The 141,269-nt window shown below is 37.0% G+C and overlaps 14 protein-coding genes across 20 annotated transcripts; 5 read left to right on the forward strand and 9 right to left on the reverse strand.

The window, feature by feature from the left end:
- The first annotated feature begins 728 nt into the window (after positions 1-728).
- Positions 729-5,801, forward strand: LOC122308260 (protease Do-like 9). 2 transcript variants are annotated; one of them, XM_043121490.1, is made up of 10 exons: positions 729-1,496; positions 2,037-2,236; positions 2,340-2,520; positions 2,743-2,934; positions 3,717-3,949; positions 4,643-4,744; positions 4,849-4,899; positions 5,000-5,104; positions 5,197-5,337; positions 5,641-5,801. In XM_043121490.1, the coding sequence occupies exons 1-9, from the start codon at positions 896-898 to the stop codon at positions 5,293-5,295; spliced, it is 1,764 nt and encodes a 587-aa protein (XP_042977424.1). In that variant the 5' UTR covers positions 729-895; the 3' UTR covers positions 5,296-5,337; positions 5,641-5,801. The 2 variants fall into 2 exon arrangements, with proteins under 2 accessions (XP_042977424.1, XP_042977423.1); XM_043121489.1 differs by lacking the exon at positions 5,641-5,801 and having other exon boundaries at positions 5,197-5,621.
- Positions 5,802-6,045: 244 nt separating this feature from the next.
- On the reverse strand, positions 6,046-9,959 carry LOC122308261 (WAT1-related protein At3g28050-like). Its single transcript, XM_043121491.1, has 7 exons — positions 9,525-9,959; positions 9,336-9,401; positions 9,049-9,162; positions 7,477-7,711; positions 7,206-7,364; positions 6,949-7,100; positions 6,046-6,299 (listed from the first exon to the last, which is right to left on the reverse strand). Exons 1-7 carry the CDS (start codon positions 9,713-9,715, stop codon positions 6,116-6,118), a joined length of 1,101 nt encoding a protein of 366 aa, XP_042977425.1. The 5' UTR covers positions 9,716-9,959; the 3' UTR covers positions 6,046-6,115.
- A 393-nt stretch (positions 9,960-10,352) lies between these two features.
- On the reverse strand, positions 10,353-22,247 carry LOC122308259 (DNA repair protein UVH3). 4 transcript variants are annotated; one of them, XM_043121487.1, is made up of 19 exons: positions 22,030-22,246; positions 21,689-21,939; positions 21,011-21,195; positions 20,797-20,920; positions 20,431-20,508; positions 20,065-20,180; positions 19,826-19,970; positions 18,950-19,027; positions 18,795-18,848; positions 17,043-17,227; positions 15,351-16,761; positions 15,034-15,264; positions 14,379-14,573; positions 13,764-13,849; positions 13,186-13,483; positions 12,967-13,103; positions 12,218-12,302; positions 11,454-11,981; positions 10,353-11,247 (listed from the first exon to the last, which is right to left on the reverse strand). In XM_043121487.1, exons 1-19 carry the CDS (start codon positions 22,115-22,117, stop codon positions 10,522-10,524), a joined length of 5,001 nt encoding a protein of 1,666 aa, XP_042977421.1. In that variant the 5' UTR covers positions 22,118-22,246; the 3' UTR covers positions 10,353-10,521. The 4 variants fall into 4 exon arrangements, with proteins under 4 accessions (XP_042977421.1, XP_042977420.1, XP_042977419.1 ...); XM_043121486.1 differs by having other exon boundaries at positions 15,034-15,261; positions 21,689-22,247; XM_043121485.1 differs by having other exon boundaries at positions 21,689-22,247.
- A 4,841-nt stretch (positions 22,248-27,088) lies between these two features.
- Positions 27,089-30,427, forward strand: LOC122307669 (RING-H2 finger protein ATL46-like). Of its 2 annotated transcripts, none has more exons than XM_043120700.1 (2): positions 27,089-28,818; positions 30,069-30,427. In XM_043120700.1, exon 1 carries the CDS (start codon positions 27,667-27,669, stop codon positions 28,813-28,815), a length of 1,149 nt encoding a protein of 382 aa, XP_042976634.1. In that variant the 5' UTR covers positions 27,089-27,666; the 3' UTR covers positions 28,816-28,818; positions 30,069-30,427. The 2 variants fall into 2 exon arrangements, with proteins under 2 accessions (XP_042976634.1, XP_042976633.1); XM_043120699.1 differs by lacking the exon at positions 30,069-30,427 and adding an exon at positions 29,026-29,748.
- Positions 30,428-32,199: 1,772 nt separating this feature from the next.
- LOC122307670 lies at positions 32,200-33,299 on the reverse strand. The gene has a single exon (XM_043120701.1). It carries the CDS (start codon positions 33,098-33,100, stop codon positions 32,645-32,647), a length of 456 nt encoding a protein of 151 aa, XP_042976635.1. The 5' UTR covers positions 33,101-33,299; the 3' UTR covers positions 32,200-32,644.
- Positions 33,300-36,977: 3,678 nt separating this feature from the next.
- Positions 36,978-41,843, reverse strand: LOC122307668. Its single transcript, XM_043120698.1, has 7 exons — positions 40,705-41,843; positions 40,532-40,618; positions 40,199-40,375; positions 39,159-39,329; positions 38,745-38,957; positions 38,577-38,665; positions 36,978-37,969 (listed from the first exon to the last, which is right to left on the reverse strand). The coding sequence occupies exons 1-7, from the start codon at positions 40,784-40,786 to the stop codon at positions 37,262-37,264; spliced, it is 1,527 nt and encodes a 508-aa protein (XP_042976632.1). The 5' UTR covers positions 40,787-41,843; the 3' UTR covers positions 36,978-37,261.
- Positions 41,844-41,993: 150 nt separating this feature from the next.
- On the reverse strand, positions 41,994-48,581 carry LOC122307667 (potassium transporter 8-like). Its single transcript, XM_043120697.1, has 8 exons — positions 47,910-48,581; positions 47,330-47,816; positions 47,183-47,236; positions 44,703-44,963; positions 44,560-44,612; positions 44,005-44,128; positions 43,655-43,909; positions 41,994-43,212 (listed from the first exon to the last, which is right to left on the reverse strand). Exons 1-8 carry the CDS (start codon positions 47,946-47,948, stop codon positions 42,161-42,163), a joined length of 2,325 nt encoding a protein of 774 aa, XP_042976631.1. The 5' UTR covers positions 47,949-48,581; the 3' UTR covers positions 41,994-42,160.
- Positions 48,582-59,230: 10,649 nt separating this feature from the next.
- Positions 59,231-63,845, reverse strand: LOC122308275. Of its 2 annotated transcripts, XM_043121513.1 has the most exons (7): positions 63,658-63,845; positions 62,270-62,559; positions 61,983-62,089; positions 61,728-61,860; positions 61,406-61,600; positions 59,787-60,083; positions 59,231-59,443 (listed from the first exon to the last, which is right to left on the reverse strand). In XM_043121513.1, the coding sequence occupies exons 2-6, from the start codon at positions 62,540-62,542 to the stop codon at positions 59,817-59,819; spliced, it is 975 nt and encodes a 324-aa protein (XP_042977447.1). In that variant the 5' UTR covers positions 62,543-62,559; positions 63,658-63,845; the 3' UTR covers positions 59,231-59,443; positions 59,787-59,816. The 2 variants fall into 2 exon arrangements, with proteins under 2 accessions (XP_042977447.1, XP_042977446.1); XM_043121512.1 differs by lacking the exon at positions 59,231-59,443 and having other exon boundaries at positions 59,591-60,083; positions 63,658-63,844.
- A 5,272-nt stretch (positions 63,846-69,117) lies between these two features.
- LOC122307676 (methyl-CpG-binding domain-containing protein 9-like) lies at positions 69,118-92,618 on the forward strand. Its single transcript, XM_043120709.1, has 10 exons — positions 69,118-69,867; positions 79,929-80,649; positions 80,833-81,954; positions 82,071-82,763; positions 83,853-84,164; positions 85,974-86,309; positions 86,689-86,787; positions 87,072-87,500; positions 89,359-91,557; positions 91,828-92,618. The coding sequence occupies exons 1-10, from the start codon at positions 69,362-69,364 to the stop codon at positions 92,128-92,130; spliced, it is 6,720 nt and encodes a 2,239-aa protein (XP_042976643.1). The 5' UTR covers positions 69,118-69,361; the 3' UTR covers positions 92,131-92,618.
- Positions 92,619-94,592: 1,974 nt separating this feature from the next.
- On the reverse strand, positions 94,593-97,926 carry LOC122307677 (homeobox-leucine zipper protein HAT5-like). The gene is made up of 4 exons (XM_043120710.1): positions 97,312-97,926; positions 96,758-96,891; positions 95,836-96,075; positions 94,593-95,204 (listed from the first exon to the last, which is right to left on the reverse strand). Exons 1-4 carry the CDS (start codon positions 97,397-97,399, stop codon positions 94,842-94,844), a joined length of 825 nt encoding a protein of 274 aa, XP_042976644.1. The 5' UTR covers positions 97,400-97,926; the 3' UTR covers positions 94,593-94,841.
- Positions 97,927-103,656: 5,730 nt separating this feature from the next.
- On the forward strand, positions 103,657-106,261 carry LOC122308134 (bidirectional sugar transporter SWEET4). The gene is made up of 6 exons (XM_043121317.1): positions 103,657-103,751; positions 104,230-104,266; positions 104,474-104,696; positions 105,080-105,241; positions 105,377-105,496; positions 105,799-106,261. Exons 1-6 carry the CDS (start codon positions 103,709-103,711, stop codon positions 105,946-105,948), a joined length of 735 nt encoding a protein of 244 aa, XP_042977251.1. The 5' UTR covers positions 103,657-103,708; the 3' UTR covers positions 105,949-106,261.
- A 1,638-nt stretch (positions 106,262-107,899) lies between these two features.
- Positions 107,900-112,429, reverse strand: LOC122308415 (serine/threonine-protein kinase STY13-like). The gene is made up of 6 exons (XM_043121730.1): positions 111,903-112,429; positions 110,335-110,456; positions 109,560-109,756; positions 109,238-109,412; positions 108,506-108,640; positions 107,900-108,332 (listed from the first exon to the last, which is right to left on the reverse strand). Exons 1-6 carry the CDS (start codon positions 112,162-112,164, stop codon positions 108,126-108,128), a joined length of 1,098 nt encoding a protein of 365 aa, XP_042977664.1. The 5' UTR covers positions 112,165-112,429; the 3' UTR covers positions 107,900-108,125.
- A 14,428-nt stretch (positions 112,430-126,857) lies between these two features.
- On the reverse strand, positions 126,858-129,568 carry LOC122306842 (formate dehydrogenase, mitochondrial-like). Its single transcript, XM_043119362.1, has 6 exons — positions 129,410-129,568; positions 128,599-128,770; positions 127,886-128,426; positions 127,599-127,723; positions 127,286-127,398; positions 126,858-127,180 (listed from the first exon to the last, which is right to left on the reverse strand). The coding sequence occupies exons 1-6, from the start codon at positions 129,500-129,502 to the stop codon at positions 127,067-127,069; spliced, it is 1,158 nt and encodes a 385-aa protein (XP_042975296.1). The 5' UTR covers positions 129,503-129,568; the 3' UTR covers positions 126,858-127,066.
- A 6,741-nt stretch (positions 129,569-136,309) lies between these two features.
- Positions 136,310-139,191, forward strand: LOC122308055 (CASP-like protein 4A3). Its single transcript, XM_043121214.1, has 3 exons — positions 136,310-137,294; positions 137,379-137,514; positions 138,764-139,191. The coding sequence occupies exons 1-3, from the start codon at positions 136,600-136,602 to the stop codon at positions 138,950-138,952; spliced, it is 1,020 nt and encodes a 339-aa protein (XP_042977148.1). The 5' UTR covers positions 136,310-136,599; the 3' UTR covers positions 138,953-139,191.
- Positions 139,192-141,269: the final 2,078 nt, after the last annotated feature.

Below are 141,269 nucleotides of genomic sequence, written 5' to 3' on the forward strand. Positions count from 1 at the left end.
AACCATTGATCTCTCCCTCCATATTAAAAAGAATTGCCGTAATAACCATGATCTATAGTAGGCTTATTTCTTACCTGCCCGCCTGGGTACGTTTGGTTGGTAAAAAATATTGAGAAGAATTATGAATAGTATTGAAAAAGTAATAATAAAATATTAAATTATAGTGAAAAGTAATAAATAATATTAAAAAGTAAGTAAAAAATAATAATAAAGCAATAAAAGTTTTGCTACGTACAAATAAAATCGCGTACTAATTTGCGTACCCATATTAATTTCTTTATATTTAAATTTTCAATAAAATTTATTTTTTGACTAATCATATTAGATTGGTGTATATATTAGTACGTAATTATACTTACAATTAGATTTTTTAAATAATAAATAGTAGTAGAGTATTATGAGAATGAAAAATTTAATTGCAAGCATATTTGTGCACTAATATGTGCATAAATGTAATGTGATTGGTCAAAAAATAGATTTTATCAAAAATAATACTAATTTAAATTTTAAATATGAAGGAATTAATATTAATATGTAGATTAATGTATAAATTTACTGATACGTAACAAAACTCTTACGAGAATATTGAAGTATTCTTGATACTCCAAAATTTTAGACGAGTAGATTGACATTGGAATGGGCAGGCCCAAATGGGCTTTTCTCCCTGCCCCCGGATAATTTGGAACCAGTAGGGCTATTTCTCACTTGCCCGCCCAGTTACTTTTAGGCCCCATCCTCGCTCTCTCGCCCTCATACTGGCTGCTGTCCTGCTCCTTACTCGGACAGGATGCAGCGAATCTCCCAGTGTCCCCGCCCACCCTCTTTCACCTAGAAGAAACAGCGGCAGCTATACTCTCCAAAACACATTTCGGTACTCTCTCCCCCAAAAATACAAATGGGCGAAAATAAACGGAAACGCGGTCGTAAACCCAAAACCCCGGCCGAAGAAACCAAGGACTTCCAATACACCACCACTGCAACAGCCAACGACGTCGTTTCTGCCTCCGTCTCCGTCCCTATCCCTGCCACCGAACCCACTACGGACACAAACAACCCACCGCCTTCTCTGCGCCGTCGTGGCCGTCCCCCTAAGGTCAAGAAGAACGACCCCCGGGCCAACATAGCGGCTTCACCCGAACGCCGGGGCTCCAGACACGCCGACCAAAACGGAGACTTCGCCCTCGCAACGACATCGACGACCACCACCACTGCGGTTATCTCTGAGACAGTAAGGTGGGAGACCGTGGTTAAGGTGGTGCCCTCCATGGACGCGGTGGTGAAGGTGTTTTGTGTGCACACGGAGCCCAATTTCTCGCTGATGTGGCAGAGGAAGAGGCAATACAGCTCGAGCAGTAGTGGGTTTATCATTGGGGGGAGAAGGGTCTTGACCAATGCGCATTCGGTGGAGCACCATACACAGGTGAAGTTGAAGAAGCGGGGTTCAGATACCAAGTACTTGGCTACGGTGTTGGCAATTGGGACCGAGTGTGATATTGGTAATGAGAAATTTGGGCTTTTCACTTGATTTTAAACTAATTTCGTACCTGAGTTTGGTTTGTTTAGGGATCGAGTTGCATTTTTAACAAACATAAATAATGGGATCTTGTACCATTAAGGAAAGAGAGAGAGAAAAAAAAAAGTGATGATTATGATGACAGGACTATGGTTCTATCAAATTAGTGTTGCTTTGCTAACCAGGTAGGTTATAGTTATAGGTGTTCGATGAAGTTTTCTTTTTTCCATCTTCGGTTTTTAGTCAATAAGATACTGCAGAAGTCCTAATTTTCATATTGTTCGAATGTGTATATTAAAGACGCCGGTGTAATATAGAATATAAAGAAAATGTCCATGTTTGGTGACTAAAACTGTTAAGGGTTCATGCATTTATGCTACTGCAATGCTTATGCGATCTTAGAGTCTGGTTTAATTGAATGAATGTTTGAAGAGTGTCGGTGACTCATACAAAGATTTGGTTTGAATTCGTGCGCTATTTAATTGAAAGGGAAATTTTCCTTTCCTTTTCCGCAATTCTTCAGCAATGCTGACGGTGAGTGACGATGAGTTCTGGGAGGGAGTTTCACCCGTGGAGTTTGGAGATTTGCCTGCACTCCAAGATGCCGTAACTGTTGTCGGCTATCCAATTGGGGGTGACACGATCTCTGTGACAAGTGGTGTTGTGTCTCGCATAGAGATACTTTCTTATGTTCACGGGTCAACAGAACTTCTCGGATTACAGGTTACAGAAGCTCCCTTCCTTTAGACTTACTTTGAGTTCAGATATGACGTTTTATTGACATATTCCTTTGCCGTCCCTTTTCTCTGACTTACTTTTTTCCCAGATAGATGCTGCAATAAACTCTGGAAATTCTGGTGGGCCTGCGTTTAACGATAGGGGGAAGTGCGTGGGTATTGCTTTTCAGTCTCTTAAACATGAAGATGCGGAGAACATTGGTTACGTCATACCAACACCAGTTATTATGCACTTCATTAAAGATTATGAAAAGAATGGGGCATATACAGGTATCTCTTGGTGGTGTTATACTTCGATTAAATCTCCTTTTACCTGAAAATAACCTCAAAAATTATATACCTATGTATGAAGTTGTTGCAGAAATTCTGTTTATTGTCGTCCTCTTCCTGCACATTGTTCAGCAACTGTGGAATGGGGAAAATGCTGAACTTTGTGGTTGTTGTCTGTTCATTGGAATGATCGAATTAATTTTCATTCCCTCAAATTGGTAGGGTTCCCAATTGTTGGAGTTGAGTGGCAGAAGATGGAAAACCCTGATCTATGCATGGCAATGGGAATGGCACCAAATCAGAAGGGTGTACGAATCAGAAGAATCGAACCCACAGCTCCTGAATCTCAGGTTCTGAAGCCTTCTGATGTTATCTTGAGTTTCGATGGGGTTAATATTGCTAATGATGGAACAGGTACACCCCCACCCCTTTCTTCCATAAAGAAATGATAATTTAAGATCAGAATTTGTTGTAGTAATGTATTCTGTATGTTTTTCATGTGCACTGGATTCTACCTTTATGTCTGTTCTGGTCTCAAGAGCAGGACTTGAAAAATGTTTACTACGACGATCAATAAAATTACAAATGATAATCTTCTATAGAAACCCCTTAGAACTTAATTAACTGGAATTTTTTTCTAAGTTTTCTTGTGCATTTAAGGTTTATTTTACGCTCTTTTGGAAAACACCATCACGTGACTGTCAAAAGTGTGATGCCTACAAACTTTCTGGATGCTTGCATGGCTTAATATCCGTTCATAAGGGTTCTGGGTGCATACAAGAGTGAGAGAGGAGGTGCTAGAAATTGAACATATGTAGAAATTTAGCTTTAGTTAGCGGCTAAACTAAATCAGCTTGCTGAGATGTTGGTCATGTGATTACAGCATTTGACCCATCTACTGCCATATCTGATCATTAAATTAAGTAATCCACAGAGGATCAGAAAATGGCTCAGAAAACAGATTCATTAAGTCGGTATTCAGAGGGATTAACAGTTGCTATTCTCTGGTTGAGGCCTGAATATTCGTGTTAAAGTGTGTAGATGATAATAACATTTGAAGCTTGTCCGGATTAGTTAGGCTCTGCAGCTCACACTCTCTTGTATAAGATGTCATCTGAAGATGATGTTGCCGTCTTATGCAGATGTTCTCCATCCTATAATGCCTATTAAGGTTTGCTTTTGTTATTCTTTTTTAGTTCCATTCAGGCATGGAGAGCGCATTGGTTTCAGTTATCTTGTGTCTCAAAAATACACTGGGGATTATGCTTTAGTAAAGGTTCTTCGTGATTCGGAGGTCCTTGAATTCAACATTAGACTTGCTACTCACAAGCGGCTCATCCCAGCACACATCAAGGGCAGACCTCCTTCTTATTTCATAATTGGTGGATTTGTTTTTACCGCAATATCTGTTCCCTATCTCCGTTCTGAGGTGTGTGTGTGTGTGTGTCTCTCTCTCTCTCTGTTTTTTTCTTTATTGATTCTGTGCTGCATTATTAGAGAACTGGAGTCTGGATGTAAGCATTTATTGGGTTTTTATGCACATCGGTGTGCGCTTGGGCAACCTTTTTCTTTTGTTTGTTCTAATACTTTCAGCTCTATAGGACTCTAGAACTTACATTGATAGAGTAATTTTAATGAGAAGTATGAACTGCTAGGTTTTAGAATGCGATTTGGGGGATGTTTAGTTGTGTAACCTCTAGGTTTTATTGTATGCTCAATCATATCAGGTACAACATTTAGCTGGTGGCCAAATACTCAAGGGGCCCTTCGTTGATTATGTGTTTCAATTACCTGCGTGCCCCATGAAATTGACAAGTGCAAGTAGAAGCTCTGTGTCGCTTTTCAAATTAATATAATGAATGTGGTTGGGATGCATCTGAGATCCTACACAAGTTGAGGCTTATTCTCTTTATAAATTTCTGCACGTTGTGTCAATCACAAATGCTCTGATTGTTGAATCATTTGTATACATAGAATATTAGTATATAATATTAAGGGCGTGGAACTTGTTCTGATTTTCAATTGAAATGTGATATCCTAATTCAAATGAGCTTTATGCTTGGGTCAATAGGAGAGATTTCTCTGTTACTTCTTAACTGCTTGGTTTTTTCACCATGTCCAGTACGGAAAGGATTATGATTTTGATGCTCCAGTAAAGCTTTTAGAAAAGCATCTACATGCAATGGCAGAATCAGTAGGCGAACAGCTTGTTGTAGTTTCTCAGGTTTCTCTCGTAGTCTCTCTCTCTCATCATTTTCCCCATTTTATGTCAGTTCACCTCAGGTAATGCAGAAAACTCATTGCTTCTTTCCTCAAAATTTGTCCTAGGTTCTTGTGGCTGACATCAATATTGGGTATGAGGATATCGTCAATACTCAGGTCGGGGAAATATGTGTACAAGACACTGTAATGGAACATTGTGGAAGTAACTTTTATATGCACTTGTTAATATCTTTCTTTTCATCTTTTGTATTTCTAGGTTCTTGCTTTCAATGGTAAACCTGTGAAAAATCTTAAGAGCTTGGCCAGCATGGTAGAGAGTTGTGATGATGAATATCTAAAGTTTGATCTAGAGTACCAACAGGTTCTCTCTCTCTCCCCCCTCCCCCAAACACCACACACACATGTACCCATGTGCATTCTCTCAACTTACACAAGTACTAAAACTTTGTGCAGATAGTGGTCCTACGTACAAAGAATGCCAAAGCAGCAACTTTAGATATTCTGACAACGCATTGCATACCTTCTGCAATGTCTGATGACCTCAAAACTTGAATGAAGATTGTGGGGAAGGTGGAGAGTTCCGTTGGGGGAAAGGTAAAGAAGATCCTGTTCAAGTAGCTGCACTCGTAGTTCATTTGTTCATCTTTTCTTGGACCCACAGAAATGCAACGTGAGGCTGGGGTTTGCATTATTCAATTAAAGTTTGGATTTAAGTTCATGGGCATTCTGAACTTTGTTTTAACGAGTGGAAAATAGTACGGAGATGAAGCTGGGTTTTACTAGATCCAGAAACACCATGTGATTTTCGATTTTTCATCTTTTGTTTGTTTTATATCCCAACAAATCATAGTAGAATGAGATATATGTTTGATCAACAATTACAATGTCTTTATGCAGACAGTTCATGACAAGCGAATGTCATAAATCTGAGTTTGCATGTCCACCTCGTCTTGGTAAATGAAATCTTGGTGTTTGACTTAAATTATTGTATCATGGCACCAGATACGAATGTGCTTCTTTCCCTGCTAGGATGCTAATAATATAGAAAGGTTGGACTCCGTTTATTCCAATTGAATTTATCGACGTGTTAATATGTTATAAACACCGCTGATGCCTCACACGAGCAGGATGTTTCATCACGAACTTTGCTGATGGGTGAAAGGACAGGAGTATGTGCTTGATGGAGAGAAATTTGGATGAGCCTGGAAATTTGGACGACAGAAAGTGATCTCTCCACTGTGTGTGGGTTTGGACTAGAGATGGAGAGGTTGGGGTGTAACGTAATATTTGATGTGCTCTGACTAGTGGCCACTGGCAAGTCCATATGATTTTGTATAATGCAACTAGGTGCTGCACACTTAGAGCATGTTTTTTACACAATCGCTTGCGTTTTCTCTCTACCACTTACAGTTTTATAGCTCTGCAATAGAGGGACCCTTTGGGGGCTAGATGGTGATTCCAGGCTACGGACTCCTGAGTCTTCACCCATATCTTCTTTTGCTTTTCCCCATATTACAGTATAGAAGCCGATTGATATTGTTGTTGCTCCAACAAGACTGTAAAAAGTAGAAAAGTGGTAATTGAATCGATAAAAACAAACTGTGAGCCAACAAGAGCATTTGTTTAGTTCTTTATGTATTGGACTTATATTTAATTTCGTTACACAGTTCAAATGAGATGAGATGTCTTGTTAAAAGTTGAATATAATTTTTTAAAATTAATTTTGTTTTGAGATTTGAAAAAGTTAAATTATTTATTATATTTTATGTAAAAATTTGTGAAAATTGTAATGATTATATGAGATGAATTTATCAAAAAAAAAAAAAAGATGACATGAGATTAAATAGTTTGAGTTTGGGTATCCAAACTAGTTTTCTAAAGGAAGACAAGTTGAAAAACCATGCAATGACGTTAAGAAAATCAACAATAGTTGACTTATTTTTGGATTTTTGGGGTGTTGAGGGTTAACTGGAATGAATAATTCTACGTATAATTGTGAAGTACATAAACGCAATGTAATCTTTTTGAAAAAGAGTAGAGTCTATTATTAAAAAATTAATTTTTTTTATGTGAATTTCATTTTTTATTCATTTTTTTTAAAGAATTATGCGGCGGTTGCATAATTTACGGTTGCATAATTTATAGTTGTAAATATCTTTTCTCTAATTAGAACTGAAAAGGAAAGGGCTTTATTTGTCTTTGTACCTGCCAAGATGGAGAGTATCACCAAGGAACATAACGCCCATGGCAACAGCAATGGCAATGGACAAGGGCTTGAACATTGCGACATAGTGAGGCCCCTTCACGCGTAATGCCCATGCATGAACTGCATTGTTCAAAAATGACCCAAAGAGTCCCTAGACTAGGAAAAAGCAGGATGAAGACATTAAAAGATTTAAGAAAGGTCATAGGCTACCTTGTTCTTTAAATTTCACAGTACGAATGGAGCGTGAGCTTCTTACCGAGCATACCACGGAGGCCAATGCTATATTTGGCTCCAATCTCCAAGCATTTGGATCTTCTTCTGTAATCAAACCTACAACTACAGCTATGATGGTCACGCATAAATTGTGAAAGAATATCACGGTTAGTTCATTTGGGTACTCCATCAGAATTTGTGCCTGTAAATAAAAAAGCATAGCTTTCAGACTAGTTTCGTATCTACAGTATTTGCACATCTCATGCAATGTAGATATTGAAAATGGGTTCCTGTGTAATGAGAAAGAAACCCACCTGAACAATGTACCATAGTGGAAGCAAAATATGGTCAGCTGTAAGTAGAAGGCCACCAATTACCCAATTTGATTTTAGTGAGCTTATAGGTGGATGAAGTGAAAGGGATGACGACCGAGTAATGATGATCGGCGGGCCTTTGCAGAGAGTCACTACAAATGCACCGGATATTGATACCATGGTGCCCAAAACTTTAGCTAAGCCGCTCGAGCTTCTCAAATCCATCTTTTCCATTCTTTTAAAGCCAACAACAGGGAAAAGAAATGGTAAAAACGAGATGAGCGAATGATAAAAGTAAATACACATATCTACCAGTGTGAGTTCACAAGCATATAGATATGTAAAAGATGTGGGGCCCCAACCTAACAATCACTTCAGAACAGTCAAAATAGTGCATGACAATCAAAAGAAATGGGAAAAATAAGTTCTGTGGAAATGGGACCACAGGAGTGATTTTGGTTTTTTTAAAAAATGAGTGATTTTGGTTTCATGGTTTCTTGACTTTGAGAGCGTCTCAAGAAAATGCACCCTTTTAAAGAGAATGTTATCGGAGGGTTTTGGGGTGCGTTGGTGTTTGCTAAATTGGAGCAAACGAAAAGGTGATTTCCACCCCATCTTTGTAGACCAAAGTAGATTCAATATCTCATTAATTTATAGGTGGTCAGTGGAAAAGAAAGTGTCCTAGATTTTACAAGATATAGATTTGAAATGATTGGATTTTGGATATGCACATTACTCTAGAAATCTGCTAAAAAGTTAAGGAAGTAACTAATTTGGAGGTAAATGGTGGTAATAATAGTGTTGAAAGTAGAAGTAATAAAGGGTATGCGAGAGAGGTGGTGGAGGTAGTAGGAAGAAAAAAAAAACGAGAAGGGTATTGTTGGTGGGGGAAGATGAAAAGAAAATGAAAGAAAATAATCTCTTCAACTATCCTATGGAGAGGTGTGGGAGGAAGTAGAAAATAAGAAAAGGGAAAAGGGGAGGTCTTTTCCTGAGGAAGCTCTGCAACGAAGTTTCTGATGGTTTCTTCAGGGACTGGAAGAGGTAGGTGAAGGCGTGGTAAAGACCTTTACGAATATGAAAGTAAGTTAGTGTTTCACGATGCTTAAAAGATTTTGACTCCATCTTAACTGGTAAGACTAGACATTAAATGACATCAATAGTATAATTTTTTCATCCAAACTTGTTAAGTGATCATTATCAAACAATGTCAATTATTGGGAAAGGACTATCGAATGCAGTAGTGACTACTGCAAGTTGGGTCTGACCAAGCTTGGCTGGTTACTGACTTTGGCCCAAGCACTTGCTCATAGAATTAAGGTCATTCCCGATTCTAGTTTGGCATTTCCATTAATTGCACCAATTGCAGGTTTTTCTCCAGGCAACCAAAGGAGGCAACGAGACAGAACAGAGTTACAGCAACCCTTGCTGTCATGATTAAAAAAGAAACCCTCTTCAACCTTTTTTTAAAGTCGTTTTTTTTGTTTTGTTTTATTTGTATATAGAGGCCACATGATCTTTTAAGCACGTGAGGATATTTTTGGTAACTATATTGAAGGAGTGGAGAAGAACCTGAAAATTATGGCAAGTATGAAGGTGAAAGCTGGCACCAGGCTGCTGAGGGCTGAAGCAAGTGTTGGAGAGCTGAAATTGATGCCTGCATACCCCATGATCTGAGATGAACTCCTACTCCCAACCCAACAACGATTCAAATTGAAAAATAGAGTCAGAAAAGAAATAAGAACGAGAAAATGTTGAGTTTTTACTCTCCCGTAAATAAAAATAAGCTTTACTGATCCAACAAAAATAATGGGTTGGCTTTGTAGATCATCATGGCTGCATGTGTGAAATAACTGTACCCTATGAGCCCGAGAAGACCAATTTTCGACAGTACGGAAAAATTAAGTGGAGGAAGCTCTTTTGATCTGCAAATCATATGAACAGGAACATAGAAACTGTTAGCTCGTGTCAAATTTACCTGTTTAGTTGGAGTTTGTAAAACCAATGGTAGGGGAGAGAGAGAGAGAGAGAGAGAGAGAGAGAGAGACCTTTGGGAGATAAAAGGTGCAGGGAAGAGCACAATAGCAGCAACAGCATAAGAATAAACAACAAAGACATGGTAGCTCATCCCAGTCAACGTTGCTGCCTTGAAGAGTGTGGTTAAGCCCACGCTGGTGCACTCCATGGTCACCATGGCCGTGAATGGCAGCACATCCCTGTAACTGTACCCCCCATTCATCTTTTTCTGGCTCAAACCCAAAGAAACAGAGACACCTTGATAATGCAAGGGCAGAACCGAGCTGTTACTGGATGCTGTTGACTTGACAATGAAGGGGAAGTATGTAAAACGTGTCGGATTTGCTTGTTTAGTCCTTAAAAGAAGATTTTACACACACACACACACACACAGAGGAATAATGCGATATTTATTTTTCTTCTTCTCTGATCGGATTTGCAGGTCTTAATGATGTTGGACACGGATAATGCCAAACAAATTGCTGCTCTCTCTTTTTCTCGTCTTTTAGCCTTTAGGGTAAATCACGTGTGAATAGCATCTCTGGTATAATATATTAATTATATATAAATTAACGTGTTAAGATCCTTTCGTATCGTGTGTCATTATCAAACTAATTAATTAGTCAAGAGTAGTTAGGTTAAGTAGGGTATCACCATTCACCGAACATCAGTTTTGATTGCTTTCAGGTGAAATCAAGGCATGTCAAGTCATGCACCATCGATGATGGTTGTTGCTCTTCTTAAGGTTTTGTGACTAGAAAACATTTGATCAAATTTTGATTATTTGCTCCTCAACGGCTACACTTCTTAATACAGTTGTAAGTTCATTGATTTGTTTCCTATTTAACTGGATTAGAGGATTAAGCTCAATTCTTCCCTCCCTTGAAGCTTTAAAAAAAAGGGCAATCTTGGCCCTCACCATTAACTAGATTTTCTGACAAGTTCCGGGGAAAGTAGAGGGGGAAATCAGATATAAACAAAATACGGGAAAAGAAAAAATTATTTGAAAACCAGAATGTCAGGGGGGTTTTAGCTCTTTCTTCGCTTTCTTTTCAGAAAAGGCATAGCACTTAGACCTCCAACAGTGTTGGAGGTCTTTCCAGTGGTATTCCGCGGCGAAGACACATCCCCCTTCGAATTACCCTCATTACTTGACGCATTTTGAAGGTCCAGATTCGATTCGGTATCATATACATTTGTCTTCCCTGTGGCATGAAGTCCATCTAAGGCAGCTTTGGGGCCCAAGTTAGATTGAACTGGACCAAAATCAAGATCAGCTTCATTTGTGAAATCAATGCGATGGGATGGGTCTGGGTCAGCACTTCCCGAGCCAGTAGCTGTAGCTGGGCAATGAGTTCCATCTTGGTCATTCTCTGTCTCACCTTCATCCAAGCAAAACCCACCTCCCGTATCGAGGTAGTCTTTACAAAACTCGGCCTCAAAAGAAGGCTCGCCACATTGGTTCACACCTGGCTGATCAATTTCACATTCGTCAGTGCAAAACCCACCACCCATTTCATGATAGTCTATATGCAAGTGCTCCTCATGAGCAGAATCTCCTGCATTATTATTATGCTGTTTGCTTTCGTTATGACCAGCAGCAGCATCTTCACATACACCCTGGGCTGAAGATAAATCTCGTCCTACTGCCTCGCCAGCAGAGCATTTTTTATCACTCTGGTCTGATGACTTCTCCCCATCATCCATCATAAAGTCATTCACAGTGTAATTCACAGGCTTCCGAATTCTCATCGACTGAAAGATATAAGCAGGAAAATGAGTGCAAAGATGAATTGTTTAAAGTTGGGTAAGGCAAGAATGAAAAGACTACAAGAATTTATTCTCTCTGACAACATCCATATCACAGGTATCAATCTGAACTGAATGGTAAATCACATAATTCCATGATGGTGATACTTCTGCAAATTATTGTTAGAGCACAGAAAAAGACTGTAGCTTACCCTTCGCACTTTATCTGGCACTTCTAAATTCTCCACAAGAACTTCTTGCTCATCATCGTCTGTGTCACTACCACTGCTTTCACGTGGTTCAAAACCAGAACTTCTTTTTCCCCTTCCTCTTCCTACTCCATAACCTCTCCATCTCCCTCCACCTCTTCCATTCCCATGTGATCCTCTGTTGCGACTTCGTCTGCCTTCTGTCTCCACAGGTGGTATGGATGGAATAGGCTCTCCAGAATTCCTCCTTTTCCTTGAATGCTTGGGTAATGATTTGTCCATATAGTAATTCTGGTTCCCAACATCACTCCCCTCTATTTCATTTGAAGGTTTTTCAGACTTATTATCCCCAGGTTCAACAGGGTTTGCCCTTCTTTTCTTTCTACTCCTAGAAACCTCTTGCAAGGGGTTATCCATCAACTCCAAGGTCTGGTTCCCAGTGATTCCTTTAACAGCTTTCTTAATTCTCTTGCTACGAATTTTTGCAAATCGTTCATTGAAAGTGTAAAATGCTTCCAAACGCAATTGAGTCTTCATCAAACAAGTAACATATATTTGTGAGCACCAACTTCAGAGATAAGGGGTAAATGAATGACATCATAAATGACCGGGATGTGTGATAGCCAACTAAATATCGCTCAGATTATGTGCACCAACTGATTTTAATTTAGTAGCAGGTGATGATAGAGATGAGAGCCAATTTGTCTTGGATTATTATTATTTTTTTGTTTGTTGGGGGTGGGGGGGAGAAGGTGAATGTCCCTAACCTCGTGTTTGTCGTACTCCTTCAGAACAGGTACTAGCAACTCATCTGCCTTCTGGTTACCCCACCCGAACTTTTCCCAACACAATCTGTGAAATAAAAAGAAGCTCGTCAGAAAACTATGAAAGATTTCAATTTTATTTGTCAAAAAGTGTAAGGATTGTGAATACTGTCAGAAATGTGGGTGCATTGTTGGCTGTGGAGGCATGTATTCTGTCCTTGGATTGGATTAATCATTTGTAGTTTACCACATGAGTTAGCCATGATATGGCGTGCATCTAGAAACCATAAATAGGAAGAAGTGGGCATGGGCTTTCACAAAGTTATTTGAAAAGAAATCACGCCCGAACGTAGAATGTGCAAACTGAATATACCAACAAGAAGCCCTGTCCAACACCAGAAAAATAAATCCAGGTTGCACAAGGAATATGTAAAAGCCTGCCCAAGTATTGACACTAATAGCATGACTATACATAATAAAACTACCACCCCTTCAAGCTAATATACTATAAGAAAACTTTAACAGGACAGAATCTTTTTTTATAAGAGGGGCCACAATCTTCAAGTAATGAGAACTGATAGATTTACATAGTGACCCAAGCTGGAAACCCAAAAAATCTCTTCCTTTTTCTTTTCTTTTTCTTTTTTCATTTTTTATTTTTTTAATGTATCAAAAGATGAAAATGATCATCAATCATCTCAAAAGATACAACTCATTATGACCCTGAAGCTAAATTTCAAGGAATAACTCACTTGCGAAGAACAAAATGATCTGGCTTTCCCCATATGAAAGGCTCAGTTGAATTGTCCACTTGTGGAGAAAAGTAAGCAGAGACAACTGCTTCACTAGGGAAAACAGGAGGAATATGCCAGTTCTTGCTCACATTTCTCTATTAAAAGGAGAAGAGAGAATAAGAATGAAACAAAAGAGCAATGACAAGTAAATAACAAGGCGGACAACATGATCAATACATGCTTATCCATAAAAATCTGCTTTATGTCGTCCATGGAAGTTACAGACTGCTGCTGCTCTTGACCTTCTACAATGTTTAGGTCAGATCCAGAGACTTCTTCTAAATTGCTTTTTGAGCATTTCAAACCATTGTCAATAATTTTTGGCCCTCTTTTTTTCACAGTTGATCCTGTTTCTGCATCAAACTTTTTAAGGATGGTGGGATCTGGTGACTCAATCCACTCCCGAAATTTATGGAGGCCATCTTTCTCAGGAAATGCATTTACAACCTCAATGGCATTGACAATGCCAATCCCACTACACAAAAATATAATCAATGCATTAAGTTAGCAACCAAATTCAGCACCCTCACTATAAAATTCAGTTGTTAATTTCTGTTTTATATATATATACATATACATATATATATATATATATATAACTAGCAATAGCATGAGACTCCCATAGTAAGTAAATGAAAAATGAAATTTGTACGAAGCACGATAAAATTAGAAATATATGTGACAATACTTCCAAGGTCAAAGCACTAGCAAAAGTACAAACAGCAAAGGAAGTCAGATCTGCAGCTGTTAATTACCTGACACCTTCAGTATAATCACTTCCAAGAAGCAATGCCATCCTAATTAATTTTTCTCTAGTCAGGCCAAGCTCCTTCTCCATGTCCTGAAAATAAAACATGTGAGCAAATCATATCAGCATAATTTAATTATTTTCCAAAAAGATAAAAGAAGAAAAGAACACTAAGGGGGAAATAAAAAATACAAGGAAGGAGCCTGAGTAACAACATGCACCATAGGGTGAAAAGGTGGAACAAGAATCAAAGAGCCCCAAGCTAAAACTGAAGGCTTTGTTCACTCCAGTTGAAAAAAAGATATTCAACGGACACTCTTAATATATGCTTATCACAAAGCCAAAAGCCAAAACAGTTTTTTTTAAAAATCAAACAATTCAATAATATTGGGATACCACAAAAGCAGACATGTATTTTCTTTTTCAACCAAGACAAAAATCCATATCAAGAAATGGTAAATGGTTTTTATGAAAAAAAAAGGACCAGAATTAAGATAAATATTCTCATCTAACAAAGCCTCACAGTGATAGACATTATAAGAAACTTTCAAACAAATAAGTATAGTTGGTACAAAATATATAGAACAAGAAGAATAGTAATGCAGCTCCACAAAATCCGGACCTTCATGAGGTATGTCTCAACATACTTTCGATCATCAAATATATTCTTGTATACACTTCTTGCCCCAAACAAAAACACATCAGAGTCATCAGTCACGACACCATCAACAAGGTTTGCAAGTTCCATATAAGCACATTGAGCTTCTGCTTCCATCGGTGCTATTATATATGGCAATCCAAACATTTGCAATAGTTCCTGCAAACTCATCAAAATTATAACAGATTTATCTTTTCCCAACAAAGACTATAACTTACTGAAGCAAAGTCATACTGACTGAGAAAAAGCCGTAACTTATCACTTTCTCATTTGTTTCAGTAAGACAAAAATATTTTTCTTTTTTGTAAGTTTAGTAATGGAGTAAAAAATCTAAAAGGTGCATCAAGTGACAATCTCCAAAGCCTGTCTACTGGATTGAAGGGCTGTTTCCCAAATGAGTGAGTTCCCTTGAATAATGTCATTCTCAAAGTATGGCACAACCTGGCGTCTAAAACAAAGGGCAAGAGTGCAATGAAGCATAAATTCAAGCCAGTCATACCAAGGAATCGATCTTGACCATTGTTCATACCAATCAATTGATCTTGGCCATTGCTTAGAAAAGAAAATAAATAATATTAAACATATATATTATTCGAACATTGCAAAATTTAAGCCACACCTGGCATTCTGAAAACATCTCGCTGCTGACAGATTCTGCATTACGTTCAAGCTTTCTCTGCTCATCTCCTAGACTTAAATATTCTTGACCCAGAATTTGGATTTCCTCTGCCAAATTACCTTCTATAACTTCGGCGTGCAAATTTTCATTCCCCTCAAAGGGAGAACCATACTTGTTGTGCCCCCCTTCCCCAACATGATTGCCATTTTTTTCTTCTGCAGCCAATTTCTGCTGAAAATCAATGTCATTTCCAAGTCATTTGTGGATAACTTAATTAGAGGAAAATCACGGTTAACCATATCAATAAAATAACATACAGTTTCAGTTTTAGGATCATTTAACTCATCGCCAATCTGAATGCCACTGGTATTCACACCAGATGTATGAGAATTATGCTCTGAACCCCTGCTAGGAAAATTGGGCGATCCAGCACCAACACTAAGGGTACCCGGAGGTTGTTCTGCGACCACATGGACCTCTTTTTGCAATGGAGCAACAGATTCTGAACCTGGAATTTCTCTGTACAAACTGTCCCTTTCACTGGCATCTTGCATTGCCTGTTCAGAATGGGAACCTGGTTGTCTTTCACATGGCTTATTGACCTGCATCCCAGCATTATCAGAGCTACATGCCACAGATGACTTCAACTGTCTCCCAGAACAATCAATGATTTGTGAGACAGTTATTCCAGCCACACCATTTGGCTTTACATCTCCATATACTATTTCACAAAATGATTCACTTCCTTGAGAACCATGCTCCCCTACCAGAAGTTCCCCACCAATATTATTTTTTTGACCAAAGATTGCAATATCTTTACAAACTTCTTCAAGATTTTTCTCAACTTGTGGTAATTCAAGACTAGATTCCTTATCCCCTACATACTCAAGACTTCTCCTTATTGCCTCCTGCAAATCAGCCTCTTCTTCCAAATAACCTTTAGAAACTGTTCTTCCTGCTTCTGCTTGTTCTGGGGAGGTGCTTTTATGAAAGTTGCAAAGTCCTTCCTCCCATTCCACGTCACTCTCATCACTAATTTTGTCTTTCTCAAGTGAAGGCTTAATTTCCACTCCATTGTTACTAGAGAAACTACCAACTTTATCTTTAATGATTCCTTCCTCCCAATCACAATTTGAATAAAGGTTCGAAGACTGCTTCCTTGATGGGGTATTGTCAACAGAAAAGCTTTTTACTGGATTTCCTGCTACTAAACGAGCAAATAGATCATCATCACCATTCTCCCCGCCATCCATCAAGGATATCTCTATGGAAGTGTCACTTTTTACATTGGATTCCTCATTTCTTCCATTCAAATTAACAGATTCACTATTACCATAATGTGAAGTTTCTACAGACTGCTTGGTACCAGGAAAGTTTCTTGGGGCACTAACTGCGTCTCCATCAACCATAGTTTGAGCATTTGCGATCTTTCTTGCATTTGTGCTCTCCTGCTCAACCTCTTTCATCAAATCCAGATTTCTTTGTAAATCACGAGTCATACGGATCCCCATAGCTCTCACTCTACTAACTCGGACATGCCCCCTTTCATCCGTATACGTTTCAATATTGTCATCAAAAACCCTCCTAGATTCATCCAAGCCTGAACCACTCATGGCATTGGACTTACTGGCAGATGCAACACTATTGATGAAATTTTGAGAAGGATGCTCTCTTGGTGTCTCTAGTTGCTTATCTCCATTTGTCTCTCCTCTGGCAGATGTAAACGCCCTGACATATTTAAGAATGTTGAAAACAAATGAAAACCATGATATCTTTTTTATGTAAATTTTTTTTATTAATACTAATAGAAAAATATAAATAGCCCAAGTACACGGGATGTATACAAGAAGAAACACTTAGTTAGGAAGAACAAACATCATTATATCTATCAAAGATTTAATGTTTCTCACCCCCCCCCCCCCCCCCCCCCCCCCAAAAAAAAAAAAAAACAGAAAACATGGACTAGTTTTTATGCATAATTAACATACAAAATATGGACATTGACTCACTGTTTATCACCAGTAAATGATGATGAGAAAATAAATTCTCTGTTGGCTTCAGAGGCTATCCGAGAAGTCTGTACGCCTCCTACCCCACTCCCAGCAGCAGATTTCTGTACTTCATCTATCTCCCGACGGAAAGCAACAGTTTTTAGGTAAGCTTGAATTTGCAGCTCTGAGAACTTTGTGGGATCCTAAAAGAGCATGAAAAGAATCAATAATAAGATGCATCCATACTATCAAACAAGACATAATTGGAAGGAATCATATCATCGCTATGATGTATAGATCAATCTTATGATTATAGAGGGAGACTCCTAAATAATTTATCCTCACCTTGGTAAACAGTATATATAGAATCCTTACAGCATATAGTTGCATGTGATATCAATCTTTGCTCAGAAACTTTAGAACCTTACACGTAAACTGGCAACCCACTTGCTTTGATTCTAGACTCTTGAAAAGGCTGATTATATCACCATAGTCTCTCTAATCTAACTAAAGAATTATGACATTTGGAAGATGATTCCTTTGTGCATTATGTGGAGCATTTGGTTGGAAAGGAATGAGAGGTTTTTTAATAATAGGGTATGCAATGTATAAGAACTCTGGAAAATTTTTATGTGTTCTTTGTTTAGATGGTTTTCAGCTATTGTACTTAATGGAGGGGCTGTCCATGAGTTTTTGTCCTCGTTTTCCTAGAATTAGAATGTATTTAGGTGTTTCTTTTATATACATCCTGTATACATGTGTTTCGCCTATTGCATTTGATAAATAAAATTTTTACTTATATAAAAAAAAAAAAGAATTATGACAATGGCAAAACCAATAATTATATGGATAACTAGATACAAGTATTCATGAGATATTCGCTGAACTATCCATTTTCCTCTCAAAGTAGCTTTCTTCGGGTGGGTGGCCTCTCATGGTAAAATCTTAACAATCGACAAGCTAAGGAAGCGCGGACTCTACATAACGGATTGGTGCTACATGTGCAAATGTAACGGTGAATCAATGGATCACCTTCTTCTTCACTGCAAAGTAGTTAAGGTAGTGTGGGATGCAATCTTTTCAAGACTTGGTATTGCTTGGGTCATGCCTAAGAGGGTGATAGATCTATTGTCTTGTTGGCGAGGGATTAGGGGGAATCGCCAGATCGCTGCAGTATGGAAGATAGTACCTCTATGCTTAATGTGGTGCACATGCAACGAAAGAAATGGCCGCTGCTTCGAGAATAAGGAACACTCCCTGGACAGTTTTAGGGACTTTTTCTTTCATACTTTGTTGTTGTGGGCCTCTTCTATTGTATGGAATGGAATGAGTCTAAACGATGTGTATGCGACTATCAGTAGAATGTAGTTTAGTAATTAGGCTCTTTCTCGTATATTTCTTGTGTACTCAGGCTTTGCCTATTTATGTGGATCAATAAACTTCTTTTACCTATAAAAAAAAAAATGTTATTTTTCAATCCTAAAAGTATAATGCCCAGCACTATCAACAACTTTCACCACAAGAATGAGCATATCTCGTTGAATAATGTTTTTACTGTTTTTAACAGCAGAGAACATCTATTAGACTATTAGTTAGTATATGTATGTCATGTTTGCAAACTGACATTATTGCATATTAATTTTTTTTAAGGTAATCAAGAAGTTTTATTGATAAGAAAAAAAAGAAAAAAGAAAGACATAGCCCAGGTACACAGGATTATTGCATATTAAAATGAATCAGAAACGCACATGAATGCATCCCATTACCAACCTTCTTGACTTTCTGATATTTCTGTCTGTTTTCCGCCATCAATCTTTCTCTCATCTACAGAGAAAATCCATAATAAACATCATAATAAAAGGAATGTCGAAGAGGGAAAGCCAAAATGCTGAAGCTGAGAAAAATCCATAAATAGGGGCACTTACTTGAACAAGAAGATCAAGTTGCATTGATGGAGGCAAAGCGGCCAATACAGTAGGATCAAATTCCCCATTCATTGCAGGCTGCAAATTTAATTAAATGAAATAAAAAAACATATTTTTAATGGAGGTCAATAAGTCTCACAAGACAGCATGATACCATGGTCTAAACCACACAAACCCAAAGTGTGTCTTTGTTTCCCAAATAAGAGTGTTGATAAAACTACCAGCATAATCCAAACTAACCACATTCACACTTGGGCCATGTTTGTGTAATAGATATTGAAATAGCGTGATGAGTCCTTATTCCTATAGGTTGGGTTTATATATACAAATTTGAATTTGGATTTGGATTTTAAGTCGAGATTTAAAATGTCTCGACTCCAAATCTAATGATTTTCAAATTTTTTGTTTGGATGAATTTTAGACATGAAGGGATTTGAATTCATTGTAACCTATTTGTTAGAATGATTTGGAATTCCTTTTCAATAAATGGATTTTGAAATCCAAGATTTTGAGTGATAAAAATCCTGCTGGGATTTGATTCATGAGGTAATTTTTTTACCATAACACCGTTTTCAAACTCCCCAGCTTTTATATTTCAAGGGAATAGGGAATCTACTGAACTGATTATACCAGTTTGACCTAGCAACCCCATCAGCATCATTTTTTTGTTAGTGAGAATTTTATTTTATAAGTACACAAGTTGTATACAAGAGAAACACCTAGCTAGAATTATAAGCTGATAAAACACAATAGTATGTCATCAACTGTAATAATAAAAGGTAATAACTCCAAGCAAATACTAAATGGTGGGGAGACTGCCCACCAATCTGTACGTTTCTCTGCATACTACCATTTCACTTTTCTACAAAAACTTACCAACATAATCTCCTCATCTTCATCTTCGTCATTGTCTTCATCTTCATATCCTTCACCATTCTCCCCAAAATGAAAAGGATCAGCTGATTTTGATGCACAGTTAGATGACCTCCCAATTTCCTCTGCCAAAATAGACGCTGCCAACCTAAACTTACTCATCAGAATCAAAAATAGAACTTTTTTCTTAAAACCATATGGTATATAAACCCTTGTAATCTACAACTGTGTACCCAGCTTACATTTCATCTAGCTTTTCCTGATTGCCACTCGGCCCACTCCTCAATATCACATCCCCACCATTTGAACTGCAACCAAACATATCCATTTCACCTGGCATAACCTTCTTTCCCTTGAGCTGTTACATCAAACCGAACAGAATTGAGTCAAACAACTATGTTTTTTCCCCTTGATAAGTAAAACAAAAAGGTTATCATTAAAACATTGACACTGCATGGGTTAATGCAAAAAAAATATTTCCTATTCTGTATAATAATAAAATATGTTCAATATATGGTAAAATGCTTGGAAAACAAAACCAAAATGAAGGAAAGGTAAAATATTTGACTTGACAAGAAACCCTTATCTATTTATATTAGGACACTAACCTGAACGAGAAGATCATGTTGCATAGACTGAGGCAAAGCAGCTAATACAGCTGGATCAATTTCACCATTCTCTGCAGGCTGTGAAACAAATATCATGCAATAACCCAAAAATGTTTAGCAAACAGATCACGAAGTGAACATGAGCATTAATTAAGTATGAGACTTAACACCTCCCAAGCCAAAGAAAGAAAGTATTTTCTAAATGCGGGTGTTCAGTAAGCCAGCTTGAAATAGTATAAACCAACTATTACTAATTAATTCCCAATGCAGAACTGACATAGTAAACTGGTTCAGCATGAGAGGCAATGTCTATGATTTTGTAAAAACAAAAGGTAATAATCCATAGACTACATAGAATAAACTTACTAGTATCATCTCTTCCTCTTCACTACCATCCTCCTCAGCAGGAATAATAGCAGCAGCAGCAGCAGATGTTGATGCATTGTTAGGAAACCTCCCATTATCCTCTGCTGCAATAGATGCTGCCAACCTAAAAACCAAATCATTCAACAGTCAATGAAACCTATAAACCACATAGTCAGAAGACAGCCTGAAAACTACAAATGGGCATGCAGATTACATCTCATCTAGCTTCTCCTGACTGAAACTTTTGGAGACCATATCATCCCTTTCTAACTGATTACCGACCATGCTGGTTTCTTCTGAAAAAATCTTCTCACCCTTAGCGTCATTCTTCTGCTTCTTCTGCCTTTTCTTCTGGTTCTCAATTTCCTTTGCCAGTTCTTTCAGTTTCATTGCCTTAAGCTGTTAGCAAGAAGCAGATAGCCAACATATCATATCAAACACACCAGTAAATTGTACCTCACTATAAAACTAACTAAAGTTATCCTCCATTTCACCAACTCGGCTTCTAGAAAAGAAATTCAGACTCATTCGAGATCTCTTCACTTCCAAAAAACCAGACCAAGATCAAAATTAGAATCTATATTAAGTCCAAAGGTGTTTCCCCAGTTCGCTCACCAAACTGACAAGAGTACATTCTTCAGGTGTTTCAAATGGTATAAAATAATAGAGTTGCAGCGAAACACAGCCACATAATGTCCAACGCGAAATGCAAAGTCACCTTCTACATCCAAAATCTAACATGATGGATTATTATTAATACTCAAACGCGGCAGGAAATCCAATCACAAATACAGAGCTACATACAACAATTTACTACACATTTATTTCATTTCATTATTACCATAAGCAAATAGACGAAATTCAAAATTAAAATAATGAAAAACAAGCGAACCTGATTGAGAAGCAACTTCTCGGCGGTCTTTCGGACCTTGGCCTGCGCGTTGTCGCGCTGTCTGCGGCGCGCGATCACGGTACGGCGCTTGAGAGCTGGGGTCGCCCCGTCGAAGACGAAGACAGGCTTGGTCCTCAAGAACAAGAGCTTGCAAATTCGTCGAAAGAATCCCAGCAAATGAGCGTTCCGTATCATCTCGCCCTTCTCGTCCCGCATCGCCTTCATGAACTGCACCATCCATATGCTCGCATCTGGAATACAATTCATAATTATACTAATGAAAATCGAAGGGTCGTGAGATTTGAGAGCTAGGAATAGGGTTAGGGCTAGAGTGGTAGTACCGATGGCAAGCTTTTTGCCGGCGAGGGTTTCGACGGACACGCGGCGGCCGACGGGGGCCAGTAGTTCCCAAAGACCGTGCACTCCCATTGGTAAGTTGAATTGCCGACGACGACGCTTTCTTTTCTGATTTTTCAGTTAGTCCATTGCCGCCAAGACATAAAAAGACGATTTCTTAGGAAGCAGACAGAGCACATATTGTGGTCAAAACGATGTCGGGGGAAGCCATGCAAGGATAATATTAATTTAATATAGTTTGGGTTAGTTTCGTGGAACGGAAGGAATCACGACGACGTCGTAGAATATATGAGGACGACTTTGTGGAACAGTCGAAATCGGTATTTAAACCTGCAGATTTTTTCAAACCAAATAATAAACATATTGCTACAAGTAGGAATACACTGTACATCATCAACGTTGCAAAAGACTCTTGGGCTTCTCTAAATTGAAATTCTTAGTTTTACGTTAAAAAAAATTAATAATACATTAATATTTGTTGGTATGAAACCCAAGATATATCAAAGGCTAATTAATAGCTCAGCCCATGTTGAATTAGAAGCCCAATAGTATAAAAAATGCCTATTTACATTTGAAAAATATTTTATCTAATCTTATCTTATTATTATAATTTTTTAAATTTTTACATAAAATATAATAAATAATTTAATTTTTTTAAATCTCAAAATAATAATAATATTAAAAACTAATATTTTAATCATATTTTATTAAATTTATATATTTAATCTAAAATTATGTCATTTCATCTCGTATAATCTAGATCACCACGAAAATATGAGAGGTAAAAATCAATGACTATAGAGATGCATTGGAGTGATTTCACTCTCCACCAACCAGACCATCTTCTTTTTTCCCTCCTTAGCATTTGAGAGCAAATAGGGGATGAGAAATTGCATTAAACATGTATACATAGTGATATCACCTCTTCAAGTGAAGATGCAGGCCTTAATACCGAATTGCGTAAATCATTATATATATATATATTTATATATATTCCTGCATTTATTTTACTGTTTGTATCTTGAACGAGCGCTCCAGACATCGCCATTATCGTCAAAGAACTTTTGGCATTAAGAAAAATGCATCAAACACATTCTACTTAACTAGTTGATATAAGAAGTTACTAAAAAAAGTGTCATATTACAAACTGCAAAATATCACTAAAGATTAAAAAGAAATCAAAATGAATAGTAATACTACTTTAAATATCACTAGAGATATTTTTTTTATTCAAAGTTCTATGAGTAAATGCATGGATTACTTTATTTGTTTGAGACAATCAGGATTAAAAGCATGTAAGGAGGATGATGGTTTCACTTTGAGCTCGTCTTTGTCAGATGCTGGTTTCAAACTTCATTCTAAATTGAAAGCCATAGATTATACTTGATTAGTTTCCTAAGCGAATATTCTCTGGTGCATCAACTGTAATTTGGAGAATTTTTTACATCGCTAACGTTTGTGTTATACATTCCAAATGGGCGGCAAGCAGACTTGGTGGTTGCAACTGCGGCATTGGCCTCCATGCATCAGGAAATAAAGTGGTAGATTGGATTTCTCACGGTAGCTTGAAATCCATCCTCCAACATCTTGCTGAATAAGAACATGGAGGGAGCCTTGCATAAATCAGTATTGGTCTTATGGCCATGGTTAGCCAATAAGGCTCGTCTCTTGTCGATGTTACTGCGACCAATGCATCCAGAGTCACTCCAGACCCTTCAAAGGAGACATTTACGGACTTGGTGTCATTCTCGATCTCGAGCTACTTACTGGATTAATGCTGCTGCAACAATGGAGTAGACTTGGCTGATTGGTTGAGTGGAGTGACATAATACCCCGCAATCCGCATTAAATATAGGAAGGTGGTGAATGAAATCTCACTTTAGACGGAGAATTTGGTCCCGTTAAAAAAAATGTTGTCTTGTTCTCTTTAAAAAAATTGGGGGAAAAAAGGGAAAAGTTTTATGGACTTGACAAGAAAATCATGCCAACCTGACCTCTACAATCACATCAGAGAAGGCATTGCATTCAAGACTCTCCTTAGAGAAATGATATGTACAGTCGGCAAATGCAGTCGACGTGCAGTCGCTTTGAAAAAAATAAATTAATATGGAATCTATATGAAAAAAAAAATTATTTTTATAACTTTTTTTTATTTATTCTGTACAACCATTATATTTTTTTTTTTTTTATTTCGTACAACCGACTGCGTCTAGCAAAGCCCCTCTCCTTATACCGTTCATACTACAACTAGGATGCTGATGATGATGATGATTCTTCATGCCTAAAACTCCAGGGGACCATGAAGGGTGCTGATGTATAATGAATACAATTAACTGTGCTTATTACTCACAATAGGTCATTATGTCTTGTAATGATGAAAACTAGAGATCAAACTTGTAATAAAATCACCATTCGATTCACCAGCCAACCTACCATGATAACGACCCCAGAGATGCAGATATTACTTGGTGAAGTAGATAGACCAAGAGAAGAAAAGGTAGATACTACTAGGTGAAGCTAATGCAGATAATGACCCACATGGCAGCTATGTTCAACCACAACAATGATATCGATCACGATAGATAATACCATAAGACTTCTTTTTTTCTTTTTTCTTTATTCTTTTTCTGGATTGTAAGGTAATTGTGGAAACTCATGGGAAATGCACGGAAAACCGTCCACCTTCGGATAGCCAGGATGTCTGCAGAGTGCAGAGTAGTTTGGTTTTTCACACCGAGCCAGTGCTGAATCCGGTGAGGCTGAAGTTTGCTCTACATCCACCTCCAATCAGGGGCTGAACTTTGGCTTCCACTTATTGATCTTTCCACCCACAAAACAACTTCAAGTTCCTCGGATACATTACAATACTGATTCAGCTTCCAAAATAGTCAAAATTATCACAGGAAATCTAACTTATTTTAAAAACAACGCGTATTTGATCGGATCATGTTTCTAAGCAACTCTTTGCAAAACTATCATAATGATCAGTTTCAAACTGCAAGATATTGGTTATTAGCAAAACATTGATCTTCACATTAACCCTCATGACATTGGCTCTTATCATCAATACGTACATGATCAGTGAGGATTGGAGATTGGGTTGATTGGATTTTTTTGTAGGGGGCCATCATTAATAATATGCTGGGAAAAAATTACATAACTTCCCCACCCCCCCCCCCCCCCCCCCCCCCCCCCCGGGCCCCAAAAGCCTAAGCGGACCAGGGCTGAGCTAGACAGAAGGGTAAATGGTACCCGTGGCAAACCATAATCAATTGGGAATTATGTTGACAAAGTGGAATGATTAAGATGAGACACACCTGCGTTTGTGGAGAGTGAACTGTGGAACCAGTTTTCATATACCTAACAAAGGGCCCTGCCTTTTCCTTGTTAATCATCTTCCTTTAACATCCATCTAATATGTAATTGTCATCCAAACACCTCCGCCTGAAGTGCCCTTAGATTCAACTCAAAGAATCATCCACATTTTCATTGTTTAACGGCACGGCCAAATGACTCACAAACACAAGTAATTGCTTAAACTAAGGGACTCAAGAATATGACCAAAGGATAGTGATCCTATGCAATCCAACAATGAGCAAAGAGATGAGTTTGGGTCCACATTGAGTTTGACTCTATTCAAAAAGGATAATTGAAGAGGATTTTTTTTTTTTTTTTAAATTTATTTGGAGGTGCGAATTTTTTTTTTCCAAGTTCAGTAATTCAAGCTAAAGTTTCTTATAAATTGTTTACACTTAAGAGGACTCGATCCTTAAACCTAAAGGAAACATAGTATGTTTAACATACAATCAACACTAAGATGTTTACCACTTGAAAGGAAAAAAAAAATTATATGACACAAAACAAGCCAATGATGAAGAAAGTTTTCATTTTTTTATTTTTTTCCTATATTTTAACAAAAGAAGATTCCCAGAATGCAAAGTGGAGCTCACAAAGTATATCCGACTTAAAATAGAAAACTCTCTAGTCTCTACAATTAACGTTTTGTTACTAAAAGCTTCTCGTAGTAACGTGAGGTTTGTGTTTTTGATTTTCAATGGTTTCTATCATAGTTTCTTGGAGCTCAGCCATCGACTCTACACCAAATCCACCGGACAACTGTTGTGAAAAACAATAACAATAAAGCAAAAATAAAAAACAAACAAGCAATCAATCACACGACATAAATTTACATAATTTGACACTGTGTCTCTATCTACAAAATTATAGAAGATTTTTTCATGCTAAAAAATAACAAAATATACTTTGGGACGAAATATTACCATTTAGAACGATCATACTATTTATAATAAGCATATTTATAAGATTACGTGGAGAAAGCTCTAATTTTTATGTTTTTACGATATTCATTTGAGCAGAATGCTGAGTGCAAACCGAGCGAACTCTTTGTGTGCCGTGTGATGTTCGCTTTACCATTGAGTCAAGTAAATTCTTTGTCTAACGCTTCCCGAGCCAAAAATAGTGTCAAATAATAAGCATGTACTCCATGACACAAGCATCATTAAAAATTCACTCAAAAAATCATAATAAATTTTGAGTCTTGTTAATTTCAAACAATTTAGCGCACCAAATTACGTAACGCTAATTTTTTTTATTGAAAGAAAATTTTTAAAAAAAAAATGAGAAAAGAATTAGTCATCTATCTCGTAAAAATCATTTTTATCTTCAATTTATACATTTTCATTAAATAGATGCATTACATATTAGTATTAGTACATAATTTGTTAGGTAAACTCGCTTGTAAAAAGAATTTTTCATAAATTTTTATCCGCTCAAATCATCAAATCAGACTGCCACTACTATGAACTAAACTGCACAGACCCAACAACAACTTCTCTTAGCACAGCCCACAGTAGTTTCGAACTTCGCTTCAAAAAAAAGACGCCCAGGCCCCCGCCCACCTTGAACCCCTAACTCGAGAGTGGAGCTTTGTAGCTTATTGACCACAGAACTCTCACGCGCTCTTCATGGCACGTGGAGCAGCTGAGTTTAGTGTCTCTTTTTGTCCTTCTTTGAAACTCACATCGGAAACTACTATTGCTACCCCCATTGTAGACGTCTTTGGTTCTATTGTACCAGAACCTTAGAGAGTTCCTTTTTTTTTTCTCTATTTTGGGGGGAGGGGAGCTGTCCCTCTCACCCACTTCACTTTCCTTTTCGTGCTCTATTTAACTGGTCATAAAGCCCATTTTTTAGGGTTTTCTGCTAGAAGAACATCATATTTCTTGAGAGCTTTTGAAAATACATAAATGGTGGACTTCCCAGAATCCAGTTAGGTAAGCTCTAGTTTTTATCATATATTCTATGCCAGCTTCCATCTTATTATTGATCCATCAGTGACTTCCCTTTCATTTGAAATCGTGGATGCAATAAACAAATGCTTCGGAAAGTACCTTACAAGTTACAACCAATGGTTACCAACTTCTACTATTCTCGAACCTGAGTTCAAAAGCCGTAATTTTTTTAGGGGGTTTTGAATCAACCAAAAGCAAGCCACGTTTGCTTTTAGCTTTGGTAGTATCGAAATGACTTTGGTGTGTTTGAATACAAAGAATTAGGTGTTGCTACTACATGTTTATGAGTGCGCCCATACGATCTGTGAGATGCCAGGATACAAAGAGCACAGGTGGTTTTTGGAGCCTGCCCATTTGAAGATGTCTTGGATTCAGCATCAAATCCAGCAAAAAGATGGTTATTTGAGCTATCCCCCTCCTCTTTCTCCTTCATCCACATCTCCGTATGCTAGTACATTTCATAAAGAATCAACTCCATCCTCTGGTACTAGAATAAGTCCGGCTGTTCTTTTCATTATAGTGGTTCTGGCCGTGCTATTTTTCATCTCTGGTCTACTCCACCTGCTTGTAAGATTTCTTGTAAAGCACCCATCTTCCTCGGCATCTACTCAATCTAATAGATACCCAGAAATCTCAAGCTCTGATGCTCTTCAGAGACAGCTACAACAACTCTTCCATCTCCATGACTCTGGTTTGGATCAAGCTTTTATAGACGCTCTTCCTGTTTTCCACTATAAAGAGATTGTGGGTCTGAAAGAGCAATTTGATTGTGCTGTTTGTCTCTGTGAATTTTCTGAAAAGGACAAGCTCAGATTGCTTCCTATGTGTAGTCATGCTTTCCATATCAATTGTATAGACACTTGGCTCCTGTCAAATTCAACATGTCCTCTTTGTAGAGGGACCCTCTTCACCCCCGGGTTTTCTATTGAAAACCCTATTTTCGATTTTGATGATTTGATAGAAGAAGATGGTTGTGCCGGTAATGGTGAAAATCGGGTCACTTCTAGTCAAAAGACAGCGGAAATGGACGAAATTGTTGTTGAAAAGGGGGTTTTCCCTGTGAGACTTGGTAAATTCAGGCAGCTAAATGTTGGGGCAGAGGAGACTGGAGGGGGAGAGACAAGTAGCAGTAACTTAGATGCAAGAAGATGTTTTTCAATGGGGTCATATCAGTATGTTCTGGGCAATTCAGATCTCCAGGTTGCCTTGTGCCATGATCGAGAACACCATGATAACAAACTCTCACGGGGGATGGAACATAATGGGAATTCCTCAGTTAATGGCGATATGGAAGGGAAGAAGATTGGTACTGTGACTAAAGGTGAGAGCTTTTCCGTTTCCAAGATCTGGCAGTGGCCAAAGAGAGGCAAATTTTCAAGTTCCTCAGATGCACAGATGGGCATGCCACCTTCTCTTAGTACGGAATTTCCATGGATGAATAAAAAACAAGGGACATGAAAGGTATTTGCGCAGTTGTTTACTTTACCTATATATCTTCTACTGATTGAAGTTTATTATGCTTAAGCTATTCTTACCCAAAAAAATTTTAGATGCTAATTCATCGATTATGATTAATGGCTGTGGCATATTCTGATTGTACGGCTTGTACGGCATCTCTTGTTTTGGAACCTGAAATTTTCCTCTCTTGTTCGAGGGATTTTTCTTTAGGGAAATGACAATATAGGATCTGCTCTGATGACCCATAGTTGGGTTGAGGTCCTGATCTCATTGTAGGGATGAACAGATGATGTCTCGTGTCCTTTAACAGAGAATCATCGATGTATGTGCATTGGCGACTTTGCAAATTTTAATGATCTCAAGGCCAAACTCATGGAAACATCTTGATGGGAGAAAACTGACACATTTGCTAGTTCAGGGATTGTATCATCCGAGGAGCATGCGTATAGAGATTTAAGCATATAATCGTGGATTGGAATGGCTTACAAAAGCACTTCATCTGTGCCTGTTTCTTTCAAAACTTCTTATAATTTATCCCGTAAATAGTTTGTTTTTCCTCTCAACCTTGCTGTAGAAAAGATCACAAAACGTGTTGCAACACTAACTGAAAGCCAAAATAGTTTTAGAGGACTTTTACATTGTTTGGACCCAACAAATATATTTAAAGTTCTTTCAAACTCAAGACCTCTGCTCTCATATTATCTTAAACCATTAGGGTCTGTTTGGGAATACAGCTGTTCTCAGATACTTTCAGATTACTTCACTACTATTCACAAACTATTTACTACTGTTATGAAATACTCTTAGTATCTAAATGAGCCCGTCCCAAAAGTTGAAGCTGATAGGAAAATGTATAATTAATTATTTACATTGTATTCTTAAAACTGTAAACGCTTAATATAGCTCTCATTCTCTTGCTTAGTACCAGCATTATGATTTGTGTCGAGGGAACAAGTGCTCTTGCTTTATTGCCTTTTAAGGCCTTGGTTTCTTTTAATCTCCTTATTATTTGCAATTACTCTTTTAGAAGAATGTGAACTTAATCTTTTTCGATGGTTGATCTTTTGGGTTGGTCAGTGGTGGTGGGATCCATAAAGCTTTGTGAGAGAATCTTTCATTCCTGTGATATGAGACCTTTGTTTTAAAAATTGGCTGTACTGGCAATGCAGTGGGGTCATACTTTGCTCTTCCCATGTGGCCTTGTTGAGATTAACCTTTCTAATTATGCCTGATTTAATTTCAAATGTGGTTAGATCTCAAGTTCAGCAATTTGTGAATGTATCTCTACACTGGATCAATATCAGAAACAGTCAAATGAGATTGCAAAAGGGGGAAAAGGAAAAGACGGAAAAAGAGAAAGCTGTGCCAAAATTAAAAACAAAAGATAAGATAAGAAAGAAGTGGGGATTTTGATGGTTCTTTTGCTAATGATAATGGCTACAATAATTTTCATTCTTGTTCACTTTTATGGCTGTTTTTTTTTCCTTGTAATTTTGGAGTGTGGATGTCGTCGGTGGAATACGTAGATATCATGTTACCAACTCCACCAATTTATTGACAAAACTCAGGCTTATGGGAAATGATAGTGTCTTCCTCAATCTCCATAGAAAAATGCAGCAGACGCTCTACCAACCAATTATTATTAGTTAAACTTCTTTAAAAGGGGCTCCACATTCGTACTGTTTAAGTACTTTGAAATGAATTAGAATTACCGCCCTGTATTTTTCTGTCCCTTTTTCGTCGGCTGGAAGTAGACTAACCACCTCGGATGACAAAATGGGGATACTTGCCTCCAATTTATGGCTCACAGCCTCACACAATGGACGCTTATGAATCTGCATATAATACTCGGCTCAAATGCCAAACCCTGAAACAGAGGCATCCAATTAAGTTGATCCATCCACTCGCAAGGAATCGGACTTGGGCAGATTGAGTCAAATTAAAGGCCAGCCAAGCCCATCTGGCCGCATCAAATTGGTTATTCTCCCACTACTTTTTAAGTCTTTCTAGGTATGAAAAATACTATTCATTATTCTTTCATTAACGCATAACAAATAATGGATAGATCGATGATTAAAACGATGATAAATAGCGTATTTTGCTACCTTTATGTTTGTGAACTTTTGAGAAGATGATCTAGCTACTGTAATGCATCAAAGGCGATTCCCAATCCATTGAACGAGTAAAGTCTGTGAAGGGTTTGTGGGACCAATCGGTTGGCGTGCTTATATCGAACAATTATCCAAACAGACAAGTTAAGGTCTGTTGGGTTGGGGGGACCTATTCGTTGGATTGGGAACGTATTTGATATTGAAATTCTGCATCAAGAAGAACAAGCCAAAAATCTGTTGTAGGACTAAAATAGCTAGGACAACAAAGCAAGATTCTATTTAAGATAGGTACACAAATCCTTCACAATTATGGTCCAATGGTACCATGCTTCCAGAAGGAAACAAGAAAGTGATGGAAATGGAAGTGTTGATGGGATTGCCAGCCAAATAGTGCAAGTTAGAGGAGAAAAATGATGAGTAGGGAGAAAGACAGATACAGAAACCCCCATCAAGCTGTTGTCTACTCGAGATGGGGCTTTTCATGATAAAAGTGGCGATTGAAATTCGGATGATACAAGGAGCATGCAGCCACCTGCCAGTGCTTGGTAGCGCCCTTGTCTTGTCAAGACCACTCAAAAGTTGGAGAAGGAAGGCAAAAGGGAATTGGTATATCCATCTGCTGTGGGGAAAATAAACACTATTCATTCAAATAGGATACACAAGGACAGGGACTTGCCATTCGTTGGTAATCAGGGGAATCACACAACATACAAGTTTGGGATATCAAAAGACTAGACTTTGGTGATGGGATGGGAGAGTATGCAAGGGATTACATCCTCCAGAATTTTTGGATCCAAATAATTTTTTTTTTTTTTTAATTTAGAAAAAGATATCAAAAGACAATGTTGTTCTGTAAACAACGTGACTTCAATATTATCACGTGAAGTTTGTCAATATCTTTCTTAATTATAGAAAGTGCTTTTAAGTCAAATTTATAAGATATCTTAAAGACTATTCAAGTTGCAATAAACATTCCCTTTCTACCCTATGAAATGAATCCATAAAATATGGAAAGAAAATGCATTAGAAAATGCCTCTTCCACTTCTGCTGCCAATTAATTTGATTTTTGCTTGTCTAAAATGTCATCAGTGCCTATAATCATCTCTTTATGACATCTCATCTACCACAATTAGTGGCTGGATATCACCTCCTGTAGTGAAAGTGAAGCCCCTATTCCAGCATGACATGGCACCATCAGTACGTCCTTGAAAAAACATGAAATTTTCATACCAATGAGTGCTGACATGACAGCATGAGTTGACGCCAGGAAAATGTAAAACAGTTCAAGAATCCAGCATGAAGCTTTTTAAGGATTAACTTGTCTGGTAATTTTCTTTCACGTAAAAAAGCAAATACATAACATTCGAAATAAAAAATATCTAAGAATAGTTCATTGTTCACAATCCAATAACGTTAAATTCCTTTTTGCACCCCCACGTTAACAATCCTCCACATCACCGTATACAATCACAAACCCCTTTTGTTTTTCCGTTTCTTACGAAAGGGACGAACATGTTATCGAATCTGCCATTAATAAAAAAATGTCACCGACCACCTGCTTCCCATGTCGAGAAAGACAAAGTCAACCCAACCATCGCGATTTTCTCGTCCTCTCTCCACATTGCATTTTACCCCCTAAATCGGCGCTGCAGTCTGCCACTAGCGCACGTCAACAGAAAAAAAGATACGAAAAACTTGCCTGTCATCTCCATGCGCCTCACGTGAACAACGGCGCGTCTTTCCCCAAATCCATGGACGACTTCGCCGAAGCCGGAATCGAAGCGTACCGGCAGGAAAAATCACGGCCCAAATAATCCTCATCCAGGTGACCATTATGCCCCGGCCCCTCGTCGAAATTCAGCGCGTAACTCATAGAGTCATAGTTGAATTTCCCCTGTCCGGTCCGGTTCTTGTTGATGCGACGGATAAAGGTCTTCCATTTGGGACCGGCCACGAGCTCTGAGCACTCTCGGAACTTCTTCCACCCTCGGGTCCACCACCTGTCCTCGTTCTCCGCCGTTCTCATCCGCTCCCACCAGACTGATCCGACAGTGGAGGCTCTCCCGGAACCCATACACGGCATCCATGAGCAGCAACCTCTGTCGGCGAAGAAGAGCCCATTAATGTCTTCGTTTTCCCGTGGGGAGATATCAGGGGTTTGCCCTGACGACATTTCCAGATCGCCTTTTGGTCGAGAGGTTTTCAGAAAGGAGAGAAATTGATAGAGTTTCTTGCAGACTCTAACTCAATTTCTCTCTCTTTCTCTTTCTCTCCCCGGCTCTTCCTCTCGCCGTGGCAGTGAATGCGTGGGTTTGGTGGGAGAAATAAGGAGACGTAACGGAAGCTTCGTTGGCTTTGTACATGCCTACCGCATTGAAAGGACGACATTTATAGAAGCCACTATTTCTTGTAAATTAAAATTAAAAGACAGGGTTTTATTATTATTGAGCTGAATGTAATTTCGACCGACGACAGCTCATTTTAGGTTGTTTTTAAAAGCCACATATAAGTTCTAACGGTCGAAATCCAGCCCGATTCATTAAAGAGACAACACACCAATTTCCTTACCCAAAAACAACTTAAAAAGAAGGATCCAAAGGACCAAAACTCACTCCCATCCCATTGACTTGTAGTTTGCATGTTGACTTGGATGGTATAACATTTCATAGAAATAACTGTAACCGTTAGATGTTGCCATCTGTCGTACTGCTATTCGCTAACACGTTTCTCTTTTCTTTTTTTTATGGCCATTACAATTGTTTAACGGTCACAATTCCAACTGTAATAGACGGCAGGAGCAATGATCAGATTTGGTCACACTTTTGTGAATCTTATTTTTATTTCGCTTTTGTCATGAGTCGGTGTTTTAAGGGGTTGGTTGGTCCTTAATATCTTAATCATCACCTACACAAAGCCCAACAACAGTACAAATGTTTGATATAGAGGCCTATGGTCTAGCCCAATGGGCTGCACCGAAAAAGAAAACTGATGTATTACCTTTGTCTTCTTTCCTATCCTCCGCAGTCTTTCTTTCTTTTTAATATGATTTCTGCCTTCTCATCTCCTACAAAGGAGGCATCGAGCGTTTTGGTTGACAAAACATCAAAAGTGGACCCGACAATATCTCTTTGATCACTGAGAGTATCGGTTGGCTGGTCTGACCGTAATTGGTCAAAATTCCCTAATTTTTAATTTTCACATTCAAAAGTCCACACCGTCTATAGACATTTTACCAGAGGTTGGTGATAGCGAGCCGCCCGGCTTTTACTGCTAGGCGTACTGCTGATATAAATTTGTAATTTTTTATTATTATTATTATTTTAAATTATTTTTTAACATCTTTAACTATTAAGAAAAAATTAAAAAAAAATATACAATTTGATTAATAGTTACTTCCTTAATTACTAAATAAAAAATATATAATTAAACTACTTGAAAGATAATTTTGAACAGTAAAATTGAGGGGACTAGGTAACATTCTCGTTTACCAACATAGAACTTTATGCTACATAGTTTCTGCTCAACTCCCTTTTCCAATGCATTCTTGTGTCATGGGGAGGGCAGATTAATGCCTTTGGGGTTTCTCAAAATTTTATGAAAATTGTTTTTCTTTACTATTCTTTTTCCAGTGTCTACGATCTAATGCAGTAGGGAAGCACTTGGAAGAATTCCAGCACTGGAAAATAAAAATTGTTGATAGCATATGTACTTGGTCAAGAAGCATATGTTGGACTGGAATCTTTTCCAAGTTCAAATTTGCTGATCTTGGTTTTTCTCATTAAAGTACTCAAAAATGGCCTCAAGTTTCCACCTCCATTAGTGTTCAATCTTCAAAGTTGCCTCTCGGGTTTAATTCCGCCTCCCAAATGGTTCTATTTCCAGCTGAGTTTCCTTGCATGCTTCGTAACATACAGATTTCCCATGCGTGTTTGAACCGGAGCAATTTTTCCCCCGTTTCTACAGGCCCTGTTCGATATTCTTTCTTATATTTTGGATTTTGGAACGACCTCTTGCCATCCTTGATTACTATAAATACCAAAACTTTACTACCCAGTTTCACATCCCAACTTCTTCCTTCTCTACAAACAGAAGAGAAATCTTCTTGATCAGGCTGCATTTGCGCGTCCTGCATTAATCCATGGCCAGACAAGCACTTCACGCACGTCAGTTCCTCATCTTTGTCATTTGCAGCTTATCCTTCGTTTTACTACTTTCTACCACAGAAGCCCGCACTCTGCCAGTTCAAAATTTTCACCACCATGGCATAGTGAAGCCCAGTACAAGCCAAGGAGGGACGGGTAATCATATTGCTGGAGTTCTCAGCCTTCGGGGTATAGGGATTAAATCAGGTCCAAGCCCCGATGGCGGGGGCCATCGTTAGTTCATCAATGGTGTCCACGCGGCTGGCTGGTTGGGGAAACGATATCTTCAAATTCTTATCTAAACTTGAGACTCTTTGAGTTTAGATAAAAATTGGAGAGAATCTTGATCCAGCTAACTATCAAAAAAACAACATAAAATGTGTCATGAGACACATAGTCAGAATAATTAACTACTAGATTATGCTTTCATTTAAGGGAATTTGAATTACTTGTATGCTATGAGCGATATGTGAAGAGCTTACAGCATCATGTTCTTGATCGCTGCACCCCATAATAATAAAGCTCTTGAATAAAGAATTTTTATTGCTTTCGCACCAATAACATTTCATCTGTGCGCACGCTATTTTACGCATACGAGCCAGCATAAACAAACTTAGCTCTAGTTTTACCTTCTGTTTTATCGAGAAAACTTTTATTTTTGGGAAATATTTAGAGACAAAAGTAAATCTACAAATTAATGTAGCTTGATATAGTATTAAGAGTGTAACCGTTCCGGTTGGGTCTTAAATTTTTTTTAACAAAATTTAGGACCGAACCAATATACACCGGTTTTGCATTTTTCAAAACTGGCTTTATCCGTTTCTGATCCGGTTTTTATGTTTTAATGTACTATATTATATATAGTATATAATACTATAAGGATAATATATTGTAGTATATTATAATATATATTATAATTGTATAGACTATAATGATATAATATAATATATTATAGTATATTATAATATATAATGATATAGTATTAGTGTAACTATTAATATGCACTATATAATATTAGTATAACTATTAATACAATAAATAAAATGATATAAGATTTTAAAATTTAATATTATATTAATAATAATTTATCATATAATATAAAAATATTTTATATATAGTTATATATTATATATAAATATTATATACAATAGAAAAATTAAAATATATATATAAAAACCGGTCTGGTCCGGTCCGGTCAGGTTTTAGAAAAAAAAATAGAAATCAGATCGATTTTGACTTGTTTTAAGAAAAATTGATGCCGAATCCATTCCACCGATTTGGTCCGATCCAGTTTACCCCTTTTTTTTTTACACTCCTATATGGTACTTTATATTAAAAAGTTATTTTTATTATAAAATAAATCTAACAAATTTATAAAATTATATCAGTTTGCGAGTTCACTTTGTATAATCTATATATATATGTGTGTGTATATGTAACAGTGCTATTTATTTTTTCTGGTATAATTACTTGAGATCTGGAAAAATGACCCAAGACCTACCTAACTAGGCGATATTGTCGCTTTTTCCTTGGCTGGTTGCATTAAAAAGTCCAATGCCAGGCAAGTCAGCCAGCAAAATTACCTACTTCGAAGTTAATTGCTCAGAGCCGTTTAAAGAAGGAAAATATCTTACAATTTTCAATTAGACACGACATCACAATATGATGATCACTGTCTTGGTCATTAGTTATGCATAATTTGAAAACATAATTTAAGAGAACGTCCGCGCCATCTAATTTGGAAAGATCTCAAATTCAGTAGAAAGTATACGTAAGCTTAGCATGCTGTCCTTAAGGAAATACCTTCTTTATGACTCTTCAAGTTGATTTCTGACTTGGCAACAAGACGACTACACAGCTTCTCCATGAAACTATCGCCATCTTTTCTTTTCCTTTCGGCGAGTACACTTGCATTAATATGATTCTCTAGGTTTCCAGTAATAAGAAAGTACAATGCAGTTTAGTCGTATACTACATCCTTATACTTCCTTTTACCAATTAAGATGGTACTTTGGAAACCCAACATTAGTACATTACGCCTGAGTAAATGAAAATAAAAAACAACCAGCAGCCAGCAGGAATACCTCTTACATCAGATATATATATATATATATATATGAATATATGTATATATTATCATTGTAAAGTTTACAATGATCCCTTTTGCTAACGTGTAGCAGTGATGATGGATATCAATGAGGGTAACTTGTATAATTGAGTCGGGGTCGAATATTACGGTGATTATAGATGGGATCTCCATAGTCAACAGCCTTTATAACTACCGCCCCTCGCTGTCCAGCCTGTTGAACTGCCCCAAAGACAATATCATTCGTTTTGCATCTCTTTTCAGGGTAAGTTTGTGGGCTTGTTGAGAAATGCCTGTGATGTTGCTGATGCAGCCCATGCTGCTGTTGTTGCTGATGCTGCATGTGATGCTGTTGTTGCTGATCCTGCCTGTAAAGCTGTTGTTGGCGGTAATCACCATCCCATCCATTATGGTAAGCTTGACTTTGCTTGGTATGGTGGCTCGTCTCCAGGTCCTTGTTTATAAAAGGGTAGGCCTTTTTCGGCGTAGGTGGTCTAGTTTCTATTGATGGTGGTTCATCCTCATCTGGTATCACAAAGCTCTCTTGCATGGGCCATGCCCTTGAATGTTCATTCAGTTGTTGGTAGTGTTGATGATAGAGGAGGGGCTTTCTTCTTGAGCCTGAAAATAATCCCCCAAATATCTCAGCTAAGGATGAGCCAGTGTTGAGGACAAGCTTCCCCATTGAAACAAAGAATCCCTCTTCTGGTCTCTCAGGTTCATCCTCAGGTGGGATCAAGGGGGGCCTGACTGATTCAGGAGGCCTCTGATACGATGCCACTCGTGAAACTTTCTTTATGGGAGATCTTGACTCCTGCAATATAAAAATGAAACTTGTTCTGGTCATAACATGAAGACATGAAAATAATCAGTCCAGGAATACTCCAGCTTGTTTCCATCGTAGTGAATAATTTCAATTTTAGTTCTCTGCCACCAGAATATTTGGTTTTTAAGGGTTTGGACAATTATAGGAAGCATATTAAATTTGGGGAAGCTTCAAAATATTTTTCTTCTTCAGCAGCTGGAGTAACACAATTCAAAGCAAATGCACGTGTTGGCATCTAAAATGTTCACAGAAAACACTTCAGAATATGACCCAAAGGAAAATAAAACTATTCGTAGCATTCAAGATGCATGTTCTTATAAAAAGAGATGCATGAATAAATGATGGAAGAGTTTACTTGCGACAAGAATATATATCAGATACATGCTCCATTCAAAACGAGTGTAGAAGTGAAATTTTTTCAATCTTAGCACAACCATTCTAAGCCAGTTAATATTAAAAATATAAATTTGAGGTCTATTCTTCATTCTTTGGGCAAACATGATTGAAAAGTCATAATTTGATATCCAGATTTGTGACAAAGATGCCTATGGAGACACCTCTCCGGTCACCAACCCAATTTAATAACTTAACTTACATCTTTGGAAGAAAACATTGCTCGCAACCTTCGCAGCATCAATGCCAACATGTAACCCAAAAGTCCTGCAGCAACAAGCACGGCTATCCCTGCAATGTTAAAACACATTTTATGCGCCTCCTCTTGAAAGAAAATGATAGATGAAAGTTTCCACTGTTTCCTTGATACCTAAATGGAAACTGTTATCATACTGGGAAGAACAATCTTCATCATTTAGTTGAATCTCTCGAATTGCCTGGTTTCCTCTGTCTATAACCAAAAGTGAGCAGCTTGCTCTAATATAAACAAGATCAAAATCGTTTGAAAACTTCGCATCTTCACTTGGACCATCAACGTGACCAGCTCCTCGGCCCCATGCTCCACCAGCAATGGTTGTAACCCCTGCAAAAAGAAAATATTAAATTGTACAAATTTAGGTCCTATCCTAAAGTAGCAAGTGACTTGAATGCCAGAATTTCATGCACTTGGGGGGATGGGACATTTTGAAGAAAGTTTTGTTCCCATGGTTTGAAAGCTTTTTAACACATTCATTACAAAAGAAGTTTCTTTCTTTAACCACAAGAAACTTCGATAAATTTTTACCTGAATCAGTGATCTTCCTAATTGCCATATTCTTTGTATCAGCAATGTAAATGTTTCCTCTGTCATCCACAGTAAGCCCTTTCGGGTGGTTCATTCTTGCCTCTCTTGGCTTCCCATCTATGTGCCCAGAATAACCTTCAGAAGATCCAGCAACCAGCTTGGGCCTGCCATCTGTGGTTTATACACACATCTTGAGCATGCTAAAAAGTATAACAATGGGTTTTGATGAAAAGAGTAAATTCCCAGAAAGAGAAGTAACTTAATCAGATTACAAAACTGATATGTGTCTTGAGATCTGTCTAAGTGGAAAGGGAAATGGATAAATCTTAGTGTAGCCTGTATGCATATCCAACTGAAAAAATCAAGGACAACTTAAACACCATTTGGCCTGCATCTGATTGATTTTCTCGACACCATATAATCAAACAACTTGAAAAGAAAAATGTGATTGGGTATCCATTAACCATATAAACATTTGAGTGGATCATCTTCTTCAAGGAACAAGGTATCTCATCAATATAAATGTACTGGCTTTTTTTAATGCAAAACACAAAAGCGTTAAATCTTAGTTAAAAAAAGAAAGGCAAGTAGATGAGTGAACAAGAAGTGTGGGTGCACGTTAAAGAATATTGGTCTCAAAACAAAAGATATCTCCAAAACGATGGACTCGGGTTTGGACAAAACCTAAACTAAAAGGCCTATTGTACTTTTGAAAGTGGAGGCTTCAACTAAACAAAACATACATTTATAATACTTACCCGATAGTGAATCTGCATTCTGCCAAGATTTAGCAAGGAAAGGTAACAAAAATAAACAAACAAAATGTCTCGAGTGTGAATCTAATTTGGATTACCTGACAGGTAACTTATTTACTAGAGACTCGAAATGGGGTGTTCAGTCTTCAGTAGTGCTTTATGGGAAGAAAAAGAAAAACCGCAAATATTAAAGACTAATGGAAATTGGAGTGAACTAAAAGCACAAAATCACAAACAACATGATCGTGCACAATTCCAAAACTGTACGAGCAGAAAAAATCTTACAACGAGACAGTGGGGTTGAAATCTTGTAGATATTACTGTTTTCAGAATCCAAAAGCAGAAGCTCCCCACTTGGAGACGTCTCAACTGAGTATGGTTCAATTCCAAGTTTACTTCCATCGAATACCGTCTCCACCGTATATCCACCCTCAAATTTCATCATGGGACGATTAGAAACCGCTGGGACAAAAAAAATCTCACAAACTCATCGACCTGAAAAGTCCTTATTTTTGTTATATTAACACTAACCTTAACATTACAAAGGACAGTCTCCACCCCCTAGTAAGCAAAACCCAAGACAGGGAAAAACACAAACTTGCGTGCTCGTTAATATACCTGCATCTGTCTTCTTCATGAACTTCTGTGACCATAGCCACTTAACGAGTGCAGAGATCACATTGGAGACAACACCACTTACAATTTCTGTAGATGTTTCAGAATGTTAAGAAAATTTAAAAACTTAGAAAGAATTTGAAGCAGAGAATCTGACAGCAAAAATCTATACTCACTCGCTGGATGTGTGGCTGAGGCGGAAGAAAATCCACCGAAAAGAACCGCGAAAACGAGAGCCACAAGAACCCAATTTCTCATCGTTGCTGGCGTCTAGAGTAGAAATGAAAGAAGGGACAAAATGCTCAAATGCGAAGGAGTAACCTTTGCTTTGAAGAACCCGCTTGTGTATGAGGCCCACAGACTGTGTTTCCGGACTCTTTTTTACATGTTAATTAGTGAAAGTCTTTGTAAGAGAGAAAGAGTGAGAGACAAGAAGAGAATAATGACCATTGGAAGGCATTACAGTAAACAGAAGGGAGCTGAGTTCAAAGGGAAGGAAGTATGGGCAAACGAGAGTGATAAGGCGGAATCATGGGTGGCAGCATTTCCATTTGGCAATAAGATTTTGAAGTTCTTAACAGGTGCAGCTAGGTGTTACGTAGTTTTGGACCTGTTCAGGAAGGCAGTCAGAGATGTATGGTTTGGACTGTGGCCTATAAAGAAAGCAAAGTTTTAGCAGAGTGGTTTACAAGCATCATGAACGGTGGCCGCCTCAGCTTCTTTTCAGTTCCTCCCAAATCTTTAACGGTCCAAAGAAACAAAATCCTTCTTTTCTTTTCTTTTCTTTTGTGTCGACGGAAGATTTGGCTTGTCTCAAGAGTAGCATAGCAGCGTCTTGTTGAAGATTAGTAATCCCTTTCATCCTCTCATCAATCTTCAGTAATCATGACCTTATCTAATGACATTATGAGAAGATATAAAAAGTAAGATACTATCAATTTCAGCAACTACAATCTAGTGACCTCCTCATGTAAAGGACAGGAGCATTGAGGTTTGTCCCAACCTCGACACGTTTCAAATGGGAAGAGATAAAACTTGAGTAGCCACGTTTTTGCCGTTTCAGCAATGCCCAAATTCTGCATTGTCATGAACTCGCAGCTAGAAGTGATATGACAGTGCCCCGCTTCGTAGACTTTGGCACTTTGCTTCTAATTTCTAAATATTTTATTTTGTAAATTATTTTGTAAGATGTTAAGAGTATGGTTCCAATTGGCTCAACCGTTGACTGATAAAATCTTTCGAAAACTGCTAAACAAAGACTGTCGTTTAAGACGGAAATTAATACCGTTTCCGGCTGGTGACGTAAATGTTACCGTACTTAATTCATGTCAAAGTTTTCCATGGGTATATGTGTATATGATGCCGTGTTTAGAATCGATGTTCGACTGAACGGCAGAAAAAACTCTCGTTTATTTTAAGGCGATGGGGAAGAGACAAAACATCCAGACATGTTTGAGTATCACCATTTGCAGCAGATCAAACCTCAGCTCCATAAGCAGTTTGTGCCAGTTTGCTATGTAAATTCATCTTGAATAAGCATTCAAAAAGAGAAGAAAAACAAAAAGAAACTTCGACACGCCATTTACAATGACACAGATGCTTAAAACGCAAAATACAAAGCTATACTCGTGGTTAAACATGGTACACCATGCCGACCTCTAGAGTGGATGCATAAGGAATGTTCAAAGCAAAAGTTGGTTCTCTGAAGTTTCTCCTCAAGAAATCATAACCAAGATTAATCACGACTTTCTTCGTCAAACTGGACCCTTTCTTTGCTCTCATATATGAATGCCCCATAATAAATGCCATTCCTGCCTCCCTAGCGTCCATCAGTTCCCGCAACTCCTCACGTGCATCTACATCAATTTGTGGACTCTTTGGCACAACAAATCTCACTCTCTTCCTAACCCTTTTTGGGGAGTTAATTTCCCTCAACTCTGAAGTACCTGCCATTTCTCCAACGTTTCCATCATCTTCACACACTCTTATACCTTCAACATTCGATGATGAAGTCCCCACAACTGTCATCTTTTCATCATTCACCACATCTTCTGTTCCCACATCGTATGCCGGTCCCTCTGACCGGATAAATTCTGCAATACTACATACAAGATCTGTTTCGAGCTCATTTTCATCCTTTTGAACATCACGATAGCCATACCGTGCTATGCATCTATAGAGCCGGTACTCTCTTGGGCCAACTCTTCCGACCAAGAACCTTTCACCAGGCCTGACATGTGGCACTGGGACAGATTTGATGCAGAGGAATACTACAACCTGGTGGAAAGCTGGGAGATTGGTGACAAAGTGAGAGAAAATAGCTGGGATCCCAGAAACTAGCTCGGTATGTATAAGTCCAATCCCCTTGACCCGAACAATTCCAAGGCTGGGACCAAGACTGAGGAGCCAGTTGATGGATACCTTATTTTGAACATCAAACTCATATTTCTTGAGTGTGCCATAATGCCAAACATACATGACAATTAAGAAGATAAATGAGAGGGCAATGGGAACCCAAGCTCCTTCACGGAACTTGATGAGGGATGCTGAAAAGTAGAGTGCTTCAATGGAGCCAAAGAAGAATATAAAGCAAATGGCTAGGAAGATGCTTCTGTGCCAGCAAAGGACTATGACTAGAGACATCAGGCAGGTAGTTACCAGCATAACGGTTATAACTGCCAAACCTGTTCAAAAGAAGAAGATGCTGTAAAAGCGATGATGATTAGAGCCCATGAAACATTATGTTCATGATTACAACTCATGACGTATAAACTAAACCTATTAGCTGCTCTTTCTCTTTTTGGTGGGTTTAGTACTTGAAAGTCTCCATCCCTTTAATAAAATAATTAGTATGTTTCCTGGCTAATCCCATTCCCACACATCGAGGCAGTTTTTGACATTGAAAGATGAAGACGACTTTAATCAATTGTCGTCCCGGTACAGAGGTAAGAATTTCAAAAGCAACACAAGGCCAAAATCAGAGGGCTACCAAAGAATCGTGTGATAAAAATGCCACCTGATACTAAAAAAGGAAGAGAAATAGGGAGATACAGAATAACACAAAGAACAACTTGATATAAACGTTTTGTGTGAACACAAAACAAATTTTGATGTGGACTGTAGTACCTGCTGCATTACCCATGCGTTTTGTGTCCCTAAAGCCAATGGTAACAGCCAGGCATAACAGCATTAAGGTCCAATTGATCTCCGGAATATAAATTTGTCCATGTATTTTAGATGATGTGTGGACAATTTTGACCCTTGGAAAGCAACCCAAAGCAGAGCATTGCTTGATAATAGAGAAAGTCCCAGTAATGATGGCTTGGCTTCCCACCACAGCCGCAAGTATGGCTATTCCCAGAACAGGCCATCTTATTTTCTCTGAAAGAATAAGGTCAGTACTTCAAACTAGTCAATTCCCAAGCCAAGAGTAAAACTGGATTCTTATCCTCTAGGTAACAATAGTATGCACCTACCAGGTACTGAGACATAGAATCCAATCCGATAGTGACTTTCAATAGCATGATGCTTAGAAAGATAAGCAGCTTGTCCCATATATGCTAGGATTAAGGATGGGTACACCATACAAGTGAAAGCAATCTGCAAAGGAGCTTTCTGTTAAACAAGTAGCTTGCATGTACTGGTTGTATAATAGTTTACCATGAGTTTGTATATGAATATAAATGAGTGAAGCCGTTATAAAGCATGACCATGCAAGTCTTTTACTTAACATAGGAACATCTAGCAGAGGAGAAGCCGGTCTGATTAATGCACTTTTATTTGAACTGGGGCAATAAAACTTTTAGCTGCTGAACTGACTACCAGAACCTTCATCTATTTATTTTATGCTTCAATTTCCTCATTAATATTTCAAGCAAATTATGGTAGATTATATATCCCATGGTATATCATCAGTGATGAACCTAGAGTGTCTCTTTAATTTCTATTTGAATCCACTAAGCACAGTCAGAAAACTTCTTTTGCAGATTTTAGTCATATACCCACCAACAAACAGAATCAGGTAAGTCTACCTTAATAGACAACTGTGAAAAATGTCCAAGATCAGCAAACATAGCTTCCGAGCCTGAAATGTTGAAAAATTATTATTAGAGGGAAAAACAATTATATTGGGTAAAGTGATAGAGCACACAGTACACTCTGCATATTCTTGTACCTGTTATACATAAAAGAATCCCACCCAAGGACATCCACCCTCCCCTTTGTGTCTTCTTCAAAAATTTGTACATGTAGTATGGAGAGAGTGCTTGATAAACATGGGGATTCCAGTGGAAGATATTATACACACCAATAGCACTCATGCATAAAAGCCACGTAATCACCACAGGTGCAAAGAGGAACCCTACCCGATGGGTCCCGTAATGTTGGAGAGCAAACAAGAATACCAGTATGATACAAGCAACTGGGACTTCAACATCTGCAGAATCAATGAACTTTGAGGGAACAGAATACTGTGCTCGAGTATATGAGAAATCATAATATGTTAGCATTGCCAATATCCCTAATCAACCTTCAGAACTATAGAAGACTTCATCTCGAGGTATGCAGTTGATAGACATCTCATCTACTTATATCAAGATCATCAAGCTAGCATAAAAGCAATGCCACAAATTTCAAATGAAGCATACTCATGGACCATAAAGGCACAAGTGAAGTTTCATGTCCTCATAACTGAACTCAATGGAGACGTGAAGGGTAATAATTAAATTAAAAGTGACAGTTATATTAACTGTCAGTCTTGAACTCTCCTTGAAAGAATTCCCTGGTCCAGTAAAGAAAATTTCAAGCAAGCAACATTTAGTGAATGAAAACGGGGTTTCCCTACAGTACATATATGATAAATATCACTAGAAAGAATTTTGCTGTTTTCATGTATAGTTATGGAAGCACTTCCGCATTAATAGATATAACCCATATGGGTAAGATACACCTAAATGATCAGATCGTAGTATTGTTTCATCAGCTATCTGGCAATTCAAAAACACTTGGGATTGACTGTGAATTTAACACCAACATGACATATGTACATGAGTGCTCAGTGCTCAGTGCTAGGAATGGTGAGTATATAAATAATTTCATACAATTGTGCCATTTTCAACTAAACTATCACTAAATCAGTTTTACATTTTGTTACTAAATTTAAATTATTAAGAAGAAAAAATTGAGACTAAGAATGAAGCATCTTGAAGCTTAAAAACTTCCATTTAATTTGTGATTGGCCGCAGTAAGATTTTAGTTGCTTAGTACTTTTTTAAATGTGAATAAAGAGTACTACCATCTATAAAGGGAAAGGGGAAAATCTCAATCCCACTCATTCTAGATTATGTTGGCAAGCCTCCCCCTATAATTGTTATACTAGATTCCTCCAAGCAAAGGTTGTATGATCTCATCAAATGGCCTATCGAAGTCCAATGAATTAGGCAACTTTGTTGAACCTTGATGGATGGTGGGGAACACAATGCTCACAGATTGTAAAGGCCAGCAAGTAGAGACAGCAGGACCAGCCAAAAAAGGGCAGTGGACAGTAGACCACTAGTAGGAGGACATATACGCTGATTACACCTATGATGGGAATAAGAGGGACGGTTGAAGAATGGATGGAGATTTAGAAAGTGGAAATGCTATACATATCTTAAGTTATACTCCATAGGGACTCGAGGAGATGATCCGACCACAATGGTCGAAGTTTATAAAAGAATGATGATGATGATGACGACTTCATTCTGGTATGTGCACTGCAACGCTTGGGACAGGGACAAGTGGATCCAGGCTTGGTTAATTACATGGTCACAATTATGTATACGGTATACCTCATGGGGGCCTTTAGTGATAGTTCTAACTTTATTTGACCAGTCTAATAATGATCATAATTCCAATTACACAATCTAACAGAGATGCTGAATGCCCGCCAACGTTATATATATATCTTCATCCTGGTTGGAGTCTTATCCAAACTGAGCTACTTTTTCTTTGCCTCATTAGATAGTTCAACTTTATAAAAGGTAAATCTTATAGCTTTATCTTTTCATAAATAAGTTAAGCCTCTCTTTTTAGCCACGAATTCCATCTTTATTAATAGACTGGGCGTCATCAACTTTACCTTCTACATTATTAATGTAAATATTTTTTTATTACTTTCGTCGTGATATGCTTTGATTAAAGCAGGTGGTTTGTCTTGCTTATCTACGTAGGGAACCACAAGGTCCACAACACCCATAACTAGTCCACCAACTTCACATCTGTACATTGGAAAAGGGAGAAGAAAAGGTTTTGAATTTTCAAATATTATTTAAACAACGGTATGTAATAGAATCAAGACATATCCATAACTATGATACGCTTCTTTAATCCTCATAAACATATGAAATAGACGACATTAAAATTCTCAGAAAAGTGCACCAATGAGAACTCGGTATCACTCGGTGCTCACCAGGAACTAGAATACGAAGATATCAGGGGATATTTTATTTGCAAATCAACATGTGATTAGGACACATGTTTTATTTGCAGATCAACTGAAAGATTTACTGGATAGCGGCAAACCTCTGATGTATGTTATCTTTCTCAAACTACAAAACTGAATCTTGAATAGTAATGAATTTTGACATATCTCGGCCAAATAGACAAGGAACTTACATCGGTGGTGCTCTTTTGACATGGAAAGCTCCAGCCCGGACACAGCCGAAAACACTATACAGTGATCAAAATCAGAAAGGATTCTCAATTAGTGACATCCCAAGCTAAGAACTTGAAATAAAATCGAAATATCATAACCTCTAATACCAGAAATTGCTGGTGTAAGGACCCCATCCCCAATAACCATACAAGTCCCAATCAAAGCCAGAACAAGCAGTAACCTTTGCAACACTTTATGCTTCTCCAATGTCGATTTTAGTCTCCACACAATATTTCCATCGTGGGATTCAGCTCCGTCTTTTGTGTACTCCGATAGCTCCTCGTCAGCAAGCTGGCAATTGGGCAATGCGCTGACTCGGGCGTGCCGGCATAGCAATGAATACAGAGCAAAAGTCCCACCTTCACCATTATCATCAGCTCTAAGCACGATAAACACGTACTTAAGCAGCGGCACCAGCGTAAGTGTCCAGAACACAAAAGACAAAACCCCATATATTTCCTCATTCGTATCTGAATGCGTAATATCCTCAGCAAAAGTGCTCTTGTATACATATAATGGAGAAGTACTTAAATCTCCATAGACAACACCCAAGCTCTGATAAGCCAATGTTAAAAGAGTCTTCCACGAGTCCTTCTGAAACAAAAAACAATAAGATGATCAGAAAATCCAGGATTTCAGGGAGGGTCTTTCACGAAACAACTCACGGTACTTTGCCGCATGTCTTACCTTGATTGGCTGGCTACGGATTTCACCCTCCAAATCCATGCTGGGCTGCCTTAGAATCAGAGAAAGTACATTCTTCGAACAAGTCGAAGGAAAGTGAAGACGAAGCCAAATAGGTTTATAACCCTCCCCAGTTTAAAGAAGCCGAAGAAACACAAAAAAACGTTTAGATAATGTCGATTTGTTTCACTTGAGAGTGCAGAAAGTAGTTAAAGACCAACCAAATTTTTGCCCCAATAAATAAAATTAAAAATAATAATAAAAGAAATAAGAGAAAAACGGACCAACCAACGTAGACAACAAATCAAGAATGAGCACGGAACACCAAGAACGTCTAGAGAGAATGGTATCGCAACAAGTAGGTGGGTGGAATTGGAGCTCCTAATACGAGGGGGGGTTGTTTTTTTCTGAACACAGGTGGCTTCCGGGTCGTCTGCTTGCTTTGTTTTGGTTCATATTCTAGATGTGGAATCTTCTGGAGAGGTTGTCATTTTCTTCCACTTGGCATTCACTGAAGCATATAACACGCTTTTTGGAAAGGTGGGTTTTGTGCTCTGTAAACGACGCAGGCACGCACTTAAAAAAGAGTGCGTCTATATATGGCCAGTAACTCATACCAAACTCAACTTTATACTCAATTCATACGTCAACTTTGTCTTTTCTTTTCAATTTTTTGTTATGAAATCATGCACGTCCAAATCATTTGAGAAACATTTAAAAAAAAAAAAAAAAAAATGGAGGACGACCCATGATCTTAAGCCGACCTGAAAAGTTATAACTTAACATTTGATTAATATCACTCGCTTTATTAATTTGTTTTTTTATTTTTTCGATTTAAAATCTGTAAATTATTAGTGATCACTCCTTTATAGTACCTATATAATATCTCTTTTGCTGGTAACTGATGACTGAAAGCAACTTTTCCTTTGAGGTGGCAATCTTGACGCGGATATTATGGCAGAAGTGGACCACCGTTGAATCGAATGGTCCATTTAAATTACTCCATTTAAATTAATAGGCCGCCTACCGGCGAAGTTCTTTGGCAAAAACAAAATGAACGGTTGCCAAACAAATCTGTGCATTTAAGGTTCAAACAACTGGAAAATCAACTTGTCATAAAAATTAAACAGGATATATATATATGATAAATATTTTAGCCAGATTACATCAAAAATTAAATTAATAAATTGACATAATTTGATATGATTTTTTATATTATAAAATTATTTTTATTATAAAATAAATTTAATAAATCACATAAAATAATGTTAATTTATATAATTTATTTATATATGTAGCACTTCTCTATTTCTCTACCTATATATATCTATATCTATATTGATAACTAATGCATTTAAATACACACATTTTCACCTATCTACCTACTGATATTTTACCTACCTACTGATATTTTACGTAAATTTTATATTTATTTTATCTATTTAAGAAGTGAAAGCTAGAAGAAATAGGATTGCAATACCCTATATAGCATGGTAGTGCAATACAGCTAACTCATTCATGAAAGAAAAAGAAAAAGTCAGCAACGGTACCATTGAAAACAGAAATGCTAGGACAACCGGCCTGCATCCTTGCCGCGGCCTTATGTGGCACACATTTTAGATTATATCGTTTAATTTGAACAACAAAATGAATCGAGCCACCCACTTCATCTTCTCCCCTTCTTCGTTTGTTCACCCAACTTCAAAACCCACTATCTTTATTGTTTTCTTCACCTACTATCAACTCCTCCACACCAAATCACCTATATTTTGGTTTCTAAAATTTATTGTGAAATAAACGAAGAGTCTTCTATGCCCTAATGCATTTTTTTTCCTGGGTCTCATTTTTTTTCTTTCTGTTTGTCATCAAATCCAAGCATGATTTTTTTCTATTTTCTTAGCAACCAAACAGACTATCATGGACTATTGCAGACTATTGCATGATTTTCTTCTATTTTCTCGGCAACTAAACAGGCTGTCACGAACTATTTTGGATTTTCCTCTGTCTTCTTAACAACCAAACAAATTTTCCTCTACTTCCTTTATTTTCCTCAAGGTTCTTCTACCAAGCTTCAAGCTTGTCTTTGTTTTTTGTGGATAACTGCAGGTTGTGTGGGTTGGTGTGGGTTTGTAGGCTCTAGTACGAGGGTGAAGAAAACCGAAATGGAGGTTTGGGGGAGAGGGAGGACGATGGGGATGGAGCTTTGTAAAGAAGAGAGAACACAGAGTGGCTTCGTAGATTTCATGGAAAAGAGAGAACACAAAGGGACACCAAAATAAAAGGAAAATTGTTTCTGCTCGAGGTCTTGATAGTTGATGGGATGAGAATGCAGAGGGAAATCGAAGAAAAGAAGAAGTAAAGAAGGAGATCAAAAGAAATGACAAGAAAAGAAAAGGCAAAGGAATCTTATCTCAAAATAAAACGACGTCGTTGTGTTTTTTATGCCATGTAGGACAAAAGGCCGCGGCGGGAGCATCTCACGGTTGTACATAACATTTTGTCCATTGAAAAAGAGTTGGTGACGTAAACTACCTATACTTATCGGCGTCGAGATTAATAAATTATTTTCAAGTTTCACCCAACCCGACGTGGTCCGAAAAAGCAAGTTCCAACCCGATATGATTCATACATTTTCGTTCGCCTGATTACTCGAATAACCGATTACCTAAACCGACATGTTTTGGAAACATCAATTTTCCGACCTCATTTTTTTCCCCTAATTTTTAAGATCGATATACTAGAAAATTTTGATTACCATCTTTACAACAAATAAAAATCATTTAAAAAAATTTTCGATAACTTATTAATGGCACAAAGTTAACACGAAGTATACTTGTGACTAATTAAAAATTTGAAAATGCATGGTACTTTTAATTCTTTGACTTTTTTAATCTTGAGCATGATGTCATGAAACGACTTCTTTTACTTTTGGCCACATTAATTTTGTGTGGTTATAAAATATAAATGTGAGTTAGATGTGAATGAGGAAATAATTGTACTGCCATATTTTGATGAAAAAGTTTAGTCTAACTTAGATACAATTAATTTAGTGAAAGTTTGGTTTGAGATAAAATAATAAAACGTGCAATGGCCATATTGAAGGTTGGCTTGACACACGCCAAATTGTTTATCACTAAAGGAAGTATTATAGTCACAAAAAGATTATATAAAAATAATTTCACAAACTGATATAATTTGATATAGTTCGTCAAATTATAAAGTTATTTTTATTATAAAATAGATATAACGGATTAGATGAAGCCACGTCAATTTATAAGATTACTTTTATGTAATTTCTTTATATAATATTGACATGTTGCCAGAAAAGAAGCAATACCAAATTCAATGTGTTTGAAGCTTCCTTACCTGATAGGAGTTTGGCATTGTCCCTTGCTGGTGAAACAAACAGACGCTTGAATCTATAATTGGTCTTTAACAACAACAAACAGAATATTCTGCGAGCGAGCCATGAATTGCGAACCTGATGGCACCCGTGATGATGAGCTACGTTGTTGGCCTTTGGCCCACTTCCCAGCCAGCAGCTTGATATAAACTTGTGGATAAAGCATGCTATTCAAGGAATGAAACAACACAGATTGCTGCCATGAATAACCCAATTAGCGAAAACTAATTTTCAAGATATAGAACTAATAGAGATTGATTAATAGTAGGTAACGTCGCTTTATGGTCAGTAGAACCTACCTTTCAAGGCTGGAGCAATCTAAATGATCATCATAACCCTTTGTCACAACAAGGCCAGTTCATACCAGACACATTCACCTCTTTTTCTGTTGGATGTTTCTCATAAATGCCATTCATATTTAAACAGAAACTGGCTGATATTCTTTTCCTGACAATATTTTTGCCATTTGCTGTTAGGAATTTGGACCTTCCAAATTCACCCCCCTAGGATTTATCCTTTGCAGGCATAACAAGAAAATTAGAAAAATAATAACAATACAAGATTTTACGTAGAAACTCCTAAATAGGAGAAAAACCACCAGACCCAGAAAAGAAAATACATTATGTGAAAATTATTACAATCACATAATTTATCTCCTCACCCCAAACACACCCACAAAGCTTTCCCCACTAGAAAAACTTTAACTCACACATTTTTCCATTTTACAAAAATGGACAACAGAGGAATTTAACTAGAGTCAAAAGTTACTAACTAAGCATTTGACTGGTGCACTTAAACTAAGAGGCTAAGCCTCTTATTTATAACTCATGAGCCTTGCCTCTTCCTCACTCACTACCAATGTGGGACTCAAAGAGCAATACTCAACAATCTCCACCTTGCGACTTTGACTGGTCCCATAGCCAAACTTCACCTCAATGAAGATCTTCATAACTTCTGCTATCATGCTTCACCATAAAAATATATCCATTCAGAATAAAACCAATTCTAAGCATTTCACTTAGGCCCATGTCGAAAACAATCTTGCTGAAAATTATGGTGTAACTTCCAAGTTTGGCTTTCCTGGAAGTTCATCAGCCATCGACATGAATTTCCACCACACACCCTGCATCAATGCCAAACCAATGCATGTGTGCAAACTTGTGGACTTGCTAACATTAACACATCCTCTATCATGGCAATTTTGGGAATTAGCGACATGCCATAAGGATATACACGTCTCTTTTTTCATGGAGAGAGACACAACATTAGCATCAATACCAGTATCTTTATTTACTGACTTGAAGCCACTTGCCGAATCCGCTCCTTATACTAGCCATTTCACCAGTCGCTAGTATCACTGTCGACTTCAGGGGTTGATCTGCCCTTCAACGCCTTGTGTAAACTAATTTCTCCACCTCAAATCTAATAGGATTTGAAACCATACTTTCTAACATTGGTTTGATGAAATAGAAACCATACTTTCTATTTCTCTACCTATATATATCTATATCTATATTGATAACTAATGCATTTAAATACACACATTTTCGCCTATCTACCTACTGATATTTTACATAAATTTTATATTTATTTTATCTATTTAAGAAGTGAAAGCTAGAAGAAATAGGATTGCAATACCCCATATAGCATGGTAGGGCAATACAGCTAACTCATTCATGGAAAGAAGAAGAAAAAGTTAGCAACGGTACCTTTAAAAATAGAAATGCTAGGGACAACCGGCCTACGTCCCTGCCACGGCCTATGTGGCATACATTTTAGATGATATCGTTTAATTTAAACAACAAAATGAACCAAGCCACCCACTTCATCTTCTCCCCTTCTTCGTTTGTTCACCCAACTTCAAAACCCACTATCTTTATTGTTTTCTTCACCTACGATCAACTCCTATACACCAAATCACCTATCCTTTGGTTTCTAAAATTTGTTGTGAAATAAACGGAGAGTCTTCTATGCCCTAATGCATTTTTTTTCCTGAGTCTCATTTTTTTTCTTTCTGTTTGTCATCAAACCCAAGCATGATTTTTCTCTATTTTCTCAGCAACCAAACAAACTGTCACAGACTATTGCAGACTATTGCATGATTTTTTTCTATTTTCTCGACAACTAAACTGGTTGTCACGGACTATTTTTGGATTTTACTCTGTCTTCTCGACAACCAAATAAATTTTCCTCTACTTCCTCTATTTTCCTCAAGGTTCTTCTAACAAGCTTCAAGCTTGTCTTTGTTTTTTGTGGATAACTGCAAGTTGTGTGGGTTGGTGTGGGTTTGTAGGCTTTGGTATTGGGGGTGAAGAAAACGGAGATGGAGGTTTGGGGGAACGGGAGGACGATGTGGATGGAGCTTTGTGGAGAAGAGAGAATAGAAAGTGGTTTTGCAGATTTTATGGAAAAGAGAGAACACAAAGGGACACCAAAATCAAAGGGAAATTGTTTCTGCTCGAGATCTTGATGGGATGAGAATACAGAGAGAAATCAAAAGAAAGAATAAGTAAAGAAAGAGATCGAAAGAAATGACAAGAAAAAAAAAGGCAAATGGATCTTATCTCAAAATAAACGACGCCGTTATGTTTTTATGCCATGTAGGACAAAAGGCCGCGATGGGGGCAAATCGCAATTGTACATAGCGTTTTTCCATTGAAAGAGAGTTGGTGACATAAACTACCTATATTTATCGGCGTTGAGATTAATAAATTATTTTCAAGTTTCACCGAATCGGACGTGGTCTGAAAAAGCAAGTTCCAACCTGATATAATTCATACATTTCCATTTGCCTGATTACTCGAATAATCGATTACCTAAACCGACATATTTTGAAAACATCAAATTTCTGACCTCCTTTTTTTTTCCCCTAATTTTTAAGATCCTTATACTAGAAAATTTTGATTACCACCGGTACAACAAATAAAAATCATTTAAACAAATTTTCGATAACTTATTAATGACACAAAGTTAACTCGAAGTATACCCGTGACTAATTAAAAATTTGAAAATGCATGGTACTTTTAATGCCTTGGCCCACGTCTCAGCCAGCAGCTTGATATAAATTACGTACCATTGAAAAATAGATGGTGACGTAAATTACGTACCTTATATATTTATTAGCGCAGAGATTAATAAATTATTTCCAAACACGGGATGTTGATCAATGGCAATGAATTTTTGGACAGAGTTTCGCACTCATCAGCTGTTTGATTTTGATAAAAAAAGCTCCAAGTCAAAGAGAGCAGGTTTTCGAAGCTTAATTTGGCCGTTTGTTCTCTAATTATTTGTGCTAGCTGAGGCGGCATCTGGGACAGATCAAAGAGCAGAGAATCCAAGCAAGCATGCAATTAGAAGGGTGTGGAATTCCTTGCGTATAGACTAGTACTGAGTGAACAACAAACAGAAAGCATGGATGGATCTATACTATTCTACAGAGGTGGCCAGAGCTAGCAGCTAGCATTCATGACCTTTCAAAGGCGAATGGTCAAAGTTGTGTCGTGTTTCAACCTTTTGGTTAAATGTACAAGAGTAAATCAATCACATCACGTCAGGTTTTGCTACGAATCTAATATTTCTGTGCCACTTTTTCTATTTATTTGATTATATATATTTATATAAATACACTTAAAAATATAGCTAAAAAGGATATAAATATTGTATAATTATTTTTAAAAAAATAATTTTTTTATATAAATTTTATATTTTTTTATTTTTTTAAATAACTGTACGATATGTGGACAACTCTCACTATCATTTATTATATTTGATCATCATCAAAACCCATCTGGCATCTACATTTTTCCTGCATGCCTGCTCCTCTTTTCGCTAGCTTCTCTCATTTTTCTTGCCTAGTTACCAAACGCAAATGGGGAACTTGCTCTAAGATCATCAATCAACAAATTATGAAAGTGAGACTACCAGAGGAGTAAGGGGCCCATGGAATCATTTTCATGAGTTTCTTTTGTCAAAAATAGAAACCTACTTATTTCAAAACACGTACGTCATGATTTATCTATCCAGTATATCCGGCCAAAGCAACCCCCAAGAAGTCAGTATATATATATAATTATATGGGGATTGGAAAGATTTTATTTTATTTTTTAAAAGTCTGATAATGACATGATTAATTTAATAAATAAATAAAAAGTAGTAAAGGCAAGATAGGGTAAAAGTCATGAAGATAAGATTGAAACAAGTGGCGCGCGGCTAGGCTGGATAAAGATGCCAATGCATTATATGCAAATAACGTCAATCGGCCTTCGTTTTCGCGAGAGGAGTGACCACATCGATCATGGCTGGCCAGCCAGCACTATGACTGGCTTTTAATTTTTGGAATCTAACTGCTAGTATATGCATGGTATATCCAATATTAATTAATTAGATAATTTCAGATCCTAAATTAACGTTACGTGCTGCTTTATGATCCATATTTTCATGGGCTAGCTAGCACCTTTTAATTGGTCTTAATTAATTTCGAAGTTAAAATAGCATTTCATCATATATTTTCACTTCTTTATTTTTTTAAAAAGAGAATGGAATCTCAATTTTATTAATTCCATCCACTTGTGACGAAAAAAAAAAAATCATGATTATAACCCGACACTTGGAGAATACAGGATGATGTATCCCCACTTGCACCCTCAAAATAGAGTGAAATCACATGATCTAATTCAATATTAATCAAGATGATCATACCATTAATCAAGCTTCCGCAGGCATGCATGCCTACGTATGCAAATAGTACCCTACCCAGAAGATGACCATCGATCGTCAAAGCCACTCCATACAATCCGGGTTTTATTATTATTAATAATGTTCCTGCATGCATGCGTAGGCAATTATATGAATGAGTACTCGATCACTTAATTGTATATTTCTGTACAATAATATTATTGTTAATTACTTTGATGATCTGAACCTTTCCTGCATGCATGCATGCATCCGATATCCACATCACTTGGACGTTGCCCCGTCAAACTGATACCATATATAAATTCATTAATTAGGATCTAATTGTTTTGTTTAATTAATTAGGATAGAGAGATCTCTAATGCGCTAGTGACCCTGCATCCAGCTTCATTATTTTAATTATTTTTCTGACATCAAAGATTGAGATTTCTCAACTTCCATTCATTTTTTTTATCATTTCAAAGTTTTTTTTTTTATTTTTTTTTATTGGAAGTATGAACCATGAACCATCTTTATATATATTTTAATTAGATTCTTATTGATATGTTTGTGATGAATGAAAGTCGAGTTAATAATTAGCATGGTCGATCATTATCCTTCACCAATACCGATTATCAGACTTATCCAAGGATAGACTCGATAGAGTATTAATTTCTAACCATGATCGACCGAGCTAAATCATTCGTGCATGTGTTAACAAACAGTATTCCCTTGTTGACAATGTGTTTTACTTGTGAGAATGAGAAGGTAAATAAAGGCCAGTTTTGGGTAGGGCTGGGCAAAAGTTTTGTACATTCGACTCCGTCCGACACCCACACTAGTACCAATTCCGACTCTGATAGTTATATTAAATATATTTTATATTATAACATAAGTGATTTTTGGCCGAGTAGCCTAATGGACGTTGTGGCAGATTTTGTTAACTCCATGAATGGAGTTCAAGCCACCACAAGAACAATTTTGTTTAGGTTGACTTTTACCTAAAACGGCACCATAAGGCCACATAACGAGTTTTAACTTTCTCCCACTTTTTGATTTCCGAATCTTGTTTTCGTTAGTCGAGAAAAGCAAATTAAAGAGAGAGTGCGTGTGCTGTCAAGACTTGAGAGAGAGAAGAACAGGGTGTTGTCAACCGAGAGAAGAACTGGGTGAGACAGAGATGATGGTTGAGCCAAGATTGATAGCGGCGCTGTTGGAAAACACAGCGGAAAAGTACCTCAAACTTAGCTTAAAGAAATGCTTCACAAGTTTTTTCAGCGTGACAAAAAATCAAGCATTTTCTCTTAGTGGTAAAGTGTACTACGTAGTTATAAAACTAGAATAACACTTAATAAATCCACAGCCTATAAAACTATTTCAAGAGAGAACAAATGAGAGAAAGATTTTTGCTATTATATTTGATGCACCAGAATCAAAAGAATGGGGCTATATATAGCCCCCCTACACGGCTGGCCTTAAAGGCCAGCCTTCAATACGCTGGAAACGCATGATTTCCCGACTGTGTAACGCATGGCTAAAGCCATGCGTTATAACACATGCAATAAAAGGGGGGGTCTGCCCGTGTGGGCAGCCCCTCCATTTAACAGGCGCCATACATGAGGCTTTGTGCATGGTGACTGAGTTCAAGAGAGAGGTGAAATGGGTTTTGTTAGGTTGAGAAAACAGAAGAGATAAATCGAACATGTGGGCTGAGCTACACATACTCTATGTGTGATGATGGAGCTCGAGATAGAGGAAAACATGACGTATCTGGGTGTCCTTCCTCACAGTGGCACTCAATTGGGTTGTGGTTCATGGTTGATGTTCAATAGTAGGGAGTGCACAATTGGCATTGTCTATGCGTGAAGGTGGTTAGATCGAGGCTAGTCAACACTTTTCAAAACTTCTCATCCAAATCTGATTGGCGGTGCAAGCTTGAGAGAAATTTTTTAATATTTATTTGGATGTTGTTTGGATGTTGGGAAAGTGCAAGTGTGTGTGTGTGTGAGAGAGAGAGAGAGAGAGAGAGAGAGAGAGAGAGAGAGAGAGAGAGTAAAAAAAACAAAAAAACTTCGAATGGGAACTTTGACCCCGCTCCGATACTAATGAAGCATAGCAAAGCTGTAATTATTCCCCCTCTTAAAGTTGAAATCGGAGTCAAAGTTGTTTTCGAACTCCAACTCTTATTGGAGATCGGAGTTGAGGAATCCGATTCTATCGGAATTGGATCTCACCCCTAGTTTTGGGACAGAAAAACAAAATGGAAAAATAAGATGTCAATAACTCATTATAGCCATTTGCCAATGCCCAATTAGGTCCAATACGTAAAACCTAACTTTCAATTCTTAAAAGAGAAAGCCCGCATATATTGAGTGTGGCTTTTGAAACCATGCCCCAAAGCCTAACCCCATTATTACCATATTCCTAGCAACCAAATAGAACCAAATTACCCATTCTTCTTCCCGCGCTCCTGTCCTTAACGGCTCCATAACCACCCCTTTTTTATTCTTTCTTCTTCTTCTTTACTTCTTTGTCTTTCGTTGCGGCACGGAGTCCTAAAAATACTTTGGACTCAGCCATGGAGGTGGAATTGAATAATCTCCAGGAGGTCGGCCTCGAGGTTCCGCCACTTCCAGCGTATTGAGGAGTCTTCCCTTTTCTCCATATCAGAAATTACACAACAAATGGCGTCCACCTCAACAGCTAATCATCCAGAAGAATCGGGTGTTACATAGACTAGGTTGTGTGCTGCTTTTTCGTGTAAATGTACTGCCTCTGTAAAATGTAGTGCTCTGGCAAGATTCTCTTTCTAACAGCCTCTGCCAAATCCTCCTGTACAGCAGCATATATCAGCTGCTCGACATATTGTCCATACGACTCTATTGAGTCCAAAAGTGTATATATATCAGCTTGTATTGCTCTGCCATAATCAATGAGAATGAGAAATATTTTCTTCTGAAAACTCTATCAAGACACCCCAACCAGACCGATGACCAGGGTCCAGGCTCACCACATTCTATGGTGATAGTTGTGGAGCATTCAGAGTTAGTTACCTGTACACTGGTGCATAGTATTATATTATTTTACAGGCCACATAAGTTTCCGGAGCTATGCCATGCATTCAATATGCAGCTCAACGCTCCCTCTCATGAATTTTTTTTTTTTTTAATGATTTAATTAGAATTGCTTCAATAATCAAAATTTTCTTTTAGACCACGAGGCCCATCCTTCTGTCATAGATAAAATGTTGTAGCCGTGATGGTTGGAGCATTCTGTCATTAGTTGTGATGTCATTATGGTTGAAGAGCCACATAAAGCAACGAAGTTCTCTCGGAATAATCTGCTTTCTCTGGTCAAACTTTACTTTCATTAAAGGAAAAGATGTACACCTTAATTAAGTACACAGCAAGCCTGTGAAAGGAACCCTAATTAAAGGATCTGAAGTTCAAAAGATCCACCAAATCTGGTCAAAGAAATAAAAAAAAGTAATCTCAGAAATCTGTTCAAACTTCAAAAAATAAACATGGAAGCTTTTACAATAGGCTCACAGAAATGAATAATAATTAGAACGATCCTTTTTGAAAATGTAAAATTTCCAATGTGACCTCGATGACAGTAAAGAATTAATCAATTATCATAAAGAATTCCTGCTCAACTACAAGCTTCAACCACAATTCCAAACATTTCAATGTTTCGCATCATTTACAGAAGAGGACAGTAAAGCAAATCAAAGCAACAAAAAATGGAATTGTAGACTAGGCTTGCTAAAGCCCATATGTGTGTAAGTAAATGAGGACAGTACTCACTAAAGTTCATGTGTTCTATATAAACTCGCGTCAGGAACCCAAAACAGGACCCTCCCGACCAATATTGGTTACACGAAGGACAGCTTGTGCACTTAAAGGAGAGAGTTTTGACTGACAAAAGTTCTCCCAAGAGCCCATATCTGGATCCTCTGGGTCGTGAAATTTCTCATAGACAGTTTGCAGCTCCAGAAGAAGGGTTCGAGCAGCCTCCCTTGACTCTGGAAGTTGGTCGCTGAGCTGGGATGCAGCGGTTTGGATCAATTTGTCAATACCATATGCTTTTATGCCTTCAACACCCTGTTAACATAAACAAGACAAACAAATCAGGGGAGTATAAAGACAGACAAACTTAACATCCTGTGACAATAAGATAAACAATTTCAACTAATGGTTATAATGCACTCTAATCATCTGGAAGTTCAGAAGACATTCATAATTAGAAATAATAACAAACCACAAACTCAATGTAAGAAACCTTTCCCGTCCAAGCATACCAAGGCCAGATGCACCAGGTAGTCGAAGTACTAATAACTAGTGCTAGATATATTGTAGCAAATAGTATTTTCCACTATTTTGGTCCCTTCTTTTTATGAGTTGTTTCATGTTAGGCCCCGCATACATTTACAAAATAAATAAAATAGTCATTCAACCGTTAGAGGTGATTGCAGCAAACAGGTAGAGAGAGAGAGAGAGAGAGAGAGAGAGAGCATCAAACTTCAGGCATGTTAGGCAGAGGCACAAACATTTATACATGTTCATGGATACCCACAGGAGAAGAAGTCCCAAGGATCTAATTACAATGGGCATACACAATTAACATTCCAAAGGAACCCTGAGACCTGTTTTTCATAGGCCTGTGAAAAGTTTACAGGGTAAACATAGCAAAAAGGTGCGGAACAAGAAGTATACCCAACACAAACTAGCATATACAGTAAGTAATACATATGAAAAAGTGGTGCTTAGTGACACCCGCCATACTGGGTATACACAATAAGGTTATAACATCAAAAACATAGCAGGAAACAAGCAGTAGCCAGTACAAACTAAATAGAGAATCTATATATCAACATGGACCTTAAGGCTTAAACTAAGGGAAAGCAATCAAGAGAAGGACATTATTTTCCCTGTGGTTTAGTGCAATACCACATTCTACCACCGTTGGGACGCATGTGGATGCACAATCTAGAGGATCTTCATAGGATATACACAATAATTTGTCATTGCTGAAATCACAACATAACTATTTGCATAAAATACACTAAAAAAAGAAATAAATCATCTAAAGCTCAATCAGACATCTGAAAAACGAAATGAGCAAGATGAGAGGTGTTAACCAGAGTGGCAAATACAAGTACTTCACGTTGTTTTTACCCCTCAAAAATGTTGTCATCAGAAAAATAAAAGAGAAGTTATGAAAAAGGATTCCTTTCCAATCCCATTTAGAATTTTTTTTCTTCTTTCAGATTTCCCAATAAGCAGAGAAATTAAAAAAAGAGATGAACAAGATTAAATAATTATGTAAACAAGAAATCTAAAATGGGAAAGTACTGCAAGAAAATATACAATAAATGTTACTTTACAAAAATCAGCAAATAACATATCTATTGTCTTTTTCTTACCAGTTGTGGAACACTTCGACAAAAGCACATCGATGCCTTTGCTCGAATTCGAGGATTCCTGTTCTTAAGATACGGTTGCAATTTTGGTAATAATAGAACAGGTGAAACCCATTTAGTCATTGCTACTAAAGCTCTTTCAGCTGCTTCACATACAAATCTTTTGTCTTGTGAAGACTTGAGAAGAAGCTGTGTAAGCTGCACCCATCACATTTGATCACATTCAGGAAAAAAAGGAGTAAGAATGAAGTTGCATGCAAATGATTAGAGCATTTCGCCAAAAAGCAATCAGGCATGGAAATAGCATATAAGAAATATAAGTTACCAGAGGGTCCAATGAATCGATTAGGTTATCATTGTATGCACTGAAAATGTCAGCAGATGTCATAATTGCAGTTTTGCAAACAGCACTTCTCGGATTCTTCAAGGACTTTACCACCAGTAAAATCACATCTCCCCTATTCACCAGTATAATGATGGACGTGAATTAAAAAAAAAAAACTATAAAAGCATTAATTAACCACGTTTATCAATTAGACAAGCAAAAGGTCATTCAGATCATCCAGGATTTGAAACTTACAGCATATCAAGAATTGTTTCCTTGTGAAATATTGATAAACGGCGTACATTGTTGAGTGCTTCACACACCAGAACCCAATCTTTAGAGTCAAGTGAAGCTAAGAGTGCCTGAAATGTTAAATATATATATATATATATATTATGTGCACACCATAAAAAGAGTTGATCTCCAAATATCAGAAGTCCATCCATGATCATTCAGTATGAGAAGTTCAAACAAAACAGCATGTAAAGAAAATATAAGCACCCACCACCCTGACCCAGTGAAACAAGAAACAGGAATAATACCTTAAGACTCGCATCAACGTCTTCAAGATCATTCAAGTTCTCAGATTCAATGTATTCCACTTCTGAACTTCCGGTTTCTGCTGTAGTATTAGCAATTTCTTTACCATTAGTCTGAGGTGAAACCAAGGAGGCAGAGTTTTTCTTTTGGCATTCTTCAACATTTTCATCAGCATTCCCAACAAACTGCTTGGTAAAACTCACTTTACTGGAGCTTTCATTCTTCTTCTCAGATCCAAGTATTTTATTGAGATCTCGAAGAGCTTTCCCTGACATTACTTCAGCCCAGGATTCTGGAACAAAAAGTAAAGGCTTTCATCAAAAGCAATCCAAAGACAATGACACAACAATATAATTTGTCAATATGTCATAATAAAAAATAAAAAGGAAGTATGACAGACATTCATACAATTGAAAACTGAATTTGAACTACAATAAACAGATTCTTATGTCCACCCTCATTTCATACTGTTAAAGATAAACCTGTTTTACTGAGATGTCGAAACACTGCCCTGGCATCATTTCTAACAATCACAGAGCATAAATAACGATTGAAAAGCTTTAATAATAGTGATGCCTTCTAAAGTTCTAAAATAGTAATAGACATGAACATGGTCTTGGATCCACTTTGCAACTCAGCTTGATCAGGATATGAATTTACGAGTCAAACACTGATATATTTAGCACTAAAGTATTTTTAAATTCCACCATATTATCTTACAGAGCATACTGAGAGGCAATCTTCTCTAGCATAACTATAGGATAGCAAATCAACAATCAAGTGATCCAACAGCACATTGCTAAACAAATTTTATCTTCCATTATTCAAAACCCTCTCAGAGAAGCACACTTCCTAACATAAAGAAGACCTAAGAATTACACTAGGTGCCCATAAGCATAACGATTGATCTGAAGACTCCAAAGATGAATAATCCCAAAATGAAATAACTACACATAAAAATGAAAGAAAGACAACGGCCAGCGTCGCCGAGAATGAATAAACTACAATATGAAAATACGAGAGTGAAATCAAAAAGTCAGAACTCAAGAAACCAAACCCAAAAATCGTAATGCATATTATATTATCTTCCTTGCAAAACTCACTAGCAAACAAACCCCTAATCCCCGAGAGAGAGAGCAAAATTAGAAGGAAACAGAGAGAGAAACAAAAGCTTCACCAAAGAAGGAAAGCAAACGACGATCTAGCGATGCAATGAGCAAATAAAAACAACAAAAAAGTTAGATGAAAAAACGAATAGAGACTGTGAAACTGAAAAAACAGCAAAGATCTCACCCTAAACCGTACCGGGATCGCAAAATGAAGTTCGAAAAACGAAAACACATACATATACAAGTATATAGAAACGCATGGATAGTTCGACAGAGAGTACCTAAGAATGATCGGCCGGACAGGAAGGAAAATGCGTCAATCCTCAGTCCAATATCTGAGAAATTGGGCGTACTTAAAAGAGATAGTTGTTATTAACCGGAGAGAGCAGTGAGTCAAATGTGGATGGAAAGACCGTGACCCGACCTGAGCCGGCAGGGTCGGTGCATGTGACTGCGATCAGCCTTGAGATTGTAATTTAAAAATGAACAAATATGTTAGCATTTTGACTTCCGAAATGCCCGGAGCTTCCTCCCTAAATTATCCGTAATGCCACTATTTTGATCATTGTCCTTAATTAATTCAGATTTTTTCTTTAAAAAAAAAAAAATCAGATTTCGAAACCAAACCAACGAGACAAACTCGAAAGAAAACGTCACTTTCGAAGATAAATAATATTGATATTCTGCGTAAGCGTCATTTTATTTAAAACAAATAAATAAATATAAAATTTTTATAATAAATTAATTTTTATAACATTATTTATTTTATATTTAATATATAAAAATAATATTTACAATCGTAAAATATACAAACATTACGTATTCTTTTAAAAAAATAAATAAGTATAAAATTTACATAAAAAAATTAATTAATTTTTTAATAATATATCTTATTTTTTCTTAAACGATTACGTAATATTTACGCACTTCACAATTATATATAATATTATCTTTATTATTATAAAAACAAATATATATCAATTTTGACCGATATTATATATATATTTGCGATATTATACATATTTGTTAAAAACATAAACAATACAACACTAATAAAGAACGAACAAGAAAAAGACAATAACAGCCTGGCAATTTTGACAGAGTGAGTAAATAATTGACCCAAAAGCTTCCCATTTTTGATAAAAAATACAAAGATAGAAAATTTAGGATTACTTATAATGACAAAAAAAAGTTGTGATTGGACATCATCAACGAAATTCTTTAGTCTTTTACGATTACACACAAATTTACAATATCTATACAAAAGGTAAATTACACACTCATATGTCACTGCGTTATTTATTAATTACAATTATTTTAGTTAAAAATGTTTCGCATTCTTTTTTTTTTTTTTTATGTAATTTTACAAATTTTTGAGTTTGAGCTCCCAACGTGGTACTGATAAATGGCAGTGCCACGTTGACAACGGTGCGTAACTCACCCTTTTTTTTAAGTGAATATTTCATAAATAAATTAAAGAGTTACAGTATATTAGATTTAATGGAATAGGAAATTCCGACAATCAATTCAGAATAAACAAATATAAGGGGGCTAGACGTTGTTTTTAGAGTTTTGTTATATATAAGTATAGTCGCGTATTAATCTGTGTATCAATACTGATTTATTCATATTTAAAATTTAAATTAATACTGTTTTCAATAAAATCTACTTTTTAACCAATCACATCATATTGATGCACAGATTAGTACACAATTATACTTGTAACTATATTTTTCATTTTTTTAATTGAGTCACACGTTTATCTAAAATCAGATCTCAATGATTTGTTACATATCCATAAAAATAAAATTCTAAAGAACAATTATAGTTAATCAATTATTATTTTTATAATAAAATATTTATAATTTATTTTCTTCATATAAACTATTTATCAAGTGATGTTTTAGAAGGCCATCTGTCATTCTATTATATAAATTAGTTTATCAAATTTCATACAAAATTTAAACTTTTTTATATTACATTAAGTATATAATGCTATAATTGAAACGTTGAATTATTTTGTCTACTCATGAAACCTAGAGGATAAAAGTACCTCTCAATTATTTTTCATGTAAAGTATCAACCTTAAATGACTTTTCTTATATTTTTACTTTAAATTTCATATTAAAAAACCTAATATTATAGAGCAGACAAATTTTACAATCTATATTTATAAGTTTATTATTTTTTCAACTTATTTTTAATTTAATTTTAACGAGGCCACATCCTTAAAAATAAATAATATATAAAATTTCAAGACTATAGAGAAAATAGAGAGAGACATTTATAGATATGTTGAAATTTAAAATATATATATATAGAGAACATATGGAGCTTGTAATTTTTTTAGGAGGTCATTTGCTATTTTATAAAATTATAAATAAAATATATGGTATATTTTGAATTTTTTAAAAATCTCAATCATAACGTGGGTCTACTATTGTTGGTTAGGGAAAGCTGGAATATAAGTAGCAACTAGAATATAAGTTGATACACCGGCATATGATCGTCATTGTAATAGAGCACGTGTGTGATTCACGTGCCACTTTTGAAAAGAAGGTAAGAGTTGGATTTAAGATATTCAAAGTCACTAATCCCAGTGATGTCATGTGTGACAGCAATAGACTCCTCTTAATGAGGCGGCATGTGAGTTTCATGCTCAGTCTGAGCCGTAAACACCATTTTTGTGGTTAATTTCTTCCACACTTTGACATATAGGTGGTGACTAAAGAGTCTATTGGTAGGGCGCGTGACGGTCGTATGAGGCTGATAGGCAAGAAATTAGCATGTCTTGATGATATGGACGGTTGCCTTCGATTGACCCCTCTCATTTCTCCTCCAATGGACCTCTCTCTCCCTCTCCCTTTCGTTTCCCTCTACCTCTTAGTATAAGCAAACACCCATCAGGTAAACTCTTAATTCAACAAAAGCATACACACTGAATCATATACACTGTTTCAATAAAAGCAGACTTCCTATTCGTTTCCCTCTCTCTTTTTTTTGGGGGGGGGGGGTTTTGGTGTTAATCCACAACCATACACACTGAAACAACATCCTCCAAATAAAAGTAAGACATAATGGGAAGAATGAATAAGAAATATAAAACAACTCTTCATAAAAATGATTTGAAAAATTAAAAAGCATATTAAGACCCGAAATAAAAGCAAGAAAAATAAAGGAAAGAAAACATATGTCACACTCATAATCTTTTGATATGGAGTTAAAATAACATTAAAAAGTAAAACTTGAAATTTTTCTTAACAAATAAACCCAAAAACATGAAGAAGATGTCAAACTGCAGATAGGGGAAATCCAAAAAAAAAAAACCTTACCTAGCATCTATTCAAACATCATGAGCCAAAAAATACAAAACCAAGACAAGATGATCAAAAAAAGCTATATCCCCATTGCCTCTTTAATTTTTCTCACACTTTCTCAAGAAAAAAATAATAATAAAAGAAAGAGATGAGGCAAAAAACTCAAAAATGGAATCGGAAGAAAAAAGAGAAAGAAAGGGAGAAATCTTAGAGCATCCTCATCTCCATCCCTATAATTTAACTCAAAATCACATTTCTTCAAATTTTTTTTCTAAATTTTATTCATCTTTCAAAAACCTCCTACATCCCATTCTCCATCCCTATCTCTATTATATTAAATAATATTTTTCTATTTTTTTTATTATTTTTTTCTTTCACTTCTATTTACAAATTTAACTACTCAATATTTTTTCTTATTTTTTGAACTATTACTCTAGTGAATATTTTAAACAAAAATTTAAATTATTTGTCGTGAATATGATAATATTTTTAAAATTAATTTTTTTATATTTTCGTAATTTATTAAATTATTATTTAAAACTATAATAAATATGAGTATGAGAAAAAGTGTAGATGATTAGAAAATTATTTATTTTATATATTAAAATAAAATATTGATAAAAATGATTTAGGGAATGAATAGTGAGTCCCCAAATACGGGAACTTACTGTTTATTCCCTAAGAGCATCATCATCCCATTCCTTATCCTCATCCCTATAATTTAACTTAAAATCACATTTCTTCAAATTTTTGTCTAAATTTTATTAATCTTTCAAAAACCTCATACATCCCATTCCTCATCCCTATCTCTATTCTATTAAATAATATTTTTTTATTATTTTTTATTAATTTTTTCTTTCACTTCTATTTACAAATTTAATTACTCAATATTTTTTCTTATTTTTTGAACTATTACTCTAGTGAATATTTTAAACAAAAATTTAAATTATTTTTTTGTGAATATGAGAATATTTTTAAAATTAATTTTTTTATATTTTCGTAATTAATTAAATTATTTTTAAAATTATTATTTAAAACTATAATAAATATGAATACGAGAGAAAGTGTAGATGATTGAAAAATTATTTATTTGATATATTAGAATAAAATATTGATAAAAATGATTTAGGGAATGAATAGTGAGTCTCCAAATATGGAGACTTACTGTTTAGTCCCTAAATCTTTTCCCTAAAATAGGAATCCGGATGTGGGAGATATTTTAATCAAAATTTTAAAATAAACCTCAAATTATAAGGAATATAGTACTTTGAGGAACTGGATGAAGATGCTCTAAATCTTTTTTCTAAAATAAGAATCTAAATGTGGGAGATATTTTGATCAAAACTTTAAAATAAATTCTAAATTATAGCAATTCTAATACTTTAAAAAACTGGATGGAGATGCTCCTAGAGGCTAAAGATTTGAGACAAGCAATGTGTGCTCTGCTTGGATAGTGTTCCTTTCGCTGAAGAAGGAAACTTCAATATGCTACTCACCCACTTTCCGAATAAAGTTTGTTCATTTTTCTCTCTTTACTTTTTCACTTTTGCTTTTTTATTTTTTGTATTATTTTTTTAGTCCACGTACGCCGTCGGTTACACCCTACTTGTACCCAGTAGTACTGTTATATAAAATAGTAACATATGGTTTATTACAAATATAATATTTGTCACTTAACTTTAATAAATTGATATGCAGTACATATAATCTTGTTTAATTATATAGATGAGATGAGATGTTTTAAATAATAATAAATAAAATATTATTATAATATAATTTTTAAATATTAATTTTATATTAAGATTTGAAAAAATTATATTGTTTATTATATTTTATACGAAAATTTAAAAAATGTGTAATGATGAGTTGAGATAAAATGAAATTAGATTTTTGATTTTTAACCAAACAAGGCCTAATCATCTTAAATGATATAATATCATACTACTAAAGTAACTCGATACTAATATGAATTTTAAAAAAATTATAAGAATTTTGAGAAATGAACTTTTTATTTAAAATGATATTTTAAGCAGTAGGAAAGGTCATCTCTTATTTAACTTATATTTTTGTGCCAAACAAAAAAATAACCCAAAATGACTTTCATAGAACTGAAAACAAATAAATGCCCCTCTTGAATCAATTAATTGAGTTTAAATTTAATAAAATTCTAGAAATAAGATTCAGAACAAATACGGTTTTTAAAATCAATATTAATTTGGATAATGTTGTATATGGTCTTATATTTAAAAAAATATATATAATCTGTTAAATTTATTTTATAATAAAAATAATTTTATAATTTAATAAATTACATGAAATATATAATTTATGACTGAAATATTTTGATCGAAATAATAGCTGACGTGGAAGTGGGTCTCACTTTCCTTGCATCACTCTTTCCCCTTCCCGAACGTCAAACGAAATCCAATTTCATCTGAATTGCTTACTGACCCCCACATGAGTACTCCCCTGGTCCCATTCCTGTCTTTCGCTGCAACTCCAAACTAAAACCCTTTTGGCATTTGCTCTCTCTCTCTCTCTCTCTCTCTCTCTCTCTCCTCGGCCGTATGATCCGTACATTTACTGATATCTGAATCTCTGAGTGAGTAATGGCACGAGTGCCGAATCGGGACACACCGACCTGCAACTCGGGGTGGAGACTCGGATAATGGAACTCGCCGATTCAAGCGGCGAACTTAAAGACCATACTTACTCCAACTCGAAGCCCTCTGAGGCTCGCTCTCGCCTTGGAATCGATCTCAATGAGATCCCCTCCCCTACTCTCGTCGAAACCCTACCCGATGCTCTGGATGTGGTCCGGGCTTACCACGACAACCCACCGCCGCCTCCGGGGGGACCTGCGGGGCTCCCTGGAGAGGACGACGCGCGGGACCTCGGGGCGTGCGCCGCGTGCGGAAAGCCCGAGGTCAGTGGCCACGTGGTTGTTTGCGACGGCTGCGAGCGCGGCTTCCACTTGCGTTGTGTGGGAATGCATGGCCTCCCGGCCCTGAACTTGGACGAATGGGTATGCACTGAATGCGAGTCCAGTGGGATCAAGAGCAAACGCTGGCCCTTGGGCGTCAAGTCCAAGTGTATTTTGGATATGAACGCCTCTCCTCCCAGCGATATCGAAGGAGACTGCGACGGCGAAGGCATGGAGGTCCTGGATTTGAGGTATGGTGTTTTGTGCATTTTTAGTTTTAGTTTACTAGTTGAAAGTTTAAGGTTAATCGTGATTTTAAGTATATATCTATAATGTGTTATAATTTTAGCTGAATGAAGCTAAAGTTCTGTAACTTTTGGTGCGAATGGTAAAGATGCAGTTTGAGACTTTTTATTTGTGTTTAAATTAAAATAAAGGAAAATTTTCGAATACGAGTCGTTATGTTACTTATGAAGTAATGCATCACGTTCGCATGCTGGTACTTAGGTATTTTAGGTCCCCAAGAGAGAGGGAGATAAGGAGAGCCAGAAACTCTGGCGAGACCTCCTAGACAACGTATTGTATATATCGCAGCTGCAGAGCTACAATGACATCTGCGATGTGGTGTTCTGTAGCATCAAACTATTGCGTTACTGTGTATGTCTATTGCCGCCGCCAATATGATTGCATGTGTCCATGAAGTGCCATGCATTGCTTAAAAGCTATTCATCTACCATGTATCAGTCAGAACTGAGTCAACTGACCTGTTCATGGAAAATCTCCGTAAGCTGCTTGCATTTTGGGTGAGTTATAGAGATTGCAAAAAGAGTAGGACAAGGTTTACTATATTTGTGGATTACAGCTTCTGCTGGCAAGCACACACCATTAAGCCTGGAATCCAACTAATGGTAATCCATATTTCGAATTAACTTGGGCTAGATTAGTGTTTGTCTGTGGGCTTGTGATGTAGCTGAGGCAAAATAACCAAAGAATAGTTGTCTTTTTTTATTTTATTTTTTACAAGTAACAAGGCAAAGCCAAGTACACAGGAAGTATACAAAACTGAACCTATTACATGTCAGGAATGTGTCTTCTAATGGTCACCAACTATGGAGTTTTAGAAAATAACGAACTTTTCTTATTCCAAGCAATCCATTATCCTGCATTAAATTGCCTTTAATTTATAATAGTATTGGAAACTACTAGCAGAAGGACAAAACCTTCTTACATGGAAAGTTGTCGACAAAATAAGGAAACATTCAGCAAAGTTGCTGTCAAATTAAAATCTGACATTAAACGGTGCTAAACATGGAAAATCGTGACACCCCCGTGCTTCACAGTTGGTAAATGTCAATACATACATTCCAAATCTTCAGAAATCCTCAAAGTCTTCTAGAAAGTGCTCAAAATATGCTGCCACGTTTTTTGTGTCCTAAATCAGCTTGCTATGGTAATGAAATTTATCAATTACTGATAAAAAAATATCAGCTTGCTATGGTAGTTCCTTGTTATCTTCTTGTGTCCGTATTGGACTCTCCAGTTTTACCCTTTAATGGTTCTGAGCAAAGATTCCTCAGTAGTCAAATTTGTATTATGTCACTTTTTTTTGGATTTTTTATTATGTCGCTAACTGCTCCTGAAAGTATGTTTATATGTAAATAGGCTCTGACATCTGAAACTGTGTGTGATATACTTTTATGTAATTTCAGAAGTTATTGGTTTTTCCGGAAGTATAGTTGCCAATTGCTGCAAATTTTTTTTTCCTATGCGTATAAAGACACTGTTTTCTTTAAAAACATTAGTATTTTTTTAATCAGTAACTAAGAAATTTTGTTGATAATAGGCAAAGCCAAGTACACGGGACATATACAAGAGCCACACCTTTTTTTTTGGATAGGTTATACAAGAGCCACACCTAGGCATGACTGTCTAGAGATACAAGAAAATTATGTACATTCATGCCATTAAAGTCTATTACAATTGACCAATGGAATAAAGTGTGCAAAAAAAAAGGTTTTAAACTTGTTCCTTGTCCTTTCACAATCCTCAAAGCTCCAACCATTCCTTTCCATCCATATGTCACCACCATAGCAGGTTAGTCTTCCACATATCTGCAATTTGAGAGATACCCTGGATGCCTGGCCAACTGGCCAAAAAGTCAACAACCCTTCTTGGCATTACCCAAATGAGTCCCACTCTCGCAAAGATGTTGTTCCATAAACTCATGGCTACATCACAATGCAATAATAGGTGATCCACAAACTCACCCCTTTTCTTACACATGTTATATCAATCCAATACAATGAAGTGGCGTTTCCGATTCTTCCCTAACGAAACTGTCCATACAAAAAAAGAAGTTTTTAGGGGGGCCTTTGTCTTCCATATGTGAGTGTGTCATAAGAGACTTATAGTACGACTGTGCAGTAAATCTCCCCTTCTTGGATACTTATAAAAAAAATCTTCTATAAAAAAAATCTGCCCTTCTTAGATGGTGACCATATCATCCTATTCGCTCCTCCAAACACTCTACAATTGTGTATAAGATTCAAGGAATCTGTAAATGTGCCAATTTCTCAATCTTGGTTAGCTCTAAGGAAAATGATGTTCCATTGGGGTGATCCACTAGAGAGATTCATAAGCTCTGTTACTGAGACCGTCTTTCTTTGTGCAAGGCTGTATGGCATTGGGTAGGCTTCTTTGAGGATTCGATCTCCACATCATAATTCATCCCAGAATTTAATTCTAGAACCATCCCCAACTACAAGGCGTGTTGATCGATGGAGGTTGGTCCATCCTCTTCTTATGTGTTTCCAAAGCCCCTCCCATGTGGTCCACTCACCCCATTTGAACTCCATCCTCCCCACAATCTGTGTTGTTAAATACCTGTTTAAACTGTTGTAGATTGGATTGTGGATAGGAGACATGCCAATTACACATTCAATAATATTTATCATGAACAATACTTATAATTTCTTTGAAATGAGAAACTTAAGCTACCAGTGATACCTTCAAAGAGTCCTCCCTTTTTTTATTTTATTTTATTTTTTTCCCACGAACTATTGAGAGAGGTGTTTGGAACAACTTCTAAGCTCTACGTCTTGGTTGTGTTACCGATCATAAGATTATGGCAACATACAAGGCCTACAAAAGATGCCCAAGAATAATTCTATTTTCGAAGCATTAATTTGGCACATGAAAGATGATGCTGAGGCCACTTGTGACCTTGATTAGCTTGCTAGCATGGGGCTTATTTGTTCTATATCCTGGTACTAATTTGTTGCTGGTTCAGATTTCTTTTGGTGTTATGTACCTTTACATTAGTGCTATTTTATTCTCAATAAAATTATGTTTATCGATAAAAAAAAAATGTACATTTACGTTAGTGAGGAATTTTTCTAGTTTTTAGATTTCTGGGTATGAGTTATATATGTATTAAAAGACTTTTAAATATGGGCTGATTTTTGTAATTAGGTGTTTTCTCTTGTATACTTCTTATGTACTTGGACTTTGCCTAATTATGCGGTTTAATAAATTTCTTTTTACTTAAAAATATACGAGCTGATTTTTGGGTCAATTGGATCCTACTGTAAGTTTTATTATATTGTTGGATTTCACTAGTTATGTGGTTTGGGGTTGTCAAAACCCAAGGAGTTCAAGCATTCCTAGGTTTAGTCTTTTAGGTTTGAGAAATCTTGTGGTTGCAATTCAATGATTAATTCATTTATGAGAATTGTCATGGTCTGTGTTCAATGAATAATTCATTTATGAGAATTGTCAGCAAAAAATGCTCATGAGGACCTCCACCAATGTACTGCGTACGCCCATCTCCTCCATGCCGACAACTTCCCTGCCAACATCCCTCTTTCGTAAAGCAAAATGAGGGGCTCGATGCATATTTCCAACAGTGTACCCATTTTCAAACCTACCACTGCCGTCGCCTACTCTTGGTTCACGATGAGTCACCACTGGCATGAACACCTCCTTATAGGACCATGTATTCGGTTGAAGCTCCACCACCATTGGCCTCATCTGTGCTCCTCCACAAGATCCACCAATGTTTCTCCCTTCCTCTATTCACTCCAACACGGCCTCCCTCAAACTCCTCCATCCCCTTCCTCCCTCTTCTTCAGGTTTAAAGATAAAGCTTCGTCTTCCTCCCTCACTATATTCTTCCACCGCCATATATCGACCATGGCTATTCAAGCACCGCTGTGCTATAAAACTCTAATAACCATCCCTAATTGTTGTGTAAAACTCCATTTTTTCTCCTTTCAGACAGTCCTCCAATGCTTTCCCGAGCCATTGCATTGTGGAAATTCCCAACAGTAACTCATGCTCAATCTTCCAACCTCTCTCTATGATATGTGGCAAAGAACCTTCCTTCACGAGCAAAAATAACTTTGATTCTATCGCAATTTCTCTTGTAAAACCCAAATGGATACCACACGTTGAGCTACTCTATTCGTTAATGTAGCAACATCATTGATGGAATGGAGCAAACCTTAGTTTTCTAATTTTAAGAAAAGTGTTTATGGAGAGAACACACTATAACTTTCTTGGCAGGGTTGAGAAAATATACGCTAATTGTGGAAGTTGCAGGATGAAGTGGAAAAAGTGCTGAGATGTGTTGAGGGAAATATGGAAAGAGAAAGGAATCGGACAAGTAAAGGGGCTAGGTTGGGCTTAGGTGATCCGAGGCCCAACAAGACTACAAATAAACAACCCATGGGAGTGGGCTTGAATACTGCTGGGCCTAGTAAGGGGGGTGAGGCTTGAAGTGGTAAGGGGGTTGGGCTTGTGTGGAGAAATACTGAAATCTAGCCCATGGGAAGAAGCCAAGTGGGCCAATGGGTTGGGCCATAGCCCATGGGGCAAAATGACGGACGAACCCAACCTGTGTGGAGAGAACGCAAGGGGGCCGATGGAAGTTGCACTCTTCCTGAGGAAATCTTGATGGGAAGCATGGGGATGGCGAAGGATCCATTGAGGGGACACAAAAGACGTCGGCGACGACGGTGGAGTAGGCAATAGGTGGTCAGTACATGTTGTGTGTCCAGAAAACAGCGATGGAGCTTCTAGTGGGCTTTCCTACACCACCGTGTGTCATTTCACTGTCGAGCGGTGGCCAAAAAGCATTGATGGGATGCGGGGGAGAAGGTTTTACTCCATCAAACCCCTAATCATAGCTCCTCGACAATTTTGAGGTGGATGAACATTCAGAGGAACATTTGGAAGTGTGTTTCGATGACCTCTCCCTGTCTGGCAGTGAAGAACTACCTGTTTCTGATGAAGAGAATTCCTAGAGACTTGTCCAGGTGCTGCTAGTGGGCCTGTTGGGGAGGGTGAAAGGTTTTTTTGGTGAAGGGACACAAGGTTTGCCGATGGCATTCAAAGTGGGTCAGTCTATCCCTCTGAATTATATGTTACCAGTTCAATCTAGTGTTTCAGACTGGGTTTTTTAACAAGGTGAAGGATATACAACAATGTGTGGGGATGGAGTGTGAAGGCTTCGATGAACAGACTTCTCACAGCCATTGAAGCGGGGCACCAACAGCACAGGAAAGCTGGCTAAAAGAAAAGGAAGCAAGAGCTTAAGGGGTTAACATGGTCGATGAATTATGAGGGTAGTTCTAGCAGGGACAGGTCAAAAGGGAAGGGGCTGGCATACCCCAAATGAAACCCAAAATTGTGTCGTGGAATGTTCGCGGGCTCAACGAGGCCAATAAGTGTCTCCAAATAAGAAACTTGCTTCGTGAGTGGAAGGTGGACATCGTATGTTTACAGGAGACAAAGCTGAAATTAATTACTAAAAGAATTTATGCGAAGTTTGTGTAGTTGTGTACATGTGGATTGGGTGTATTTGGCATCTAATGGGGTGTTAGGAGGTGTTTTGGTGATATGGAATAGAGGGGTGGTGGAGAAAAGGAAGGATTTATTGGGTGTTCACAATAGCATGCTCCTTTAAGAGAGTGACAGATAACTTTATGTGGGCTTTTGCAAGTGTATATGGACCAAACTTAGACAACACCACAAGTTTATTGTGGGAAGAATTAGCTGGAGTACATAGCTGGTGGGACCTTCCATGGCATTGGTGGGGACTTTAATGTCATAAGATTTCCAAGTGTGTTTTGGAAACATAAGAGTGCAGCCAGCAATGACAAAATTCTTGGAGCACATCTTTGATTTGAACTTAGTGGATCTGCCACTAGCAGGGTGTTCTTTCACGTGGTCCAATAATCAGACGTGGCCTAGATTTGATAGATTCTTAATATCACCAAAATGGGAAAGTCATTTTCTCATTGTATGGCAAAAGAGAATGCCTCATCTTTGTTCGGATCGTTGGCTTATCATGCTGGATTGTGGTGGTCTCCAAAGAAGGTATCAGTACTTTAAATTTGAAAATATATGGCTGAAATCTGAAGTCTTTGTGGACAGGGTCGGACAGTGGTGGTCCTCATACCAGTTACAGGGTACCCCTAGCTTCATCTTTCTGAGTAAACTGAAAGCTCTAAAAAAAGATTTAATGTTTTGGAACATGCAGTCGTTTGGTGATATAGGGGAACGCAAGAAAAGTAAGATGATGGAGATCTAGGAGTTAGAGATAATACATGAGGATCATACTCTCACATAGGAAGAATTAGCTCGGAAGATAGTGTTGGTTGCAGATCTTGAGAGGATTATTTTATTAGAAGAGACTTTGTAATGCCCCAGGGGAAGATTCAAACCACATGGCCTATATTAAAAAATGACTAGTCAATGATACAATTGAAACCTATTGAAATTTTATAAAGAGCAAGAACTTCTCCTTCCTGAGCAATGTGAGATCACATACATCACCTACCCTTATCCTTATCATATAGGATATTACAATCTCCCATTCTTAAATTTCCGACATCCTCGTCGGTCCAGTCCATTGTAGGTGGCACGGCTCAAGTCCCACACTTTTTTTTGGGATAGGCTTTGATACTATTTGTAACGCCCCAATTGAAGACCTAAACCACATGACCTATATTTCAAAAAGACTAGTCAATGATACAATTAAAGCCTAATTGGAATCTTATAAAGAGCAAAAATTTATCATTCCCAAGCAATGTGGGATCCCATACATCATCTATTTTTATCCTTATCATATAGGATATCACAGACTTATTGGCGTCAAAGATCAAGAGCATTGTGGTTAAAAGAAGGAGATTGAAGCACAAAATTCTTCCACAGAATAGCTAACTCTCGTAGGAGAACCAACAACATTGAGATGTTGAAAATTGATGGTGTTGAGTGTAGGGAAGATCAGGTGATTCATAATCATGTAATTGATTTCTTTGAGCAATTACTTACCGAGTAGATGGGATGGCGGCTTATGCTTGATGGGCTTGGTTTCGACTCCATTGGGCAGCATGATGTTTGTCGGTTGGAGAGGCATTTTGAGGAAGCAGAGGTTTATGAAGTGGTAAGGAGAATGATTAAAGACAAGGCACCGGGCCCTAACGGTTTTTCTATGAGCTTTGTTCAAACATGTTGGGACGTGTTAAAGGATGATTTTATTAGGGTGTTTCAGGAGCTTTTCACGGCTGGAAAATTTGAGAAAAGCCTTGATGCCACTTTTCTTGCATTGATACCGAAGAAGGTCGGGGCAACGGAGATTAGGGAGTTCCGACCCATTATCTTAGTAAATTGGGTATACAAGATATTTTCCAAGGTGCTTGCGAATTGTCTAGGTGAGGTTTTGGGGAAGATAATTACAAAAAAATGCGTTTGTTAAGGGTAGATAGATTTTAGATGCGGTTTTTATCGCCAATAGATGTCTTGACAGTAGATTGAAAGTTGGCAATGCAGGGATAATTTGCAAGCTAGACATGGAGAAAGCATATGATCACGTTAACTGGGATTTTCTTCTTTACGTTCTTGGGAGGTGTGGTTTTGGGGAGACGTGGTGGTCATGGATCCACTGATGCATATCAACAGTGAAATTTTCAGTTTTGATAAACGGAAGCCTAGCCAATTTTTTTAATAGCACTCGAATTTTAAGACAAGGAGACCCGTTGTCTCCACTCATTTTTGTTATTGTGATGAAGGCATTAAGCAGAATGACCTTAGCACTGGTTAATAATGGGTTTGTGGCAGACTTCTTGATTGGAACCCCGGATAGAGGAATTATTAATATTCTCATTTGTTATTTGCAGATGACACACTTACTTTTGTGAGGTAGATCATAACGAGGTTTGAGCACTGAAGGCCTTCTCGTTTGTTTTGAAGCAGTGTTCGGGCTAAAAGTAAAATTTGACAAATCAGAGATGGTGCCAATTGGAGGTGTTCATCATATAAGACAACTGGCTAGCACTCTAAGGTGTAAGATTGCCTCTCTTCCTATGACTTACCTTGGACTACCTTTGGGGCTACCTCAAGAGCGTCTTCATTATGGGACATAGTGATTGAGAAAGTAGCGAGGAGACTAGCAGGATGGAAGAAAATGTACCTATTGAAAGGTGGTAGGATTACCTTGATCAAGAGTATATTATCTAATTTACCAACTTACTTTTTGTCTTTGTTCCCTATCCTAGCAAGTGCGGCGTACCAAATTGAGAAACTTCAATGTGAATCCTATGGAGTGGAGTGGGTGAGGAGTTCAAATTCCACCCAGTCAATTGGGAGAAGGTATGTTGCCCTATCTCCAATGGTGGTTTGGGTATTAGAAATATGAGAATTTTTAATCAGGCTCTACTTGGAAAATGGCTGTGGAGATATAATAAGGAATTAGAAGCCCTATGGAAGTTAGTGATTGAGAGCAACCATGGAGGCTTATGGGAGGGATGGTGTACTAAAGAAGTGAGAGGAGCTTATGGAGTGGGGTTGTGGAAACACATAAGGGGAAGGGGGTCTTTACTCGACACATAAGACTTCTTTTGGGTGAGGGTTCTAGGATTAAATTCTGGAGTGATATTTGGTGTGGTAATAGTGCTTTTACGGATTTATTTCCTTCACTTTTCCAGGTTGCAAGTGCCAAAGATGTTTCAGTGGCTAAAGTCATGGTGATATCAAGGGAGCAAATCCAGTAGAATATCAACTTTAGTCAGGCGGTACAAGATTGGGAAATGAGCAGTTTTGAAGACTTTTTTAGCTTGTTGTACTCCATAAAACTGAGCAACCAGCAAGCAGATATGTTGTGGTGGATACCCACAGGTAAAAGTTCATTCTCTGTTTGCTCTTTTTATAAGTTTCTCACACAAGAGCCGAATATTTAGTTTCCATGGAGAAGGTTGTGAAGACATAAGACGCCTCCCAAAGTAGCATTCTTTGTGCGGAAAGCTTCCTTGGGTAAGATCCTCACAACTGACAATTTGAGGAAACGCAGGTTGATTATCGCATATTGGTGTTGCATGTGTAGGAACGGCGGTGAGTCCGTGGACCATCTCCTACTACATTGTGAGATAGCTAGAGTGTTATGGAAGAGGTGTTCCGTAGACTAGGGTTGGCTTGGGTTATGCCCGAAACAGTGGTGGCAATGTTGGCCAGCTGGACAAACCTAAGAGGCATTCAACATATTAAAGCTGTGTGGAAGGCGCGCCTACATAGTTAGTGGCAGGAGCGCAATGATTGGACGTTCAAAGACAAGGAGAGATTGTTGGAGGAACTTAAAGCTTTTTTTATTAGAACTTTATGTACTTGGGCCATTACTGTTGACTTTAATGGCCTGGATCTACATGATTTTCTTGTCTCTATTGCACCTACATAGTTAGTGCATACATTTGTAATGTACTTGGCTATGCCTATTCATTGATCAATAAAATTTGTTGACTTATAAAAAAAAAAAAAGGATTTTGTAATGCTCCCCAATTTATGGTTTAATGTTGAATCTTTGTGTGATGTGGAAATTTATCTCCCTTTCTCCTTACAATTTTATCTTAGTTTTCTTGCAATATATATATTTTTTTGTTTAATCAAATTCTAGGCTTAGCTCCCAAAATAACTCAAGAATATGTGAACATTATTCCCAGCTTAGTGTTCTCAGCTCAGAAGTGACCCAAACCATAAGTTTGTCTATTTTTATAGCTCCAAACCCTACCTTCCCTTTCATCCTTAGAAACCATATAGTTTATTTTTAAGGTTAAACCCTATAGTCACTTATAAAATATTTGGTTGGGGGTGGGGTAGGGTAGAGCTTAACGATCAATCTGTTTTTTCAGATGCGAGTTTATCTTATTTTGTAATTAATGGTTTCCAACAGATGTTTCATGCTTGCTTATTTACTAACATTGTGAGTGAATATTTGAAATGTATTTTCCATAATTACTAGTTACATTGATTTTGGTTTTAGAAAACAAGCTCCTCCAGGTGATAATCCTTTTGGTGGCAATCGATTTGGTGCTTCAGTGACCTCTAACATTTTGTACGCGGGAAATGGCTTTGGCTATCAAAAACCTTCTGGGATTTTGAGACACACTGTCAGACTGGGTTTTGATGATATTCTACATCATCCAAAGCTTTTGACTAGAAGACTTGAAGTTGTGGATTTGGATTCCCGATTAGGAGTGCGTAAGAGTAGTAATAATACAGCTGTTAGGCTACCATCTCGGAATCCAAGTGAGATATTTTTGCAGGCTCTTAGAGGTTTTGTATCTGAAAGACATGGTGTATTGGAGGAAGGTTGGCATGTGGAATTTAGAGAATCAGTGGTCAATTGTGAACTCTATCCAGTTTACTGTGCCCCAGATGGGAAGATATTCGATTCCGTTAATGAAGTTGGTTGTTACCTTGGATTGATGTCTAACATCAATTCTATGGAGCTTGAAGCAAGAAGTGAGGGGTCTCAGTCAATATCAGGAAAGTCTCATCTGTCTAGGAAAAGAAAGCCATCAAGCTTTTCAACTGCAAATGGTTCTGCAGAAAATAAGAATATTTTGATTAGCGATAATTGCAAAGAGACCTCGTCCGATGGCCTGACCATGGAAGTCTGTGCAAGTACAGTTGGTAATAATGTAAACATTGCAGAAGTTGGGACCGCAGTGGATACTGACTCTGGGTTTCAGCAGTGTAATGTAAGTTTTTTTTGATAAGTGCAGTGTAATGTAAGTTTACATGTTATTGAATTAGTTTTTCTTTTCCCTGATTCCATGATGATAAGTAAGCCATTCTTTTCAATTTAACTTATTGCTTTAAGGATGTGACAAGTTCCAGCTAGCTCATATTGCCTCACTCTCTTGCATGTTTTACACTTTCAGAATTGGCTTCCCGTGCAGTTTGAAGATTTCTTTGTTCTTGCCCTGGGAGAAGTTGATGCTAGGCCATCTTATCATAATGTTAGCCAGATCTGGCCTGTAGGTTATAGATCCTGTTGGCATGATAAGATTACTGGTTCTCTTTTTATGTGTGAAGTGGCAGATGGTGGTGAATCTGGACCTATCTTTAGGATCAAAAGATGTTCATGCTCTTCATCGCCCATTCCATATGGGATAACTGTCCTTTGTAGTTCGAACAGTTTTGTTGGTCAAGCTAATGAAAAAGGTGATGACAGTACTTCTCATGATATGGATTGTGACTATGATGGCAGCATTCAGATGATTCTCTCAGAATCGTGCCCGCCTTCGGAGAATGATGTTTTATCCTGTCTTTGGAGATGTTCAGATGGAGCCTGTGATGTTCAGACACCAAACAGATTACAGGTTGAAGCTAGTTTAATCGATGACAAATCTGGATCTATTTTATCTGGAGAATTGAGTTTGAGAGATGAAATTGGTGAGATTTCAGCAGAAGATCGGTCGTTGCCTTCTGCATGGAGGATTGTGTCTAGAAAATTCATTGCTAATTGTTCTGAAATCTGTAAACAGAAAGGCACCTTAAAGTTATTCTGCAAGCATGCTGAAAATGAAATAGGAATACCTAATTGTGATGCAACTACTAACACAAACAAAACGAATTTGACTTCACTAGCTAAATTTTGTGGTCAACCGAGCTCTTTCACCATCCCATCTGTCTTTCAGAGTGACAAGGAGCTGGACACTTCACTTGAGGTACTGGAGAAATGGTTGGAGCATGATAGATTTGGATTAAATGCGGAATTTGTGCAGGAAATCATAGAACAGCTTCCAGGGGTACATGCCTGTTTGCATTATGAATTTCTGACTAATAGAGGTAATTCTTCTACATCATTAACTGTTGGAAATGGTCTCCTTATGGCTAAATTGAAAGGTAGAGTGCATCATATTGAAGATGAAGAATTAGATGGTTTATTTCGGAGATCCAAAAAGGCCAGGCTGGTTGAAAGCCCTGTCATGTATGATCCTCCACCTGGTAAGCCCTTGTGCTTAAGGATTCCTTCTGAACTTGTTGGTGACGTTTATCAGGTATGTCCATGCAACTTGCAAGTATAACAATTGATTTAAACATTATAATTGTGCTTTCAGACACATGATTTACCAGCTGCTACATGAGGCCTTACTGTTTGTCTGTTATTATCCAGGCATGTGAGTTACTATGGCGTTTTCATGAAATATTGAGTCTAAAAGAGCCTTTATCACCAGAAGAACTTGAAGAAGAACTCATCAACCCATGGTCAGGTGGTGAGAATCTTCTAGAAAAATTTGGAAAGGAGAACCAAGGGAGTCAAGGTGTACATTCAGATAGAATTGATCTTACAGGTGGATTAATCTTATCTCCAAGCTGTGAATCTGGTCCAGTTCTAGAAGGGGAAAACTCACACAAGTTTATACGAATGGAAACTGGGGAAAAGATGGAAGCAACTCAAGCTAAATATGCATCTTTTACTTACAGTAGATGCTCTGGTGTAACTTTGACAAAGGCGCACAAGTCACTGCTAAGAGTGCTGGTAGGTGAGCTGCAATCCAAGGCTGCAGCACTACTAGATCCAAATTTTGATTCTGGAGAGTCGAAATCAAGACGGGGAAGGAAGAAAGATGCGGATAGTGGTATTCTGGCGAAAAGAACTGAGATCAATATGCTCCCTATTAATGAACTAACTTGGCCAGAATTAGCTCGAAGATACATTTTGGCTGTCTTATCCATGGATGGTAATCTTGATTCTGCTGAGATTATGGCTCGCGAAAGTGGTAAAGTCTTTCGCTGCTTGCAAGGTGATGGTGGGGTGCTTTGTGGAGCACTTACTGGAGTGGCTGGGATGGAAGCTGATGCTCTTGTAAGTCCCTTAGTATTCTATGGTCTATTATTCTGAGTCTTTCTAAGCAATGCTAAATTACCTTAACCTCATTGAAAAGGTACTTTCTTGGGATTGTAATTTGCATGGCCTCGATGTGTCATAGTTACACGAATGCTGATTACTACACGTTTTAAAGTAAATTTTGAGGACAGTTGCCTTCAATTTTTTTTTTCATTCTGGAGAAATCAAATCTGCCCCGGCTATGAACTGTATACACTTGTTGGGATTAACATGATTTCCAGTAATTTTCTTTCTTTCTTTTATGGGGTTCAGATCTGTTCTTGTTGCCATATGGATCTTCCAAAATTGCTGCTATGACAACTGCAGAAATGATAGAGATATCGGAGAGCATGTTGACTTTTTTATGGACTCTCTACTGCATGATCCGTCGGGAACTTTCTCATTTGTGCAGTGTTACTGCATGCATGTTTTCCATGGTTGTGGTTATCTTATAAGCAGTTTTTTTTATCGGTAAAAAAGAATTTTATTGATGAGATAAATAGGTGTAGCCCAAGTACACAGGCCATAGAAACATTTTAGCATAAAAAAAACTTGCTAAATGAATCATGTTTTACACATTTATCTTGTAGATTTTATGTGGTGGTTCTTTCATTTTCTCAAATCCTTAAATCATTTGGATGATTCTTGATTTGTGAGATGAGCTTCACTTTAAAATTAAAAATCTTTTGGTGAGTTTTTTCTATTCTCCAATATATTTTCCTATGGTTTTTGGTCATGTTATTTTTTTTTTTCAAGTAACTTCACTAGAGAAACATGGTCTCTTTAGTGCCTCTTAAGTTCATTGACTAAACCTTATATATTACTGTGACTTCCCTGCTATGTGTGCTTCTTCCTCTGTAATGTTAGTGGAATAGATATTTCAATTAAGGGCATTCCCTTATATGTATGTTCAACATTCTTATGCTAGAGTATCTTGGTTCAGATTTCTGATTTATACTAATTGCACATTTTCCAGTGTCTCTGGTTGTTGCTATAACTATGCTGCTGTTGAAAATGAAAAAGAAAATCAGGATGCATGCTCTAATGCATTTCTTCTTTAACCTCCAGTTGCTTGCAGAGGCTACAAAGAAAATTTTTGCTTCTTTGAACAGAGTAAAAGACATTCTTATTATAGAAGATGAAGGGTCTGACGCAAATGCAGCTGGTGGTGCCGAAAAGAATAATGTGAACGATGGTAACATCCCAGAGTGGGCAAAGGTGCTGGAACCAGTTAGAAAATTACCCACAAATGTGGGAACACGAATTAGAAAGTGTGTTTATGATGCTTTAGAGAAAGCTCCGCCAGAGTGGGCAAAAAAAATATTGCAACATTCAATCAGTAAGGAGGTGTATAAGGGCAATGCCTCTGGGCCTACGAAGGTGCTATTTATAGTAACTTGTTTTCTGTACTTGTGAAACCTATCTAGTTGTTAGGACCATAAGCAAAGTGTATCTTTAATTTGCATCCAATCACTCTTGAGGTTTGTCTCCTTTTTCTGTTGCTGTAATTTTGGCTGGTAAAATAGGCAGGATCTGTCTGTCCATTGAAATTAAAAAGACGGTTCATGTCTGCAGAACTTTAGTTATCTGCTCCTTTTTTCCTCTAAGCTTAATGTGGTGTCTATGGTTAGAAAGGAATGGGCATTGTTTTGATGACAAAGAATGCTCGTTGGGAGAACCCTTTTTTTTGGATAGGTTGCTCGTTGGGAGAGCATAGAGTTTTTCTTTCAAACTGTCTTTGAGCAAAAATTCATGTATTGAATGGGGATATTTTTAATATTTCTCTTTCAGACTTTACTAGTTCCTAGTTCATAGCTTGTATTTAGGTGTTTCCGCTTATATACTTCCTATGTACTTGGGCTATACCTATCTACTTGCATTAATAAAATCTCTCATTACTTATATAAAAAAAAGTTATCTGTTCCTTTAAATGATTATAAATAAGTCCTAAATCTTTTAAGGAAAATGCTCCCAATTTATACCACTCAGTTTGTCCCCTTGATGTGGCACCAGGCTTACTAATTTTTTTTAAAAAAATATATAGTTAAAACAAAATGGCGCCCGAAAACACAAAAAGAGGAAGACTAAAATCCTAGATGATCTCTACCCTTTTATGTTTTTGTTTTAATTTTTTCTAATAATGTGGTGGCCACATCAAGGGGGCAAAGTGAATGGTATAAATTAGGTGGCATAGTAGCGTTGTCCATCTTTTAATGCCGACCTTGAATGGTAACATTTTCAGACGCATTACCTTATATGAGGGGATGGAATAGTGTAGGGAATGTGTCGTCCTTAAATCTTCAGAATTTGAAGAGAACGTGCAAATTCTGGATCTGCTTCATCCTGTTATTTTAGCTGCCATTTTCTCCCTCTACGTGATGATTTGATAGATTGTTAGAGGTTGTAATTATAGATATTGATTTGGGTTAATGCAAAGACTTTAGTTTGAAGTAAATTAACAGTATGGGTTCTGGAACATTTCTTCAGGGTCTTAGTATGTTATTACCACATATAAGGTACTTTCTTGTAGTGGTAGTTGTTGTTGTTGTGTTATTTACACGAAATATAGGTTTTGTTTGTACTTTTTCTCATTCTGATCTCAAAATGTCAAAGCAAAGATATTAATGTCTTCTCTCTCTCTTCAATTGAATGTTCCTTGTAAATAGCACTGTCAAAAACTGAGCTAACCTACAAAGCTGACCCAGGCTGAAGAATCCATTTTCTCTACTCAATGCTAATTGTTTTCGTTGGTTGTTCTACTGGTTGAAGTGATACTAATATGTATAAATAGATTGGCTTGGGGTTGGAGGCTGGGTTCAATGGGTCATATTGTCCTTTGGTGATCAAGGATACTTGAAAATGCTAGCGAACACATTAGCAGAATTTTTTTTGTACTATTTAGTTTTGATTTCTTATTTTTCATATTTCCTTTCTTGAACTTTCAAGGTAAATAATTTTGATCTGATCTGAAAAACCCTTGAGAATAAAGTTCAAATATGTGCATTGCGAAGATTGCATGTTTTAGCTATTTGTTGAAATGCCCTCTTTGAATCGTTTGTCTCCCTCTGTTCTTTACCATGTAACTAGTTGATTTGGTGGTTTTTTTTTTTTTAAATTTAATTTAATTTAATTTATTACGTTTCATTAAGAATGATTCTATATTGAATGCCGTCTTGTTATTGTGCACAGAAAGCTGTTCTTTCAGTGCTAGCTGATGTGTGCGGTGATAAAGTGCAACAAAAGTCATTAAAGGGAATAAAACGGAAGACTGTTGTTTCTATATCTGACATTATTATGAAACGTTGTCGTATTGTATTACGTCGTGCTGCTGCTGCTGATAATGCAAAAGTTTTCTGCAATCTGCTGGGGAGAAAACCAATAAATTCAAGTGATAACGATGACGAGGGTTTTATTGGATCTCCAGCCATGGTATCTCGTCCTCTGGACTTCAGGACCATCGATTTGAGGTTGGCAACTGAAGCCTATGGTGGATCTCAGGAAGCTTTTCTTGAGGATGTTCGGGAGGTCTGTTTTTTTTTTCTAATAATAAAAAATGATTTGGAGCCAAACCACTGTCTCCATATTTTTCCCCTTCCACTTTGGAAAGATTCTTTCCATTAAATTCCTTCAGATGGGTGGATATTGAGTACCCTTCTTATCTGCTTAGTTTTAGGGTATATTTATGTGGGTTAACAAAATAGAATACAATCAATAATCTGATATCAGTTCAGAATCTTCATATTGGCTATTAAATCTATGCGTGGTAGATAAGGTCTCACATGTTTACATGTGAGAAGTTATATCCGATTTCTCATCATTGTGGTTATTCAGGTTCTAGCTTTCACTTAGTGACATGGTTTGGTTTATTGACCTTTAGTTTGATAATGAAACTTTCACCTTGCAGTTATGGAACAATGTCCGAACTGCTTATGGAGATCAACCTGATTTTGTTGATTTGGCTGAGACATTATCTCAGAATTTTGAAGTATTATATGAAAAGGAGGTTTGTAACCTCTCTATCTCTCTTTTTTTATGGAGGTCGTTTTGGTACATTTATGTCGCTATGTGCTTCACAACTTTATTGATTATGAATGGTGCCTTTTCAATCGTATAGAATATTAAAAAACAGAGGAGTTTGTGTATGATTCTATAGAAGGAAATTAGTTATACAATTGATCTGGTATTAATTTCAAGCCTTTATCTTTCTCTGTTCATGTGGTTTACCACGCCAATCTTCTTCATATTAATTTAGAACCTGTGTTGAGATTTGTAGTTCTGTTGTTGCAGGTTTCCACTGTTGTCCAGAAGTTTGCAGAGTACACTAAATTGGAAAGCTTTAATGCTGAAACAAGAAAGGAAATAGATGAGTTTCTTGCTTCTGCTACTGTGATTCCCAAAGCCCCTTGGGATGAGGGAGTTTGCAAAGTTTGTGGCATTGATAGAGATGATGACAGCGTCTTATTATGTGACACTTGTGATGCTGAGTATCATACTTATTGCTTGAATCCTCCACTTGCAAGGATTCCTGAAGGAAACTGGTACTGTCCTTCTTGTGCCAGTAAACACACCATTCAAAATGCATCTGAACGAATTCAGGTCATCGACCAACAGAGTAAAAGGCATCTGGGAGAAGTTAGCCGTGTTTACTTGGAAGCCCTTGCACATATATCCTTTGCAATGGAAGAGAGAGAGTATTGGGATTTCAATGTAGATGAGGTTTGTCTATGGAACCCTACTTTAATATTGGCTTGTTACCTTTTTTTTATGAGTGAAATGTTGGCTTGTTGCTATGGTTGATATTGATTAGATCTATGGAAGTTTCTATAGTTTATGTCATTTTGGCCATTAGCTGGCAGATTGTTGTTTGTTATTTACTCATATTTTTATCCAAGCTACTTCAAATTGGAAATAACATCATGGCAATGATGTTATGATGTGCTGTCCATTTTCCTCCCTCTCACGCTCTGCTATATACTCCCTTTCCTTTGCTTCTATTTGGGTTGGATATGCGCAATATTTCTTATACTTATCTTCTAAGAATGGCAAAGTAAAAATTGTAGCTCTAGGGAGCTTTTGTAGCCAATTGAAATGATTATCGATTGATTTATTATTATTATTTTTGTGATACATCAAATATTGTTATAAGAAATAAGAGCATGACCCTGAAATCACAGCTGTGGAAAATGGTGCCTATTTGCATCTTGTGGTGCTTATGGAAGGAGCATAATGACCGGACTTTTGAAGATAAAGAACACTCTTTAGAGGAACTTAGATCTCTTTTTGTTAGAACTTTATTTTTATGGGCCATGGCTGTTGATTTTAATGGCCTGGGCATTCATGACTTCCTTGCTGTTTTTTCTTCTACTTAGATAGGTGTTAACTCGTGTATACCTTCTTGTGTACTTAGTCTAAGCCTTTTATTATTAATACAATCATTTACTTATAAAAAAGAAGAAGAAGAAATAAGAGCATGACCCAAGTGCACAAGGAGTGTACAAGAGAGACACCTATGCAGAAAAAAATAAAGATCCTGAAAATCATGAAAGCTAGAGGATGAAAAACAAGTCAGGACAACCATCCAATGGTAAAGAGTATTGAAAAGGAAAGGCGAAAAGCCTAAAACCCCACCATTGTATTCTCTTTATCTTCAAAATCTCAATTCTCTCTTTCTCTCTCTTCAGATAAAGCAAGACGAAATCAGTTTCCTCAAACATTCATTTTGTGGACTATAAAACTTTCTTTCCAACATGCAAACAGATCCACCATGATTCAAGATATGACTTAATCTATCCTGAAGAGACAAAATATCATCTTTCATAAGGTGTTAGCTGTCTCGCAATGAAGATGATCAACGTTTTCTCCGTGCTTCTTACACATGCAACACCAATTAACTACAATAACGGTTTCTAGTTCTTAGAAAGGTGTATGCTTTTGTATACCTCTAGCGTACTTGGGCTATGCCTATCTTTATATCAATGAAATATCTTATTACTTATAAAAAAAAGAAAAGAAAACTACAATAACATACAGCCTTCTCAAGTTGTCCAAGGTGAGAAATGTTTCCAGCACTACAGTCCTCGAAAAGAAAAAAGAAAAAACACTCCCAGGTGCCTTGCCATGTCAAACACTCAATGGAAAAGAAACACTATCATGGGGAAATCAAGCATCATAGAATGACCTTAATTCAAACATGCCATTCTTTGATGGAGCCAACGTGGCTTGTCTTCACCTCCCTCATATTAGCCTGGTGGAGTATAACCAATCAAAAAACTCCCATGCGTCCCAGTCTTACATATGCTAACTTTTGTTCTTGCCATGAGATTGTGAAAAACTACTACACATTGTCCAGGAAATCATCTTACATGCACGGTATATGCCACTGATTTTTGCTTTTCCAGAAAAAATCTTAGAAAAAAATGATATGGCTGAAATGGAAAACCACATTGATGGTGTGAAGATAAAAACAACTTATAATAATGAGCCTTTATATATTTTCAAAATATGATTTAGAACCTGTGTTACTTTCATTCTCAACTGGTTCTTTAACAATAGCTCTCCTCTGTTTTGATTGCAGAGAGTATTCCTGCTCAAATTTTTGTGTGATGAGTTGCTTAACTCAGCTCTTATTCGTCAACACCTTGAGCAGTGTGCTGAGTCATCATTTGAATTGCAGCAGAAATTTCGTGCTCTCTCTGTAGAATTGAAGAATCTTAAGGCCAAGGAAGAAAACTTGGCTGCACGAGCTGCAAAGGCTGACAGCACAAAGAATGTTGTTGGGGAAGTTAGTATGAAGGAAGGTGGTGCTAACACACTTACAAATTGTTTTGATAAACATCCATCTGTATCTAGTTCTGACAATAAAATCCAAATCATGAATCCATTAGATGCTCAAGTTCATTACAAAGATGTCCATGGTCCTGTAGATGACAGAAAAGTACCTGGAAATCTTTTCTCCAACGTGGTTTCTCAAGAGACTGGCAAATCCATTAGACCAAATGGGTTGCCTGCGTCACATTCTTTATCCCAGGAACTTGATGGCTCCGTTGGAGAAATCCATTTTCATGATAGCCCACAAGAATATGAGAGAAGAGATAATACTGACAATACTTTGCCTCCGTCAGATCAGCAAGGACATTTTACTCCTAACATGGTGAGCGATCACCAAGCTCAACATGCCCCTTTTACTGCGAATGAGTCACAAGCCTACTACCTAGAGTTGAACCCTGTTAAGAATGATGTTGCACTTCTGCAGGACTCAATTACTAGTATAGAGTCACAGCTTTTGAGGCTATCTGTTAGGAGGGAATTTTTGGGAAGTGATTCTTTGGGTCGACTATATTGGGCTTCAGCCACACTGAGTGGACATCCAAGGGTTATTGTTTGTGGTAGTATTGTGCCGCATGAAAGAAAAATTATGTATCATGGAGGCCTCATGGACAAGAATTTGGTCGTGCAGAGTTCTGCTTCGTTTGGCTTAGATACTTATTTGAATTTAGAGGGATCAAAAGCTTGCTGTCCATTTCCATATGAGCTGAACGATGCTATGGCCCTTTGTTCATCATGGGCTTGTTATGAAAGTGATGCAGAAATTGATGAACTGATTGGTTGGTTGAAGGATAAGGACCCCAAGGGAAGAGAACTGAAAGAGTCCATTTTCCTGTGGCATAAGCTGAGATTCCAGGCCTCTTGCAAAAACGAAAAACAAGGGCAGGATGAGCCTGATATGGTTTTGTCATCGAGCAGAAATAGTGATATAGCTGGATCTTCAAATGGTCTTGTTACCAAGGCAGCCAAATTCCTTGAGACGATGTATGGTCCATGCCTTGAGTTGGAAACAACTGAAATTTTGAAGAAGCATGGTAAGAGAGCAAGAGTAGCCAATGATGAGAAGATGTACAGGTGTGATTGCTTAGAACCCATTTGGCCTACTAGGCACCATTGCTACACTTGCCACAGAACCTTTTCCACTGATGTGAAACTTGCGGGGCACAATGATGGCAGGTGCAGTTCAGGTGCACCAGTCCCTGAGAAGAGCAAGGAAACGGTTGATATAAAGAAGGGCAAAGGAAATCTAAGATGCGAGGTTGTTCGAGAAGAGTTCATACGGGAAATGGATGTTTTAGAAACTTCAAAAGGTGGAGGTTCTCAGCTCAGCTCGAGGTTGATTAAATATCAGAATGGACTGGTATGCCCGTATAACTTTGATGAGATCTGTTCCAAGTTTTTGACACAGGATTCGAACAAGGACTTGGTGCGGGAGATAGGACTTATTGGTTCAAGCGGAATCCCATCTTTTGTCGAATCTGTATCTCCCTACCTGGGTGATTCTGTGTTGCTAATGTTAAGTCCTCAGAAAGATGTGGGTGGTCCAGTTGATGGGCCCAACCCTACTGAATGGCCAGTTACACTGGGAAACACTAGTAGAACAAATGCAGGCCATAACAGTGGACGTGACAATTCTCCCAGAAGAACTGCTGCAACTGAAGACAGTCAAGTGCTAAAAAATAAGAAGCCAGCTCTCGGATATTTGGAAAAAAGATCCTTTTTAGATGGCCATTCTTCAGATATAGGTGTCAATTGCTGCTGTGTGGTCCCCGTGTCTTCATTGAGGCCATTAGTAGGTAAGGTTTTGGAGATTTTAAGGCGACTCAAGATCAACTTACTTGATATGGATGCTGCACTCCCTGAAGAAGCTCTGAGACCATCAAAGTCACATGTGGAGAGGAGATGGGCCTGGCGTGCATTCCTTAAATCTGCTGGTACAATATACGAGGTCAGCCACATCTCTTGGTTCTACTTGGGGAAGTTTGTGCATTGAAGTATCTATGTCAAATCACATTTTGTAGTGCTTCGTGATTGGTAGTGCATGGATACTGTTTACCAGTCTCATCTCTTGGTTTTCCTTAGGGATCATCAATGAAATGGAATTTAAAAATTTTAAATGAACATGGTAGTTATGCTACATACTCTACAATGTGGTCTACTGCCATTCTACCCCATATTTTGTAAAGTTAAAAGGTAAAATTTCATTGGTTTTTTTCAGATGGTTCAAGCAACAATCATATTGGAGGACATGATTAAGACAGGATACTTAAGGAATGAGTGGTGGTATTGGTCTTCACTCTCAGCTGCTGCAAAGACTTCTACTCTCTCATCCCTTGCCTTACGTATATACTCCCTTGATGCTGCTGTCATTTATGAGAAGATCCCATCCAGTTTAGATCAGAGTGACAAATTGGAACCTAGCAGCATACCAGATCTGAACCCACTTCCAAGCATGGCTTTAGCGGAGAAATCCAAGGTCACCAGGAAGTCTAACAAGAAGAGGAAGGAGCCAGATGGTTAAGCTTGGGATGCACTATTATTTATTTCCCAAGTAATTCGGTCCAGACAAATTTGATCCTGGGCGAAGCACCAGCGGGCATATGCCTTGTAGTTGATGATCAGAGAAGCACATTGTGGGTCAGATAAGTTGAGGGAACCTATTTGGAAGGCGGCTGCTGCAAATCTTGTGCATGTACATAAGAGGTAAAGCTGACTTGCTAACTCGGATGCTCGGTTGGGTAGCAGAGTTTGCATGAGCATCTGCTTGGAGGACTGGAGGATAGAGTGATAATGTATCAGGATTCATCCAATTTTGGATTGATTCCGCTGCAGCTTTCAGGTTTATTGCTCGGAAAGAGAGAATATTTGGAAGGATAATTTTCTCACAGAGCAAGGTTCATATACATATAATACAGGGAATTCATGTAAAACAAGCAAAAAGGGCAAAACAAAACAAAATTAGAAAGAGTCGAAGTTGAGCAGGTGTAGTCATATTCCATTCTTTATTCATCATTTTGTGTCCCACCGTGCTTTTGTTGTTTTGGAATTAAATGAGGTTTTGATGGAGAAACTGCCTATAAAAATTAAAAGATCGCCACTAACTGGACATTTCATCGAAAATTTTGGTTGACCAAGCCGCTGACGTGTTCCGGATTAACCATAAAGGCAAAAGGGGCCATTGACTAAGTTATAAAACCTCTATTCAAGAAACCTTCTGTGGTCTGTGTCAACCTGTTTGCATGGATGAGTCCTGGAAAATAGGCCAGAAGTGCTTATACTGATTCAGAAGGTCCCAAGTGTATATAGTCATGCCTTGCCGAAGTCCGACTCATTGTTTATTGGAAGGCTTGTCAAATGAACATTGTAGAGACAATAATGTCTAGTTTTTTTCTTTTAAAAAGGAAGATACATGTATCGAGTGAGATGTTAGAACAAGACAAACAAAGATTTAAAAAAGAAAAAAAAAGGTGATTGTGGGTGGTGGTGGTGGTGGGAAGAATTTATTCGGAGAAAGTAAAATAGCAAGTTGGATGTGGGTTTGTGTCTTAGTGACAGGGAGTTAAATCCCTTCGCATGGAAGTGTGCTGTTGAGGGGATGATTCGTGCATGGCCTTTGTTCCTCCGTCAGATGGAAGTGTCCACATTGAGCGCATAATTCGTCCTAGGGCCTTTGTTCCCTTCAAAAGTGAAAGTCTTTTAGAGAAAAATCCATGAGCTTCCATTTTCTGAATGCGATTATCCAATGTTAGTTGTCTGATAGCCTGTCCTCACACTTCTATCTTTTGTTGCGGAAGCATCTGTATCTGAGGCTGGACTCCAAGAAGAAAATTAGAATCTGCATGCCTTTGATGGTATTTGCTCTGCCTTTCCAAAGGATATCGTAAGATGGTGGAAATAGACTTGGGATTTTGGATGTCTCTATTTCAAATGCATATTGGGCCACTTTGACATCACATCAATGAAATCAAATCTTAAACAGTCCATATATATATGTTAATTGTTAGGATGACATGTTGCGACCGTCGATATTGCGGCTGATGTTGACTGACAAGGAGAATCAGCACCACTCGGAGTATGTCTGTCACTGTGAGCAACATTGCTGATCTCCTCCACAGTTCTTGCAAGCTAAGAAGTAACAGGGCACTAAGGATTATGGAAGAAACCCAACTTCCATACCACCTTTACCAGATCAAAGGAAAGGAGAGCATGATAAGGGTATAAACCAGCAGAGTACAGCAAAGACCCTGATCAGACACAGCATAGCCATTAAAAAAGAAAAAGAAAAAAAATTTACAAGTAACCTCCCGTGGTTATTTCTTGGTGTTTATATTGTGAGATTGTGAAGCGATTGGTACTTGATACTGGCTGAATTTGCTGGCTTGCCTTCTTTTTCAAAAAAATTTCCTTTTCTTTTTCTAAATGAAAAAAACACAGAAAATGACAGATGGGAGAGATCAGTGGGTGGATGTAACTATATTAGCGTGTTGGCACGAGTCTCATCTCTCCTTGGTATCGTGGTCATGGAGAAAAGTGATGGTGATGACTTGTTCAATAAAGGGCGCAAAGAGTGAGCTTTATTAAAGATACCCAACTTAAGAAGTTAAAGAAGGTACCAAGTGCGCATATGTTTAAGAACTCCAGCTGGTTTTGTGGAAACTCTTTTGGGAAAATCGATCTAAACTATCAAACAGGCCCTGTAGAATAATAGAACCCAAAATGCTGTGCGTGCTAAGCAATTGATTTCAAGGTGTAAAGAAGAAGATTAATTTCATTTCTTTCCTTGAAAGTAATACAATTCAAATGCAGATCCTCAACGCAGTCAGCTACCTTATATTTGATCACTTGCATTGATGGCAGAAAATATAGATGCCGTTCTTATATTTTTTATCACCTACCAACATATGCATGCATGGAGATGTCTCGAGAAGAAATCAGGTGAGAGAGAGAGAGAGAGAGAGAGAGAGAGAGAGAGAGAGAGAGAGAGAGAGTTCAACCAGAAGTTTACTCATAGAAGTACGTACAGGACGACACAGACTTGATTTATTCATTAACTTAACTCGGGGATCTCAGTTCTAGCTAGGATCCTAGCCACTAAACTTAACTTATGTTTTGTTCAACCACAGTTAATAGTTTCCGATCGTGATAGTTATCCGCTCAAGCAAACTAGTATTGGAATATATGACATGTTAAAAAGCCAGTAAACGACACCCACCCATTAGCTTCAAGCACATTTTAAGACCACATCCACCAACTAAAAGGCTCTTCCTCCCCATGGTGTTGATCATGATCTGGGAAGTAATTACGGCCATCACCACTCTTGTTATCCTCCTCTGATTGGACCATATCCACTGGAGCCACACAGTAGGGGTAGTTGTCACTTGGAAAGTAAGAATCTCCGCTGTCCATGACCTGTGGACCGTCCTCATCCACCACCGCACTCTCCCCACTCCGAGAACTCAGGCGGTCCTCTGCCTTTACATTGACTCGAAGGGCCGAAACATGGGTTATATCCCCTGGAAATGGGTCAAACTTTTGAGCTGAAATGGCTGCTCCGACCCTGTCTTCAGCTTGAATTTTTTCAGTTAAGGAAACCACCTACAGTCCAATTATCATTACGTATTAATGACATGACTGAATTACAATAAGTGAGCAGTGAACCTAATGAAGTGACTACGATACCTTCTTTAACAATGTCGCTGTTTTCATTTTGGGATAAATTGATTTGGCCATTCTTTGCACACAGAAAGAGTCTTTAGGCATATTGAGAAAGTTACCAAGGTATATTCCTCCAATGACTTTCAAATTGCCTTTTTATATCAAGGTGGGGTTTAGAACAGATGCTTTATTGGAAAAACACATGCTTGTAATTTATAGGGAAGAATCTCAATTGGTAGGACCCTCTTCGGGCAGAGTCCAATCATCTTCTGGTACAGGTGTCTCAATATCATAAGATGGAGTGTTGATTAATAAGGCACTGAAATTATCTAATAAATACAATTGTCCCTATTCCACTAGATGAACTAGCAGATCCAAGTACAGAAAAACTCTCCAGATGGTTATAAGAAAGATATCAAAATGAGTAATAGAGAATTCCACGTAAAATAATCAATTATCATCACCAAATCAAACGTGATTTTTTAGAGGATATATGTTACAGTTCTTCTGGTATACACACAAGAATGACAGAAAATAAAGCTCGAAAGCGTTAACTTTAAGGCAAGCATACCTCAGATTTCAGCTTCTCGTTCTCTTTGACAAGAGAGTCACAATTAGAGAGGAGTGAGTCATAGGAGGATTTGAGGAAATCATAGTCCCTCTCGATCTGCTTTGTCTTCCACCGAGCCCGGCGGTTCTGGAACCACACAGCCACCTGTCTTGGCTGCAGCCCCAGCTTTTTGGCCAGCTGGGTTTTTCGATCAGGCTCCAGTTTGTTCTCTGCCTCAAAGCTCTTCTCCAGCAGATGCACCTTAAAAGATTTACCCTCATAAAGTTAAAAAAGAACACTCTAGAAATCACTCAAACCAAAGAATTGTCACACTTTCTTATTGGATTGCTCCAAAACGTAGGGAAAACAGAGCCAAACAATCAGAATCTTACCTTTCACGCTCTTCTCCACCAAGATGAATAGTTTTATTATTCTCAGCAAGTCGTAGGATTCCTATTAATTACTTTCTTTGTACCTAAAGAAAATTCTTAAGTCTCAAAATCTTAATTATCTTCATTTTTCGACGTCCTTGCCAGGAGATTATGATGGAGCATCAATTCCAAAGAGATGGTTCTTAAATTCACGTAGCTTCTACTACTAATCTTTACTATTATATTTTCTACTCCGAGGTATTCGTTTACTACTTCACCGACAGACAGAATAATATATAAGCCCACAAATATATGTTCAAAAGTTGGTCAATTCGGATCTGACATTAATGGAAGCAGAGAAAATAAAAATTCCAACTGATCACCCCAATGAAGTTTGATGCCGATAAGATTTAAAAATAAAAGAATGAACTTGGGAATATGGCATGCCGATCAGAAAGAAATACAAAGGTGCATGAAAAAGAAAAAGAAAAAAAGAAGAAGAAGCAGATACGTATAAGATCAGTGAGCATATTGTTGTAAATGGTGGTGGATGGGTTGAGCACTTCACAAACCTGTTCAGGAGTGAGGCGGCGCTTCTTCTCCGGCAACTGCTCGTCGTAATTATCGTCGTCGAGGAGTTCGTCCGGCGAGCTGAAAAATGGTGGCCTCTTAGAGGTTTCCTCCATGCTCATCATCGTTGTTCCTCCTAATTCAACACCACCCAATAAAGAAACGTGCCCATACACGACCATTAATATACCAAAAAAATCACTGCAAGAAAATAAAACTATACATATATATGTATAACATCTTAATCAAGTTTAACAACAAAGTTGATTCTTTGGATTCTGCTTCATTCATAAAACATGAGAAACATGAACAAAAATTAATCTCATGAATTTTGCTGAAAATTTCCGTTCCACGGAGACCGGGAATATGAAAATTGATAACAACATAACGCGTAGTTCTTCACTTAAAAGGCTCGGAATTCATTTCTTTTAAGACGTTTCTCAGCAATCAAACGGAGGTACAAGAAAACATCACATTTATTAGTAGCGATTAACAACAAAAAAGGTGTAATATTGGGGGAAAAAAAAAAAAAAAAAAAGAGTGCAAAAGAAAATACCTCGGAAAATGTTATCACAATTCCCGAGGAACAACATGCTGCCGCGATGGCAAGCCGAAGGGTCGAAGAAAAGGCGGCCAGACTCCATGATCCAATCCTTCGTCGACACGTTTGGTCTTCCCCGGCGAGACTAGACGAAAGAAAAGCTATCGTATGGCGCGGTGCCGGTAGTGGTGGCCGGTGCTTTCTATATACTATACGTAGAATTGTGGTGGTTGGGAGTATATAGGCCGGGTGGATTAGAAAATCATAAGCTTGTGGCGGAAGAAGCTTGTGGTCCAGAGCAACCTCGCGGGCGTCTGTAACGGGCATATACAAAATCCCATCATGCCAAGCCCTCCGCTCTGTCCCAGCTCTGCCTGACTTTCCCGGCCACTTGTGTTTCACTTCGAGCGCCGAAGAAAAAAGCTGACAGAATTACAACGGAACAAAACAAAAACAAAAACAAAAAAAACCGCAGATATGGCCCAGAAATCGATAGCTTTATAAAACTGAGAGAGAGAAAGAGAGAGAGAGAGAGATCGGAAAGTCGAAACGACGGTCGCCGGAGATTGAGATCGCGGCGAGAAATGGTTTCTGTCGCACTCCGAAAGTGGGTTAATCTAAGCTATTTTTGCAGCTAAAATTGAGAGAAGTGAATTTAGCGCATTTTATAGAAATCCGACGATAGTGAGATCACGAAACTACCCTCGTGATTTAAATCTTTTTCCCATTCTATTAACACTTTTATGTAAATAACAAAAGAGTAATGTCACACTATTTTCGTTCTATTATATAAAATGTGTTTAATTTATAACTATTAAATGATAAAAATATACATAAAATATTAAAGTTTGGACGTAGAATTATTATTATTTTTTTAATCATACCTTAAATAAAAATGGTTGGTGTCTTGTAGTGCCAGTTCAGAGTTAAATAGGTCCCATGTTTTGAGGTCGGGGAATATGTCGGATCCATGTAATATTTATATAACAAAAGTTATATATATATATATATATATATATATAATTAAGAAAAATATTATTATAAAAATAAAATAAAAAGAAAGTCAAATCGCCTAGTACTCTCCTGCACAGCTTTCACAACCTGATCTCTGCATATGATTCTCGATCACCATCCTTCTGGTCACTTTTATAGATTATATGGTCATCATCGATCTTCAAAATATTCATTGTTTTTATCCGTTTTTGTTCTTTCCCCCCCTCCTGATCATTTAAGAAGGTACGTACGTAGAACAAACAAGACTATGTGTGCAAAACCGATGCACCCACAAGCATGTCATGTGAACGCGTCACGTACGCTGAAGAATCAATCCTACCCTGATCATGTTCATGATCACGGCAGCCTCAATGCATGGCGCCTCTATTGATCGGTGGTCTTATTATAAATTATTAATACGATCGAGGACATGCATGCATGATCATGCATATAATTTGGAGATCATGAAGGAAATAAAGAATATTAAGAAGATATGCTCGATCCATCTAATTCTTAATTTCCTTAATTAATGTTTTAATATTAATTAGTTGATTGGTATATATAATTATACCAACCCCTCCAGAAATGTAATCAAAAGGGAAAATATCAGGAAATATTAGAAAACCAATAAAGAACAAACAAACAAATTAAAGATGCGGACCAAATTACAAAGACAGCATCTTCGAAAATATTGAGTGGCATGCATGGATGAAATTCACATGATCATCACGGTCATGGGAGGACATCATGCTCAAATTAATTTGATAAGCTAGCAAGCTAGCATATTACATGAAGGTTACACAAGCATCCGGACATAAATTTAGTAAGGGAAATACTCTAATCACAAATTAAAATATTATATAAAAATAATTCCATAAACTGATATGACTTAATGTGATTTGTCAGATTATAATCTTATTTTTATTGTAAAATAGATGATCTAACCGATCATATAAAATTATGTCAATTTGTAGGATTGTTATTATGTAATTTTTTTGTGGATGTATTAGTACTCATTTAGTAATAGCTCATGATCAGGGGGCATGCTGCACGCACCTACTGATCATGATCAGAATCAACATGCATACTTCTAAATTAACCCACCATTATATATATTGCTAATTTCAAAGAAAACTAGATCATGATCTGCGTGTATGGGCACATGATGAATAAAATTTATTATATATACATCTAGTGGAAGTTTTATACAGATATAAAATAAACCTACTATTGGAACTATATATCATATTATATGCACGTACGTATTTGATTATCAATTAATGGATGTCAGGAAATAATTCCCTTTAAATTTCAATCCTTTATCTAGCTAGTGACCATTGCTAAACCACTTTGGCTTGGAGGATATGAACATATATATATATATATATAAGGGCATCATGTATCATGTACCCTAAAAAAAAAAGGAATTCATGTTGCATGATCTGTAAGCCAACAACTTTGTGGTATATATGAGGCTTGCACATGATGTTTAGATCCTAGTGGGAATTAAAGATTTAGCACCCATATTTTAGGGTAAACTGATCTAAATCTTTAGTTAATTTGAAGAAAAATGAAATTAATATACACACACACAAGTTCCATGTGAATGTTGGCCCAGTTGTCCACCAATGACCTAGATCGGACATGGCAACAAGCATATATAACGTGGGAAAGGAACAGAAATAAATGAAAATAAAATAGGGACTTTCTCATCCTAAACAAGGAAAATGGGTTTCACACGTACAGCTTGCAGATCTCCCCGAAAGTTTTAGAAGTAAGAATCTTGGCAGGCAAGAGTCAAGACTGTACAATAGCTTTATCGTTCATTATCTAATTTTTAATAGCTCTATCAGTCTTTCATTCCACGATCTAGTCTCATGTATAAAGCATTATTATCATGATCTCCAACTCAAATTAATGGAAACAAGCTGCTAGGAAACAACCCTTGCATTACGCGGTACGTACTCTTCTCCCTTCTACACATTTAGCTCACTAGCAATTAGCATTAATATTCTAGAGATATATATATATGAGAATATACGACTTTTTATGAGTGTACACTATGAGTGTACATCCTGTCAGATGATTAATTAAGGATTTAATTGAAGATTATATATATGTATATATATATATATATATATGCGCAGATTCTCCACCTGACAGAACCTTCTTTTATGTGATATTAATGGGAGGGATGGGCGTTAATTAAAGCAAACGAATTTATATTAAATTACTCCGAGTAATTAATGCTTAATCCATGTTTAAATATTGGAGGTCAAACGTACGTCGTCTATGGCTAGCTAGGTGTGTACAGCATCAGTATCATTTAGAAAATTAAGAGCCACTAGCTAAAACAAGCATGATTTTCTGACACATTAGATCGATCGGCAGAATATTATTATTGAATCATCACGACTGTTTTTGGATTAATATTGCGCGCATGGAAAAAATATTGGCATTGTTTTGCTAGGTTTTCTTACTTTTAACTCTGATACTGGCCATTCTCTTCTAGTACTGTACATGTGCATGGTAACAACTCCAATCCCGCCGATGACTGATCATTAATTTCTCATATCTACAATATATATATATAGCCATAATTATATTCAAAAGAATATATATATATATCCACTTTTTCTCAGCATAAATTAAGAATATTTGAACGCACCTATAACAAATTTTCTCATATTATTCTAAATTAATGCAAGATGATGATGATCATCATGAGGATATAGCTAGATAGGGATCAAAATGCAGAAATTAAAAGACGTTGTTTTTTCAGAGAAATCATGCATATATATATATAGAATCATGACCTTTATTCTAAGTTAGTATAGAGTAAAAAGGGTTTAACATGATCAACGTACTAATTACTTAAATAGTGCTCAAGAACAACATAAAATCGTCATATATAGATGTAGGTCACGTCGTACTGGCCGGCCGGGTTTAATTTGCATGCAAAAGGAAGTTTTTAAGCTGATCATTGTGCTGTGTGTGCACGCATGAAATTCTTCCTCTCGATCTCTCGCTTTTGTTGTTTAAATTCTTCGCAACTAAAGGAGGCAATCAATAGACTAATCAATGGGCCGGCGGTCTTTTGACCATGAAATTGGAATCCGAAGATATTTACGACGTTTCTTTTTTGTCTTTATTTAGGGTTAGCTTTAGGAAAAGGTGGGGAACGAGAAGGAGGTGGTGAACTACTACAAGTAATGGCTAGGAATTATGAGAGGGATCGATCGAGAAATGAAAAGCCGGCCAGCACTGAAAAGGAAGATCAGGCGCGCACCTGATTGAGAAGGATCAAATAATATTAATGCTGCTTTTGAGACCGATATGTTTGTGTCATGAGCGTGTATTTTGTGTGTATTGCGCGCAGATAAAGTCTATAATCATATAAAGTGGCCGGGATTGAGTATATATAATATTTAAGGTACGTACTACTTACGCATGATCCTTTCTTTCTAGCTTTCATATTAATGCTGTATGCTGGCCAATGGCTTCTTTTTAACAGATGTGACGATCGATCGATCGAATATCCCAGCCGGCCAGGTCGTCATGAATACTGCTTTACACGATCATGTCTCATAACATTTTAGCTATACCATTAGGGTGCAGGCAGCATGCATGGCAATGTCTCTGTCTTCACAACCCACCTCTCTCTCTCTCTCTCTCTCTCTCTCTCTCTCTCTCTCTCTCTCTCTCTCTATATATATATATATATATATAGAGAGAGAGAGAGAGACCGGGGGGGGACCTTACATCCACTAGGCCCACTACTACCATATATGCGGCAACTGTATATTGGCAATTATCCTGGTGTGGCTATAATTAAAAAAGTATATAACTAGGGTTGATTAAAATGCATGCATGGCACCCACTAACCCATATATATTTATTTCGTAGACCACTAATCTTATAAATTGCCACATGATCGAGTACTACCCATCTTATATATATCAAGCCTAACAAAAAAAGGAAAAGTTTTGCAGTCTATCATGTATTTAAATTTATTAACCGAAGATCAAAATAGAGAATACTTATATATATATATATATATAAGCTATAGCATGGCTAAGACAGGTTAAAAAAGAACCCAATTTATATAAAGAAATGATATTTATATAGAGAAAAATGGTTAATTAATCTGAAATACACTTAAAAAAATAATATGAATTTTAAATTGAGTTTTGCTACATACAATTATTTTTATATATTTTTTTGTGTATTCTTCTAATGTGATTGACCAAAACTATTAATTTATATTTAAAAACTTTGACGTAACTAATTAAATTAATGGAGTATGTAAGGATGGAGTATGCAAGGACTCCTAAGGAGTACACAAAATTTTTTTGTTATATTATATATGCCCCCGAGTTTAATAAAGTAAAGGGCACACTGGTCAGTGAATTTGTAGGATCGAATATGGTTTTGAGAACTTTTGGGCCGGGCCGGGTCGGGTCGTTGTTTACATAGAAGATACGTATTTTTATTTATGGAAAAATATAGTTACAAGTATAATTATGTATTAATCTATTTATTAATGTGATGTGATTGATTAAAAAGTAAATTTTATTAAAAATAGTATTAATTTAAATTTTAAATATAAATAAATCAATATTATATATAGATTAGTATACGACTATGCTTGTATGTAGCAAAACTCTTCATTTATAAGTCATCAAACGTGACTTAAAATAAGAGAGGTATATTTCGTGATTAAGTGGAAATGCAAGACCCAAAATGATCAGAATTTTTCACGTAACTACCCCAACTCAAACGGTCCAGGACCGAGGACGCACGGTTCTCTCTCTGTCCGTGCAATCTCCCATTCATTGGTTCATGCGTTCATTCCCATGCACGCTGTTTTGATTTATAAGAGAGAGAGAGAGAGAGACAGAGCCGTGCGAGTACTACCGGATATCGCCGCCTATCTCACATACTCGATTCCGTTAATTATTACTCTCCGATTTCTTTTTCTTTTTTTTAGAAAAAAATTAAATATGTCGGTTTAAAAAATGTCAAGTAATGCGAAAAATTTGAAAAACCAATGGGCTATATATATCTGTGTGAAGTGTGAATGGCAAATTAATTAATATAATTGCATGAGAAAATCGGAAACCAAATTAATTTACAAAAATATATATATAAATATATAACGAAGTTGGTTTAAAAATATATCAAAAATTCAAATAATCTAAATTAAATTAATTTTAATTGAAATAATTATATATCTGATTTGGATAAAATCGATCCGCTCCAGACTCCTACTCCTACTCCTACTCCACTCCAACACTAGGCTCTTTTATATATTTACCCCGCCCTCTCTTATTTCTATCCAAACCCCCCCCCCCCCCCCCCCTCTCTCTCTCTCTCTCTCTCTGAATTCAACTCAATACTCCGAGGACGCGCTTCGAATATGGTGAGCGCTGATTTCGCTAGAAACGTCGTCGGGATCATTGGTGACTAATTCTCCATCACATTTCTTCTATATACTTTTTTCGAGCCCTGGCTTCCTATATCGTGATGATCTCTGATTTTTTTTTTCTTCATCTATAGTTTTTCGTTTTTTCTTTTTTAATTTGGTTTCGAATGAAAAATGTAGTCCATTATAATTTGATCTTGTGTTAACCTTTTAAAGAGCGCAAAACAATGTGTTTTTGATTTTGATCTTCGTTCTCTCGGTGCAGTCGCTGTCTTAATTTGTGTGTGTGTGTGTGTGTTTTCTGTTATTTATTAATTTATTGCTTTACTTACGCACAAATTTCCTGGATTTCTCATGTATGTAAGTTCGATTAAGTAGTTCAGAGTTTGATCGTGGTTGCAGTGCTTTGGTTCATAGATAAATCGATTTATTATTAAGAGAGTTTTGTAGTGTAATTGTGTGCTGACTGATTATTTCGGTATCATTGATACTGTTAATTATCTCCGCGCGCGCAGGGAATGTGATCTCCTTCGGGCTCTTCCTCTCGCCAGTGTAAGTACCTCTGGTCTTTTTTCTCTGCTTATGTATGCATGCAATTATATATGGATGCATATATATAGCTTCGTATAAAGCTTAGTCTCGATCAGTTGTTGATCATTAGGATCGTTTCCGGATGATTAATTAATATTTATTGCTAAAATCTCTTCAAAGTCACACTCTTGTAATTCATGCATTAAACGTCCGGAAACTTTTTGTCAGGCCTACATTTTACAGAATCATTAAGAAAAAGGCAGTGGAGGATTTCTCGCCGGTTCCCTATATCGCAACAGTACTGAACTGCTTGTTCTGGATTTTCTATGGCATGCCATTTGTTCACCCTGACAGCCTTCTGGTTGTGACTATCAATAGCGTTGGATTAGCGTTGGAGCTCATCTATTTAGCGATATTCTATGCCTATGCGGCGGGCCAGAAGAATGGACGGGTGCGTACATTCTGCTTAATTAAAAAGTACCCTTATCGAATTAATGCTTGCTTGAAAATTCTATTATTGCCCACAATATTGGGGTTTAGATCAATTAGACCTAGTGATCCTTTGGCTGACTAACATTCTCGCCTACTTTATCTTATAAAATAGAGGGTCCCAGTACATGATCAGAAAATAGGCTATTTAAGTACCTTTTTAACATATGCCTGACTGCTTATTTTAATCAAAATTAGTCGTTATTAAAGAATATACTAGAGGGTCCCTGCAGGGACTTCAATTTGGAAGTGCATCATGTGTACTCATTTAAAACTGATTCGAATGAAGAAATTAAGAAGTTGTTGTGATTGTGTTTTTGTTTATATTGTCGTTTCTATTTACAGAAAAAGGTACTGATAGGGCTTGCCGGTGAGGTTGTTTTCGTGGTCCTCATTGTTGTTATTACTATGCTGGCATTACACACTCACAAGAACAGATCCATGATGGTGGGCATCATCTGTGATATCTTCAACATTATCATGTACGTTTCTCCGCTTACAATCATGGTATGTCTGATCTCTTTCTCTCTTGAATCCCATTAATTAAAATGATTGTTTTCATTCATCCAAGGCCAGATCTTTGATTTTATGCATTGGGGGATCTTTGATGTATCTTTCGCCGCTTTTGATCTTAATTAACAGAAACAAGTCATCACAACCAAGAGTGTGAAATACATGCCATTTTCTCTCTCATTGGCCAACTTCCTTAACGGTTGCGTCTGGACAGCTTATGCCCTGATCAAGTTTGATATCTACATCCTGGTAACTTCGACTTTCACTACACGACTTTTTATAGCTAGGGTTAAAATTTTGGGAAGGAAAATTGAACGCCTTTCAGGGTGTTTGAGGTTATAATTATATTGTTTATTTCTTTTTTATTTACGCTCCCCAAAATTTTTTTTTTAAAAAAAAAAAGAAAAAAATTATTTACAAGCTGTCAAGCATTTGCTTAATTATATATTAACATGGATCTGCAATTAATACTAATAATATTGTTTTTGTTTGTACATCCAAGGAGTTTAACCTATGATCATTTTATACCGAATTCTATATTAATCTTACAGGTCAGCAATGGTATTGGCGCAGTCTCTGGTGCCGCTCAACTCATACTATATGCAGTTTATTACAGGACAACTCCAAAAGACGACGACGACGACGGCGACGACGATGTGCGTCAGAAGCCATCTAACGTCCAGCTTTCAAACGTCGCATGATCGATTCAGCTAGTTCTGATGTGGCCGCGCGAGACTAGTATTTCTCTTAGTTATTTGTAACCCCGGCCCTCTTAGGTTTCGATCGGTTGAAGCATGCATTTCTATTTTTGCTAGCTGTGGCCGGAGATTTAATCATCAGTTTGTCTTTCATTTTTTTTGCCAAATTTCTAGGCTTTCAAGTTTCAAGTATTTTAATTCTAGGTAGGTAGGTCTTGTAAATAGATCAATATAATTGGTCCCTACAACTTGGGTTGTGATTGGCCATTATCAATTTTAAAGAGCAGCGCGTGCATGCAATTACTTCAGCTGTTAATCTTTGCATGAGCCACTCTAGCAACTATATTTAGTTTTTTGTTTTTTTTTTATTAAATTCAAAAGACTCTTGGGCTGCGTCTGAAAAACCACTTATTTCTTTTTATCTCACCTCAAAGACAAAAAATATTTACAACCTTAAATAGTGCAATAGTCAAGTAATTCTTTAAAAAAAAATAAATAAAACATAAAATTTATATAAAAAATTAATTTTTAATAGTAAATCTCACTTTTTTTTTAAAAATAATTATGTAATATTTACGTACTTTACAATTATATGTAGAATTACTCTTTTAAGTATTAAGATAGGATAAAAATTTCACTACTAATAACCGTGTCCATATTTTACCCACCGCCACAAAAAAGTTGTTTTGGAGGGGATTCAGACGACGGATTTTTAGCCCAAAATGACCATCTTGGCATAGTTAGTGACCAAAACAGCCATTGTCGCTTATATTACCTGTTAACATATTCGTCCATCCGCCATCTTTTGTGTCCGCATGATTTATAATGGACGAGAAAGATTTAAAAATATTATTATTGGAAGGAAAACAGAACAAGAAAAGAGTGAGAAATAATGTTTAAAGAAGTAGAATAATATAGAATTATAGAAGCGAGTATTAAAAAAATTGAATTAGCTAAAATGAAGAGTTTTTATTTTTTATTTATTTTTTAAGTGGCTAATGTAAACTTGGTGGAGTTGTTGGTAGCGAGTTGAGGAGGAACAATTTTCAAGTTGTAAATAACAAAAAGGTGCCGAGGCCCATTTCTTTTGTTTGGGCCTTTGGCAAGGAAAAGCCCCCCCCCCCCTTAAGATTGGATTTTAGTGTTGATAAATGGTGAAATATGTTATAAATAATAGTGAACAAAATAGGTAAAAAATAATGATAAAATATTAAATAGTAATAAAAAATAATGATTAGTAATAAAAAGTATATAAAAATTAATAATAAAGTAATAAATAATAGTGAAATATGTTGAACGTAACACTCCAATATTTGAGTCCTCTCCCATACTCACTTCCTTTGCTTCAAGCCCCTTGGGCCATGACACAAGTTCACCATTTCAAAGGAGCAACAAGAATTAGGAAACTACTTTGTTCATATAAAGATTATATAAAAGTAAACTCACAAATTGATATAATTTAATATAATATATTAAATTATAAAGTTATTTTTATTATAAAGTAGATCTAAATTCTAACAAATTCTACAAAACCACTTCAGTTTGTGAGTTTATTTTATATAATCTCTGTGTCTGTCTCAGTTCTTTATAATCTTCTCTTCTTGGTTTAAGGAAAATGAAACTATTTGTAGGCATTTGAAACGACAAACCTCTTCTGTTAAATAATCAAAACCATCAATTCTCACTCCAAAACTTTTATTTTATTTTTTTTGTTATCATTTGCACATTCCATATAGATCTATTTAGACGTTATTTCGGTGAAAATAGTACATGGGCATAACTTTGATGGTCTCAGACCAAGGAGATGTCCTATACTGTTTCCTTGACAATATAGGTTTTAGGAAATGGGAAACAAATATGATAAACTATAACAGCTCCTCCACACTGAGCAAAGCCACCATAAATTCTCATCATGCCTACTTTTAATAACAGATCACTCCTATTATCATATCAATTGATATCAAATAACAGGGATTTTTATCATGGTTAAGAAAGAACAGCTTTACAAAGTCTACAGTCCAATTAAGTAACACATATTGGAGAGCCACTCTCAACCTATAGCCTCCATAGTTTCGTTTCCCCTTTAGTATTAATCTTTAAAATCGAATAAGATACAAATTGAATTTCCAGAACGTGTAGCATATCACCACAATCACTTTGGTTGGAGTAGTTTGAGTTTCTCAAGGCCCTCGGTACCTGCGGAAACAGAAACAACCCTGAGGGTGATCAAGAGGGATCATACCTCCACCCTTTGATGTGTCAATGGCCTCCAACATGGCCACTACCTCATCCATCTCTGGCCGCCTGTCAGGGTTCGCATCCCAGCATCGCTTCATTACATTTGCAAGAGAACTTGGGCAGCAGCGGGGTATCTCTGGCCTCAGATTCTGCAGTTTCATATAGAAGCATAGAGGAGTTTAATTTCCTTTTCATATTACGACTGATGATTCTGTTGTTTCATGTGCATATTTATGAATAGACATACGTGTACACACATACACACACGCATCTGTCAGTGTCAGTTCCATGCAAGCAGAAACATCTAACATATTTTATCTACCTGGCGAACAACTGCAGAAGTTACTTCCGAGAAGCTGAGGTCGGGGTATGGCATGTCGCAGCAGTATATCTCCCACAAGCAGATACCAAAACTGTACACATCACATTTCCTATTATATGGGTTGCCATTGAGAACCTGCACCGTCCAAAGTCATTGGTGATAAGTTAGATGCTTACTTGTTAAACATCTGAAAGTATCTGAAACATTCCTAAGGTAAAGTGCAACTAAGCGCTAAAAAGGGAAACATCAACCTAAGCCAAACTAACCATCATTTCTGGACCAACCCAAACATTCAAGCAGAAGCAGAAACCATTCTTCTTTTGTTCCCTTCAGATACAGTAAAGAATGCCAAGATTCACAAAACTACGGTCAACTATGAGAAGCCAAGAATTTCATAGCTAGCAACTTTTGAATAATAGAAGACGGCCCACACTTCGATTAAACAGCTAGAATCAAGGGCATGCCATTGATAGAAACCTAGTAAGGTAAGCAGCATGTGAATCCATTTAGGGCTCAACTAACAGGCCCTTAAGCTTCAAGGATTCCACAACAATGAGTTAGCATAGCAAGCATGAATACGATACATATACATACATATATAAATATATATATATATATATAGAGAGAGAGAGAGAGAGAGAGAGAGAGAGAGAGAGAGAGAGAGAGAGAGAGAGAGAGAGAGAGAGAGATTTGGTTTGCCAGAGTTCAATTTAATAGAAATCAAGTTTATACCTCCGGTGCCATGTAGCCAAGGGTTCCAGTCTCGCCAGTCATGTCATTAGGATTTGAAGCCTCAATTCGAGCAACTCCAAAGTCAGCTATTTTCAAGGTACGCGTCTTATCCAGAAGCATATTCTCTGTTTTAACATCTCTGTGGACAATCTTCTGCGAATGAAGATAGCACAACCTATAACAAATGGTGGAGAATAATGAACCTGGTATCAGAGATTTTGATATGTAATGAAGTAAATTTATACTTGAAATGCAAAACCTTTAAAAACATTTAACAGATTTTAAGAATGAAGCAAAATTAAGATGGGGTGTGGAGTTTGACCCTCTTGCAAGATCCAGTGCAAGTTGGACAACAACTTTAAAAGCTAGCTTTCTTCTCCGGTTCTTTATGAGATATGACTTTAGTGCACCCCCAGGACAATATTCCACAACAACACAACAAACATTATTCGGCATGCCAATGTGGCCATTATCTGTTTGTATGTGTAGTTCCGATGCACATACTGTTGCCCCTAAAAACTGCAAAAGGAGATTAGGAATTTGTATAAATCAGTAAAGAAAATATTCACATAAATGTCTAAACCCATTTAACAAGGAATTAGGCAGAGGGGGAAAAAGGACGGAAAAAAATAATAATAATAAATAAATAAATCCCTCCATTTTATTTGCACTTTTTAAAAAAAAGAAAAAAAAGAGCAACAACCCTCTATTTTAGCATCAAGACAGGATGGACTTTTTGTAACTTTGAAGCACTGGTGTACCTTATTTATAAGTCTCTAGAGGAATAGCTCAATCAAGATTATAACTATGGGATCACTTTCAGGACACAAAGCCCAACTGCAACGCCTGGGTTATTGCCCAGTGTTCTCTCCTAGTGTCCCTGTGCCAACCTCAGCCATGCATGCAGACACTCACATATAAACAAATCTCCATTCTACAAGTTTAATTTAATTAAAAGAAAAAAGACTAACTAATTTCAATTGCAACAAACCGGGATTAAAGATCTCATGAATCCTCTCAGAGTAAGATAGTCTTAGGTTCAGGCAAGGTCCATTTTATAGAACTTCATTTGAGTGGTCCATTTTAAGAACTATTACCTTTGTTACATTAGGATGGTCAAGCTTGTGCCAAACAGCAACCTCTTGCGTAAAAGCCGCTCTCACAGACGCTAGTTCAGCCTCTGACCTGTGGCCCTCCTCTCCCCAATCAAGAAGTTTGACTGCAAATGATGAAATGAATGATTTACTTTGAATTTGACTCACAATATAGTGAGTGTCAGAAGAACTCTTAATTTTATACCTAAAACAGCATCAAACATAAATAATTATGGTACGTTTTATAAAACCTTATGTGATGATGATGAAAAAATAGTGTGTAACATATCTAAACTTAGTTATGGCTAAAAGTAAAGATTGGAGGTTCTGATCTGTCCAGAAACCCAAATGGTCGATATTGAGGCTTTTGTGAGTTGTAAAGACGAGCAAGTAAGCTACCCATTTGGCAGCATCGCATCTTCGAAGTAAACACGAGTCACCATAATCAAGGTGATTACTTCTAATTCCCGAATCTTTACCTCCACAAAGGTTTTGAAATGATGGCGGATCAGTAATAAATTTTTTTATTTTTAAAAAAAAGAAATTTGAATTTAATGCACCTAACTGCCAACTTAACTCAGCCCCGTGAATCACGGATTTTCTAAGTATGGATCCTCACAAATCACTCATGATTATCAAGTTTAAAAGAAAAGAGAAACACATATAGTCATTTACCGAAAGAACCACGACTCCATCCCTCAAGTTCATTGCTGGGAAAACTCAGGGATATGAAAGAAACGCCATCTTATTTCCGTGCGGCTTGAGAAGTCACTTTAACTAAACATCACGGTACCTGAATTTGGCTCAATTAAGAGAAAATTGTTGTTTCCTGAGGCCCAAAGTGTGATTTTAATACAATTTCCTGCTTTTTTCTCATAAATAAAGCAACAATGGAGACTAAGAAACGTTATAACTGAAATTGAGGAACTTGCAACAGCAAATCGAGCGGATTCCCTCCCATCTAAGCCCGATAAGGGTCTAACTTCAAACTAAAACCCCACCATATAACAGACAGCCTCAGCCACTTTCAAATTAAAAGGAAAAACGACTTCCCTAATGACCAACATAAACATTTTTAGCTGTTCTTTGGTTATTATTTTTTCGTTTTTTTTATAGGATTCTTTGGTTATTCCTTGTAGAAGGACCTATACAATATATAAGAACTGAATCATGCGATATCCTCTAAATCTCTAAAAGCAAGACAAGTAGTTTCGAGAAGCTAATTAAACGGCGAGGTCGAAAGCACTGCAAAAACCAAGCCGTTCAGTCAGAAAGGCCCAAAATCGTATTCTCTGGTACTATAACTAGTGCAAATCGGCATCAAATTTGGCCACACGCAGAAAGCTTATAAACGGTGTGCCACAAAAACAACCAAATAGCACATATATTTATGCCTCAAATGTATGAAATGAACCCGTATTCTTAAGAAAGAAAAATACTTGATAAATGGGTTATTTTTTTCACGTATGGGGATTTCCCGCACAAGACAAAACAAAAAACAAAAAAAAAAAAACAAAAACAAAAACAAAAAATCGAAACTTTCAGACTAGAAATGGAAAATTTTCTAATACCTGCAACGTCTTGGCCGTCATAAGTGCCACGATGAACGGTGCCGAAAGTTCCACGAGCTATCACACTCTTGATAATGAGCTTGGAAGGGTCAATCTCCCACTCTTGCCTGGTAGACCTTGCTTCTTGTTCTTCCTCTTTCTTCTTGTTCTTCTCGATGGTCCTTGCCCTGCTCAGATGCCTCTGAAGCTGCTCGTCCAAGCTCTTCAGATCTATCTGATCCGCCCTCACATACCCACCACCACTTTCACTCTTCTCTTTCATCTCTTTCTCTAATGCAACTCCACCGGTTGTGTCAAACGGTTGAAGGCACAGACTAACGTGCTCTGATTGATGGTCCTCTCAGTGCGTATGTTTTTTCACAACTTCTGCTGCTGCTGCTGCTGCTTCTTGTGGTGCTGACTGCTGAGGATTATTATGATGTCCGTCTATAAGTAGTAGTAGTATCAGTCAGAGAGTTACTATGGTGTCTCTCTCTCTCTCTCCTCCCCCCAACATGCATGTGGGCACATGGATTTTACCTGGACACGACGTGTGTTTATAACCCACTCCCTTTCTCTGCCTGTTGGCCCCTTTTAATTTTATGGTATTCACGGTCGATGTACCTTTCTATATAAGACTGTCACAACCCCAAATGTCCACATTTTTTTGCCCTTTTCGAAAGGAGCTATATCTTCACTCTAGAACAGTTGGTACTTGGGACAGTTGAAAGGTGGGTAGATGTGCGTTACTTGAATTTATAATTCCAATGTCGTAAAGTGGGCTTAAAAAAAGCCCAACAGCTTAACTTAGTATTCTGCAACATAGTTGATTATTAAATTTAGGAAGCTATATCCTCACTCTAGATCAGTCGGTTCGTATACTGGACTGTTTGTAGTCTTCCCCGTAAAGAAATTTAGATTTGGAAACTCCTTAAAATGACCATCTCACGAGATTTGGCAACTTAAAACATGTGGGTTACCCCTCCTACTGTCCTACACATTGTAGAGAAATAACTGAAGATTCTGACAGAACATAGGTACTGGTTGCTAATGATATATAGAGTACCGTATGGCATGCCATGTCTTGTCTGTCTCCCCTGTAGCTGAGATCAGGATTGAAGTACGGCAAGGGACATATGATTCTGTTTGGTCACTGAAAATTTTTAGATGAGAATTTTAAATTTTAAGATTAAATATTAAAATATTATATTTTAATATTATTATTGTATTAGAATTTGAAAAAATTAAAAAAAAAAGTTAAATTGTTTATTATATTTTATATGAAGATTTGAAAAAGTTATAATGATGAGATGAGAATTTTATATTTAAAATAAAAATTCCTTAAAGGTCAAACAAAACCTAACGTGAGATTTGGGATGGAGTAGTTCTACATTTACGGAAACTTTTGTCCTGAAAAACCATCAAGTCATCTGGCCTTTTTTTTTTTTTTTTTTTGGAGTTTTTTTCCATTCATTTTTTTAATATTCTTAAATATTTTTAAAAAATAAAAAATTCACAAAATCACTAAAAAATATCTACTTAATAAAAAAAAAATCAATTCGGTAAACACTTTGGATGACCAAAGTATCTCTCTTTGGGAAGAGTAGGGACTCTAAGAACTGGCCAATAAATATCAACTAACTGTATTAAATGGTCCAATATATTAAAAAAATAATAGATACAGCATTAAATATTCATTTACATTTAATAAACACCTGTCACGGCAATAATAATCATCATTGCAGTATTTCGTTTAATAAATCCGGAGCCATCGACCGTCATGCACCTCATCGCAGAATTTTTAAGACATCGATCTTTCAAACGAGTGAAAAATTTCATTGGATGAAACGGTGCATGAGCCATACGTGCAGTTCAAAGTGGGCATGTGACATCCATGCACCATTACAAGAGAAGATTTTCTACCGTCACGTGTAGCTTTTTTAAGACCAAGGACACTGGTTTCTCTAGCCCCACTGACCGTCATACTTTTAGGATAGCGCGTTTCCCATGTCTACATCCCTTTGTTTTGGATTTTTTATTTTCTCCAAGGTTTAAAAGGTAGTTCTACAGCTTTTCAATATATAATTTGTTATTTTTCTTTTTTTAATGTTTTCTATTATTTCCTTTATTTTAGGTTAATTTAAAAAAAAAAAAACACATCATCTCTTAAACTTTTATCTATAAAATATATATTCTAATCTTAAATAAAGTGTGTGATTTATTAATTCTATCTTATACCAGTGTGAAGTTTATTAACTTGACAGAGTGTTATCTTTCAAATGATTTATCTGTAAAGAGTTACGACAATAATTATGTCAGTTATAAAAAAATTTGTATTATAGAAAGCATTAAAAAGAATAGTTGGCTTATAACATCTTAGGTCAAAGATATAATGTCCCGTTTGAATGAATGAAATATATTTTACCATTTAAAAAATAAAAAAAACACTAAGGTTGGAACTTTCTACTCAAAAAACAGAACGGCTTGCTAAATACACTCCAAGAGCGTGATCCATTCGTATAAAGGCAAATATTGAACTTCCTTCTTCCAGTAGACCACTATATTGTTAGTATTTGCAAGAGCGACCTATCCGGTTGTGAGAAAACGATGACAATGAATTGAGAGATAATAACAAATGAGAAAAACAATCACACACGCAATCACACACACGACACAAGATGTACGTGGTTTGGCAAATTGCCTACGTCCACGAGAGCTGCAGAGGATTTTATTATCGAGGAATATCACACTACAAGATGGATCTCAACACTGTTCATCCACAGTGTTTTCGTGTCTACAGTAACCGGCCATATGAGTTTAAACATCATATATATAGTTCAAACGGCAGAATCCCTAAAATTGCATGTTCGCTCGAGCGGCGTGTCGAGCGCGCGTCGAGCGAACTTCCCTTTCGCGTCCCGCTCGAGCTCACTGTCGAGTTGACGTCGAACGTTTGACTCTGCCTGACTTCGCTCGAGCGGCCAATGCCTCCGCTTGAACGAACGCCTCCCGCTCGAGCTCACTGTCGAGCTGACGTCGAGCGTTCAACTCTGCCTGACTTCGCTCGAGCGGTGTAGACTAGACCCCACAGTACTCAACAATTCTCTCACTTGGAGACTGGTACACTCGTTGTATCGCCGTCTTCCTCAAACATGATATCCTCCACCTTTGCAACTCACTGCTCCTGTCTTCATTCTAGAAGACCAACTGAAGTTGCGCACAACTTCAGTTTCTCAAGCGTAACACCCTTTGTCAACATATCAGCAGGGTTCTTGCTTCCACAAATCTTCTCAAGTAACAACTGTCCGTCATCTAACAATGACCGTATGAAGTGATACCTGATCTGAATGTGCTTGGTCCTGGAATGGAATGCTGGATTCTTGGCTAGGAATATGGCACTCTGACTGTCACTGTAGAGAGTGCCTTTTTGATTCTTCTTACCCAATTCTTCCAAGAAGCCTTGTAGCCATACCATCTCCTTTGCAGCCTCTGACACTGCAATATAGTCAGCTTCTGTTGTAGACAAAGAAACTGTTTTCTGTAAATTAGAACCCCATGACACTGCAGTACCACCAAGTGTATAAACAAAGCCCGTGGTACTCTTTCTGCTGTCAATATCTACAGCTAAATCAGCATCAAAATAGCCCTGCACTTCCAATCTCTCTCCAGAGAAACATAAACAAGTTTCCGAGGAACCCTTTAGGTACCTCAAAATCCACTTCACTGCTTCCCAATGTTGCTTTCCTGGGTTACTCATGTATCTACTCACAACTCCCACTGCATGGGCAATATCCGGTCTTGTGCAAACCATAGCATACATAAGTGAACCAATGACTGAGGCATAAGGAACTTTACTCATGTAATCTTGTTCCTCCTCTGACTCTGGTGACTGATTCTTGCTGAGTCTGAAGTGACTTCCCAAGAGTGTGCCAACTGGTTTGGCCTTGTCCATATTGAACCTGCTGAGTACCTATTTCACATACTCAGCCTGTGAGAGTCTCAACGTACCTCTGACTCTGTCTCTGACAATTCTCATGCCAAGGATTTGCTTTGCAGCTCCCAAATCCTTCATTGCAAAGTGCTTTGACATCTGCTTTTTCAGATTATTGATCTCATCAATACTAGCCCCTGCAATAAGCATGTTATCCACATACAACAGCAAAATAATGTAAGAATTGTCAAAATGCCTGACATAGCAACAGTGATCTGCCTGATATCTAATATACCCTGCACTGTGCATGAAGTTGTCAAATTTCTTGTACCACTGTCTAGGAGCTTGCTTCAGGCCTTACAAGCTCTTCTTCAGTCTGCAAACTGAACCTTCATTTCCCTATTCCACAAATCCCTCAGGCTGGTGCATGTAGATGTCTTCTTCAAGGTCTCCATGAAGAAAAGCTGTCTTCACATCTAACTGCTCAAGAAATAGATCTTCAGTAGCAACCATAGTCAGTACCATCCTGATAGTTGTGATCTTTACCACAGGAGAAAAGATCTCAGAGTAATCAATACCCTGCTTTTGCTGAAAGCCTTTTACAACAAGTCTAGCCTTGTACCTCTTACTGCCGTCATGCTCAGTTTTCACCCGGTACACCCACTTGTTGTGTAATGCCTTCTTCCCTGATGGAAGTTCTGTCAACTCCCATGTCTGATTCCCTAGCAGGGAATCCATTTCGTCTTTCATGGCCAGCTCCCACTTGCTAGAATTCTCATCTTGCAAAGTTTCTTCATAACTCTGCGATTCTCCACCATCTGTCAACAAACTGTAATTCAAAGTAGGTGAGAAACGCTGTGGAGGACGTATAGTCCTAACTGACCTGCGAACTGCAACTGTAGGAGTAGACGGTTCTGAAACTGCCTGCGGAATAATAGGAATGGGTGCACTGGACCCACTCTCCCCATCACTCAAATCTCTACACTGCACTGTGACCTTTGGTAGGTCATCCAATCCTACAAACTCGGACTCCTGAGGAGCTACTGCAGAAGCTGTACTCGACTTATCCTTGTACATTATTTTCTCATTGAAAATCACATTCCTGCTTCTTATGATTTTCCGACCCTGATCATCCCAGAAACGATAGCCAAATGCCTCGTCTCCATAGCCAATGAAATAACATTTCTTTGACTTAGCCTCAAGCTTACTACGAGCATCAGAATCAACAAGCACATAAGAAAGACAACCAAAGGTTTTAAGGTGAGAAAACTTAACCTCTTTCCCGCTCCAAACCTCCTCAGGCAATCCACAATCCAGTGGAACTGATGGCCCTCTGTTTATCAAATAAACAGCAGTGCTGACTGCATCTGCCCAGAAAGTAGGTGGTAGTCCGGCGTGCAACCTCATGCTTCTAGCATGCTCATTAATAGTCCTGTTCATACGCTCAGCAACTCCATTTTTCTGTGGTGTCTCAGGAATGGTCTTCTCCATTCTGATACCCAGAGCTGCACAATACTCCTTGAACCCGCCATCAACATACTCACCACCATTGTCAGACCTCAAACACTTCAGTTTCAAGCCCGTCTCTGTCTCAACCATGGCTTTCCAAATTTTAAAAACATTAAATACTTCAGATTTATGTTTCAAAAAATAAATCCATACCTTCCTACTATGGTCATCAATGAACGTAACATAGTAGCGAGAACCTCCAAGAGATGCAATTGGGGAAGGACCCCACACATCTGTGTGCACAAGATCAAGTCTTCCTGTCTTTGGCGTTCTGCCACTTTTCAAGAAGCTGACATTCTTTTGTTTCCCCATAACACAACTCTCGCACAAACTGAGATCAACTGTCTTCAATTCTGGTAGCTTGCCTCTAGACAGAAGTTCCATCATGCCCTTCTGACTCATATGGCCAAGCCTGCAATGCCACAAATCTGCTGTGCTTTCTGCAACGGTAGTAGCAATAGTGTCAATTAAACCAGTAGTTATATATAGTGTACCAGTTTTCTTACCCCGAGCTAGTACCAATGCCCCTTTTGTGACCTTCCAGGTGCTATCTGAGAACACCACTGAATGACCACACTCATCAAGCTGCCCAACAGAAATGAGATTCTTCTTCAACTCAGGAATATGCCTGACCTTTTGCAAGATCCATTTGTTCTTGCCAGGGAGTGCAATGTCAATGTCTCACATCCCCACTACGTTCAAAGCCTCACCATCATCCAAATATACCTTTCCAAAATCACCTGCAACATAGTTCCGCATTAGCTCCCGGTGGGAAGATGTATGGAAGGAAGCCCCTAAATCCAGTATCCAGTCATCAACTAGACTATGAATTACAAGCAATAGTGCATCCTGTACTTCTTCAGTTACCACGTTAGCACTATCATTCTCCGTCTTCTTGGGGTTTTTGCAGTTTTTCTTTATGTGGCCAGTTTTGCCACAATTCCAACAAGTTGCCTGCTAACCAGGCCTCGACTTGCTCTTGCCCCTGTACTTTGATTTTGATCTTCCTCTGTTTGAGTTCCTGTCATGTGATCTCCCTCGAGAGTCAACATTTAGGGCTGAACTCAAACCCGAGGTCTCGCCTGAATCTTTCCTGCGCACCTCCTCAGCCAAAATTAAATCACGAATATCATCATATTTCAGTATAGTTTTACCAGCAGAATTACTAACAGCCATTCTCATGGCTTCCCAACTATTTGGCAATGAAGCCAATAGTATCAGTGCACGTATCTCATCATCAAATTCAATTTCAACAGACGACAATTGATTTGTGATAGTATTAAAATCATTCAGATGTTGTGCAACAGACGTACCATTTGCCATTTTCAAATTGAATAACTTTTTCATCAGATGTACCTTATTATTCGCTGACGGCTTTTCATACATACCTGACAAAGCCGCCATGAGATCCGCCGTCGTCTTCTCCTTGATGACGTTGTGTGCAACGGATCTCGACAGGGTTAATCGAATAACCCCCAGAACCTGTCGATCCAACAGGTTCCAACTAGCATCATCCATCTTTTCCGGTTGCTGCCCCAATAGTGGAAGATGAAATTTCTTCCCATAGAGGTAGTCTTCTATCTGCATCCTCCAGTATCTAAAATCCGTGCCATCAAACTTCTCGATCCCCGATACCTTCAATTCATCTCCAGCCATCGTTTCTCCTCAGACCCGAACCTGGCTCTTGATACCAATTGTTGTGAGAAAACGATGACAATGAATTGAGAGATAATAACGAACGAGAAAAACAATCACACATGCAATCACACACACGACACAAGATGTACGTGGTTCGGCAAATTGCCTACGTCCACAGGAGCTGCAGAGGATTTTATTATCGAGGAATATCACACTACAAGATGGATCTCAACACTGTTCATCCACAGTATTTTTGTGTCTACAGTAACCGGCCATATGAGTTTAAACATCATTTATATAGTTCAAACGGCGGAATCCCTAAAATCGCATGTTCGCTCGAGCGGCGTGTCGAGCGCGCGTCGAGCGAACTTCCCTTCCGCGTCCCGCTCGAGTTCACTGTCGAGCTGACGTCGAGCGTTTGACTCTGCCTGACTTTGCTCTAGCGGCCAATGCCTCCGCTCGAGCGAACGCCTCCCACTCGAGCTCACTGTCGAGCTGACGTCGAGCGTTTGACTTTGCCTGACTTCGCTCGAGCGGCCAATGCCTCCGCTCAAATGGTGTGGACCAGACTCCACAGTACTCAACATATCCCTGCCATGGCAAATCGCTATCATATATTGCTTTTGTTGTGTGCTAACATTACTTGTTTCAATTGTCTTTTCAACCTGTTCACTGATCCCATTAAAAGAAAAACAGCATGCAACAGCTACACGGCAAGTGCTGAAACATGATTGAATTAAGGAAAAATATAGTTACAAGTATAATTATGTATTAATTTATATATTAATATGATGTGATTGGTCAAAAAATAAATTTTATTAAAAACAGTGTTAATTTAAATTTTAAGTATAAATAAATCAGTATTAATATACAGATTAGTGCGCGACTGTATTTATATGTAACAAAACTCTTGGATCAATCACTAACCTGGAACCATGGCTAGCTTCATTTTTAATAAGATCTACTTAATAAAAAAAAATTGGACTGCCTGACCATTTCATCGCATCTCATGACCGGTTGACAAGAAAGAGAGCTGGGAGTGAGTGGTCAAGACTTGAGGATTCTTCATTTTTTTCCAGACTGAGGGAGTTGATCTGTTAAATGATTGCATTCCATAATGCATGTTGTGGATTGAATAAGAACTGAATCTTTATTTCTTAGTAAAATGACAAAAACAATCATACATTATACATTGTAATCATATACATTTAAATACAAAAATTAGAGATTCTATTTTAGGAAGCTTAATTAAGAATAAGGCTGTACAAAACTAGAGAATAAAGTTGCTGTGATTTGTGAGCTGATGGAGGCATGATCTTCGGCTATTTGTTGGATTTATTATCCTTGGCTTGATTTGTGGGATCTTCCCTTATACGCCACCTCAAGATAGGGCTTCCGTCAGTAAGTCCAATCTTGGTTCTGAGTCGTTGCATGCGCTGCCTTGATAGTGGTTTTGTGAGAAGATCTGCAAGCTGATCTTGTGTATTAACATGATAAACTTGAAGTGTGCCTTTTTGAACCATATCACGCACAAAGTGAAGGTCAATCTGGATGTACTTCATGCGAGAATGTTGGACAGGATTGAAGCTCAGTTGGGTAGCTCCCAAGTTGTCACAGAGCAGCTTTGGTGTTGAGGGTAGTGGGAACCCGAGTTCTTGAAATAAAGAGATGGGCCAAAGAGTTTCTGATGCTGCATTAGCGAGAGCGTGATACTCGGCCTCAGTGGAGGATCTAGCAACTGCCCTTTGTTTTTTTGAGCTCCAAAAAATTGGATTGGGATCAAGGAAGCTAATGTAGGCAGATGTTGAGGTTCTATCATCAAGGTTACCTACCCAATCTGCATCCATGTAGGAAGTAAGGGCTGAACTGCTAGTTTTTTTTATGTGGAGGCCATGTAAAATTGTTTGTTTCAAGTAGTGTAGAAGGCGTTTCGCAGCTGTCCAATGAGTTTCAGTGGGTTTATGCATGAATTGAGAGAGTTTATTCACTGCAAATGAAATGTCTGGCCTAGTAAGAGACAAGTATTGAAGAGCCCCTATGACACTCCGGAATTGGGTACTGTCCACTGAACTTGTGCCATCAATGAGTTTTAACGATGTGGTGGTGGACAAAGGTGTCGATACATCTTTTGCACCTAGCATATGCTGCTTGGACAGAACCTCTCTAATATATTTATGCTGAGACAAAAAAAGGCCAGACTTTGTAGGTATGACTTCCATGCCTAAGAAATAATGGAGCTGTCCCATGTCTTTTAAAGAGAAGCAATTTCCAAGTTTTTCAATTACTGAGCCAACAAAAGTGATATCACTCCCAGTTATGACCAAGTCATCAACGTATACTAGCAAAAAACAGATGACAGAGCTTGATTTGTAAATGAAAAGTGAAGAATCAGCTTTGGAGTTTACAAATCCAAGCTCCAATATGGTTTGCTTTAACGTTGAATACCAAGCTCTTGGTGCCTGTTTTAGGCCATAAATAGCCTTTTTCAGGCGATAGACATGGTGAGGTTTGTTCACATCCTTGAATCCCGGAGGTTGTAACATATAAACATTTTCAGTCAACATGCCATGCAAAAAGGCATTGTTGACGTCAAGTTGTCTTAGAGTCCACCCCTACATGATAGCAATGGTTAAAACAGTTCTTATTGTGGTAGGTTTTACAACAGGACTAAACGTCTCCTTGTAGTCCAAACCGGGTCTCTTGTTGTATCCTTTTGCAATGAGTCTCGCTTTAAAGCGATCAACTGACCCGTCAGCATGCCTTTTTACGCGAAATACCCATTTACAGCCCACCGGTGTATAGTGTGAAGGGGGTGGAACTAATTCCCATGTTCCATGCCTCATTAATGCTGTGAGTTCCTCAGACATTGCATTCCTCCATTTCGGGTCATAGAGAGCTTGTTTCACACAAGTTGGCTCAATAGTTGGTTGAATGGGATGTTTGGTGACTGAGTTAAATTGTTTGGGTTTGTGAATATTATTTATGAAGCATGTGGTCATGGTGTGGGTTCGGGTGGGTTCAACAGAGGGATTATTGGGTTCAGATTCAACATTGCAGTCATGAATATCAGTATTAGGCAAGACAATGGAGTGAGTGGACTCATCCATGTGTGACTCGTGTGGCGCGATTGAATCAGAGGAATTCAAATTGGGTAAATTAGAAGATGAGGAATTAGGGCAAATACCTGAGGGTGCAATTGAAGACGGTGTGCTCACGGACTGAATTGGTGGTGGTCGCGGCAGAGGAAGCACCATGATGACCAGAGCAGGAGACTTGGACGGCATGCTGGAAGCTGGATTTTCGATGGGGCTTCGGGTTTCGTCAAAGAGGACATGCTGTGAGATGTACAGCCGTTTGGAGGAAAGATCAAGGCACTTGTACGCATTTTGGGTTTGAGAGTAGCCCAGAAATAGACACGGTAATGATTTGGGTTGAAGCTTGTTTGAGTTATAGGGCCGGATTAATGGAAAACACAGACAGCCGAATTTTCTTAACTTAAGATAGTTTGGATTTTGTTGAAATAAAATTTGAAATGGTGACTTATTTTTCAACAAAGGAGTTGGTTGTCTGTTAATGAGATAAACAACGGTTTGAAAAGCATGAGGCCAATAAATGGGAGAAAGAGAGGCATCTTGTAATAGTGTAAGACCCGTTTCAACAAGATGTCTATGACGACGTTCAGAAACTCTATTTTTTTGAGGGGTATGTGGCGCGGTGGTATAGTGACTAATTCCATGGATTGAAAAATATTTTTTGAGTGCTATAAATTTGCCACCATTATCAGAGTAAACACTTTTTATTTTTCTTTGAAAATAGTTTTCCACAAGATGTTTAAATTGTGGAAAAATAGTGCTTACTCCAGATTTGTTTGTCAAAGGATAGAACCACATATATTTGGTAAAGTGATCAACGAGAATCAAATAATATCGTGATCCATCAATACCAATTGTATGTGAGGGACCCCAAACATCAGTATAAATGAGATCAAGAGGTGCATTGCTTATTAAACTATTTAAACGAAAAGGTTGTTGATGTGCTTTATTCATAGAACAAGAAATGCAAATGAGAGACACTTGGTCCTTTTTTATTGGAAGAGAAAAAGATTTGATAAGTTGATGGACAATTTTTTGTGATGGGCCCAAGTCTCTAGTGCCACCCATCAATTGATGTTCGCTCGTGCACATTTGCAACCATGTTGGAAGGGGAATGCACCAATGAGTCCGTGAGAGTATAAACACTGTTTTCACATACACCCTTGAGTATAGTCGCCCCCGTAATCTGGTCCTTGACAAGAAAATAGTTGGGATGAAATTCAAGAAAAACTTTATTTTGGGTGGTGAAATGATGAACAAAAATTAAATTCTTACGAATACTTGGAACACAAAGTGTATCATTTAAATTAAAAGTGCGTGTTGGGGATTGAAAAACTAAAGAGCCAATGTGTGAGACACACAAACCTGAACCGTCACCTATTACCACTTCATCTGTCCCGTCATATTCTGAGTGCACTGATAAGTTGGCTAGGTCACCCGTAATGTTATGGGAAGCAACAGAATCGATGAGCCATTTGAAATCCTACTGTTGAGAACTGGAGACATAATTTGCAGTGGCTACAGAAAATGTCACTCTCGGACAGTGTTTTGCAATGTGGCCCAATCGGTCACAATATTGACACTTGGGCTGGTACTTGCGCTGCCCATTGGACCGACTCGGGTTAGGGCTCCTCTTTTTATCACGCGGGCCATAATGGGAGCGTGAGTGGGCCGAAGAGCCTTTAAAGGCTTGCGGCTTATGTGAACTCCTGAAGGAGTTTCTAGTGCTTCCGTTTGAGGAAGACGAACCAGAGCTTCGGTTCGTATAGTTTGCTGTGGCAAGCAGCTGCTGTGTGGATGCTTCAAGGCGGTGAAGATATGCCTCATGACCCACGAGTAAATCGTGGAGTTCCTCAAAAGTGAGAGATTTCTCTCGAGTCCTAATCGGTGCAGTGATTTCACGATAATCGGAGCCGAGTCCATTTAGAATGTATAAAGTGAGGTCATCATCAGAAATGGGATGATCAATGAGGGGGTGAGTTTGTCATTGATTTGGGTAGAAATACTCAGGGCAATCAAGGGAGTTTCTGTGGAGGGTGGGGGATTGTGGGTAGGGATCGAATTCTCATGAGAGGACTGCTCTCCTGATACCATGTTGAGGATTGAATAAGAACTGAATCTTTATTTCTTAGTAAAATGACAAAAACAATCACACATTATACATTGTAATCGTATAAATTTAAATACAAAAATTACAGACTCTATTCTAAGAAACTTAGCTAAGAATAAGGCTGTACAAAACTAGAAAATAAAGTTACTATGATTTGTGAGTTGATAGAGGCATGATCTTCGGCTATTTGTTGGATTTATTATCCTTGGCTTGATTTGTGGGATCTTCCCTTATAATGCAGACATGATCATGTCAGGCAGGCATAAAACGAGTCTGTATATACAATAAAGGGAACATGTGGTTGATATGGGGAAGGCTGGAGTTGCAGGTACTTGAAACAAACAAAGAGATGGGAATAAAATACTTTAGCCACTTTCATGGGGTTAAGAAAATCAGTGTTAAATGGCGTATAATTCTGAAATACTCTTTGAATAAAAGCTTTGAGGTTCATGTACTTAAAAGTAAAGCAATTAAATGAGGACTTCTGCACTTTCTTATTCTCCAAATGATTGATGGTGAAGCACCCCTACTTAATTCAAAAAGAAAGTTGCAGCATCCCTGAGCACTCAAGCGAAATGGGGAACTCTCAAGTACACTTTGTACCGTGTGTGACTAGTTTATGGCTTTGATGCCATTTTTGTGGAAGAAAATTAACAGTCAAAATAAAAAGAAGATAAATTCTGATCTTGTATATATGCTTTTGGCTTACTTTTTTCCTTTTTTTTTTTTGACCTTTTCCGATTCGAAAAAACTAAGATCAGTAAGATGCTCATGTCTATGTGGGGTCAGGTTCTAACTCTCGTACTGAAGAATCCAAGCACCAGCCTGGTATGAATTCTAACCCAAAAAAAAAAAAAAAAAAAGAACTGAACTGAATTATCATGAGCATTCCATCCAGAATGGTGAAGCTTGAACAAAGAAAGCACCAGGAATGAATTTTATCTGAAGTACTGGATACTTAGGGGAAAAAAAGGAAAAAAAATATTAAGCAGCACATGTAATACTAGCAAATCATTAATAAATTAAAGGCAATTGACAGTGAGGTGCTAGTGCCACCCGGCCGACACTGGGGGCACCCTTTCCTTTCTACCCCAACCGACACGAAGTGTTCTTCTTTCCATTGGGTACTCAAAATTAAAAGCCTCTCCTGAATCTTGAGTACTCCACCAGCCCTAAGATTTTACGTTCTGTGCTCAGATATTTTTGCATGATTATGCTTATCATGATGGGGCAGCTGAAAATAGCAGGAATCTAGAGCACTAGGCGATTTAGAGGGAAAATAACTATGCTGGATTACTATCATATCAATATCTATTCAATGACCAAGCTTCATAATTAATTACTACATGAAAACATGCCCCGTGAAGCCAACACTTTTTGACTTGATTCAAGCATTAAAAGGAGGGGCCACTCACGCATAAAGACTCGAAGTTCACGGGGGTCGAGACTGCCCTTCCCCTTTAGAAAGGTAGCATATGAGAGAGAGAGAGAGATGTAAAATTAAAAAGCTGCCATTAGTTCTCGTGATTTGAGTAACCTCCTGATGAAGCCAACCTCCTTCCCAAGACTCTCTAGAGATTTTTCTCTCTCTCTCGCCGCATAAAAAACATGTTAATTGTCAAGTTCCAGACATTCAATATGATCTATATATACCGTTTTACAGAATTTCACCTTCCGCTCACAAAGCGGACACAAGAATGAAGATTAAGAAACAATTATAAACCAAGCTGCAATCAAAACACATCATGACTCTCTTTTTGGTCGTATCATCATGTATATATCGATTCTCCAACAAGATTAATCCATATTCAATCTCCTGATCTACGCTTGCTTTCGGATCTAATTTTGTGCCGGGATGTTATTAAAATTGTACATGTGACTTTCTTTTTAGATAGATGGATCTCTTTATCCTAATTTTGAACATGTATATTAAATAGAAAAATGCTTTAATCATAAAGATATTTTATAAAAAAAAAAAATTTACAAATTGACGTAATTTGTAAATTAAGATATCCTAATAAAAAAAATATTTGTAATCGTGAATTGTGTAACCGTCGTGCGTAATTGTAGAGAAGACACTTTTCGTCCTACAACAAGACTCAATCAGCAGATCGGGCCTATTTCTCTATAGTCTTTAATGGAGCCTAGTTCGTTTTACTTGGGCAAGTTGGGTTCAGGCCCGAACCCCATGATGCGAAAACAGCAAGCCATTCTTACAGTACGCAAATACTAAAGAGTTCCAGGCTCAAGCCCCATAATGCGAAAAGTGCAGGCCATTCTTACAGTAGGCAAATACTAGAAAAATCATTACTTTTCCCTTGCAGATAAGATGTCTCTACACTAAGGAGAGGCCCATGTGGATCATCAACGAGATTAATTTACGCTTCAAACTAAAACAAAAAAACAAAAAAAAAATTACCCTTTGTTTTCATATTAACCACGGTGGTTTAGGAATGGTTTAGTTGTATAAAACTAAATTTTATCTCATATTATCTTATATACTCAATTCAAAAATACGATGTATAGTTATTTTTATGTATTTTTTGTACATTTTATTAATGTGATTGACTACCTCACATTTTTTAATATAAAATAATTATTTTGATCAATTATATTAATAGTGTACAAAGTAATACGCAAAAATGACTGTATATAATCTAACTAGGAACGAAAATTGAAAATATTTTAGTACGGAATAAAACTAAACCTTGTAGCTTGCATATAATTATTCTTTCAAGAATCAAAACCCACTGGAAGTTACATTCTCTTCGTATCTTTACACCAATGGTATATGAAGACAAGAAGAAAGGTTTTAAAATCCAAAAGGGATTATGTTATTGCAGACACATATATGCCCCGCAGACGACAAACTAGCAAGCTGCGCAAACCACAAGCACGTACGGTTTCACTGGTACTGGCTTGCCAATTTACCCTCCTTCACAATGTAGTTTTGTGCAGGAAAGTCTTCACCCTTGAAGTACCTCTCAAGCATATCCTTAACTCCAGCAGCATATCGTAGCTGCAATAAATTCCTCCATCACAACAAGTTCGAGATCTATGGAGGAAATTGAACAAAGAAATGGAAACTCGGAAAAATCGAAAGAGAACGAGACAGTAGTAGTACCTGTGCATCGATGGTGGTACCAGAAATATGAGGGGTCATAGCATTGTTTGGCATGTAACGCCATGGATGGTCCTTTGGAGATGGTTGCGGGTACCAAACATCGCCACCATAACCTGGAGAATCATAAAACAAAACAAACCCATTTCTCAATCATAGGAGATTGACAAAAATCCCATTCTTTTACCAATTTTTGACATATTAGATGTCCTTGGTGAATATGGTTTCACGGCATCAGAAACCATAAAGACGAAAAAGAAAAGGGAAAGAATTGCTTGTGCTAGATAGTTTTCTTCCTCTATATATAGGATTTTACCTCCAATTTGTCCACTATTGCAAGCATCAGCAACTGCTTGTGTGTCCATGATTGCTCCTCGAGCGTTGTTAACAATCAAAACTCCCTTCTTACACTTCGCAATCCTATCTTTGTCGAACAACCCTCTGAGTCACAAGATCAAAATTCCCATAAATTTGATTTTTGGTGTATAATCCTATATAGTGATAGAGCTGGTATTTGAATTTAAAACATGATATTATTCAACAGCAGAAGGATTAAATAAGCTGCAAATTTAAAGGAGCCCCCCTTCAAGAGATTCAATATACCTTGTCTTGTCAGTGAGGGGCATATTGATGACAATTATGTCACATTTGGGAAGCATTGCATCCAGATCCTCCTCAAACTTTGCCCCGATCTGCTTCTCCAGTTCAGGGTCCATCTTGAGACGATCATGATAAAGGAGATTACAGTTAAAAGGCTTCAGACGTTGAAGTAAAAGTCTCCCAATCCGTCCAGCACCAACAGTTCCAACTGTCTTTCCCTCCAGATCATAAGCCCTGTGAGCAATAGCCGCAACGTTCCATTCCCCACTAATAGCCTGATGGTGTCCAGGTAAGAAGTTCCGGACAAGAACGAGAATCCTCAACATCTCATCTTCTGCAACAGAGACGGTGTTGCTTCCAGTAATCTCTGCAACTGTTAATCCAGCAGCAGCAGCAGCATTCAAATCAATATGATCAGAGCCGATCCCAGCAGTGAGAAGAAGCTGCAAATTCTTGGCCTTTTTTATCCTTTCTGCCGTAACGTAGGCCGGGTGGAAGGGGGTAGAAATGAGGACGTGGAGATCCGGAATGTGTTTCTCAAGCTCTGCGGTATATAAGGGTACACGCGCAAATTCAAAGGAAGTCAAAATATGAAGAACAATAGCAATGTTCAAAACAAACGCCAATTCTATAGTTCTCGTTATGATTCAACAAAGTAAAGGTTATTTTTGTAACAATGATTCATAGATATAATATCAGACAATATTTAAACTTACCACAGTTTGGTCCTTCTTTGTCATCGGTGACGATGTACTGGTGACCTCGTGATTCGAGCCACTCACGAATGCCCAAAGCTCCCTCCACACAACCCACAAAATTGGGATTCATGGCAGCATACTCATTGGCCTTGTAAAACACACCCACGATTTTCTTGCTTCCAGCAGAAGCCTGTTCATATACGTTAACAGAGACACATCACCGGTACATCACAAAACATGCAACTTGTACCAAGTTAAGCTTTGTTACAAAGCGTTCCATATGGAAGACCGATAAACAGCTCAAAATCAGAGCTTGGATACCCTTATGAGATCGTTTCTCTGTAATTTTTTTTTTATTTTTTTATTTTTTTGTGTACATCTGCTACGATTTGTTAATTTATTTGGACATGATCTGATACATTCAGTTAATGATGATAACTAGACATTTGTGCATTGGGGGTCCGGTCGGGAATTAGTAATTCAATATATAGTTGATCCATAAATATAGCCCATGAGAGCAGCGAATAAGCTTTATTTCTGTCTTCTTTTTTGGGTGCATGTTGGCACTTCACTAGCTCGCTAGCACAAATATAGCAGGTATCTAAGATTCTAAACCAATACTTGCAACATATATTAGTAATGTCTTATCAATAACATATAAGAGAAGTGTGAAGAAAAGGCACTGATCAAGGATGTAAGTTTTGTATTGTAGGGAATATATCCAGCCCAAGGCTATAAAACTTGCTCGTGTAGTCTTCTTTCAAACAATTCATGGTAACTATGATTATAAATATAAATAAATTTGAAACCGAAAGGGAATTAATCTTACATGCAGGTGCCTACTGAAAGTGGAAGAAAGTGGTGTATTCCCAGAAGAAGCAAAAGTCTTAAGCGCAGAAATAGCAGCACGACTCATACCCATCTCGATCAGATCACACTCTAGATGACTCTGTTTTTGGGGAGAAAAAGGAGCCCCTGGCTAGCTTTATACAAGAAAACCCCCTTGTCAATACCAACTTTTTGGCTGTTGGGCTTTGTCTCAATTAGTCGAAACTGCCCTTACTTCTTCACCACCTAATATTATCCAAGCATGCATGAAAGCATATTTAATTATTCATCCTTTCCCTTCATGAATTAGTATTTCTTTTTTAGTAATGCTAGATGCTATCTTGGAGTATTCAATTTTTTTAAAAAAGAATAAGGTCCATTATTAAAAAATTAAATTTTTTTATGCGAATCTCGTATTTATTCAATATTTTCAAAAATATTATGTAGCGCTTTCGCACTCCACGATTGTAAATAGAATTTTTTATTTTTTTAGAAAAATATTATATTTATAAAAAGATTTTATAATAATAAATTCATAAATTGACATAATTTCATGTGATACGTTAGATTTATTTTATAATCTAATATATCATATTAAATCATGTCAGTTTATGAATTTATTTTTATAAAATTTATCTGTGGATAAAATAGATGGAAAATGCAATGTAATATAAACTCTAATCATATTTTTATCTTGCGGTGTTGAAGAGAAATCATATCTCAATTCTTAAATTTATTATTTTAAAAATAAAAATAAAATTGATTATTGATATAAAATGACATGAAAACATAACATTCAGCCAACTTTTTTATACACAGAAATGGGCAATTATGACTTGTCTTGTGTTCTCGTGTGTTATGCTTGTCCTTTTCCTCTGTAGCCATGGCCCATGATGGTGTGCGATTGATCAACAAAATAAAGCCATGTGGATCCAAGGCGCCGCCGCCCCCTAAATCATTTAAATTATTCTCTCCCTTTCCATCTTCTTCGAATGATTTGAGACAACTTTTGTCTTCAAGCCTGTTATGAGTATAAAGAAATGAAATAATTTTAGGTAAAAATTAAAATTATTATTATTATTATTATTTTAAAATTATAAAAATTATAAAAATTAAATTATTTATTATATTTTATGTAAAAATTTAAAAAATTTATAATGATGAAATGAATTGCTTTCCGAATCTAAACAATAAAAAAAAAATGAAATGACAATAATAGAGTACGCTAGTGATATATAAATTTTTTGAAAAGAAAAAATAAATATGAATTTATTTGGTTAGCAAGGTGTTTTAAAGTATTCTCATATATTTTTATATATTTCCTTCCTAAATATCACTAAAATATAAAATACTTTCGATTTCAAATTTTTAATTTTTTTCAGATAATTAATACCTATTCTTTATAATTTTTTCAAACTTTCAAACAAAATACAAAAATTAATACAATTTTTTTTTCAATTTTAACAACAAAAATAATATTAAAAAGTAATATTCAAATAATTTTTAGTTTTATAATATATTTATTTAACTTTTTCTCTCATATTTTACGAGATTCAATAAAATATTTTTATTCAAATTATTTCACTACTATTTATAAATATTTTAAGACTGTGTTAGGATAATTGAGAGATCAAATCAATTCATTATTATTCAATATTGTACTTTTTACTATTATTTAACATTTTATGATTTTTTATATTACATTTTTATTACTTTTCACATATCATTTTTAATCACCTTCCTACCCAAATGTAGCCGTGTACAACCTAGTCCTAAAACTTTCCTTCACCCTATTTTGAGTCACCTTTAACATCTTCATTGCTCCCACCTGCTTTCTCTTTTCAAAACGACCAAAACTTTAGAATTTGGATATGCTAAATTTCGATTGCAGACAAAAAAATTAAATGTTATCCGAATATTTTTAATTTATTTTTTTTTATTTTTTTACTTTCAATGGCATCGTGTATCATTAATTTGCCACTTATATTAATATAAAAAATATATATCATAAATGTAATTCCAGAGACAAAAAGACATTGCGTAAAAATATTTATTTTAATTATTATAAGTTTAGTTCCTCCCTTATAATCCCCTTAAGATTAATTAATTTGTGACTCCGTACTCACTATATATATGGGATATCCTTATCTTATATATATGTGGACTCGTCACTCACATCTCCCTTGTGTTAGGATCTCAATATAAGGCATACTTGTAAAGTTTGCTGATAAGATCTGCTTCGAGTCACTTGGGTCAGGTTTGCTTGTTAAAAGAAGATAATATTTCATTTATCAGATAGTAAACAAATTAATGTAAATCGAATAAACATCCTTACATCAAAATATTCACAATCATCAAAATATCTTACAATATCCCCACAAAAAAAAAAAAAAAAACACTCAACAAATCTTTCTTTCCTTCATATATATTCATATAGTGAGAGAAATTTTATATAAAAATTTTATGTGCTGTTACTTTTAAATACTGTTTTGTGCATTCTATTAATGTGATTAATTGTGTATTAAAATAAAATTGATACAACTAATTATATTATAGTGAAGTGCGTAGAGAATACATAAAAGTAACTTTACGTAATATTACTTAACTTTATATAGTGATGAGAATAAAAATATTTTATAAAAATAAATACATAAATTGACATAATTTTATATAACATACTATATATATTTTATAATTTAATATAATATTATAAATTTAATTTTATAAAATTATTTTACGACAGAACATATCTCTTAAGATTGCATTAAGATACATTTTTGCGCAGCACGAAGGCTGCTACACCACGATTATTTAATTAAATTACACTACGTGACGAAGGGCCACTCGAATTGTGGGTTGTCGTTCCATTTAAGAATCGAACTCGTGCAAATTATAATTTGTCTTCCACCTTAATTATAAAATAAAAGTCTTGTTTATGCATGGCTTCTTGTCGTGTCCAAGGGGTAGTGAAACTTTTGGATACCCACCAATTCGCCGCCTCGAGTTGACACCTACTGGCTGCCGGTGTGCAGTCGACTGAAAGACAGACAAGCACAGTATCGGAGGTGGACGTGTAAAAATTCTTTTTCATTGGATAAAGGGGCTGGCCCCCTTGGCCCTTGCAAGATTCACGTGGTGGAGATGGGTCGTCTTTGTTTCTTTTGTCAACTTAAAAAACAATAATGGTTACCCGCCTAAAGTGCAGGTTGTATTATTACGATCAAAAGCTGTTGTGGCTACAGCTGACGTGAACCGGCCCCAGTGCAATCTAACGTGCAGTTGTATCGGTTGAGCCCATGTTGGTTCGATAGAGTTTCATATAGTCACTGTTTATGAGTACCAGCAACCCGAATTAAGGTGAGGTTATGGCAGTATTTATAGATGTACAGGAAGTTCAGCTAAAACACCACGGAAAATTTATCATTAAGGAAATTCTCAAGTATTCATTACGGTCTTAGTGTAGACTTAACAAATTACAGATTGGATAATAGATGCAATGGTCAGAAATACAAGAATACTACTTCGAAACTTCAAAAGATGGAAGACAGTCAAATTAAATATATCAATCTCACAATTAATATGTGTATTCTATTGCACAATGTTTATTAGATTTTCATAACGAGAAAGATTCACCTGTAAATTAGAATGTCATTTCAAATTATATATAGTAAGGATTGTTTTATTAATGAAGTTCAACTTGCTAAAAATAGAAAGAAATAAAGAAAATAGACTCGAGGAATTTAAGAGGAAAGTGAAAGACTAATTGAGCTTTACATCTTCATTTTCTTTTCTGTATTGCAATCCTTAGTCAAAAATTACTCTCCAGACCACGTAGGGCCATGGGGACTCAATAAAAGACACCATCGACCCAAGCCTACACTTTATGACTCAAGCTTTAATGAAAATTCAACAAAAAATCACAACGAGTTATTATCAAGTTGCGTCATCAAATGAACCGCAACAAAATAAAATCAGACTCCATACAAAAAGTCCAACAAGAGTGACGCTACATCTTGTTGTTTGAGCTACTTAACTAGAAATTTCACTTTCTTATTTCAACGATCTTTAATTAGAGACAGCGGATCGAAGCAGAAATTATGGAGAGGCATCTTAAACCGGACTGATTTTCCTCCTAATAGTGTGTCCCATACTAATACTAAAATACCAAAAACATAATCAGAACTTCGACCACGAGCAACCAAATTGACATGAAAAACTCAATGTGATCTCAAATTCTACACAGTACTTATACTCCCTTTCTCCCGTAGGAGGCCTTAATATGCCTTCATTCGTGTTTGTGATGGCCAAATTGGACATCACAAGGAACCCCCATCACCAATAAATAACACATTCATATATGATAACTAGAGAAGTATTTCATTTCAATTTTCCCATTATTCTTATTTTTACTCTTTTTTAAAAACTATTATACTCTCATAAGAATCGTGATCATAAAATGGTTTAATTCATTTTGAGAGAGTGCCCGTAGATTTTCTACATTTAATCCCACGTCAACAACTCTTTGAAAGTCTATCTAGATTCCTCCATATGTTTGATATTTAAAAAAAATAAAGAAAAATAATTCAACATCTATTTTATCCAACCAATTCTACTACATACAAGCATTGTGCATACCGTTGATAATCAACTTGATATGGCATTTCGCCACTTCAACGCTTATGTTATTATTTTTTTTTTTAAAGAAATGAGGAAGAAGAAAGCGTAGACGGCAAAACCCTCTCAAGAGTCCAAATGTCTAATTTAGAACACAAAACCAAGTTGATTACTTCATAGAGACAGCAAATGAGTAAATTCATTACTGCATAGATTGCCCTTTTTTGTGTTTTCCCATTTGGAATAAAAAGCAAAATTCATCCTTTATACTGTTATGCTGGTTATATTTAGAAAATTTTAGTTGTAAGTACAATTATATATTAATATGCATACTAATTTAATGTAATTAGTTAAAAAGTAAATTTTATTAAAAATAATGTTAATTTAAATTTTAAATATAAAAAAATTAATATTAATATATAAATTAATACATAATTTTATTTATACGTAACAAAATTCGTCGTGAGTTGATTAATACTACTCACTTCGAATACTAATTTAATGTAATTAGTTAAAAAGTAAATTTTATTAAAAATAATATTAATTTAAATTTTAAATATAAAAAAATTAATATTAATATATAAATTAATACATAATTTTATTTATATGTAACAAAATTCGTCGTGAGTTGATTAATACTGCTCACTTCGAGTTGACACCTACTGGGGAGTGGAGGGGCATTCGATCATTTTCCAATCGAACATGGAGATAATCCTACGGTGGAGGGATAAAATTATCCCAGGTAGCATAGAAGTGTTTACAACCTTCAAGAATTATGTAACGCAAGTGAGTCTGTTATGAAAAATATAAATGATTAAATTTATTTATTCTTACGAGGGATTAAGAATTCGAATCTTAATTTTATATTTTATTTATTTAATTAAATATTTTACGTATTAGATTCTACAAGATTATCGTTTGTGCCTTTTGTAACAAAAACAACAGGAATTGTTCATAAAAATAGTAACCGAATAATTATTAGCTAAAAATCAAAACATATTGATGATACATCAGACAAAGAATATCACTAATTTCTGAAGAAAAACCTCTATTTTCACAATTGGGCTTTGCAACAATACATACTTCAATCATATATGCGCTGGTATGGACTGTGGATTAGACCTGTAATACAACATCGTGGAAACTTGAGGCCTGATCGTGTTCCTGAATCTTGCTAATTTTCTTTAGAAAGGCCCAAAAGTACGATGCACGCATTTACTTCCTCGGCCTCAGCCTGTTTGTGCTATAACCAAGTCTGAACTTGGAATCCTACTAGTACCCTATTTAAGCAGCTGAATGTTACATTTGGATCTTGATCTATAGCATGAGTTTTGTGAGCATCATTTAAGATGAGTTTAAATATATTTGAATGTTAAGATAAGTTTAAATAATTTTACAGAAAGTTGAAAAAAGTTGTGAGTCTCGTATGTAAAGAAATATTAAATTAAAAAATATTATAAATCTCATGTGTAAAAAGATATTGAGTTGAGAGATGTTTAATAATTTAAGAATTGTATGTTTGGATATTGGGCCAAGTTAAAATTTGAACTCATATGAGTTGAAATGAGCCAATGTTCCAAACAAAGCCTAAGACTTTTGGTTCTAATCCTAACAATTATATATAATATAGGACTCGGTATTGGTGACCTTCAGTTTTTGGGTCATTTAACTAATGTCCTGAGCTCCAAGCATTCCCAATTAATGAACCAATAATATATTGATCTTTTTGGCATCGCTTTGACTTGGTTGATTTCATATTTGCTCTTGTTTAGTCGTTTTGGCATGCTACTATGTATCGCTAATATCATACTCCCAACTTCCCAAGGTGGTTAATATTTTGACAAGAATTGGGTTTACAAGGGACTACTATTATCGCAGAAAATACAAGTTATCGTCCTTTTAATTATCATTGAAGTAATTTCAAATAAATGATGACATATAATGCCTTTGCATGATGTTATTCCAATCTTTAGAACGCATGCATCTACCCTCTCTTGCAAGTTGCCTTACTGCGAAGCGCACGAAGATCATTGCAGATTATATAATTAACAGCAGAAGATTAGTTTGGTCATATTTCATAACATGACAAATTGTATAGGATGGACATTATCTTCGTTTTGGGTCATTTTAAAGACCAATATTAAACTAGATTTGGCCCACATTTGTGGCAAATGAGCTGGAAAGCCGCTTTCTCACTTAATAGCTGTGGTCGGTTAAGACAGCGACTGTTTGAAAGTAACATTTTTGCATTGCATTTGGGCCTCCGCCTGGCATGACATCCTAGCTCATCCCTCCCACACCATATGCATGCTACGTACGCGCCGATGCATTTGCGTGAAAACTACAACATGAAGCATCAGTCTCATTTTTTATGTGTTTGGTTTCAGAATCGAAGATTCGAACGATGAGAAGTCAAACTTTTCCATCGAACACGTCTCGCGCTTCAGTTGATTGCAATATTTGTCCTACATATGTTACCCTTGCTAGCAAGTTAAGTGTTGAAGGCCGACAAGTTTTTTAAATTGAGAATTCAATTTCCCTTGGACGTTCAGCTTTTGGTGCTGGGAAGAAATAAGAATGGATTCGTGTGAGAGTGAAAAAACTGCCGAGTCCTCGTTCTGCAGCCCTGCCTCAGTATACTCAAACCAAGAAATGGACAAAGACAAAGAAGCAGCAGCAGAAGAAGAAGAAGTAGAAGAAAAGCATACCCAGTATATGAAAAAAGCAGAACAAAAACCAGAAGAAGAACAGGAAGCACAAGAAAAGCATGCCATCTCAGACCCATCAGCACCCACCACCCGCTCTCCACCTCCTCAATCCCACCGATACCACAAACCCTCATCGGCACCATTGGATTCATCGTCACCGTCTTCGCTTTCCTCCAATCATTCCTCCCACAGTCATGAACTCAAACGCACGACCGCACCCGCTCCGGATACCCCACCGGTAGTCGTGGCGAACCAGTCGTTCTGGACCAACACGGTGGTGCTGGACAAGGTGGACCCAGGAGCCCAAGATCGCTTCAGCATCGTTAGAGAAGTTGAGGCTAGTAATAGCCGTGGTGGTAGTACTGATGGCGGTGGTGGTAGCCGAAGATTGAGACCAAATCTGTCGATTCTGAAGAGGGTAAGAAGGGAAAACATGGTGAAGAAGACGTTGTTGTGGTTAAGGATTTCTGCGTTCGTGTTTTGCTTGATCTCTTTTTCGGTTATGGCGGCTGACAAGAATCAGGGTTGGGCTCTCGATTCTTTCCAACGATACAAAGAGTTCAGGTAAGTCATGTGTCTGCTCGTCATTAATTTTTTATGAGGTTTGTAATTTGAGTCGACTATATTTTTATTAAAATGTGATTGCAGGTACTGTATGGCTGTGAATGTGGTAGGGTCTGCATATTCAGGGCTGCAAGCATATGATCTGGTCAACTATTTCAGCAACGGGAAACACATAGTCTGGCACCATCTCCGGTTTTACTTGGATTTCTCTATGGATCAGGCAAGTCTTTGTTTGGACTCCATTATTGTACCTAACCTTGGGCTGATATTTTTGTGTACATCCTGTTTTGGACAAGTTCTCTTTTAAGTTATTACATAAATTGAAGGTCGATTGATAGACAAATCACACATGCAGTGATCTGTATAATATTTATTACTTGTTTAATGCGCAACAGTAAATATTGTAAGGACTATCCTTATCTTTCTCAATTAAAAACTCCAAATTCAAATAACAACTGAGGAAATACTTTTCCTCTATTTTGGCGTTAGTCTTTGGATTATTAATTTAAAAAAAGTAATGTGACTTATTATTTAAATTTCCATTATTGTCTTGTCATCTTATCTCATCGTCATATGATATTAGATGATTAGAAATTTATTATTATATCTTATTTATGAATTTACTATCTAATGTCATGATAGTAAGAGGATAATGAGAAAATAGATAATAAATAAATTTAAAAAAAAAAAAAAACAGGGATCAAATTAAAGGTAGACACGAGATAGACTTGGGAATAAATATGAATTAATGACAATTAGGATACTGGGACCACAGCTTGAAAAAAGCTGGTGTATTTGGCCCATGGAGCCATGGAGGATGTGGACTCATTGATTTTCACATCCCACGACTACCTAGTTTTTAAGCCACTCCATGTTAGCCATATGGTCACGCGGAGAATTTGCCCAATTCCCTCGAGTCTTGGACCCCGTTGATTTGACTTTTCTCGTCCATCTTTTTGCCACGTTTTATCTGCCTTTTACCATGGTAATGTTACCCCTGCTTTCTCATATTTCAGTTTCTCTGTTTTAGAATTCTCTCTTGGAAGAAAGTAACCTCTATCTAAAGAAAAGAAATGGTAGGATTTACAGCAAAAACCCAGTATTGCTTTTATATGGAGAAAATTAAGATACCAATCCAATTGTGAATGTGACATAATTGTTGGCTCTTTAGCTTCAAGAACTCATAAAGTCTATGCAGCATGTCATTTTCTGGTGTAACTCATATATGATATATCAAAGGGAGAAAATTAGCAGGCCTCTTTATCCATTCAAGATCTCTTATCATTCTTTCTTCTTGTGGGTTGGGGCCTGAGTTGAAGATCTGTTATAAGGATTTATACATATATATACCTATATATGTGTGTGTGTATATATAGGTGTTATAATAGAGTGTGTTCATATGTCTTCATTCCAAGGACACTGTACTGATCTGCATAGCAAAATGCTGGGCTTCTTGTTTGCGATGGCAGGTGTTGACTTACCTTCTGATATCGGCCTCATCAGCAGCTGCCACCAGAGTTTATGACTGGCAATCGAACTGGGGTAAAGACAAGTTTCCTGAAATGGCAAGTGCATCCGTAGGATTGTCCTTTGTTGCATTTGGGGCCTTTGCCGTAAGCTCTCTCTTTTCTGGTTATACCCTCTTTAAAACCCCATAGTTAAATTAATACAAATGCCGGCCATATCAGAAGATGATGGGGAAGTCTTTAAGTTTTAGATAATCTGTTCCCTTCCTCAAGTTCTAGCAATGATAAATTGTTGAAAATAGAAATCGAAATGCTTTACAGTTACAGTGTTGTGTGAAAATAGGTTCGTGTGTTTCTCTTGAACCATGGATGCTTATCATGGCATTAGATATAAATCTATTTCTGTTTGAAAGCTCTGCTTTCTGATCTAATTCTGATTTTGTGTTAATCATGGAATTTGGGAAGTTAGAAAATTCATAGAAATCACAGCAAATAAGCTTTACATGGCGGCAAGATTGGACTATGGAACTTAATAAGAGAATAAATTATAACTTATGTCTCAAACTTGAGAGCTAAGTGACAACACAATACAGGCAATTTGAAAAGAGTAAAAATGTAATTTCTCCCAATAATTTAGTGCAACTGCCTAACCACCCTTGTTTGGATGTTGAAATATATGCATGCCTTGACCGAGTGAGTTGAAAATTTGTTTTATCCCTTCGATTTTTCTGCAATTAACACATTCGCTTGTTCCAAATTTTAACATGAGAGAATCCACTTTCACCACAAAAGCATGATCTCGTAAATCTATTAAGATAATAAAGATAGATATGTCATGTTGCATCGAAGCTGATTTTAAGATATTGATTCTTGTAGTCTCTCTCTAGACAATAGTCTCAGGTCTCGCTTGGAGAATAAGACAATAAGACGAGATGATAAATTTATAAATAAGAGTGATATAGCTTGTGAATAGTTGTCAAAAGATTTGAGTTAGAATATGTTATTAAGTTATGAATGATATTTGCAGTTATAGAGTGCGCAAGCGTCGCACACTTCTTTTTAAAAAAGTGAGTAAATATGAAATCTATATTCTTTTTCAAAATGAGTGTGTGACGCCTGTACAACTAATGATTGTATCTATCATTACTTAAAGTATTTTTGTTTAAGAATTTAAAAAAATTGAATTATTTTTTGTGTTTTGTTTGAAAGTTTGATAATATTATAATGATTAGGTAATTTTTTTCCTTATCAAATATGTGGTGTATAGATGATGGGTAGAAGAACTCAATTAATTTAAGAGGTATAAAATTAAAAATAAATATAATATATAATGTATGATAAAAAGAAAAACTCAAAATTTATTCGGGCACCTATATATACAGCACGATTAATTTTAAGAAAATTTTATGTGCAGTCATTTTCGCGGACTCTTTTGTGCACTCCAGTGATATGATTGCTTGTGTATTAAAAAAAATTAATCCAACCAATCATATCAGTGGAGTGCGCAGAAAGTGTACAAAAATGACTATATGTAGCATTACTCTTAATTTTATATACGTGTCTCTTCCTTTAAGCCTTGAAATCCGGACAAAAAAGTAAAAAGGAAATCTTATTTTCTGTTGAACGACAAACTTGAGTGCACTGCATCTCGTCCCACATTCCGGAGAATTGAGCCCGGTGATAGGTTAGTGGGCCCAGCCGACCAAATTAATGAAAAAGAAGCCGCTACATGGGCTATTTTAAGGCCCGAACGACAAGAAAAGAAATGTCATTCCCAGAGGATAACGTATGCACCTAAGCCGCATGTTATTTGAGAGGGAAAAAATAAAAAAAAAGTCCTGGCTAGAAAACAACTGCGAAAATGCGTCTTTTATCTAAAGATAACACAAAATATAAACGACCGAAAAAGGATGTCGCAGAGACATGCTCTTGAAGAGGCACCACACGACAGAAAAAACAAAGGAATATTGTTTATGTCGTTAATGGATGGTAGAAAACAAGGGCACTTGTTATTGATAGATTATTTTCGTACTTAGAGCACAAAATCAGCAATTACTTGATTCTTGTAATTACCTCGTAATTCTTGTAATTAGTATATCATTTCCTTACATGCATAGTTTCCATAAATAGCCTAGCACAGTGTAGCTATGTATATGTAACGATTCTTAGTGTAAAAGTAAGATTTCTGAAATAAAGATTTGAACATTTTCTAAATTTGACATGGTATCAGCCTAACCGATCCCCTCCCTCCATGGCTTCCCCCTCCAACCCTCCTCTCTCTCCTTACATTCTTCATCCTTCAGATTCTCCTAGCCTTATTCTAGTCACCGGTCTCCTTACAGGAGATAACTTTCCCAAATGGCAAAAAGCCATGACCCGAGCTCTAAATGCCAAAAACAAACTCAGTTTTGTTGATGGCTCTCTTCCTCCACCCAAACCCACCTCACCCGATTACACCCAATGGAATCAAACCAAGGACATGGTCCTTACATGGCTTCTAAATTCCATC

Source organism: Carya illinoinensis, chromosome 4 (assembly GCF_018687715.1).
Source record: "Carya illinoinensis cultivar Pawnee chromosome 4, C.illinoinensisPawnee_v1, whole genome shotgun sequence".
Lineage (NCBI taxonomy): Eukaryota > Viridiplantae > Streptophyta > Magnoliopsida > Fagales > Juglandaceae > Carya > Carya illinoinensis.

Bases quoted from the DNA above. Each gene is read 5' to 3' on its own strand.
- LOC122307669 (XM_043120700.1), top strand. From the start codon at position 27,667: ATGCCAGGATACAAAGAGCACAGGTGGTTTTTGGAGCCTGCCCATTTG.
- LOC122307677 (XM_043120710.1), bottom strand. From the start codon at position 97,399: ATGGAGTCTGGCCGCCTTTTCTTCGACCCTTCGGCTTGCCATCGCGGC. The intron at 96,892-97,311 runs GTATTTTCTTTT...GTGTTGAATTAG, and splicing joins TTGTGATAACATTTTCCGAG to GAGGAACAACGATGATGAGC. The intron at 95,205-95,835 runs GTATGCTTGCCT...ATTGGACTGTAG, and splicing joins ACGAGAAGCTGAAATCTGAG to GTGGTTTCCTTAACTGAAAA.
- LOC122308275 (XM_043121513.1), bottom strand. From the start codon at position 62,542: ATGTCAGGGAAAGCTCTTCGAGATCTCAATAAAATACTTGGATCTGAG. The intron at 61,601-61,727 runs GTAACTTATATT...TGATGGGTGCAG, and splicing joins TCGATTCATTGGACCCTCTG to CTTACACAGCTTCTTCTCAA. The intron at 60,084-61,405 runs GTAAGAAAAAGA...TTATGTTAACAG, and splicing joins GTCGAAGTGTTCCACAACTG to GGTGTTGAAGGCATAAAAGC.
- LOC122308134 (XM_043121317.1), top strand. From the start codon at position 103,709: ATGGTGAGCGCTGATTTCGCTAGAAACGTCGTCGGGATCATTG. The intron at 104,267-104,473 runs GTAAGTACCTCT...ACTTTTTGTCAG, and splicing joins GGGCTCTTCCTCTCGCCAGT to GCCTACATTTTACAGAATCA. The intron at 104,697-105,079 runs GTGCGTACATTC...TTCTATTTACAG, and splicing joins CGGGCCAGAAGAATGGACGG to AAAAAGGTACTGATAGGGCT.
- LOC122308261 (XM_043121491.1), bottom strand. From the start codon at position 9,715: ATGAATGGGGGGTACAGTTACAGGGATGTGCTGCCATTCACGGCCATG. The intron at 9,402-9,524 runs GTCTCTCTCTCT...TATGATTTGCAG, and splicing joins GCACCTTTTATCTCCCAAAG to ATCAAAAGAGCTTCCTCCAC. The intron at 7,365-7,476 runs GTGGGTTTCTTT...TTTTATTTACAG, and splicing joins CACTATGGTACATTGTTCAG to GCACAAATTCTGATGGAGTA.
- LOC122308055 (XM_043121214.1), top strand. From the start codon at position 136,600: ATGGATTCGTGTGAGAGTGAAAAAACTGCCGAGTCCTCGTTCTGCAGC. The intron at 137,295-137,378 runs GTAAGTCATGTG...ATGTGATTGCAG, and splicing joins CAACGATACAAAGAGTTCAG to GTACTGTATGGCTGTGAATG. The intron at 137,515-138,763 runs GCAAGTCTTTGT...TTGCGATGGCAG, and splicing joins TGGATTTCTCTATGGATCAG to GTGTTGACTTACCTTCTGAT.
- LOC122307670 (XM_043120701.1), bottom strand. From the start codon at position 33,100: ATGTCGTCAGGGCAAACCCCTGATATCTCCCCACGGGAAAACGAAGAC.
- LOC122308259 (XM_043121485.1), bottom strand. From the start codon at position 22,117: ATGGGAGTGCACGGTCTTTGGGAACTACTGGCCCCCGTCGGCCGCCGC. The intron at 15,265-15,350 runs GTATGTTATTTT...ATTGATTTTCAG, and splicing joins ATGATCCTAAAACTGAAACT to CAGAAATTGGCTGCAGAAGA. The intron at 11,982-12,217 runs GTTAGGGACATT...TGTTTGATGAAG, and splicing joins AGGAGTACGACAAACACGAG to ACTCAATTGCGTTTGGAAGC.
- LOC122307676 (XM_043120709.1), top strand. From the start codon at position 69,362: ATGGAACTCGCCGATTCAAGCGGCGAACTTAAAGACCATACTTACTCC. The intron at 81,955-82,070 runs GTATGTCCATGC...GTTATTATCCAG, and splicing joins TTGTTGGTGACGTTTATCAG to GCATGTGAGTTACTATGGCG. The intron at 84,165-85,973 runs GTGCTATTTATA...TATTGTGCACAG, and splicing joins ATGCCTCTGGGCCTACGAAG to AAAGCTGTTCTTTCAGTGCT.
- LOC122307668 (XM_043120698.1), bottom strand. From the start codon at position 40,786: ATGAGAAATTGGGTTCTTGTGGCTCTCGTTTTCGCGGTTCTTTTCGGT. The intron at 40,376-40,531 runs GTATATTAACGA...TTTTTGTCCCAG, and splicing joins CATGAAGAAGACAGATGCAG to CGGTTTCTAATCGTCCCATG. The intron at 37,970-38,576 runs GTAAGTTAAGTT...TTTATATTGCAG, and splicing joins CAATGTTTTCTTCCAAAGAT to GAGTCAAGATCTCCCATAAA.
- LOC122308415 (XM_043121730.1), bottom strand. From the start codon at position 112,164: ATGAAAGAGAAGAGTGAAAGTGGTGGTGGGTATGTGAGGGCGGATCAG. The intron at 110,457-111,902 runs GTATTAGAAAAT...CATCATTTGCAG, and splicing joins TGACGGCCAAGACGTTGCAG to TCAAACTTCTTGATTGGGGA. The intron at 109,413-109,559 runs GTCAAACTCCAC...CATTTGTTATAG, and splicing joins GCACTGGATCTTGCAAGAGG to GTTGTGCTATCTTCATTCGC.
- LOC122307667 (XM_043120697.1), bottom strand. From the start codon at position 47,948: ATGGATTTGGAGGGTGAAATCCGTAGCCAGCCAATCAAG. The intron at 47,237-47,329 runs GTATTAGAGGTT...ATCACTGTATAG, and splicing joins CCTTACACCAGCAATTTCTG to TGTTTTCGGCTGTGTCCGGG. The intron at 44,129-44,559 runs GTAGACTTACCT...GCTCCTTTGCAG, and splicing joins TTTCACAGTTGTCTATTAAG to ATTGCTTTCACTTGTATGGT.
- LOC122306842 (XM_043119362.1), bottom strand. From the start codon at position 129,502: ATGGGTATGAGTCGTGCTGCTATTTCTGCGCTTAAGACTTTTGCTTCT. The intron at 127,724-127,885 runs GTATATTGAATC...CTTGTGACTCAG, and splicing joins CCCCTCACTGACAAGACAAG to AGGGTTGTTCGACAAAGATA. The intron at 127,399-127,598 runs GTAAAATCCTAT...ATGATTCTCCAG, and splicing joins CAATAGTGGACAAATTGGAG to GTTATGGTGGCGATGTTTGG.
- LOC122308260 (XM_043121490.1), top strand. From the start codon at position 896: ATGGGCGAAAATAAACGGAAACGCGGTCGTAAACCCAAAACCCCGGCC. The intron at 2,935-3,716 runs GTACACCCCCAC...ATTCTTTTTTAG, and splicing joins TATTGCTAATGATGGAACAG to TTCCATTCAGGCATGGAGAG. The intron at 4,745-4,848 runs GTTTCTCTCGTA...AATTTGTCCTAG, and splicing joins AGCTTGTTGTAGTTTCTCAG to GTTCTTGTGGCTGACATCAA.